At 42.5% G+C, this 127,659-nt stretch overlaps 3 protein-coding genes and 1 long non-coding RNA gene across 6 annotated transcripts; 1 reads left to right on the forward strand and 3 right to left on the reverse strand.

Annotated features, from left to right (window-relative positions):
• The first annotated feature begins 9,635 nt into the window (after positions 1–9,635).
• fanca (FA complementation group A) lies at positions 9,636–87,246 on the forward strand. Of its 2 annotated transcripts, none has more exons than XM_088997589.1 (42): positions 9,636–9,833; positions 10,112–10,218; positions 10,342–10,438; positions 11,087–11,226; positions 13,917–14,012; positions 19,272–19,345; positions 21,423–21,532; positions 23,882–23,980; positions 25,837–25,900; positions 26,051–26,163; positions 26,301–26,377; positions 26,540–26,681; positions 28,422–28,555; positions 30,417–30,527; positions 30,757–30,852; positions 30,938–31,000; positions 31,091–31,167; positions 31,337–31,397; positions 41,714–41,763; positions 42,868–42,938; positions 43,051–43,149; positions 52,399–52,532; positions 52,621–52,691; positions 58,156–58,255; positions 62,440–62,627; positions 63,255–63,345; positions 63,799–63,990; positions 64,139–64,212; positions 64,288–64,416; positions 64,684–64,756; positions 64,843–65,006; positions 65,092–65,197; positions 70,945–71,001; positions 71,085–71,189; positions 80,312–80,427; positions 80,523–80,679; positions 84,260–84,322; positions 85,487–85,574; positions 85,823–85,904; positions 85,995–86,115; positions 86,527–86,625; positions 86,716–87,246. In XM_088997589.1, exons 1-42 carry the CDS (start codon positions 9,773–9,775, stop codon positions 86,800–86,802), a joined length of 4,239 nt encoding a protein of 1,412 aa, XP_088853715.1. In that variant the 5' UTR covers positions 9,636–9,772; the 3' UTR covers positions 86,803–87,246. The 2 variants fall into 2 exon arrangements, with proteins under 2 accessions (XP_088853715.1, XP_088853716.1); XM_088997590.1 differs by having other exon boundaries at positions 23,891–23,980.
• LOC148898405 (uncharacterized) lies at positions 34,557–42,192 on the reverse strand. Its single transcript, XR_016115118.1, has 6 exons — positions 42,084–42,192; positions 41,397–41,550; positions 41,017–41,249; positions 40,854–40,921; positions 35,559–35,601; positions 34,557–35,382 (listed from the first exon to the last, which is right to left on the reverse strand). It is a non-coding gene; the product is annotated as an uncharacterized LOC148898405 (long non-coding RNA).
• Positions 87,106–96,657, reverse strand: LOC148898406 (tRNA-specific adenosine deaminase 1-like). 2 transcript variants are annotated; one of them, XM_088997593.1, is made up of 6 exons: positions 96,308–96,657; positions 93,792–94,061; positions 92,566–92,711; positions 91,242–91,341; positions 90,682–90,768; positions 87,106–89,102 (listed from the first exon to the last, which is right to left on the reverse strand). In XM_088997593.1, the coding sequence occupies exons 1-6, from the start codon at positions 96,358–96,360 to the stop codon at positions 88,970–88,972; spliced, it is 789 nt and encodes a 262-aa protein (XP_088853719.1). In that variant the 5' UTR covers positions 96,361–96,657; the 3' UTR covers positions 87,106–88,969. The 2 variants fall into 2 exon arrangements, with proteins under 2 accessions (XP_088853719.1, XP_088853717.1); XM_088997591.1 differs by lacking the exon at positions 96,308–96,657 and having other exon boundaries at positions 93,792–94,482.
• Positions 96,658–97,640: 983 nt separating this feature from the next.
• On the reverse strand, positions 97,641–111,087 carry LOC148898407 (tRNA-specific adenosine deaminase 1-like). The gene is made up of 9 exons (XM_088997594.1): positions 110,820–111,087; positions 106,886–106,954; positions 105,663–105,717; positions 104,151–104,281; positions 102,682–103,345; positions 101,456–101,601; positions 100,132–100,231; positions 99,572–99,658; positions 97,641–97,992 (listed from the first exon to the last, which is right to left on the reverse strand). Exons 1-9 carry the CDS (start codon positions 110,980–110,982, stop codon positions 97,860–97,862), a joined length of 1,548 nt encoding a protein of 515 aa, XP_088853720.1. The 5' UTR covers positions 110,983–111,087; the 3' UTR covers positions 97,641–97,859.
• Between the last annotated feature and the right edge of the window lie 16,572 nt (positions 111,088–127,659).

Here is a 127,659-nt window from a genome sequence, read left to right on the forward strand (position 1 = left end):
GACTTATTGCCGGCAATGCGAACCAGACTCTGACATCGGTTGTATAGGGACCGAACGGCCTGTATCAGGCGCTCCTGTACCCCATATTCCCGACGCACCCCCCACAGAACTCCACGAGGGACACGGTCAAACGCTTTCTTCAAATCCACAAAGCATGTGTGCACTGGTTGGGCGAATTCCCATGCACCCTCGAGGACCCTGCTAAGGGTGTAGAGCTGGTCCACTGTTCCGCGGCCGGGACGAAAACCACACTGTTCCTCCTCAATCTGAGGCTCGACTTTCCGACGGACCCGCCCCTCTAGGACCCCTGAATAGACCTTTCCAGGGAGGCTGAGGAGTGTGATCCCTCTGTAGTTGTAACACACCCTCCGGTCCCCCTTTTTAAAAAGGGGGACCACCATCCCGGTCTGCCAATCCAGAGGCACTCTCCCCGATGACCGCGCAATGTTGCAGAGGCGTGTCAGCCAGGACAGCCCCACAACATCCAGAGCCTTTAGGAACTCCGGTCGGATATCATCCACCCCCGGGGCCTTGCCACAGAGGAGCTTTTTAACCACCTCGGTGACTTCAGTCACAAGGATCGAAGAGCACACCTTAGAGTCCCCAGACCCTGCTTCCTCCAAGGAAGGCATGTTGGTGGAGTTGAGGAGGTCTTCGAAGTACTCTGCCCACCGGTTCACGACGTCTCGAGTCGAGATGAGCAGCGCCCCACTCTCACTGTACACAGTGTTAGTGGTGCACTGCTTTCCCCTCCTGAGACGCCGGATGGTGGACCAGAATTTCCTCAAAGCGGTCCGGAAGTCGGCTTCCATGGCCTCACCGTACTCTTCCCATTTTTTTGCCTCGGCAACCACCGAGGCTGCATTCCGCTTGGCTAATCGATACCTGTCAGCTGTCTCAGGAGTCCCACAGGCTATATAGGCCCGGTAGGACTCCTTCTTCAGCTTTACGGCATCCCTTACTACTGGTGTCCACCAGCGAGTACGGGGGTTGCCGCCATGACAGGCACCAACCACCTTACGGCCACAACTCTGATTTGCCGCCTCAGCAAGGGAGGTACGGAACATGGTCCATTCGGACACAATGTCCCCCACCTCCCCCGGGACATGTGTATAGTTCTGCCGGAGGTGGGAGTTGAAACTCCTTCTGCCACATGCACATATGGATACCCTTATGTTTGAATAAAATATTTGTTATATAGTCGAGCACAGAAGTCCAATAACAAAACACCACTCCTGTTCTGATCGGGGGGGCATTCCTCCCAATCACGCCCCTCCAGGTCTCACTGTCATTGCCCACATGAGCATTGAAATCGCCCAGCAGAATAAGGGAGTCCCCAGGGGGAGCGCTCTCCAGCACATCCCCTAATCCTTAGGGGGTCCTACCCATCCTTTTTGGAGACCTTAGGGCCTAAGGTCTCCAAAAAGAATCTGTACACTGAACTGCTGTTTGGTGCATATGCACAGACAACAGTGAGAACCCGTCCCCCCACCTGAAGACGGAGGGAAGCAACCCTTTCGTCTACCGGGGTGAATCCCAATGTACAGGCGGCGAGTCGGGAGGCAATAAGTACACCTGCTCTACGCCTCTCACCGTGGGCAACTCCAGAGTGGAAGTGAGTCCAACCCTTTTCGAGAGGGCTGGTACAGGAACCCAGGCTGTGTGTGGAGGCAAGCCCAACTATGTGGAACATGCAAATACGATTTTCTCATATCATTACAACGGAATGGTCATGCCGGGAGTCCTTTTAACTGCCACTGATTGGAACGACCAACAGCTGTGCAGCTGCAGGCGGGGCCGACAGCGCCACCCGTTGGTCGTCAACCAGATTGTGACACTTATGATTGAAAATAACATGTAAATAAATTAAAGTCTAATGTTTCAAAATATTGTTTACATTTTAAAAGTATCATACCAAAACAAACATTTGTTCTGTTACTACAACACACAACACAGTTAAATGTTTTGAAAGTGGGGAGCATGGGGGAAACTTCGATTTTTTTTTTTTTGTGACTGGTTTGCATATGTTGACCACCACCAGATTGTAATGATTTTGGTATGTTTCAATAGAAGTAAGATGAATTGGCCCTCCTCTTTCTTTCATTTTTCCATATGTAACCCTCAGTCGAAAACGTTTCTACATGTTTTCAACAAAAACTTTGTTTGGCATGACACATCTCAACCCTCTAAGTGAATTCAAACTGAATAAATAAGTAATGAGTACATGAAATTGTTTTCCATTTTAGCTCTCTGGTGCGTCCTTTATATTGATTTTCTTATTCGATTCAATAATGTTTTTTTTTTCAATTAAAATAAGTGAATGTGTCTATTATCTCATTAAATACACGGAGCAGAAGAAAAGGGGCGCCCTTTGTGAAGCAGTGAGCCCTCACAGTGCTTCATGTGACCACACACTCATCTGATCTCACGTAGGTAGTTGGTGAATGCTGTCTTTCTTCATATCTTCATATCTATCCTGGCTGACATCATGAGGTAGGCGGGGGACACCCCAAGTCGGTTGCCAGCTAATCGCAGGCCACACTGTGACGAACAACCATCCGTGCTCACATTCACACACCGAGGGACAATTTGAGGTACTCAATCAGCCTGTTTTAGGAATGTGGGAGGAAACCCACACAGGGAAGAACATTGAAGCTCCACACGGGAAGGCCAGAGGTAGAATTGAAACCGGGCCTCTGCACTGTGAGGTGGATGCAGTGACGACTTGTTCACCGGGGCACAGATCTCATCTGACATAGAAAATACTTATTGGAGGTTTTCCTGTATTTTTTGAAGAATGTTTTGTTTTCCTGTTGTTTTGTGCACACGCTGCCCTAAATTGCCTCTAGATGTGTAAAGTTGACATGCTCAACACTGGACTACCGGGCCATCTACCTATCTGTCTATCTGCCTGCCTGACATTCGTTCGTTGGAGGAGAGTGGAGTGGCCTTCTTTCCTCCACATGCTTATTAATATCGGATGATGAGGATTTTGGTTATCCAAATACAGGCTGCAGTCGATGAACAGTACCATCAAAGGGTTCATTTGCGGAATGTTCCGGACACACATGATTTACAGACAATGGCTGCATGATCACGACTGTGTCCACATCATGGACACACAACACATTTATTTCATCAGAAGGATAATACAAGGAATAACACATTTATTTCATCAGAAGGACGGTATCAAGACTGGCGTGACACCGAGGCGGCATTCTTCCAAAACAATTCCTAGTTTTTATCAGTTTGTCTCCACAAAGTCTCCAGTAAGCAGCGTATCAAGGTTAACAGATGGCTCCAAGAGTGAACTTGGTTCACTCTGCGTATTAGAAGGTCATACAGGCTAGAATAAGTATGGCGTAAGACACACTTCATGACATTATTGAAGACGCACATCATTACATTGTTGAAGACGCAAATCATGACATTATTTTCATGACATATTGAGAAAAGCAAAATACCATGGCAGAGTCTTAACTAAACACATTATAATCAGAAATAATCCTTGTCTGACTCTCTTTGTCTGTCTGTCTGACTCTGTCTCTCTCTCTCTGTCTGTCTCTGTCTGACTCTGTCTCTCTCTCTGTCTGTCTCTGTCTGTCTCTGTCTCACTCTCTCTCTCTCTCTCTCAGCTTGAGGGCTTGTGGACACTGCAGACTTAAACTCAGCACCGGAGTCCCCTGAAACTGCAACCGAGCGATGTTTTTTTTTTTTTTTTTTTGAGGGAGTGGGGGGTTGTTTCAAGCATTTGTTTAAGAGCCCCAAAATTCTTCATATGACATTATGACTGATAGGTGTTTTCTTTCTGTGGGTGTGTTATGTATTTGATTCAGGTGTCAGCTATTTGATATATCGTTGTACTAAATTCATCCTGTCTACTTGATAACTAATGTTAAGCAGATTCCTTACTTACAGACAGTGTATTGTAGGTGTTCAAATACCTGACATGTTTCGGCGACTACTTCCGCCTTCGTCAGAGTGTGACAGAGTGACACTCTGACGAAGGCGGAAGTAGTCGCCGAAACATGTCAGGTATTTGAACACCTACAATACACTGTCTGTAAGTAAGGAATCTGCTTAACATTATTTGATACATCGTTGTGTGATGTTTCAGCTTCTACTGATGCCCTTCATCGCTCAACCCTCAGAAATAGTGTTTTCTCTCTCTCTCTCTCTCGCTCTCTGTCTCTCTCGCGCTCTCTCTCCCTGTCTCTCTCTGTCCCTGTCTCTCTCTCACTCTCTTTCCCTCTCTCTCTGTTTCTGTCTCTCTCAAATTTATTCTCCAATATATTTTTATGAATAAATAAATTTATCCATTCCTTTTTCAAAATTAATTTGTTCATACTAAGGGCCTATTTCTTATTCATAAATGCAAGCAAGTATGAAACAGAAACTTTTCACATGTTCATCTGAAGTCAACAGTCTCAAACTTTGCTCAACTGGACAGTGACTTTAAACTTGACCGACAAATTGGTGCTGTTGTTAAATCCAGCTTCTTTAATCTTAGGCAATTGGTTAAAATAAAACCTTTCCTTTCTCATGAGCACCTTGAAGCAGTAATTCATGCCTTTGTCACATATTGGCTCGATTACCGTAATGTGCTTTACTTTGGAGTCAGCCAATCCTCCATGAAGCGTCTCCAGCTGGTCCAGAATGCTGCTGCTCGCCTCTTGACTGGTACTCGTAAGGTTCCCTATACATGCTCGAGTTCTTTTCAAGATCTTATTTGTCTTAAAATCATTAAATTGGCTCGGTCTTCCTTACCTCTCCGAGCTCATCCACCTCTGCACACCTTCCTGACGCCCCAGATCTGCTGCCTAGACATTATTAGATGTGCCAAAAACTAATTGGAGGCTCAAAGGGAATTGAGCCTCTTCCGTTGCTGGTTCCACTCTCTGTAATAACCTGCCACTGAACATTCGGTAAGTCCCCTCGCTGTCCATCTTTAAAACCTGTTTCAAAGCTCACCTGTACTCTTTGGCGACTCAGCATGATTCAGACTTGATCTTGGTTTCACTCCCTGGTGCTTTCACTAACGTTGTCACTGCTTTATTTCCTGTATATATTACCTGTCCATGTTAACCGCATTGTTGCAGCTTCAGCTGTTGTTAAAGCACTATATAAATCAATATGTATTGTATTGTGTTGTATTGTATGTTCACTTTGACACTCTTTCCTACATTAGACAAATCAATGATTGTAGGTAAATATTGTTACAACTTTTAATGTATTTGAATGTGTGTGAAACCCTTGGTGTTGTTTTTGTACATTGTACACTCAGTCATATCATGTCATATACTATATTTGTGTCACTTTGTTAATCTCATCGACTTTATATACTGTTCTGCAATGTTCTTTCTAATTGTCCATGCGCCTGAGAATTTCTTGGACCACGGTGATAACATGAGACATGCACACTGCGGCAGACTTTGAGAAATGAAATGCTCGAAAAGATTCATGAAGGACATCTTGAAATTGAAAAGTGCAACAAAAGAGCATAGTATTTTTATTTTTTTTTAACTTTATGTTACTTCGGGGTTGAGCTGGTGCGTGTGGCTGCCGCTTCTCACCCGCAGAAAAAATATCATTTGACTGTAAAGTGTCCTTGGGAGTTTTGAAAGGCGCTTATAAATTAAATGTATTATTATTATTATTATTATTATTATTATTATTATTATTATTATTATTATTATTGTTATTATCACCAAAATTGAGATCATAACATGTTACATGAAGTATGTATGTTACAAAAAATTTCAAACCACATTTATATTGAAATGAAATATGTCATTGAAAAGTGAATATTGCGACATGAATAACCTTTATAGTTTGTAAGAATTGGTTAGAATTCACGGCACATTTCATGTAGTAAATTCTCCCAAATTGACTTGTCCAGGAGTCGACGTATGTAAATTTCTGATAATCATAAATTTTACAACATCAGAGCTATAATCAATTGGAGTGTGATACTAATGATGCTTTTATCACAAAATGTGAGTCTAAAAGTGCTTGAAAAGGTGAACATAATGTTGACTTGCTATGATTTTCACAACTATAGCGCGATATATAATCAATCTAACGACAAGGGCAAGGAACATCCTACTGGACCCTCCACCCCACTAGCTGCCCACCACATTTTCCAGGTTTTCCTCTCAGGCAAACGCGACCAATCCATGCACACCAAATTAAGCAGACACTTAAACTTCCCTCAAGCAATGAACAACCTAAACAGTAACCAAAATCTCCTTGTATAGTGGCTCTTACAATTTTTCACAACCCAGTGGAACAGCATATAATAGTAGCTCCAGCTATGTCTTCATTTGAACAATGTTACTGACATGTATTCCACAGAACTAGACCCTTTAATACACTCAAAGACATCTGCACAATTGCGCACTTTTGTAGAAATAATGCTACTGGTCACTTTATGATTTTTGGCACTAGCTGTCCAACTGGAGTGGTGGGCCGTCAGAGCCAGCAAGGCCTTCTCTGCTGGCCTAACATAATCAGACATCATTATCATAATTCTAATAAAAGTCAATTTCATTAAAAAAGTATTTTTTCTAAATATATATATATATATATATATATATATATATATATATATATATATATATATATATATATATATATATATATATATATATATATATATAATTATTCTACATACTGTTTTCTTGATGTTATATCCATTTGGTTATGCTCCTTTCAGTGTTGTAGTTTTAGGTCAGAGTTTTTAATCCAATCAGAATTCAGCTAGCTTGTGTCGCCAGGCTGTATGAAATCTGACCGACGCCTTCAGAATCAACAGTGAGGGCGTCTGTGCACTGTACATGAACGGGCACATGTAGGTGATATACAGTTGCGATAGCCAATCAGATCACGAGTTGGCACAGTAAGGCCAGCGAGAGGGCCTCGCGTTGAACATGACATGTACGCGTCCTGTGATTGGATACTCACTTTACTTCAGCCCTCAGCGGAGGCAGCGCTATGCAAATCAACCAAGCTACAACAGATCAGACCCGGAAAGTTTAGCAGAAAAACCAAGTATATCTACTCGCTTTTTTAACCCACAATGGCTGAAGGAGAGGACAACTCGCTGTCGCATGTAGGTCTATTCTCAAAAACAAATGAAAAAGATTTGTTTACTTTTATTTTCAACAAATAGTTCGTTTTGTGAACGTCTTGTTGTTTTTCTTATATTAAACTGACATTTTGTAATTTAGCGTAAAATCTTGTTAAAGATTGCATATTCTTGGTGGACTTAATAAAACTGTTGACAAATGATTTTAAATTTCCTTTTATTTTTAAGTGTTTGCAGTATCACGTATAGCAGGGATGCTCATTACGTCGATCGCGATCTACCGGTCGATCGCGATCTACCGGTCGATCGCGGAGGTAGTACTGGTCGATCGCAGCGTGACAGTAAAAAAAACATTTGTCAGCCTATCAAACGTCCCGTCACTTGATTGACATACAAGGCAACCATTCAGATGACAACTGAATTTTTACCTTTAGGTCGCCGTGCATCCGTAAACAACGGCGCTAAACGCAGCAAAATTTACAAGCTAGTCAGCAAATTACCTCAGATTTTAAGCCCTTGCTAAAACATATGGTGATTAAAATGAGTGAGAAACCTGGTTAAAGTAAGGGGGTAAAACATATTACTTTCATACGGAATGGGAAAATGTGGAGCGGCATTTTCGGACTGTTCATGGAAAATACGACATTGACTTCCCGCCGAAAAGCCAGCTGAGAAAGAGAACGGTGGACGAACTAAAATCCCAGTTGTCCGGACAGCAGTCATTTTTCACTCAACATACTTCAAAAGCGAAAGCCGCCAACCGAAGCATTGTTTCCGATGAGTCACGCCATCGTTAAAAACAATAAGTCCTTCCAAGACGGAGAGATGGGAAAAGAAGCATTCGTTGAAGCAGCTGACTCCTTGTTCAGAGACTTTAAAAATAAAGCAGAGATATTATCTTCAATCAAAGCTCTGCAGCTGTCTGCGCTGTGAAGCCATGGCTGAGGATTTAACCCAGCAAATGTGGAAAGACATCGGAGATTGTGAGTGTTCTCACTGCTGAAGTCCAGGGCTCATGGGCAGTTCTGTAACTTACTCACACAGGAAAAGTACCCCAACATGAGGAAATGTGCTACCTCCTTGACTCCATTATTCGGCTCCACTTATTTATGTGCGTCAGCCTTTTCCTACATGAAGATCATTAAGTCCAAATACCGCTCCACCATGAATGATGAACATTTGGAAATATGCTTGCGGCTGGCTGTCAGCAGCTACTCTACGGACTATGCATCCCTGGCTGATTCAATTAAGTGCAAGTCATCAAAGTAAACTCAGGTAATTACAAAAAATGTTAATAGTTATTTATTATGTTATGTATATGTAGTTATTATGTGTGTTGTGCAATATTGGCTTATTCAGTTATGTCAGTCATACATTGTACATACAACGATGAGGTTTCTTCAGCCGTCATCTGTACAAATTTGAGAACCAAATTAAGAACCACCACAGACGTATTGCACATACAAAGAATCCTTAAAACATTTGAAAAGAATTATGTTTTGCATTTTTGTCGTGGGTAGATCATTTTGACTTGGTAGTTTTTATAAGTAGCTCGTATGCTGAAAAAGTGTGAGCACCTCTGACGTATAGTGACAAGTTCTAATTGCTGATGCACATTTATTGATGTGTAATTGCTCCGGAAAGTAGTCTGTGTTGGAGACGATTAAGGTGATGCCACGCCCAGTACTGCGTGCGTGTGCTTTTGTAAATGATATCTCCAGCCGTTGTGTCATAAATTATGGTATTACGAGGGATATTTGTTCAAGTCGGACTAAGTAGGACTTCACTGAAGGCCTAGGTGTGAAATGCACGGACCGCCACTGTCAGTGACATCAGTCGTACACGACTGGTCCATTGATGAAAAGGTTTCTTCAACCGTCATCTGTACTTCTTTGAAGGTGTCTGATGTTTTTCTTCTTATCCAAGAGGCTTCGTGAGCGAACAAAAGTCTTTTGCTGGTAGTTTCGGCCCTATATATATATATATATATATATATATATATATATATATATATATATATATATATATATATCCCTACTGTCCAGACGCGGCGGTGCCGGACTCTGCTATGATTGGTCCCTGCTCTCAGGTTGGGGGGAGCAGAGGACTACTCCCTGCGGCTACACTGATTACTTTTATTATTCTGACTGATTACTTCTATAGTCCTGCCTGAGTACGAGGTCTACGACGATGCTAAACAATAATCAAAAATTTGGTGGTGAATGTGGATTATCGAATTGAAAACAATTGTACCAAAATTTTAAACGCTGTCGGGTGTAGGTTTTTCAGCGAAATGGCCGGGAACTCCAGGTCCAAAATATCGTTATTATGCACGTTCTCAATCACCAAAGGCAGCGCTGTACTTTATCTTTCAACTGTTAGCTCCGTTGTCCCGGCTCAAAATGGTCGCTATGTATGCACGTTTTCAGCAAGGAAAGATTCTCTCTGTGTGAATCATTATTGCGGCCTGCCAGATCTCGCCCCTGACTGGCTGTGGTATTAGCCAATGAGAGAGAAGAGCGCCGGAGCGGTGAGGAGAAAATAAAGTATGGAGGACAAGGTGAACCGTACTACATGGTACATTGAAGTTAGTACACGCGGTCTGTCAAAGAAACCGAGAGGGTCGTAGCGTGACCACAATTAAACGTTTTTGGAAGAAGCAAGTCCATTCAGTATTTAACTGAAATGTCGCTGAGTGATTTGCGTAATTGTGTCTCTCAGAAAAGAACTGTGTCGAGCCTTCTCGGTGAGTAAACAAACACCTTTCCTGTTACAAGGCAATACACATTATGACCAGTTGTTTAACATTAGGCGTGGCCTCTAAAAGAATTGACATCTTTCTGCAATGGGGATGACTCAAGAACTAACGCGAGAACATATAAACAGTTTTTTAATAAGACCCCAAACAAATTGAAATGAGCAATTACGTCATGTGGTCCAGTTTTATTGTGTGAGGGCCATGCATTTTGAACCATTGGAAATTGTCAGATAATGTTTTGGCTCAACTGGCTGCTTACATTCCAGCTGGTCGTGTGGTAAAGAGACCGAAGCAAGATGTTCAGCTGCAGGAGGCAGCGATCCAACTGTTAGAGCAGCAGCATGATCTCTGCGGCCTCTTCATGGAGATTGGGGTGAGTGACTGGTGTTGTGTCATTAAACATTAAAATGAGTGTTAAGAAGTTGTCATTTTCTGTGGTTCTGATTTTTTTTGTGTGTGCTTGATACACGTTCAGACATTACTGTTGTTTTTCCAGAATCCAGATTCAAGCAATCCTTTCAACACTGACATAGCTGAGCAAATGCACAGGACTTCTGAAGGCATCCCTTTAACCTTTTCAGCTTCACTTTTGGGTAAGACTTATGTTTCTAGGCCAGGTGTCATTTAAAATAGCTTTTGTGATGCTCAGTTACCTCACAGCCCCGTTAAAGCATTCTTGGACCACGTCCACTGACAGTGCTGTTCAAAATAATAGAAGTGCAATGTGACTAACCAGAATATCCCTGGTTTTTAGTATATTTATTTGGTTACATGTCAGACACGTTACCAGTAGGTGTTTGAGATTCTCAGAAAACAAACAAGACCCAGCATTCATAATAGGCACGCTCCGATAGTTTTGCAATTGGGCAAAGAGTTACAAAAATAGCAGTGTGGCAACCAATTTCTGAGTTCATCCATTATAAAGAAGAAAAAACCCCAACAAAAACTGGTATGAATCGGGTGTGAATCAGGTGGTTCCTACTTAAGGATGATTAAACCAGCACAGGTTGAACATGCATTTGAGGAAAATGATTCGTTCAAGACACTGCTCCGAAGAACAGCGTTCTTAGTCACATTGCACTGCTATTATTTTGAACAGCACTGTATTTGTAAATAGCTTGTCATTCATAAAGTGTTCTAAATATTCAGGTTGACAGACACTTTTGGAATGGGACACTACCATTGTGGTAAACATATATAATGGGTGTGATGCCTCTTGTGATTGAGTTTTCTGTTCACAGTGTGTGGGTTGAGACAGCAAGCTGCGCAGCTAGACATCCCGTTAGTAACACTCTCAATAAAATGTGTGCTCGAGAGACTGAAAAGGATTACTGCAATTGATGGTGACAAGAGGGGGGAAGTTCTCACGCCATCTCAGAGAGTAGGTATTTTTCTGTATTATTACACTGCAGTGCTTTAGGCAGTTTAGTAAAATTTCATTAAATGAGAGGTCAACACCAAAGTTGTCTTTACCAAAATATGTTCTTTATAATATTTTTCAAAATCCACATATTCTTATCCATCTCATGAGGGTGATCATTTTGCCACTTCCTGTCAAGAACATTATTAATCTGACTGCCGTGTACAGACTCGTGGAGGCGCCAAGAAAATATGTGATGTAAAGACATTTTTTGGGTTGACTTCCCTTTTAAATTCAATGAAATAACATCTTTCAAAAAGCCTAGAGATTGATCTCGCCTAACACGGCCATTTTCTGTTTGTGAAAAAAAATCTAAGATTATGTCTAATTATTAACTCATTCACTGCCAGACATGTGCAAAAATGTGGCCACTCCAGTACCAGGCTTTTTGTCATTGTCACTCGAGTTCCAGGATCCACAGAATAGAGTTTTGGGACTACATAAATCAAAATCGCTCTCTTTCTCTTTCATCGTGCCACATTTTATAGACTTGAGGGCTGGTCATCTGGACCAAGTTCTGAACCAGACACTAAAATACTAATCATCTTGGCAGATGGCCAAATTCTTAAACAATTAAATCATCTTATACAATACAATATAATGCAATGCAATAAATATTTATTTATATAGGAGATAACCACATTTTTAACCAAATTCTTAACCGGTCAAATCATGGAATTGTACTAACCGGTAGTGATTTCTTTATTTTTGTTCCTCTATTTTCTGGGTGTTGTTCGAACAGCTTGTTTGCAAGTTGGTAATCTTGGCTCATCATGACAGATGAACCATAATTCATTCAATTCCTATGTAACTAAAAACTGAGTATTTTGTGTATCATTATTTTCAGTACCCATTCTCCCTGGCAGTTAAAAAGGTCTGTTTTTCATCATATAGGACTGTTTTGAAAAAATATTCACAGGGACGTACAATCCAAAACGCTATGTGAAGCATATGCACTGTAACACAAAATATATTACAATATATCTGAATAATGACATCTAATTTCCTTGCAATATTTTCAGAAAAAGAAAAGAAAAGCAACAATCATATATTGAAAAAAAAAACCTCGGTTACAGTATCTCCATATTGTATGATTAAAAAAAAAAAGGGATCATAGGTACTCTCAATTCCTTTTCGTAAGGGAACCATATGGCTTTTCAATGCATTGTCAATTGAAATGTAAAAAATTAAAATGTTTGGCACCAACTATTTAAAGTGGTGACTTGTCATGAATCATGATAAATGAATCATGAAACATGTTTTATGTCATCCTCGAGTGAGCCTAATCCAATATTGATGATTCCTAGCCCATGAATCCACATCCGACTATCTCCGCATGTCCGAATTAACTTTTGAGGCAATTATTATTTGACTATTTATTTTTTCGGTAATTATTAGTGTAACGTGGGTCACATGGCCATCCATCCATCCATCCACCCATCCATTTTTTTTTATGATAATACTGACCATTAATGGACATGATTTTCTGTTTCTCACATTTGTTAAAAATCCAGCAAAAGTAGCGGAATGACAGTCAGTTTGCCATATCCAGGCTTGCATTCTGCTCAGTAGATTGACTCTTCTCTGAGTTCTTTTCTGCTACTATCACATTTACGTTCCATACTATTTCTTATTGTAGATATAATTAACAAAATCATTTTTACTTTTTATAATAAGCCCACAAGACTTTTTTTGTTTGTTTTGTTGGAACACAAATATTTGACAATCCAATAGGTGATTGTAGTGAGTAAAAAGTGTGTATTCAAGTGAAGTGAAATGAAATGAAAATATACAAAAAAACAGTCCATACCAAATATTAAGTGAACAAAACCAGGAAAGGATTAACATTCACGAGAATAGTGAAACAACTATGCTTATTCCAAATTTCTCAATTGTGGGACAAATAGGTCAAATAAAGGCTTTCTTTTACGTTACAGTATATGCCCTGTGCAAACCTCCAAGAATGTTAACAACATCCATGTGTGACAACACAAGCAACAATGCAACGATGTTTTGCCAAAAATGCAAAATAAAAAATATACAAAATAATACAGTTAGGTCTATTTGAGACAAAATGAGACGCATAAGAGACCTGGTGGCTTCTCTTTCCATCCATTCATTGTCTCTAACCTCTCCTAGATCAGCACACATGACATCATTGTTCAGATGACGTCATGCAATGAACTTTTGAAGCCAGCCACGGGATGCTTCTAAGTCTTCGATGGTCAGAGTTAGTACCCTCGCTTATTTACGACATTCTGGACGAACATTGGGGCCAAACCGTTGACTGCAGAACTATAAAGATGGTTATGAAATAGATATGATCCTTTGCCGAAAGTGTCCCGTGGTTTCTTTGTAACTTCCTGTCTGCTTGTTTTTTATGTGACTGTAGACTTTTTATATGAAGGTATTACAGTTTGAAGGGTGCTTCCAGTTAATTTTAAATCCATTCATTGGCGAGAAAGTATTGTTTTAAAATTGTCAAAATATCTTTACTCTTAGTTGCTAAACGAAAATTCTGTGAGATTTGCTCGACCTGTAATGTTATAAACATCATTCTTAATATTGTCGTGGAAAGATACAGTACATCACGTCCTTTCTGACGTCCATTGAGTTTTTTTCCTCCTGTCTAAGTCTATCGATGTGTCCAGGTCCAATTGGGTGTCTTGCTGGAGTCTACCAGAGAACTGATAATACATGGAGCTCTCTGCCCTAAAGGGCTCTGGCAGGAGTACAGGAATGATCAGGTATGTTGACATTTAGTGGAGACTCCATATACCTGGCATTCTTTTCAATAAATTATTTTTGAAAATATGTAACATTTCACGCAAAAATATAGCTTTATTTCATGTGTGCTTAGATTTGTTACGATTTGTCTGTATTATACTACAGCCAGTTTCTATGTGGTCCATGGTTACGAAAGAGTCAAATGTTCCACATAGGATCGAGCGAGAAGGTGACCTATAAGTACTGTGGCTTGTGATTGGCTGACACGATTTGATCTCTACCAACTAATCTCTATATTAATGGAGCTCAATGGAGCATCCTGTCGGCACAGATGGTAGACACAGCAGTGTTTCGCCTGGGACTTTAAAGGACAACCAACGTCTCCGGACAAGTTGTGTCCATAATTTGTAAAATGGCTTCAAATGACTTCTACTGATTGTATTTTAATAAGATTCCACCGCATATAGCTATATTTTACGTTTTAAGACTCTCGCTGAATATTCAGGAAGTCTTGTTTTTGAGTTGGTGATGAGTCCGTACGTGACGTCACTAAAGGAACGCCCCTGACCGAAAAAAGACACATTGTAGCGGTCCTTCCATCACGTCAATTTATTTTGCTGTAATGTTTGGTCTGAGGTCCTCGTGTTGCACCCAAAAGCCGCCAGAAGAGGGCTTCCAAGCTCCATATTAGGAATTTATCAGCCTGTGGAAACGGAGGTGGCCACAGGAGGTCGCAATTTTGTGCCTCTTTTTCGGTGAGAAATTTCCCCTCAATGTTGCCTCAAAATGACAGGGAATAACTTCTTTAATCGATTGCAAACTTGTATGCTTTCCTCTTCAGAACTATTTGAATCATATTCATAACTGGATGTGTAACAAAAAAGCATATTCTCCGAACCAGCTAAACTGTAGAATTTTAGTTGATATACTAAAAATGTTCCAACACTTTAATAGCGATATGCAGAGGGACAGCAATGCGGTCTCACTGCGGACCAAGCCGGCACAGTTAGCATAGTCACTGCGCAATCCATTGTGAGAATCAGCCGGCTGCTGCCTCACCGCTCGTCTCTACTTGGTATTTGAACGGTGAATGTGAAAATTTAGCGATTTTGAAAAAAAAATCCAAAAATGGTGAAGTTAAATGGAAAAGAACTTTAAAGTACAAATCACTAAATAAATATAACTGTTTGATTTATTATTTCATTTGATATTTCCCTGATGACAGGTGAGGTGAGTGATATTCATTCATTTTGTGATCCACTTATCCTCACAAGGGTCGAATGGGTTGCTGGAGATTATCCCAGCTAACTTCGGGCAGTACGCAAGGGACACCCCAAACCAGTTTCCAACCAATCACAGGGCACATAGAAACAAACATCCATCCAGTCTCACACTCACACCGAGGGTAAATTTGGAGTGTTCAATCAACCTTCCATGTATGTTTTTGGAAAGTGGGAAGAAACCGGAGGACCCGGAGAAAATCCACACAGAGCCAGGGGAAACATGCAAACTCCACACAGGTAGGTCGGAGTGTGATTTGAACTCACGACCACTGTAGTTGACGTGCTAACCACTCGACCACCAGGGCACGCATGCACACAGAGTTTGGAAAACTGTAGGGGCATTTGTGAGTCCAAAGGGCATGTCCAGATACTCTAAATGACAAAATGAATCCCCATATTGAAAGCAGTCTTCCATTCATCACGTTCCCTGATGTGGACAAGATGATAGCCATTATGTTGGTCCAGCTTGGTGAAGACTTGAGCATGGCAGAGTGCTTCTAATGATGAGTCAATGAGAGGCAATGGGTACTTGTTTTTCACTAATTTTATTTATACTCCAAAAGGAGGGGAGGAGGAGGGACGGATCAGACCAGCTGCCAGCGAGTCAGAAATGTATTTTCCATAGCCTTCCTCTCAGGGAGACAGAGGTTGAAAAGTCTGCCATTGGGGAGGGGAGCCCCCGCAAGGTGGTCAGTGGGGGCTTGCTCCTCGTTGAACACTGGAACAAGATTGTGGCGTTCGAAAGCTACTGTCAAAAGGCCAGGGGGTTTTGATGGATGTGAAGGCCCACGGGTGGCGCCTACTCATGGAATAGCAGAACCTTTACACGAGTGACAGAACTCCAGCCCAAGATCCTGCTCAGTGACCAGTTGATTTGTGAATTATGGCATCTAAGCCAGGGGAGACCAAGAATGGCAGGGGACAAGGGTGTAGTAATGACCAATAATTGAATTATTGTGGTTACCCGAGACAACCAACGAAAGGGGAGTGGTACAGTGAATAACCCTGAAAATAAATCTTTCATTGATGGCCTGAATTACCCTTTCTACCTCTAATGGGTACCTTAGCCAAAGAAGCAAAGTCCTTGTCAATAAAAGTGTCATTTGCATCTGAATCAATGAGCACTTGAACTAGGACAGTGTGTGAATTGGATTGGGTATACCTTTATTAGTCTCGCTGTGGAGAAATTTACATTTCACAGCAGCACAGTAATGAAAGACGATGAAAGGAAATAAACAAGTCGAAAAACAAAATACAGTAGCTGCTGGAAAGGTAGCAACTCTTGCGGCGCCATCTTGACGTCAAACGAACAAAAAAAAACTAAATAACAAAAATTGAATGTGAACTTGGCAGGGAGGGAGAGACAGGTAGGAGAAAGAGAAGAAGAGGAAATTTGGCTCACCAAAGTGCTCTCCTTCATTGATGAGCCAGATCTTTTGGCGGTGCTCTACAAGTATCCACAAAATGTCCTAACTGCCCACAGTACAGGTGCAGGTTGACATCCATAAATAGAATGGTTAGCAACAGATTGTCAGCCCAGCCTCAACGAAAATAAATGGCTTGTGGAGACACGCTAGTAAGCACAAACATCTGGCACCTGCTTGCTGTTGGTGATTGCTGATCAGTTGCAAGTGCAGGAGCCTCCTCTGGCTCGGCCTGATAATAACAGGAGGCAAACCAAATCATCGGAAGTGGATCACCAAAGTAAATCAGGAAGTTAAAAAACAAACAAATGGGAACCCTCTGACAGTACATCTCAGGGAGAACTCATTGAATAATGCATCTTGACTGTATTTGTGTTAGTATGAACAATTAATAACGTTAATGTATAAATGTTAATTGGATTGGATTGGATGTACCTTTATTCGTCTCACAGTGGAGAAATTCACATTTCACAGCATCAAAGTTATGACAGGAAGAGGAAAGAAAGAAGTAGAAAAACAATACAGGAGCTGCTGGAAAGGCAGCCACTCTTGCGGCGCCATCTTGAAGTAAAAAAAAAATCAAACAAAACCTAAATAACAAATAATATGACAACACAGAGAGTCAGATAATTGGTAAACCATTATTAATTCAGTGTTTATTGCTTCATTGTATGACAGATTGTTTTATTTATTTTTACTCTATGGACAACATTTGACATGCAGCAATATTTTTTCTTTCCAGTGCTATGTCAATAAAGTTGAGTTGAGTTGGCAACACGGAAGAGCATTTGCAGCTTGTTTACTTTTACAGTTGGGGTACACATCAAAACAAAATCAGTGCATACTTGATGTTTTATTTTGACTTCCTAAAGTCTGCAGACCAATGGATGGTTTGTGACCTGCCAGAACTAATTTGCGCAAATGCGGATTGAGAATAAAATGTTATAAAATCTGTTGTTCCTTTCAGAACCACACCAAAATGGCTTTGTTCACCTGTGATACTTATCACTTCCCCAAAATGTTGAATTTGGAATGACTCAGATTCACATAGAAATATTTAGATAAGACCATTGTATCTTTTTTGTAATCAATGTAGCTTAGCTAAAACCCCCATTCAATTGCATACATCTATTGCGACTTCTTGTGATTTCTTGTCATCAGAGTATACGACTAGATATATGAGTATAGTACAGTGATACCTCGGTTTACGAACGCCTTGGCTTGCGAACTTTTCGGTTTACGAGTGTTATATTTATGAAACTTTTACCTTGGCATACAAACTATTTTTCGGGATACACACGGAGCTGCCACAATGAGTGATGTGTCGTTCGCGAACGAGCCCGTTCTCCTAACAAGAAAATGGTGCCCCCAGCCTTCGGTTAAAGCCACGTGATTGCTCAAGAATGCAGCAGTGAGACGTGGATGGGGGGGTTAAACATTAAAGAGACAGGCAGACGACAGAGAGAGAGTGAGAAAAACACACACGCACACACACACACACACACACACACACACACACACACACGAAAGGGAGACGACAGAGCTTGAAACAAAAAACAAAAGTGAAAAAAAAAACAAATGTGAAATGGTGAGAAAATGGATAGAAAACAGTGAAATTTGGACTTGTTTCAACTTTGATAGTTCAAAAGCAGAGTGTAGACTGGATGGTTAAAATATCCCATCAATCAGACTCCACAAATAACCCGCACAAGCCATCTGTACACTTGATGCAAAAAGCTATCAACACAGCTAAACAGAGCACAATAGATGAGGAAAAAGGTAGAATTATCGCGGAAAAAGCACCTCCAAGGGATCATTCCTTAAGATGGTGAATGAAGAAGGCCATGTTCCTCATCAAGTGTTTAATGCTGATGAAACCGGCCACTCCATTCCATCAAGCCATCAACGACCATCACAAAGGTAAATAAAACAACTTTATTATACAGTACATTTTATTTAATTGTAATACCATAGCACATTTATTATACATAAATTAAGGTATATTTCGTGTAGTCTTAAGGCTTAGAAAATTAGAAAGTAGAAAATTATGTTTTATGGGGACCTGGGAACGGATTATTCTCATTTTAATGGTTTCCTATGGTTATTTAATTTTTGGGATACACACTTTTCGCCTTAAACACTCTGTCTGGAAACCAATTAAGTTGGTAAGCCAAGGTATCACTGTATATTATATAATATAGCATCACCTGGAATGTATAGATAAAAACTGAATTGAAAATAAAATGTCAATATTTTACCACTTGAAACTAAAATGTAAAATATTGGTGTTTGAAGACTTAGTGGTGTTCTTTCTTTTCAGTGTTTGGGTTGAGAGGCAAATGTGACTGACAAAATTAAAGTATCCCTGATGAAATATTCAGAAGATATATAGCCAGATCAGTAGTTTACTTTATGTAAAATATATTTTATTTATCTAAATTTTTGTCCGAAGTAAATAGACGTATCTTGATAGTTTATTATTTTGTTTATTGTCTGTCCTGAAATCAGAATGTCGAATTTAGTGAAAACACTTAATATTGTAAATGAAATAATGGGGGTTGTGTGTTTACAGAATCTACCAAATCTACACGTGGTGTACCTCCTTCAATGTTACAATATCCTCACATTTAAAGACATTTTAGAAAGGTAAGGAATATTTCTCTTTTTATTGTTTGCATTCACACTTCTATCTCAGACTTATTTTTACTAGATATTAATATAGAACTCTTATGATAATTATGATTTTGTGAGGAAGCTCAACGTATTCCCACAATGATACTCCTGGTACGGTTACAGTCTGTGTGTTTTACCACGACCCAAGGTCAAATATGTTTCTGTGTGCTTGTATCCCTGCTCATTCAAAGGTTTGCATTCATTCATGTTCCAACAATTACATTCATGAACCTCCATATCACTATCAGTTATCGTCGCAGGGTCCCCATTGACCCTAAGTGAGGGAACTCTGTGTGTGGTGTCTGGAAAATGTACTAATATCCCTTACATACATTATGACGTAACGTTTGCTGTCAACATATTTTGTGTGTGTGTATGTGTGTGTGTGTGTGTGTGTGTGTGTGTGTGTGTGTGTGTGTGTGTGTGTGTGTGTGTGTGTGTGTGTGTGTGTGTGTGTGTGTGTGTGTGTGTGTGTGTGTGTGTGCATGCGTATGTGCGTGTGTGTGTGGGTGCGTGCATGCATTTGTGTGTGTGCGCATATATGACCTCCACAGACACATTAAAGATCACACCCTGGATCTGATTTGCTGCTCTGGCCTCACCCCCTCCAACTGTACTGCTGACCAACTTCCTATAACGAACCACTTACACAATTCATCTAACTACGATACTCTGTGGCTCCCTACCTCCAAACCACTCCGTACCATTTTATACCATAATATTAAATAGATCAACATTGACTCTCTCGCTGCGAGGATGGTCATCCTGACCCCTGTGCTGATGACTTGGCTTCCCGGTACAACTCGGGCCTCACCAACATCCTCAATAGGCTCACTCCTGTCAAGACCCCCCCCCCCCCCTTTTTTTTTTTTACTTGGTCTGCCTCCTGGTTCATCCCTCATCTCTGTTCCATTAAATGCAAAGCTCAGCATCTTAAAACACTCCAGAAAAATTTAATCTCACTGTTTACAAGGACATTTGCACAGCTCAACTTGCCCATTACAAGGACTCCACCTCTCAAGCTAAATCACAATACCACTCTGGACTCATCTGCCCTAATATTGGAAATACTAAGACTCTCTTTTATCTCTGGAACAAAATCATTTTAACACCTGTCTTCCCCCCAGCCCCACTTTTGTTCTTCTGACACCTGAAACCATCTGATCCTATTTTTCAGTGAAAAAGTCAATAAAATCCACCAGCACCTGGGCTCCACTGTACCCCTGCCCTCGTCTGACCTCACCCCATGCTGCAATAATCTCAGACTTCTTGATCAAATTCAAGTCTTCCTCCTGTCAGCTAGATCACCCCCCTCCCACAGTCCTGGTCAAATTGCGGATCTGTGTACTATGGCACAACACTTCCATTACACAAGGAACAAGATTTTCTAAGGGGCAGAATTGGCTGAGCACTTTGCTGCACTAGTTTGAATATGTCTACACAATGTTAGCACAGAATATCTGCACCTACTGCTACCCAGTCTACAATACTGGTTGAACCCAGAAGTGATATTGCATGCGTGATTGCAGCCTCACCTTCACTGTATAGACACCATATATGTTCTTTATATAATTTCTGTCTTTCTTTGTTTGCCTTATTTTGCTTGATGTATGGTTTCCAGTGGTTCTTAATCTTGTTAGAGGCACGGAACCCCACCAGTTTCATATGCACATTCACCAAACCCTTCTTTAATAAAAAAAATAACATGAGATTTTTTTTACTGGTGCACGAAATAAATTGTGCATTCATAGGCGACCTTAAAGAGAACCCGTAGAAAATCTCAAAGCTGGACAATTTCAATGACTGTGCCTACTAACTACAGACTAGGGGTGGACCTCTGCGGCAGAGGGTTCACTGAACCCCTGAGACCGTCTCATCGAACCCTTAGGGTTCGATCGAACCCAGTTTAAGAACAACTTTATCCAGACCTGTTTGCATACGATAGTTTAGCTTTCAATCAAGAAATGTGAAAAAAACATACTCGCATCTATCAGTCCAGGCTTCCATTCCTTCCAATGATGAATTTTGTTGTTGCCATTGTTCGTTTTAGTGACAAAGGAGCGAGCTTGTGGTTGTTGCCACAGCTGAAAACTCTGTGTAGTTGGACACCTCCTCAGGAAGAAAAAGTGGCCCTGCAAACTCAACAGAAAATATTGTCGGGTAAGGAAGCACACCCTATTCTGTTAGTTACACTGTCACACAAATATTTTCTCCCATTTTCTTTCATTTTTACTTTTTGATCAGTTCAGTAAATACCGTAGTCATAAAATTAAAATCAGAGAACTAGAATCGACTTTAGTTGACAACAGGTGTTAAGGCGGTGGAGGGACTGAACTCAGCAGAGAATGAATAATTGATGGTTTTTCAAATCTGAGCAATATAATTAGCTGTTTATTTTAACATTGTTAACCATATGTAGACTAAATGCTTCCAAACATTTTCAAACACTTCTATAATGTATCAGGATTATTATGATTTTGGGTTGTTCATTGGAGTTAGTTATTTTATTTTTCAAGTTCAGTTAATTTTGATTACCATATTGTCTGGAGTATAAGGCGCACCCCCAATGTATAAATAAATAAATAAATAGTTTTCCAAATATAAGGCACACCACATTATAAGGCGCTACGGTAGAGCTGGGGTTACACACTACTTCTACAGGGGAGAATGGAGTCGACAGCTGCTGACAGTAGTTGCGAGGCCTGTTGTGTCTCAAAATTACTTCACATTAAAGGTGTACCTGCGTATGAGGCACAGGGTCATCTTTTGAAGAAAATGAAGGCTTTTGGGTGTGCCTTATGCACCAGAAAATACGGTAGATAGGTTCGACTTTTCATTTTTATTTATTTTGTTATTATTAGTTTACGTATTTTTGTTTTTTTTCAGCAACATTCAAGAGGTCACAGTAAGTAGCGGGATACTATAATAACAATTCAGCTAAAGATATAATGAACAATAGTATTAAAAGTAAGAAAGACTGTTTTGATTGTGTCTGCCTCGCATCTGTGACAATCATTGTCAAAATAGATACATTACAATTAGACAGGAAGACGAGACAGACAGGCAGAGGCAGGGAGAGTTACATAAATAAATGCTGGTGGTTTGTTTAGTTAAAATGTTCCTGTTTACTATTTGTTCGTACAGAATATGAATGAAAAAAAGTAGCACATTGTATAATAAAGTCACTTTATTTACATTTGTGATGGTCGTTGATGGCTCTTAATTGACACCTGTTGCTTTCTGACTTGGAAGGTCCTACGAAACTGAGGCAACACATTATCATTCATCATGTTGATGATTCTCATAGCATTTTCTGGATGGAACTGTTCAATAAAACCCTGCACAAATTGAGGACCTCATTATGGTCAGCAACAAGCTCCTCGATGTCATCTGCATCCACTTCGAGTCCCGTAGGTGCTGGCAGAGATTTTATTCCAACAAAAGGCGCGAGTCCGATGATTCCACGGACGCGGAATAAAACGCGTCATTAGTCACGTGAAAGCATCGACTAAATAACGCCTTTGTGTAAACTTCATACAAAGGCGTCATTTAGTCGATGTGTGGCATCACATGTGCACATCGCGGCTGTCATGTGAATCTCAGCCTGACGCACTTCCCTGAGAGTAACATTCTTCATTTCCACCATTGCCATCATCCTTCGCCTAAACTTTACACAAAGGCGTTATTTAGTCCATGCTTTCACGTGACTAATGATGCCTAAATTATCACGTGCGAGTTGACAGCTGGGGCGGTGCCGCCGCTCGCGACACTTCAATTTCATTTCATTTCAATGAGTCGCTGAAGCTTTACACTGTAAAGCTTTTAGGTGAAGGATGGTGGCAATGTTTTTTTTTTTTTTTTTTTTTTTTTTTTTTTGACAACGATACTAGTGCAGCGTGTTCTACCGGAAACAAATTCCTTGTGTGTTCTACATACTTGGCAATAAAGATGATTCTGATTCTGATGTTACTCTCAGGGAAGTGACACACAGCGTGAGAGATGTGTCAGGCTGAGATTCGCATGACAGCCGCGGTGTGCACATGTGACGCCAAACGCACACCTTGTTCGTGTTTCTCAATGATCTCCTTCTCCTCGACAGTGATTTTATTTTTTGTGTCTTCTCTGGCTGAACACGAGCCTGTGGTGTTTTTTTTTCGGTCCCATAATAGTAAAATTATCTGCAAAAAGCTCCTCGGAGGCGATCGACGTGTAAATTCAGAGAGAGGGGGCGTGGAAAGTAGCGCCACCTGGAGTGCTGTTCGGTCATGTGCTTCCGCCGAAGATCCGAAGATCACTCCGCCAGCCGTGGTGGGTGTGTATCGCTAAAAGTAGTGCGTATTTCAAGGTTTAATTTTCATAAATTTGACGTTCGTAAGATGAAAAGTTTGTAAGATAAGGTGTTCGTAAGCTGAGGTCTCACTGTATTCAATAAGCCAAGAATAAGACAAAAATGTTTTAACGTCAAGCTGTTTGATTTACAATAGTCAATGAGATGGCTCTTGCTTTTAGCTATTTTAGGGTCGTTGGTTGGTGTGGGCTTCCAGTCACGTCAGGAACAAGCAGCTGTGGAGAAGATGTGCATCTCAACACTTGATGACATGCTTTTCTGTGAGTGATTAATCATATAGTGCTGTCTATTTTCGTTGGCATTTTATTTACAGAACTCCAATTTTAATACTGAATTGCTCACCTCTATTCTAGAGGTGAATAGTAGGAAGTTGAAAGATGTCTCATCCAACCAAAACCAGATGTGATGTTTAAAACCTGAGACTCATTGTTCAAAGCCACTTTGTTTTGAAAGAGATATTTGCTTTTCTCGAATGTTGCCAAATATTATTTTAACGCAGAAACGCTAATCTTCTCCATGAATGCACACTTTGAACTCTGCAATAACACACTACTGACTTGGAGAGTTGTTCGAGAAGAGAGAGTCAGAACGAGGATCCCCGACAAAGAGTGTTTTTGTCAAGACACTGTTATGCGAGGGATTACATTTCGACCAAACTGATTATACTGCTATTGAACGGGGACATGAAGCTCTGGGCCCATGTCAGAGATGTTTGTTCGGACATTGTGAACAAAGGCTGGAACACAGCAAGATTATCTTTTACTGCAGGCAGGGGACTCAGTCATTCATGACCGACGTCTGACCTCTGCAATCCTCTGCCAAACTATTTATTGAGAGTATATGCATATTTAAGTGATACATTAGTAAAACATAGTCTTCTTGATTTGAATACCATGCCCCTGGACGCCCCCAAGCACCAACATCTATAAACCAACAGAACATAGGATGTCTTTCCATGAACTAATAGATTTTTAACCTGGCTAATGAGCTAACTCCTGTGAAGGAGTTACCAAGTCCTAAATTCTGCCCAATGCTATATCTCCTGAGGATGACAGTTTTACAGGCTGTGTCTGTTTCATATTGACCCCAGATTATCTGTGCTTCAATCGTGGGCATTGTGTTTGTCCAACTAAGCAACAGCATGGAACTTTTTAATATGATAACTTCTATTCTGTCTATTTTCTATCAGCCCACCACCTCCCAGTGACGCCACTCCACGCTCAGTTGTTGTGAAGTTTTTGAGCTTCAAAATCAAAGAAAATATTTACTTTGAATGATAGGCGCATATCTCTTGATTTTCCTCTTCTAATGCTGAAAATGATACGAGAATACGCAGCAATCCGCAAGAAAGACAACCAGATTCAGTTTCAAACCCTCTTCCTGGAAGGTCCACGGATTGCATAGAAACCTATCACGCCGTCATGGGATTGAGTGAATACATGTTCAGAAGAGGCATTTTAGGAAATTGGATGTAAATAAAACAGCAAGTAATTTCTGTTTTTCGCAATTGATGGGGACCAGAAACCCCCTATGAAATCCGTCCACTGTTCATCCTGAGCATTATTACCAATTTACTATTTTTCAATTATATATCTTGAACATTGCCCAAATTATTTTCTCAATAAAGATTGTGACAAAGATAATCATTATTACTATTGTTATTGATATTATCATTATTATTATTATTATTATTATTATTATTATTATTATTACAGTAAAGTCTCGTTATATCGATATTCAAGGGAGTCCGAAAAAATATCGATATAACCGGGACTATCGATATATCCGACCCTGTTTGCATGTAATTTTCTCCGTGCGTGCATAGAAATAGTATCGATATAACCGGGACTATCGATATATCCGATATCGATATAACGAGACTTTACTGTATTATTATTATTATTATCCCATCAGTCCAGCTGTTCAACACAATTGAAAGCAATGACAAGAAAGTAACAGAAACTATTTTATGTATATCTATGACATTGTACTTGTTTTACCCGTGAGAGGGCAGTATGAAATGATGCACTTTAATTAACTCAGGCCTAAATCTATTTTAGATCTGTGGACATTTCTGAGCCAGTTCGTTTTCAACACGGTCCATTTTTTCCTTCAGGGCTTCTGGACACTGCAGACTTAAACTCAGCACCGGAGTCCCCTGAAACTGCAACCGAGCGATGGTTAGTTGTTTTAGGGGGTGGGGGTTGTTTCTTATCTTTTTTTCTTTCTAGTTTTCTATTCAAGCATGTGTTAAGAGCCCCAAAATTCTTCACATGACATTATGACTGATAGGTGTTTCTTTCTGTGGGTGTGTTATGTATTTGATTCAGGTGTCAGCTATTTGATACATCGTTGTGTGACGTTTCAGCTTCTCCTGATGCCCTTCATCGCTTTTTCATGCACTCACTTACACAGACACTCTCTTACAAGCCTCAACTTGCAGGTAAATGCATGCAACAGTGCCATTGGGTTCGATATTGGTTTTGAAATAAGTAATGTAATGTAATTTTATCATCTTCAAAGATGTAATGGATTATTTGGTTGCAATCTAAACATGAATTCTAATCTACTAATTTTCAGTGTCAGATGCTATTGCTCTACAGAACGAATGGACCTTTGCAAATACCAGTCCATTACTAAAATCTCTTTTCCGTAAGGTAAGTGTGAGTATTTACTAAGCACACAAAATGGGAAAATTTGGGAACTCTCTCTCTCTCTCTCTCTCTCTCTCTCTCTCTCTCTCTCTCTCTCTCTCTCTCTCTCTCTCTCTCTCTCTCTCTCTCTCTCTCTCTCTCTCTCTCTCTCTCTCTCTTTCTAAGTTGACTGTGGTCTTCAGTATGGAGCAGTTGCTGCATCACCTGAAGCAGATTTTAGAGACCCATGAGATCAGCTGGAAACGTGTACTTTGCTTCCTATCCACTCTGCTGGTGTACAACTCGTCTGCGCAACCCGGTTTGAGAGGTAACATTTTCAATGTCGCCATTACGGTCTTGAGGATCATGATGATTCTTTTAAAGTGCAAGTCAAGCCAAAAATGCAGCAAGACTGAAAATATTTGTGTGAATGAGAGGGATCCAAGTACAAGAGAGAGTACAGAGAAAAGAGGTAAAGAAGGTGGAGGATTTTAAGTACAGTAAAGTCTCGTTATATCGATATCGGATATATCGATAGTCCCGGTTATATCGATACTATTTCTATGCACGCACGGAGAAAATTACATGCAAACAGGGTCGGATATATCGATAGTCCCGGTTATATCGATATTTTTTCGGACTCCCTTGAATATCGATATAACGAGACTTTACTGTACTTGGGGTCAACAGTTCAGAGCAATGGAGAGTGTGGAAAAGAGCATAAGAAGCGTGTCCAGGCAGGCTGGAACGGATGGCGAAAAATGTCAGGTGTGATGTGTGATAGAACGGTTTCCGATAGGATGAAAGGAAAAGTGTATAAAACAGTGGTGAGACCAGCCATGATGTTTGGACTGGAGACAGTACCACTGAAGAAAAGACAGGTAGCAGAGCTGAAGATGTTGAGGTTTTCTTTGGGAGTGACCAGGTTGGATAGGATTAGGAATGAGTACATTAGAGGGACAACTCAGATTAGAGGATTTGGAGAGAAAGTCAGAGAGGCCAGACTGAGATGGTTTGTACATGTCCAGAGGAGAGAGAATGACTATGTCGGGAGAAGGATGCTGAATCTTGAACTGCCAGGCAGGAGACCGAGAGGAAGACCGAAGAGGAGGTTTATGGATGTCAAAGAGGACATGAAGGTAGCTGGTGTGAGAGAAGAGGATGCACAAAACCGGGTTAGATGCAGGACACTGATTCACCGTGGCGACCCCTGTAGGGCAAAGCCGAAAGGAAAAGAAGAAGAAGACAGTATCCCCTTTCAGTCATCAAAATATGTAGACATAGTCTCTCCTGCGTGTCCTGGCTTGTGGGAAATGCCACCAGTGGGTTGTCTCGGAGGCATCCTAATCAGATGCCCAAGTCTCCTCATCAGTCTCCTCTCAATATGGAGCAATAGCAGCAAGACATTTGAATCGGTCTCGGGTGACAGAGCTTCTCACCCTATCTCCAAGGGAGAGCCTGGACACCTTGTGCAAGAAAATAATTTAGACGGCATCTTGTTCTTTCGGTGATGACCCAGAACCAGTGACTATCGGTGTGGGTAGGAACATAGACAGACAAGTGGACAGTTCGCAACCCAGCAGACACGGCAACAATCCATATTTGGGTGTCACATTTCATTCTGCCCTCATTCATAAACAACACCTAAGATACTTAAACTCCACTTGAGCTAGATCTCATCTCTGACCTGGAGCGGTCACTCCATCCTTTTCGTGTAGTTTTGTTCATTATCTATTTATATACTGTATTTATCGCCTTTTCTTAGGTACGCAGTTCCAGCTTCAGCTGTTGTGAAAGTACTATTTAAATCAGTATGTATTGCATTGCATTCCCCTCTGATCAGGTGTGAGCTGCATTAAAAAAAATAAACCTAGCAGCGTTTAATTTTTTTGTACCTGTTTTTTGTAGTTATTCTTTCCTTTACAGAAAAGTGCTTGTGTACATGATACTGGATTGACATTGATGAGTATTTTCATTTTTTTTTTTTGTCACAAGTTACATAGTATTTTTATTTAATGTACTTTGGTCATTTGTCTTCGTGTCTGATGTTTCCACCATTGCTTCTCAGCACTTTTATCCAGATTGCTGATTTCTGCATTTGATGGTTATGACTTGGAGAGCATGATAACAGCATTCTTATTGGCGCGGCAGGGGGCACTGCAAGGACCTACCATCTTCCCTTCCTACACCGACTGGTTCAAGGTTCAGTATTACTCCTGGGTTTGGTATAACATGAATCATTATTGTTGTCATTGGCTTGTCACTTCCATGGAAGCGATGTAAACAAGCTCTGTAAAAAAATATTATCATGCCATATCCTGTCTTTCAAAGGTCACAAGCCTGGTGCTAGTGGGCATCAATTGTTGCCCATAGGCCTTGCTCACCAGTGAAGGGATATTCAATCAATATACACTCTTGTCGGCATTAATATACAGTAAAGTCTCGTTATATCGATATTCAAGGGAGTCCGAAAAAATATCGATATAACCGGGACTATCGATATATCCGATCCTGCGCCGAACTGCATTAAACAAAAGCCGCCAAAAGAGGGCAGCCAAGCGCCATATAAGAAACGGAGCTGGCCATTAGCTCCCTTTTTTTTGGGTGAGAGATGTTCCCCCAATGTTGCCTCAAAATGGCACATATAATTCTTTAATGATTGTAAACATGTATGCTTTAATCTTCAGAACTACAGTGTATTTGAAACATATTCATAACTGGATGTGTAACAAGAAAGCATATTATCCGAATCTGAAGCCATTGTTTGGATTCACAAGCAATGCAAGACGTCTTGGCGTGAAGTCATTTTTATTTCCCCATTGCGGGACGAATAAAGGTATTCTGATTCTGATTCTGATTTGCATTTGAATAAAAAGTGACATCGGCTGTCCTTTAATACACAGTATGGAATGTTAATAATTTTCAAAATCATCGCGCTTCAGCAGACAAAACAAGAAACATTGTTGCAAAAAACGATTGCATTCATATACAGTACAGTGGGCATGTACATAACACAACAGGGAAACTGCAACGCTTACATCTTACTGTATTATGTATACAATTTAAAAAAAAGTCATCAATCTTCTTCTGCTTCCCATTTTTACCTTTTAACACAAACACTTAAATCTCGTCTGCTACACGCGAGCTAGCGTCTGAAAATGAAAATGGCTCTGCTACACGGGTGCTGGGCACGTAACCAAGTCACCTGACCAAGTCGACCAATGGCGCGACTGATGGCGTGACACGTAACCAAGACACGTTACCAAGTTGACCAATGGCGCGACCGATGGCGTGTCACGTGACAAAGTCACACGGCCAAGTCGACCAATAGCGCGACCGATGGCGGCTCATGTGACCAAGTCGACCAATGGCGCGACCGATGGCGGCTCACGTAACAAGACACGTGACCAAGTTGACCAATGGCGCGACGGATATATCGATATAAACAACAAAAATGGCCGGCGGGGGATGAAAAGGAGCACCGTAATAACCGGATTATCGTAATAACCGGGTATCGTACTAAACGGTACTAATTATACATAAAAAGACTAGAAATGTGCAAGGGAAATGAAAATAGTATCGTAATAAGCGGTCGATATAACCGATATCGATATAACGAGACTTTACTGTAGTTCAAGTGTTGTTGTGAAATCATCATTGTGAATTACTCTAAAGAACAACGAACATAAGAAAAAGCTTTGTCTCACAATCGAGAAATTCCCAATTTACAGCAGCAAAACTATGAAAGAGAGATGTAGAAGAACAAGTACATGATCAATTTCTTCACATAAATGAATTTCGTTAATTATAAATAGGCCATCATTATAGGTAAATTCAGCAAATTTGTTATTTCAGAAACACAAATCAAGCAGGTAGCACTTTGCATTAATATGCGCCCCTCTTATACATTACATTTTCAGGTAGTTTTTGACCTTCAAAATGTACAGAGTAATAAATTGTTTTCTTAAATCATAAAATATTATGGTCAAAATCGGTGCATAGAGTACATTTCAGTTTTTAGGAAATTCTCTCTTTCATACTTGTGTTTTTGTTGTTGTTGTAGGAGTCTTTTGGCATGGCCAGTGGCTTCCACGCTACCAGCAAGAAATCTCTGGTGTTTTTGCTTAAATTTTTGTCTGACTTGGTTCCATTTGAACCCTCACAGTACCTTAAGGTAACTTTCTGCACGTTAAGTGGTACATGAAGCCCAATTGTAATTTGAAAGACCTCTGCACATAAAATATAGAAAAATACTAAGCACTCCTTTCACGACATTTTGTGGGTTTTCAAAAATATAAGACCAATCGGTTCACGTTTGAGTTTGGTGTTTATATTTCAAATTACCAAAGTGTGAAATTTAAAATGAAGGACAAAACTCAACTCTCTGCCTTTTCACCCATAAGGTGCACATCCTTCATCCTCCATATGTACCTATTAAATACCGTAACCTCCTGATGGAATATGTCTCCCTGGCCAAAACGAGACTTGCTGAACTCAAGGTAAACTACTGAAAATAATATGGCATTCAATATAATTATATGTCATGTTCGGTTGTTTCCTTATCTAAAATACCAACGTTTCCAGCTGTCCGTGGAAAACACTGGTCTGTATCAAGATATTTCAAGGGCAGAAGATGCAACACTTCAGGTACAGTGACATAGTGTTGCCTAACAAATATGTTCTTGGGTATGAGGTTGTAAGACAGACTTGCTTTTTTTATTTGGGGTGTTGTGCCAGGATGTCAAAATTGTGAAGGAAGCATGTTCTCTGTTTGAGAGTACAGGAAAAATCTCTGCCACTGTTATGGAGGCCAGGTAATCTTAACAAATTATTTTGTCACTTTTTTTCATGTACATATATAATATTTCTTAACTATTTTATATTATTATTATAATTTATTTTTTATTTTATAATAGTTAATGGTAAAGTGGTAAAACAATTACAAAAACCTCACAAAAAACTGTTGCAATCGTATCTTCACAGTATTTTTCGTCGGACATATTTCCTCTCACGGTTCCTTCCTGCTCTGCTGAGACCAAGAGTGGTGAGTCTTGACTTTATTTTATTTTTTTGATAATCCCTTTGTATTCAACATTTGTATTTTACAATAATTCATTTCTGCAATTTTTTTCATAATATGAGAGCTGTGATCATGATTGTCTGATCTACTTGGAAAATTAAATGATAATTGATCGCCAATCAATGCCTTTCATCGTCAATCAATTACTTTTAAGTGGCCAATAGGTCTTAACCAATATGTACTTTACTTGCGACACTAAGTAAAAAAAAAAACAATTTTAAAAAAAGAAAAAAAAAACGCCAAATGTTCCATTTCTAATCATTGTGCCAGAACTGGAAAATTATTGCCAAATCGAGAAAAAAAATCCACATGGAGACGTAATTTTAAGAGATTATCAAAATGAAACGCTGTTTTATATTTCCCAGCATAGAACGCACACTACTTTGTCTAAAGGGGGAAATTGAGTCTGCGGCTGCTGACAGTAAATGTGAGACCTGTTGTGGCTCAATATTACTTCACATATAAGGTGCAACGGCCTATAAGGCGCAGGGTCATCTTTTGAAGAAATTGAAGGCTTTTGGGAGCACCTTATGGTCTGGAAAATACAGTAATTTGCCTAACAGTGTTGTATCATTTTCGATAAATACCTTAACTTTCACAGCCAATGCTCAACGCACTGCAGAATGAAGGTGGTGATTGACCTAAAGGTAACAATTATACACATGCCCTACAGTGTAGGTTAAAAAAGAAACAACAAACACACCCACTTTGTGACATAAATGTGAGCATTAAATATGATACACATTTAACTCATTAACAGAAGCACACATACATAATTCGTATTATCACCCTTATAACTATAATACTAAATGTATTGTGCCATGAAATGCTCTCTCGAACTGAGGGGGTAGATATGACACATGCCTGTGAAGTGTGCTTACTGCAACGTACTGGCAAAGTCTTGCGCTCTATATTCGATGACCCTTATGAAAATGTTTGAAGCTTGAGACAGCTGTGGTTTACAATCAAAGCAGATTTATTGTATTTCATTTTTATAGGAGCGTCGCCACCATCAGTGGACAAGTATTAGCATATGGCTTTGTTGTCCCTACCACAGTTCGAAACTTTTCATCACCACTCAGTTTCGCAATGGTGGGAGTCATTCTCTGTTCTTGTAATATACGTTTAATCCATTTAGGACATTTGTAAAAAGATACTTTTACTAGGAGCAGTGTTTGAAATAGTGTCTGCCCGGGGCGTACAACTTTTACGTCAGGCGTAAAACTTTCAAAACGTCTCGGCCCGGGTGGCCAACAACTCCTTCAAGAAAAAAAAAACTTTTTTTTTTTCCAAAGCAAACGTTTGTTATATTCAATAAAGCAAAAGCTACAAGCAAACCGCTACAAGCCACGTCGACTCCTCTTTCTAAGCGGCTTTCAAAACTCTCAAGTACACTTTTCAGTCAGTCAGGGTGTAGTCCGAAGCAGGCTTCTGATTGGATAATGAGGGGTTTGGCAAACGGACGTTCGTTTGACAATTTGCATACTCGGCACCGGCAGCCAATCAGAAGCCTGTTTATGCAATTGATTCATCAGCCAATACCTTTTCTGTTTCTGTTTTTCTTTATTAATTCCCGTTTTGGATTGGCTAGCACACAGGCAATCGTAGTTACACACCAATGTCTGATGTCATAATTCATATTTATCCTGACATAACTGATGGCCTCATTATTTCAAGTCATCAAATCAATACAATAACTGGGACATGTCTAAACAATCTCTTAATTAAGTTCAATGACAGATTTGGTTAACTTTATCGAATCGCAGTTGCTAAAGAATTAGTGAACTAAATAGATAAATAGATGCTTTGGGGGAATTGAAGTCATTTTATGACTTTTTATTACACATCTCAGGGGTGTCAAGCTCATTTTTGTGGTGGACCACATTTTAGTTACTGTTTCCCTTGGAGGGCCATTATGACTGAAACCAAATAAAAAAGTAAATCACGGTTTATTCAACTATTATTTGAGTTAATGTAATGAGGGGTTTGATCTACAGAAAATGCTTACAATATGTCACTAATTCATTAAATATGACAATCAATTTTTTTTGGTCAATATTTTAGCAAGCATCATGGTAGTTGACATGTTTGATTTGCTTTCGCAAATGATGTGGCGAACCCCCAACACCTGGAATTTTACACTCTAAATTGGATTGGATTGAATTTGCCTTTATTAGTCTCACAGTGGAGAAATTTACATTTCACAGCAGTAAAGTGATGAAAGGAATGAAAGTAGAAAAACAAAATACATGAGCTGCTGGAAAGGCAGCCACTCTCGGGGCGCCGTCTTGAAGTCAAAAGAACAAAAAAACTAAATAACAAATAATATGACAGCATAGAGACAATATGACAAAACAAAGACACAGAGAGACATTCATTCTTCAGGACTTGCTGTACCCTCTTTGTGATGACATGAAGCAGTTCTAGATGAAAGAGGAGAGGATCAAAGCGTCTTTCCACCAGTGGATCAGGGACATCATGGTGGAATGTGCACGTCGACTACAAGCTAAATGTTGAAAGCAAACACGCAGCTGTAGCATCCATTGACGAAAAGAGATTGTCTCACATCTCCTGTTCCACATAAATCTGCTTCAATTCCAAGTCGCAACAGTTCCACATACGCATCGGCGCTCTGCGCTGACGCTCCTTTCTTCTTATCGCGGGTTCCTCAAGCCATGCATCCATCCAGCCGCAGACTGTCCAACAGCACTGACCTTTCCGCTAAACAAAGCGGGGCTGTGAAGATGCTGCCCATTATAGGCGCAAAAAAAGCACAATGGCCCCTTTGGTGTCCAGCGATGGCAGTCGAATGGCTCCGACATTCCTCTCATTCAAAAACAGTACTGGCATATTCATGCTGCCGAAAAGGCGCAACCGCTCAGCACAGTCTCCTCCTTGATGAATGTCATGGTCAAAAATGCTGAAAAACAATCCGTATCCATTCCACACGACGCACAACAACACAAAGTGACAAAAGAAAACACAAAACAAGACAAAAACAACCAAAAAAAATAAAAAAAAAAAAATAAAAATAATAATAATAATAATAATAATATTTAAGTGCTTTTCACCAAAGACGCCAAACAAATGTTTAACACATGGGATGAAAATGTACAGTTGAAAGCCAAATTTAGAAGAGTAACAAATCAGAAACAAGGAAAAGAGATTAAACGGCGTTGAAAGCATTGCAGAACTGTTGAGTTTTAAGGGATGATTTGAAGCATTGGAGGTCAGTAGAGGTACAGTTACCGGATTGTAAAGGGCCTTATATAGGTTAGTAGGAGTTTAAACTGAATACGCTAGTGAACGGGGAGCCAGTGGAGGGTTTTAAGGATTGGGGTGATATGATCACAAGTGCGGGTCTTGATAAGAAGGTGGGCGCCATACCTGGACATATATTAGTTTATTCAGGAGGTTGTGCTGAAGAGGATGCTATGGCGGTAGTCAAGACGTGAGGTTATGATGGAGTGGATGAGGGTTTAAGCTGCATTAAAAGAAAGTGAAGGGCGGAGGCAAGAAATGTTTATAAGATGGAAAAAAGCAGTTTTGGTGATTTGGGTGATGTGTTTTTCGAAACAGAGATTACTGTATTATCAAAAACGACACCACGTTTGCGACAGTGAGAGGAGGCTGGAGTTCACGGTAGTGAGGTTAGAGTTGGAGGCTGTTTGGTGAGTGACCGAAGGCCGAACAATATAGATTGAGATTTAGTGCAGTTATGAATGAGAACATTTTTTTTCATCCAGGGTGTGATACTAGCCAGTCACACAGGGTGGAGTCGGTTGTTGGGGTGAATAAATTGGTGGAAATGTACATTGGAATATTGTCAGTGTAGCAGTGGAACTGGAGACCTTGATGACAAATGATTTGGCCGAGGGGTACAAGTTCGAGGCTGAAGAGAAGAGGACCAGTCCCAGAACCCTAGGGCAGGGGTCGGGAACCTTTTTGACTAAGAGAGCCATAAAAGTAAAATATTTAGAAATGTTTTTCAGCGAGAGCCACACGCACGCGCGCGCGCACATACAAACGCTCGCGTGCACGTGCACACACACACGCGCACGCGCGGCCACTTTTCAACAAAATATCAGAATGTATTATTTAAAATAACTTTGTGATAGTACTCACCGTTAACATGGATGGTTTTCCGTTCCTCGTGTTTGGTAAAAATCTAGGAAAACGATCGGAATGAAATTCAATTTGTCGGTCCAGAGGCTAAGTTACTGCTCTCTAGCCTGCACACGGCTCATAAGCTTCCACACTTGCTATCTGCAATCTACTACGTTAACATGGGGATTGTTAAAATGTCACTGACATTCGACTGTTTCATCGATGGTGTTGTTTCATTGCAAATTAGAATCAGAACATTTTCTCTCCTCTAATGCTCCGGTGCTTTCACGCTGAAGTGCACTAGTTGGGCGTGAAGTGCACTAGTTGGGTGTTTACCTGTTTCAACATGACGGCCACTATCATCCAATCAACATGGCGCTTTCGGCCATTCTAGGTCAGTGTCATCCAATCAAAATGGCGCTTTCCGCCAACTGCAGCCCCAACGGGAAATGAACGCCGAAAAAAACGACAATATGTATTATAATATGTAATATTTATCGGCGAGCCATATGCAATCATCAAAAGAGCCATATATGGCTCGCGAGCCATAGGTTCCCGACCCCTGCCCTAGGGGATACCTTGGGACAGTGGGGTAGCGTAGAAAGTTAAGTTGTTTCCTATCTGTGAGATATGAGCTAAGCCAGGTGGGGCCTCAGACTTGTCTTTTTCTCAAATATACTATGCATACACATTTTAGGTCGAAGTAACACATTGTAAATGTTTCATAAAAATAAACCATTAAATAAATAAACAAACAAACAGGAATTGTGGGTAGAGTAATATCTCAAAAAGTGTTAGAATTTCCCTGAATAATATATTTCATTTTCATTTAAATTACATGACAACAGGACTTTGAAAATAAATGCATAAGGAGTCCAAGATGGCGCCCGAGTATGCAGCCGTCAGCAAGTGCTCTCATGAGCCTTGCTTTTTTTGTTGTTTTTGTCTTGTTTTGTGTTTTCTTTTGTCGCTTTGTGTTGTTGTGCGTCGTGTGGAATGGATACGGATTGTTTTTCAGCATTTTTTTACCACGACATTCATCAAGGAGGAGACTGCTGAGCGGTTGCGCCTTTTCAGCAGCATGAATATGCTAGTACTCTTTTTGAATGGGAGGAATGTCAGTGCCATTCGACTGTCATCGCTGGACAGCTCTGGGGCCATTGTGCTTTTTTTGCGCCTGTACTGGGCAGCATCTTCACAGCCCCACTTTGTTCAGCGGAAAGGTCGGTGCTGTTGGACAGTTTGCAGCTGGATGAATGCTTCGCTTGAGGAGCCCGCGATAAGAAGGAGCATCAGCGCAGTGCGCCGATGCATATGTGGAACTGTCGCGGCTTGGAATTGAAGCGGATTTATTTGGGACAGGAGATGTGAGACAATCTCTTCGTAAATGGATGCTACAGCTGCGCGTTTGCTTTCAACATTTAGCTTGTAGTCGACATGCACATTCCACCATGATGTCCCTGATCCACTGGTGAAGAGACGCTTTGATCCTCTCCTCTTTCATTGTGGAACTGCTTTGTGGAACAAAGAGGGTACAGAAAGTGCTTACGAATGAATGACTCTGTGTCTTTGTGTTGTCATGTTATTTATTTATTTATTTTTTTTTTTTACTTCAAGACAATACGGCGCCGCGAGAGTGGCTGCCTTTCCAGCAGCTCATGTATTTTGTTTTTCTAATTTCATTCCTTTCATAACTTTGCTGCTGTGAAATGTAAATTTCTCCACTGCGAGACTAACAAAGGCAAATCCAATCCAATATGAAATTGCAATTCTATTTAGATTATAAAGTTTTCACAATTTACAGTATCAAACATGGAGATAGGGCAGCCTGGTAGTCAAATGGTCAGCACGCCCTGCAGTGGTCGTGAGTTCACCTCCCTGTGTAAAGTTTGCATGTTCTCCCCGGGCCCATGTTGGTTTCCTCCGGTTTCCTTCCACATTCCAAAAATATACATTGCAGGCTGATTGAACACTCTAAATTCCCTAGATGTGAGAGTGACTGGTTGTCTGTCTCTGTGTGCCCAGTGATAGGCTGGCAACCAATTCAGAGTGTGCCCTGCTTAGTGCCCGTCACAGCAGGGATAGGCTCCAGCACCCCCCGCAACCCTAAAATGGATGGATGGATGGATGGATGGATGAACATGTAAATACAAAAAAGTTGTCAAGTACTAGATTTTCCTCTTTGCCAAACTTCTGGTCGAATAAGCTTTGCTCTTCATCAAATGTGTTCAATGAAAATCTGTCTTCACGGTGTGTGATGCACACTTGAAATCACTGAATCTGATTCTCTTTTTTGGCGAATGTTGTGCTGACATCTTGCTAGATTTATAGAGTGATACTTGACTTTATGGGTTTGAAGATTCTGTCTGATGCAACCTGAAGAAGCACACAGGGGACATGCACAGAGTTTACCTCTAAATAGATTTGAAAGCTCGGGTAATTTCTCTATTAGTTACAATACTGTTTGAACTTGCTATCTCCTACACACGATATGCTGGATGTGAAGGCCACTCTTCCAATCCTGCTATCGGATTGTGAAGATGTTCTGTTTTTTGGATGACTGGTTGATCTTGTGCCATTGTCTCTCTACCCCGTGCACAGATGGCCAAATTATTTCCACTAGAATGCCAAGTAGCACTGTTGCCAGAAGCCAGAATGCCTCCTTGCTTATTGCCATGGAGGCATCGGGTTTTCCTGTCAGGAGCCATAAAGGTGGATGCGATGCAGACGCTAGTCTGAGAGGGCAGGAGACAGTCTGTCAGCACAGTTTGGTTGAGATTGTGATATGTGCCAGGCATCACTGTGCTGGAGTTGAGTGTTGTGCATCTGGAACTCATTCTTTTTTTTGCCATGACTGAGAGGTCAACATGTGTTTATGCTGATTGAGAATACCTCGACCATTTACCATATAAACCACAAAGGCAGCATAAGGTCTGTTGTTAGATGGCCCCTCGACTAGCCAGTCTGGAGGCCGTATCCTTGCAGTCTCTCTCACCCATCAGGACACACTTCTGGGGTAATGCGGCCTTCATCCAGTGGCAATGCACACATTTTGGGGTTGTTTCTGGCCGAGCGGGTGTTTAATCTGTTTGTCAATACTCCTCCCACTGTCCACTTTGATTTTCCTTGAGGTTTTCCACTTAGGACAAGAATGTGCTGGCATAACATCTGCAGTGTGAGCCTTCTATATACAGGTAACATCTGACTTACGACCGGGTTCCGTTTCGACCAAACGGTCGTAAGTCAAAATAGTCGTAAATCGAAATACATTCAAAATGTTGATAGAGACAAAATGTTGACTTGCAAACAATCTGATTTGGACGTCACGGGGGCGGGCGTGGGTCCTGGTCGCCGGTGTTCTACCGGTTGCCCTCTCCCGGCCTTACCCCGCTGTCCGCACTGACGCGTATGTAGGGGGTTAGAAACGACCTCTGTTATTGTATGTTAGTCGATTAGACTACCAAGTCAGGAGAGGGCGCTACGCGCCTGTGAATGGAACAGAGGAAGGCGATGTAGGCTCAGCTCACGCATGCGCAGTTGTCATAAATGCCGTTGTGTGAAGCTGATTAACACGGTTGTCTCGTGTCGTCTTTCCTCGTCGTTCACAGGTATTCAAAATAATAAGTGTTAGACATTCTCAAGATGTTAAAGTAATTGGGGACTTATTGGGCGATGCTAGATATGAAACCTTGTTTGTGGCTTTGATGAATATTTTGTGGCTTTGATGAATTTGGATTTTTGGATGTCAATTGTAGTTCCCAGTACAACACACACGAGCGGGCAGACGTGCATAAGCATGTGCGAATGTGGAGGATATATACAATGTATAGATGTTGAATGTATAGATCTACACATGAATGTATTCTGATATTGAAATTGCTGAATTGATGTTTTGATGAGGGTAAAAAATGCCGTTGTGTGAAGCTGATTTACACGGTTGTCTCGTGTCGTCTTTCCTCGTCGTTCACAGTGCTACCTGCCTGTGACGCATTTGAACCGACTCAGGTACCCCCTAGGCCTGAGGCCGGTTACACGTAGCCCACCTCGCGGCCGTCTGCGGCGTTGATGCGCCCGACCCGCCACCTCGCGCCGAAGCAGAACGAACTATCTCAAAGAGGTGGCGCCGGCTGTGGGTCCGACGCGGCTGTGGGTTTTTGTCGCGTCGATCCCACGCGCCGACGCCCGGTCAGGACGACAGCCAAGGCGGGTCGTTCTCTACCCTGGATCTAGCCCTGGCCGCGCTGCGGCCGGCGTCAGGAGACCATCCCCCCCATTCTCGTCGTGGCGGTCCCGCGTGCCTGACCGCCGACTCCCACCCGCCTCAACTCTAGAACTGACCGCGCCGCGGCCGGAGTCGGTGGACAGTCCCCCCTCTGGTGCCATCACACGGTCGATTGCTGTGCAACAGTGAGATTCTGGCTGGATGGCCAAAATTGTCGTACGCGTTGCCGGGCTGCTAGTTTGTTGCGATGCCAGGCATAGAATTAAAATGTAAAAAAAAAGGAGGTCTGGCGGTCATGGTCGTAAGTACGGGTGGTCGTAAGTTGCGCCGGTCGTAAGTTGGCGGTTACCTGTAATTTTCCGCAACCTTGTCTGATTTGGCTGCCACTTTAGGAGAGCCACGTGCTGCTGGGGGTCCCATTTGGCAGGCACTTTTTACATTTACAGATTTTATCACGTGGCTGTTGGATTGGATTTGCCTTTATTAGTCTCACAGTGGAGAAATTTACATTTCACAGCAGCAAAGTGATGAAAGGAATGAAAGTAGAAAAACAAAATACATGAGCTGCTGGAAAGGCAGCCACTCTCGCGGCGCCGTCTTGAAGACGTTTTGGGATTCCTTGTGGCTATGCTTGTATTAGTCATTCCATGCTGCCTCAGGCATGGGTAAAATAGAGAGATGGCTAATTTGAAATTCTAAATCTAATTGCGCTTCGATAGGACCTTCCACTTTTACGCATGCTGGTTTGTTGGTCTGCGTACTCAAACTATGTGTGCATAAAAGGACATTCACACTGGATTGTGGTTATTATTCATGAGCTCTTTTTAGGTGTTACTTCACATGAGTAAATCAAATTAGATTTTAATAATGGTGGGAATGAATCCACAAAGTGACATGCATGTTTATCAAACATTTAATACAGTATGCCCACTGTACATCTCAACTGCTTCAGCGGGTGGGTCAGTGTGATGTGCCTGGAACACCTCAGTATGAGGCATCTTGACCAAATGCCTGAACTACTCCCTATTCTAGCTGTTCTCAATGTGGAGGAGCTCTGTTGTGAACACCTCTTAGATGGCCTAGCTTCTCACCTGATCTTTCAGGGACATCCAAGACACCCAGCGTCGTATTCTTTTGGTTGTTATCCCCAGCCCTTAACCTTGGGTGAAATTGAGAATGTAAAGTGTTAGCTTTGATTTTTGGCTTCTTTCATCACGATGACAGACTAAAACAGAATGCGTATAAGATACACACCACGTCAGGTTGATTTCTTGCACCTTTTTTTCCCCTATATCTGTGAAGAAGACTCCAAGGTACTTTAACTCCTGTACTTGAGGCATGATCTCAAAAAGGGCAGGCCAGCCTTTTCCAGCTGAAGACCATGTTCTCAGATTTGGGGTTGCTGGGTATTATCCTAGACGGTTCTGACCAACATGTTCTGTAGTACATCCTCTGGATCTATTTCTCCCCGGTGACCCTAAACAGGGCTATAAAGCATGTGACAAAATCCATTCCAAGATTACTGGGACACATCCGCTCCTGTGCTATTATAAGATGCCAGCCAGGTCAAGGACGGTATGGTTATGTCAGTGTAGGATTTTATTGGACTTCATGAAATGGTCAAATAAATTTACCTTGAGTATCATCTCATCTCATTTTCCGTACACCTTATTCCTCATTAGGGTCGCGGGGGTTGCTGGAGCCTATCTCAGCTGTCTTCGGGTACGAGGCGGGGGACACCCTGAATTGGTTTCCAGCCAATCGCAGGGCACATCTTGAGTATCAGTTCTAATGAATTGTAAGATCAACATGAACAGTTGTCCCGTGGTATATTTCCTCATTATATTTTTCTTGTGTATTATAGTGAATGAACATACTCTGTATCTTAGAATGTCTCGAAATACATCTCGTATGTCTCAAAATGATGCAGATTTTCTTCTGGCAATTTTAGCTACCTGTGAAAGCAGATGCTCAAATGAGCTTTATTGAGGCCTTGAAAAGGTGAGTATGTTGATGCTAATTGTTCGTTATATAGTTCTTAGTGTTATTACGATTCATACTGTATATATTTAGATCCAAGTCCTCATGATTTTAATTATTGTATTACATTGTAAGCAACACAGTAAATCAGCAATTCTCAACTGGTGGGTCAAAAGCCAAAAGGACCGCATCACAGATTTATTAGGGGTCGGTTACAGATAGGTAGTAGAAAATTACAAAGGCTCAGGCACGTGAACAGATAAAACACTACGAATTGAGAATACTTCAATTTACACAAAAAACAAGGACAAAATCAAAAAGACTAAACAACCAGTACTTACGAAACGAGAACCAAGGTAGCAAAACGACCATGAATGAGATACAAAGCTGTAGAAAACGACACTTGGGCGTGTGTCAACAGCAAGCAAGATCATTAGTCATACAGCGAGTAGGCAAATTAGTAGTCCTGAAATACTGGGCAAATATTTGACTGAACAACAAACAGGTGCTCCTGCGGGAGCCCCAGCCGGAGCAGAAACAACAACAAAGACATACATGACATTTATATAGTAGAATGTTTTACGTCCAGTTGCTGCTTAGAATTATTTGTATAAGGCTTTGTAACGTTAATACAGTAAAGTCTCGTTATATCGATATTCAAGGGAGTCCGAAAAAATATCGATATAACCGGGACTACCGATATATCCGATATCGATATAACGAGACTTTACTGTATATAGCTAGAATTATTTACATGTATATCTACACATTTTTAAAATATTGTGCAATTGCTGTAATTCTATTTTTTGTAACAAATACTCAACTCACAAAAATGTAGAAGTACGATCTTATGTAAGAAGTAGGACTAGGTCTGTAATTGTACTCTGTACCTATAATTGTACTCTGTGTGATAGTTGGCTTCTCCTTTGCCATATTTTTGATTTTATTTGTTTATTGTCCAATAGATAAATATCTATTTTTCTTTTCCAAATGAAGATAGTGATCATCAAATGTTTGTCTTTATGTAGTGACTGGTTCAGGATAAATGGTTGTATTTCAAAGTCAACAACTAAGATGGGTGAACTCTGATAATTATTTGTTATTATCTTGTAATCATGTGTTTAGAGCAGATAAGATTCCTGCTGCACAGTATTCTTCATACTTGAAATCTTGTCAGAGACTAAAACAACAATCAAGTAAGTTAATTTTCAGCACGTGTGCACACACACATATCTACAATAATCTATAATGTGAAAATGTTTAACTTTATACTTTGACATGTTGAAACATTCAACTCTGTCATTTCAGAGAGTTCACTCCATGAGGAGGATCACGATGACCCTCTGCATATCCTAAAACTTCAACTGCAAGAGCAAAGAAAGCTTGTCTCAGATGGAAATGATGCAGGTAAATTCTCACATGAAGCATAAATGACTCTGTATTGAATGCAAAATTAACAAGAGTGGGAGTGGTGGCGCCCGTCCCACGATACAGGTGAAGAAGGAAGCGGTGCAGTTTCTGTCCTTCTCTGGTGCATCCTACAATGGGGTTTCAAGGAATGTAGTTTATTATATACAGTACACTGTGAAGTGCAATGTCGTTCACGTCCATGTCCACCGAGCAGTGCTGTAAATACTTATTTTTAACTAATATAAACTCAATAGTTTTACCCAGGTTAACGTGGTGATGCCTGATTGAGTTCTCTCTCCTATGAGGCCTAACAAGTGTTCTCCTCCCCATCCCTACATTACTTTTAAACCATTTCTGGACTGTTGTGCGTAGTGGTTTTAAACATGGTGGATGGGGTGTTAGTACATCGACCTCACAGTGCAGAAGATGGGGTAGTTAGGACATTTACCTCATAGTGCAGAAGTTGTGAATTTCATCCCGTCTTTGGCCTTCATGATGTGGATATTGCATGTAAGGGAACACTAACGACAAAGCGTATGTCTGTGGTGTATATATCTAAAATAGTATATTTCCATGATCAAAAATTGACAGGACAGTCATTTTAACATGAGCCAATTTCAGATTGTGTTGATGAGAATTTATTTTGGCTGAAATTACCTAATCTGCCATTAGATTTAAAGAGAATTTATTGACGTTAGATTCAAATGTAAGTGAACTGTCAAGCCGAGCCGAGTGGCGTTGATTTCCAGGAAACTGTCTCAAATGGCGCCCCGGTAGGCAAGTGATAAGCACCTTGACTTCGCAGTGGCGAGGTCGTGAGTTCAAGATCAGGTCGGGCCTCCCTGTGTGCAGTTTGCATGTTTTCCCCGGGCCCTGGATTTCAGTAGACTATGCCAGCCACCTAGTTAAAGTGCTCTCAGTCGTACAGGAGTGGTCCATCGACGAGAACATTTCTTCAGCCGTCATCTGTACTTTTTGAAGGTGTCGGACGTTTCGCCTCCTATCCAACATTACATACATTTGCACCTAAAAGCTAGCAACCACTCATTTGACGACAATGAGGTTAAAATCTTAGCGAAAGAACATAGATGGTTTGAATGGGGGGTAAAAGAAGCGATTCTCAGAAAACAACTAAATCCTTCACTAAACCGGTCCGGTGGGGTGAGGTTCAATTTGGATCGTTCATACAATAGCCTGCTTAAGCAACGCAGGTTAGGCAACATTCGTAATGCTGATGAGGTCATACCGGTGGGAGTGGGGCAAATAGGCCAGTCGTTAGTCAGGAATGTAGGAACAATCAGTGGGGCCACAGGGAGTGGTCCTCTGCTCCCCCCAACCTGAGAGTAGGGACCTATCATAGCTGTGTCCGGCGCCGCCATGTCTGGACATTAGGTGCTGGGGAACCAGAGCACCTGGATGAAAAATGGGCTACTGGAACAAAGCGGAGATGGACGAGATGCGATAACATGGCTCTGTTGGAATGCTACTTACTACTCAAGTAACCCTAGTCAGAGGGGTTACATGTGGAGAATGGGGGCTGAATGGTTACTTCGAAACCCACAGTCACGGTTGACCACGAAACAACTAGTAGCTCAGTGTTCCAATATCCACAAACGGCAATTGCTATCACAACTTGAGATTGATGAGGTACAACACAAATTCCGAGGTGAAGGGCGCCAGGCTGCCACATCAGAGGAAGGGGTTCAACCAGAGATTGGGAGGCAAGCCCCAATGAATGATGAGATTGGGAAGCTAGCCTCAATGAATGAAATGCTGAGCGAAGCAGCAACTGACGTGAGAGATAAGATCATGGCAAGATTGAAAACTGGGCAACTAAGAAACCGATTACAACGGCTATGTGAAGTACTACCTGAAAGTCTCATGGAAACTGTGAATGCAGCACTGAGAACGATCCCGACCGGAACGATCACGGAAACCAATGAGCTGATATACACCTCAGCATCAGTGATCCTAGAGATTCTTGGCTACAAGAGCAACCATGAGAACCACAAGATTCATTACCCACCATGGAAAAGACGGTTGGAGGCTAAGATCAAGGCGGCTCGGAAAGATGTGAGTCAATTGACGGAGACCCAGATAGGTGTGAGTAAAAGGCCAATACCCAAGAGGTACATGCAGATAACCATACCTGAAGCACTCGAAACTGCCAAACAAAGGCTCCAGGCCTTGTCCAGTCGCCTAAAGAGGTACACGAGAGAGAATGAGGCCAGAAGAATAAACAGGCTGTTCACAACACAACCTGCGAAAGTGTAGGCTCAGTGGCAGGGTTCTAACAGCAGAGCAGACCCTCCAAGGCTGGAAACTGAAAGATACTGGAAAGGCATATGGGTTGCACATAACAGCAGTGCACAATGGCTGGTGACTCTGAAAGAGGAGCACAGCAACCTCCCTGAACAGAACCCAGTTACCATCACAGCGGCAGATATACAAGAAAGAGTCTCAGGTATGAAAAACTGGACGGCACCAGGCCTGGATATGATCCACACCTACTGGCTAAAGAAACTCACAGCTCTTCACGAGCGCCTAGCAGCACAAATGAATCAGTTGCTGATGGATGGGACTCACCCAGGATGGCTAACCGAAGGGAGAACAATCCTGATCATGAAGGATTCCTCAAAGGGTGCAGTTCCTTCCAACTATCGGCCAATAACCTGTCTCTCCACAACATGGAAGCTCATGTCAAGCATAATTGCGGCTAAGATAAGTGGACACATGGATCAATACATGAGCAAAGCACAGAAAGGCATTAGTAGAGATACTCGAGGTGCCAAACAGCTGCTGGTTGACTGAACAGTCGCACAAGACTGCAGGTCCCGACATACCAACCTGTGCACAGCCTGGATTGATTACAAGAAAGCATATGACTCGATGCCACACACATGGATCACTGAATGCTTGGAGTTGTATAAGGTCAACAGGACCCTGAGAGCCTTCGTTGCAAACTCGATGAGGATGTGGAAAACCACACTTGAAGCCAATGGCAAGCCACTAACGCCAGTGTCCATCAAATGTGGCATATACCAAGGTGATGCACTCTCCCCACTGCTGTTCTGCATAGGACTGAACCCCCTCAGCCAGATAATCGCCAAGACAGGCGATGGATACCGCCTCAGAAATGGAGCTACAATCAGTCACCTCCTCTACATGGATGACATAAAGCTGTATGCGGGTGAGGCAAGTCCTCAGAAGCCAGCTTAATGGCAAGAACAAGACCCGGGCAATAAACAGCTATGCCCTGCCAGTAATCGGATACCCTGCAGGAATAATAAGGTGGCCAAAGGAAGAGATTCAGACCACGGATGTTAAAACCCGAAAACTCCTCACCATGCATGGAGTGTTCCATCCTAAGCCCAGCACCCTGAGACTGTACACAAGCCGTAAGGAAGGAGGCCGGGGACTAGTGAGTGTGAGAGCCACTGTCCAGGATGAAATATCCAAGCTCCATGAATACATCAAAGAGAAGGCTCCAACGGATGATGTACTCAGAGAATGTCTCGGACAATGGGGAACAGAGGATGAGGTGCTGGAAGAGGAGGAAAAGCCCCTAGTCTACCGAAACATCTGTGCGGAGTATGGACTGGAAACCCCAAGGTCAAAATGGGAAACACCTCACAAGGTGGTAGAGAATGACCGAGCAAAGATCCTGTGGGACTTCCAGATACAGACTGACAAGATGGTAATGGCCAACCAACCAGATATCGTGGTCATAGATAAAGGGAAAAGGAAAGCCGTTGTCGTGGATGCAGCGGTCCCGAGTGATGGAAACATCAGAAAGAAGGAACATGAGAAACTCGAGAAATACCAAGGGCTCAGAGAGGAGCTGGAGAGAGCCTGGAAGGTAAAGGTGACAGTCGTGCCTGTGGTGGTCGGAGCACTCGGGGCAGTGACCCCCAAACTCGACGAGTGGTTGCAACAGATCCCGGGAACAACATCAGATATCTCGGTCCAGAAAAGCGCAGTCCTGGGAACAGCACAGATACTGCGCAGAACCCTCAAGCTTCCTGGCCTCTTGTTGATCTGTTGCAACCACTCGTCTAGTTTGGGGGTCACTGCCCTGAGTGCTCCGACCACGACAGGCACGACTGTCACCTTTACCTTCCAGGCTCTCTCCAGCTCCTCTCTGAGCCCTTGGTATTTCTCGATTTTATCATGTTCCTTCTTTCTGATGTTTCCATCACTCGGGACCGCTATATCCACGACAACTGCTTTCCTTTGCCCTTTATCTATGACCACGATATCTGGTTGGTTGGCCATTACCATCTTGGCTTACGAACTTTTCGGTTTACGGATGTTAAATTTATGAAAATGAACCTTGGCATACAAACTATTTTTCGGGATACAGACAGAGTGCCACAATGAGTGATGGGTCGTTCGTGAACGAGCCCGTTGTCCTAACAAGAAAATGGCCGCCGACTTGTTTTTGTCCTCCGACTTGTTTTTGTCCCCCGCCCCCGGTTGAAGCCACGTGATTGGTCAAGATCGCAGCAATGGGGGGGGTTACAGAAAGTCAGAGCTGCAAACATTAAATAGATAGACAGAGAGAGTGAAAGCGAGAAAACACTGGAACTCACTTCATCCCAACATTCGTAACATCAATTCTCTTCCCACCTTCAAATTCCATTTCAAAACCCACCATTTTAAAATTGCATTTTCTGTCTAGCTCTATCTCTTGTTTCTATTTATAATTGTATTTTATTTATTGTATTCTATTTGTAATTGTATTTTATTTATTATAGTATCTATGCTTGTCTGTGACTGTAAAATGTCCTTGAGAGCTTTGAAAGGTGCTTAAAATAATAATAATAACAATAATAATAATAATAATAATTATTATTATTATTATTATTATTATTATTATTATTATTATTATTATTATCATTATTATTATATAATGGATAGAAAACAGTGAAATTTGGACTCGTTTCAACTTTGATAGTCGAAAGGCAGAGTGTAGACTGCAAGGTTAAAATATACCATCAATCAGGCTCTACAAATAACCCGCAAAAGCCATCTATACTCTTGATGCCAAAACCCAGCGAAACAGAACACAATTGATGACGAACTAGGTTAAATTATCGCTGAGAAAGAACGGCAATTTCACTCGGATATCATCAAGAGACAACCTGGAAGTACGTCATCCATTGATGATTTCAAGGGTAGCCACGGATGGTTCGAGAACTTAAAGCGTCGTACAGGGATTCATAGTGTCATTCGTCATGGTGAGGGAGCCAGTTCTGACGGTAAAGCTGCCGAAGCCTACAAGGGATCATTCCTCAAGATGGTGAAAGAAGAAGGCTGTGTTCCTCATTAAGTGTTTAATGCTGATGAAACCGGCCACTCCATTCCATCAAGCCATCAACGACTATCACAAAGGTAAATAAAATGACTTTATTATATAGTACTGGTTATTTCTTTAATTACAGTCCTTATGGAATGTAATGTAGCCACAAGGGGGCACAAGCCAGTGTCTTATTGTGCCGGTCCCAAGCCCGGATAAATACAGAGGGTTGTGTCAGGAAGGGCATCCGACGTAAAAATTTTTGCCAAAACAAATATGCGAACCAAACCTATGAATCCCATACCGGATCGGTCGAGGTCCGGGTTAACAACGGCCGCCATTGTACTGTTGACCTTCAGGGTGCCAGTGGAAAATGGACTGCTGTTGGTCGAAGAAGGAGAGGAGGGAGGTGTGCCCGGAGGAAAAGAGAGAAATGGAACGCCAAGAGTATAGAACTAAGAGTAGGAACTTTGAATGTAGGAACAATGACAGGTAAAGGTCGAGAGCTCGTTGACATGAGGCAGAGAAGGAAGGTAGACATACTGTGTGTCCAGGAGACCAGGTGGAAAGGGAGCAAGGCTAGAAGCTTAGGGTCAGGGTTTAAGTTGTTCTATCATGGTGAAGACAGAAAGAGAAATGGAGTTGGGGTTATCTTAAAAGAGGAGTTTGTTAGGAATGTCTTAGAAGTAAAAAGAGTATCAGATAGAATGATGAGTCTGAAGCTAGAAATTGAAGGCGTGATGTTCAATGTTGTTTGTGGGTATGCCCCACAAGTAGGATGTGAGCTGGCGGAGAAGGAGAAATTTTGGTTGAACTTTGATGAAGTCATACAGAACATCCCGAGAAGTGACAGGGTTGTAATTGGTGGAGACTTCAATGGACATGTTGGCGCAGGTAACAAAGATGATGAGGAGGTGATGGGCAGGTTTGGACTCCAGATGAGGAGCGCTGAAGGACAGATGGTGGTTGACTTTGCTAAGAGAATACATATGGCTATTGTGAATACTTTCTTTCAGAAGAGACAGGAACATAGGGTGACCTACAAGAGTGGAGGCAGAAGTACACAGGTAGACTACATTTTGTGTCAATGGCGCCATCTAAAGGAAATCAGTGACTGCAAAGTAGTGGTTGGTGAGAGTGTAGCCAGACAGCATAGGTTGGTGGTGTGTAGGATGACGGTGGCAGTAAAGAAGATGAAGAAACCAAAGGCTGAAGAGAGGACAAAATGGTGGAAGTTGAAAAAATAAGAGTGTTGCATGACATTTAGGAAGGAGGTAAGACTGGCAAACTACAGAAAACATAATCAGAGACACAGGTCAGAAAGTACTTGGTGTATCAAGTGGAAGAAAGGTAGATAAGGAAACTTGGTGGTGGAATGGGGAGGTGCAGGAGTGTATACAGAGAAAGAGGTGAACAAAGAAGACGTGGGACACTGAGAGGACGGACGAGAGTAGACAGCAGTACAAGGAGATGCAGCGCACGGTTAAAGTAAAGGTGGCAAAGGCCAAACAAGAGGCCTATGATGACTTGTATGCTCGGCTAGACAGCAAGGAAGGTGAGACTGATCTTTACAGGCTGGAAAGACAGAGAGACAAAGACGGTAAGGACCTGCAGCAGGTTCGGATGATTAAGGATAGAGATGGCAATGTATTAACAGGTGCCAGTAGTGTGATGGCGAGATGGAAAGAGTACTTTGAAGAATTAATGAATGAGGAAAATGAGAAGGAACAAAGAGTAGAAGACGTGACTGTTGTGGACCAAGACGTAGCAAGCATTAGCAAGGATGAAGTGAGGAGGGCGCTGAAGAGGATGAAGGGGGGAAAGGCACTCGGGCCTGATGATTTACCAATCGAGGTATGGAAGTGTCTTGGAGAGGTGGCGGTGGTGTTCCTGACTGGGTTATTCAACAAGATCTTAGATGGTGAACAGATGCCTGAAGAATGGAGATGAAGTGTACTCGTGCCCATTTTTAAGAACAAAGGAGATGTGCAGAGTTGTACTAATTACAGAGGAATAAAGTTGATGAGCCATCCAATGAAACTCTGGGAAAGAGTAGTCGATGCAAGACTAAGAGCAGAAGTGAACATTTGTGAGCAGCAGTATGGCTTCATGCCAAAAAAGAGTACGACAGATGCAGTGTTTGCTTTAAGAATGCTGATAGAGAAGTACAGAGAAGGTCAGAATGAATTGCATTGTGTCTTTGTAGATCTGGAGAAAGCGTATGACAGGGTGCCCAGAGAAGAGCTGTGGCATTTCATGAGGAAGTCTGGAGTGACGGAAAAGTATGTCAGAGCGGTGCAAGACATGTATCATGACTGTAAGACAGTTGTGAGGTGCGCTGTCGGTATGACTGAGGAATTCAAGGTGGAGGTGGGACTCTACCAGGGGTCAGCTCTGAGCCCCTTCTTGTTTGCTATGGTGATGGACAGGCTGACAGACGATGATAGACAAGAATCTCCTTGGACCATGATGTTTGCAGATGACATTGTGATCTGTAGCAAGAACATGGAACAGGTGGCGGAGAAACTAGAGATGTGGAGATATGCCCTGGAAAGGAGAGGAATGAAGATCAGTCGCAGCAAGACGGAATATATGTGTGTGAATGAAAGGGATCCAAGTGCAAGAGTGATGCTACAGGGAGAAGAGATAAAGAAGGTGGAAGATTTTAAGTACTTGGGGTCAACTGTCCAGAGCAATGGAGAGTGTGGAAAAGAGGTGAAGAAACGTGTCCAGGCAGGCTGGAACGGCTGGAGAAAAATGTCAGGTGTGATATGCGATAAAAGGGTTTCAGCTAGGATGAAAGGAAAAGTGTATAAAACAGTGGTCAGACCAACCATGATGTTTGGACTGGAGACAGTGCCACTGAAGAAAAGACAGGAAGCAGACCTGGAGGTAGCAGAGTTGAAGATGTTGAGGTTTTCTTTGGGAGTGACCAGGTTGGATAGGATCAGGAATGAGTACATTAGAGGGACAACTCATATTAGAGGGGTTGGAGAGAAAGTCAGAGAGGCCAGACTGAGATGGTTTGGACATGTCCTGAGGAGAGAGAGCGACTATATCGGGAAAAGGATGCTGAGCCTTGAACTGCCAGGCAGGAGACCGAGAGGAAGACCGAAGAGGAGGTTTATGGATGTGGTCAAAGAGGACATGAAGATAGCTGGTGTGAGGGAAGAGGATGCACAAAACCGGGATAGATGGAGGACATTGATTCGCTGTGGCGACCCCTGAGGGGAAAAGCCGAAAGGAAAAGAAGAAGAAGATGGAATGTGACTCTCCTTCCTCCGACCAACGACCATCACAAATGTAAATAAAATGACTTTATTGTACAGTACAGTGTATTTCTTTCATTACAATACAATGGCACATTTATTACACATAAAATAAGGTATATTTTGTGTAGTTTTAAGGATTATTTAGTAGAAAATCATGTTTTATGGGGACCTGGGAACGGATTATTCTCATTTTAATGGTTTCCTATGGGATCTTAATTTTTGGGATACACATTTTTCGCCTTACACACTTTGTCTGGGAACCAGTTAGGTTCGTAAGCCAAGGTATCACTGTATATATGCCGATAAAGCTCTGGTGAGACCTCTGGCCATGTTTTTTCCTACCATGAGGGGGCAGCATTTGCCTTTTTTACAGCCGCCCCAACCGTGCCTCATGTTACTCCAGACCCATATAACTCTTTTTTTTCTGATGAAAGAAGAGAGTATAATTTTTCTAACGCTGTATTGAATGTTTATGTAGTCCTAAAACTCAATATTCTGTGGGTCTTGGAATTTGAATGACAATGACAAAAACCCTTGCACTGGAGTGGACACATTTTTGCACATCTGGAAGTGAATGTATGTGGCTTTCAATGAATGTGATTCTTTAGTAATCAACGAGATATCAATTCAGTTGGAAATTCCTCATGTTTAATGTTGACCACAATGTTTCATCAGATATGTCGACTCACCTGTCAAACATCTCCAACACGCTGAGCTTTATTTTTCCTGTTGTTCCTGATGACCCTCTGGAAAAGAATATCATCCAACTGAATACTGACATGCTTTCATTGTCAGAGCTCCACTTGCAAGTACTCTTCCCTATTTGTAGTTTGCTCTTTGTGTGCATTTGTCATTCATATTAGTAACTCGGAAGCCTTCTCTACTTCTCATCCTCAGGTTGTCGATGTGGTTTTAAAAAACTTCTGCCAGTGTGTTTTGGATGCTTCAAAAGCACACCCTCCAAATAAGTAAGCACTCCTTTTGAATAATACAATAGATGTTGCTTTACTTGTTTCAACACAAAACACAATGTATACCTATTCAGTGGTTATATAGTACAACATTAATAATAATAATAATAATAATAATAATAATAATAATTTCTATATACTTATACTATACTTTCTAATTTCTAAGGCAGTGGGCAGGTCTGTTTGATCTGTGATTGGGTTAGGCGTCCCAGCCTCCACGAGTCTCCCTGTCTAAGTGAGCATGCCAAATAGACAGTAGGTTAATGTAGGGCTTGTCTACCTATGCATGTAAAGCCTGGACCCAGCAGATTGCGTGGAGAAAACCACTAGACTTGTTCAACGGGCATGAAGGTGGACCCAGCAAAGCGTTGTGGAGCGCAAGTAGGACACAGTGAGACACGTAGAACACTGTGGTCATCCACTGCATCCCGATCCATCCCCAGTCGTCTTGACTCTGTCTTGCCACTGAATCCTGATGGGCTGGGACGAGAGAGTGAGGGAGACGACATTGCGCAACTCTTCTTCACTTTAATCAAACTCACGCACAAGTCATCTTCACCACCCCCGACTCCAGTGAAGATGGTCATCTCTTTCCAAAGAGGACGAACACCATACTTTCTAATACTATTATTTTCTAGAGATATTGTTCATGTACAGTAGTGATAATTTGAAAATGTAAATACTTGAAGACAGTAAGAGAAATATTTAATCATACTAATGTTTTGTTTTGTATCCATATCTTGTTAAACCCATTGGCTTTCTGTCACTTTGGACGGCAGCAGGGTTGTCTACAACTGCTTGTCACCTCCTCGCTTGGATTTGTGTGAGGGCATGCCAGAAAAAAATATCACACGTTATTCAGCCTGTCCCTCACGCAACCTGGCAGATATTTGAGCACATAGTTCCTGCCAGTTATCACCCCCCCCCCCCCCCACACACACACAATAGTTTTCTTTCTACATGCAATATTGTGGTGTATATCAGAATCAGATTTATTGAACATATATTGACGAAAGATACAAGAACATTTATTCCCCGTTACACCCCTTTCAGAGGGATATGTAGACAAGATAGCAATTACCAACATGGGGGAGACAAAACGAGAACCCTGGCTAGTCGCTGTTAATAACAGATAATACACACAACTTGGGAATTAAAATTCTTGCTGTTCTCAATTTTAGCATCCAGTGAAGAGTCATGCAATGTAGCCACAAGGGGGCACAAGCCAGTGTCTTATTGTGCCGGTCCCAAACCCGGATAAATACAGAGGGTTGTGTCAGGAAGGGCATCCGACGTAAAAAATGTTGCCAAAACAAATATGCGAATCAAACCTCTGAATCCCATACCGGATCGGTCGAGGCCCGGGTTAACAACGGCCGCCATTTGTACTGTTGACCTTCAGGGTGCCAGTGGAAAATGGACTACTGTTGGTCGAAGAAAGAGAGGAGGGAGGTGTGCCCGGACGAAAAGAGAGAAATGGAACGCCAAGGACTGCACCACATCCTCGACCACCTCGACAACACAGGAACATACGCAAGGATCCTGTTTGTGGACTACAGCTCTGCGTTCAATACCATCATCCCAGAACTCCTCATCCCCAAACTTCTCCAGATTGGAGTGTCCCCTACGATCTGCCAGTGGATCCTCAGCTTCCTGACAGGACGGACACAACAGGTCAGACTGGGGAAAATATCATCCTCAACACGAACCACGAGCACTGGAGCCCCACAGGGATGCGTCCTCTCTCCATTGCTCTTCTCTCTCTACACGAACGACTGCACCTCAACGCACCCAGCTGTCAAATTCATAAAGTTCGCAGACGACACCACGGTCATCGGTCTCGTCAAAGACGGCGACGAGTCTGTGTACCGACAACAAGTGGAGCAGCTGGTGCTCTGGTGCAGCCGTCACAACCTGGAGCTGAACACGCTCAAGACAGTAAAGATGATCGTGGACTTCAGGTAACATCCACCACCACAGCTACCCCTCACACTATCCAACTGCCTGGTGTCAACCGTTGAGACCTTCAAGTTCCTGGGAATCACAGTCTCCCAGGACATGAAGTGGGAGGTCAACACCAACTCTATCCTGAAAAAGGCCCAACAGAGAATGTACTTCCTGAGGCTGCTAAAGAAGCATGGCCTGCCACAGGAGGTGCTGCAACATTTCTACACGGCTGTCATCGAATCCATCCTGTGTTCTTCCATCACCGTTTGGTTCGGGGCCACCACAAAAATGGACAAAATCCGACTTCAACGGACAGTTCGGACGGCGGAAAAAATCATCAAACCCTACCCACTCTCGAGGACTTGCACACTGCAAGACTCCAAACTAGGGTGCGGAAAATCCTACTGGACCCTCCGCACCCTGCCCACCACCTTTTCCAGCTACTCCCCTCAGACAGGCGCTACCGATCATCATTGCGCACCAAATCCAGCAGACATTTAAAAGGCTTCTTCCCCCAAGCCATTAACTCTCTGAACAGTAGCCCAAATTGAACTGTATAGTGCCTCTTTGCAATTTTTTTGATGATGATACTAGTGCAGCGTGTTCGACCGGAAACAAATTCCTTGTGTGTTCTACATACTTGGCAATAAAGATGATTCTGATTCTGATTCTGATATATGTGTGTGAATAAGAGGGATCCAAGTGTAAGAGTGATGCTACAGGGGGAAGAGATAAAGAAGGTTGAGGATTTTAAGTACTTGGGGTCAACTTTCCAGAGCAATGGAGAGTGTGGAAAAGAGGTGAAGAAGCGTGTCCAGGCAGGCTGGGGCGGCTGGAGAAAAATGTCAGGTGTAATGTGTGATAGTGTAGCAGTTGAGGAATGAGAACACACGGTCGATTGGAGTACGTCTTTATTCCAACTGCTAACAAGGAGAAAGTAAAGTAAAACCGAAACTGCAGTGAAATATATGTGACATAAACCCGCCCCCTCCCGTACACCTGCTGGGTGAGATGCCCGGTCCCAGTGCCCGCCACACAGCCCCCCCCAGAACACCCAGAAGGACAGTCAAGGCGAAAATCTTGCAGGGGGCTTGACCAGCCTGCCACAACGACTATGCAGTCCGTCGTTCGGTGGTAAAGGTGAAATTGCTCGGGCAGGTGATCCGGGTGAGAACTGAGTGGGGGAACGACACTCAACCCTGGCATGCCGCGGAGAGGCTGGAGGTTTTGGAGGGCGTCCGCGACGTGGGACCTGGGCCGGCGAAACGTCCTCGCCTGCAATTATGTGAGCCGGCTTGAGTCTGTCTATAGAAACGCCCTCCCTTCTCCCACCCATATCGAGCACAAAACTCTTTTCTCCGTGTTCGAGCACTCTAAACGGGCCATCATACGGCGGCCGGAGGGGAGAGCGGTGGGCATCATGACGCACGAAGACGAAACGGGCTGACCTGAGAGCAGACGGAACGAATATTTTGGGGACGCCTTGGTGAAATGGTGCTGGAGCCAGGGGCTCCCCTGGCAAAAGGGGGAAAGAAGGTGCACCCAAAGCTTCAGGCAGGAATTCACCAGGGATGCGGAGTGGCTGACCGAGTACTAACTCTGCCGGAGCGGCGTTAAGGTCTTCTTTAGGAGCTGAACGTAACCCGAGCAGGACCCACGGAAGCCGGTCAACCCAGTTACCGTCCGATAGTGCGGCCCGTAGCGCGGCTTTAAGTGACCGGTGGAAACGTTCACACATCCCGTTAGCCTGTGGGTGGTAGGCCATAGTGCGGTGTACCTGCACATCCAAGGACTGCGCCATGGCCGACCAGAGCTCGGACACAAACTGGGGGCCTCTGTCCGAAGTGATATCGGACGGCGTGCCGAAACGTGCGACCCAGGATGACAGAAATGCGCGGGCAATGTCTGTCGAGGTCGTGGAGGACAGGGGGACAGCTTCCGGCCACCTAGTGGTCCGATCGACCATAGTGAGGAGATGTGTGCAACCCTGCGAAGGAGGGAGGGGCCCGACCAGGTCCACTGCTGTTCCGTCGCCGAGTCCGGGAAGAGAAAGAAGCCTGTCTGCTCTCTCAGAGGCCGACAACGTGAACCGTCGGAGCAGCAGGTGTTTGAGCGCTGCGTATTTTTCGCTCGGTGGAGGTGCACACAAGAGAGGCAGCACACGACGAGTCGTCTGTTCGTTGAGAGACGCCACGATCAGATAATATTTCGGCTCATCAGTCGTGACGCCTCGTAGGTGGAAAAGCGCTTCCACATGTTGGAACCACGAAGCCGGGTCGCTACTCCAAAACTCGGGCAGCTTCGCGGCGTAGGCGGCAGCTGCGAGCTGAGGCGCCGGTCGTGGCAGCATGGCCGTGGAAGATATCTCTTCGTCTGCTGTCATGAACATTTCGAACGTCGGGGTCACCAGTGTAGCAGTTGAGGAATGAGAACACACGGTCGATTGGAGTATGTCTTTATTCCAACTGCTAACAAGGAGAAAGTAAAGTAAAACCGAAAATGCAGTGAAATATATGTGACATAAACCCGCCCCCTCCCGTACACCTGCTGGGTGAGATGCTCGGTCCCAGTGCCCGCCACAATAGAAGGGTTTCAGCTAGGATGAAAGGAAAAGTGTATAAAACAGTGGTGAGACCAGCCATGATGTTTCGACTGGAGACAGTGCCGCTCAAGAAAAGACACGAAGCAGAGCTGGAGGTAGCAGAGCTGAAGATGTTGAGGTTTTCTTTGGGAGTGACCAGGTTGGATAGGATTAGGAATGAGTACATTAGAGGGACAACTCGTATTAGAGGCTTTGGAGAGAAAGTCAGAGAGGCCAGACTGAGATGGTTTGGACATGTCTAGAGGAGAGAGAGTGACTATATCGGGAGAAGGATACTGAGCCTTGAACTGCCAGGCAGGAGACCGACAGGAAGACCGAAGAGGAGGTTTATGGACGTGGTGAAAGAGGACATGAAGGTAGCTGGTGTGAGAGAAGAGGATGCACAAAACCGGGTTAGATGGAGGACATTGATTCGCTGTGGCGACCCCTGAAGGGAAAAGCCGAATGGAAAAGAAGAAGGAGTCAAGAGTCATGCAGTAGTGGGGAAAAATGGGCCAAATATTCTAACTAAAATAACTCAACCGTACAGCCATGGATTAAACAAAGCTCCGTATATCTTATATAGGAAAGGAGAGCCAAGACACAGTGCTCAGCCCTTAAACATGCTTTCTATGCTTATCTTCAAACATATATAATGTACTGTATTAAGAAACACATCCCTGAATTAACAACACAGGATCTTTGACAATAATATATCAGTAAAATGTACTTCAGCTCTTTTTTTTTCTCCAAAAGCCGTGTGTCAAATTTTAGCCCTTCACGTTATTCAACAGAATACGCAAGAGCTAGCGCTCAGTAAAAGAAATTAAAAATGTTGGTGACCCATGTCACAATACTTACCATTAAACAAGTGTTGAAATTGTTGACTCATTGAGATTATGTTGCGCAATCACGCTGTCTGTTTCTCTTCAGACAGAATTCGTGGGCTTCCAAGTTTGTGCGTGTATTGGTTTGTAACACACAGTTCCTCTCCTGCCTTCTCAACAGACTCTGGCATATGCTCCATAACCAGGTATGCATATGTCTGCTTGTGTTCTCTTGAAAAAGCAAAACTCGGATGGGTCAAACCAAAGTCATGGAAAGTGTTGCAGTTTTTCCCCATACCATTGCTTGTTAATGTGATCACTCAAATAAATAAGACTGTAGCAATTCAGATACACACAAAAGGTTGTATCAATAGGGTTTAAGTTGTTCTATCATGGTGAAGACAAAAAGAGAAATTGATTTGGGGTTATCTTAAAAGAGGAGTTTGTTGGGAATGTCTCAGAAGTAAAAAGCGTATCAGATAGAATGATGAGTCTGAACCTAGAAATTGAAGGTGTGATGTTAAATGTTGTTTGTGGGTATGCCCCACAAGTCGGATCTGAGCTGGCAGAGAAGGAGAAATTTTGGCTGGACTTTGATGAAGTCATACAGAATATCCCGAGAAGTGAGAGGGTGCAGACTTCAATGGACATGTTGGTAGGAAACAAAGATGATGAGGAGGCGATGTGCAGGTTTGGAGGAATGCTGAAGGACAGATGGTGGTCTTTCAGAAGAGAAAGGAACATAGGGTGACCTATAAGAATGGAGGAAGGACGGAAGTACACAGGTAGACTACATTTTGTATCAACGGTGCCATCTGAAGGAACTCAGTGACGGCAAAGCAGCGGTTGGTGAGAGTGTAGCCACACAGCATAAGTTGGTGGTGTGTAGGATGACGCTGGTAGTGAGGAAGATGAAGAAACCAAAGGCAGAAGTGAGGACAAAATGGTGGAAGTTGAAAAAGAAAGATTGTTGCATGACATTTAGAAAGGAGGTAAGACAAGCACTGGGTGGGCAAGAGGTCCTTCCAGATTACTGGCAATTCGGAAAGTACTTGGTGTATCGAGTGGAAGAAATGTAGATAAGGAGACTTGGTGGTGGAATGGGAAGGTGCAGCAATGTATACAAAGAAAGAGGTTAGCAAAGAAGAAGTGGGACACTGAGAGGACGGACGAGAGTAGACAGCAATACAAGGAGATGCAGCGCACGGTAAAAGTAAAGGTGGCAACGGCCAAACGAGGCCTATGATGACTTGTATGCTAGGTTGGACAGCAAGGAAGGCGATACTGATTTTTACAGACTGGCGAGACAGAGACAAAGATGGTAAGGACTTGCAGCAGCTTAGGGTGATTAAGGAGATGGCAATGTATTAACAGGTGCCAGTAGTGTGATGGCAAGATGGAAAGAGTACTTTGAAGAACTGATGAATGAGGAACATGAGAAGGAACAAAGAGTAGAAGATGTGACTGTTGTGGACCAAGACGTACCAAACATTGGCAAGAATGAAGTGAGGAGGGTGCTGAAGAGGATGAAGGAGGGGAGGGGAAAGGCACTCGGGCTTGATGGTTCACCAATTGAGGTATGGAAGTGTCTTGGAGAGGTGGTGGTGGTGTTCCTGACTGGGTTATTCAACAAGATTTTAGATGGTGAACAGATGCCTGAAGAATGGAGACGAAGTGTACTTGTGCCCATTTTTAAGAAGATATTGTGCAGAGTTGTACTAACTCCAGAGGAATTAAGTTGATGAGCCATACAATGAAACTATGGGAAAGAGTAGTTGAAGCTAGACTAACAGCAGAAGTGAACATTTGTGAGCGTCAGCATGGCTTCATGCCAAAAAAAAAAAAGAGTACGACAGATGCAGTGTTTGCTTTAAGAATGCTGATAGAGAAGTACAGAGAAGGTCAGAAGGATTTGCATTGTGTCTTTGTCGATCTGGAGAAAGCGTATGACAGGGTGCCCAGAGAAGAGCTGTGGTATTGCATGAGCAAGTCTGGAGTGACAGAAAAGTATGTCAGAGCGGTGCAAGACATGTATCATGACTGTAAGACAGCTGTGAGGTGTGCTGTCGGTGTGACGGAGGAATTCAAGAAGGAGGTGGGACTCCACCAGGGGTCAGCTCTGAACCCCTTCTTATTCACTATGGTGATGGACAGGCTGACAGACGATGTTAGACAAGAATCTCCTTCGACCATGATGTTTGCCGATGACATTGTGATCTGTAGCAAGAACAGGGAACAGGTGGCGGAGAAACTAGAGATGTGGAGGTATGCCCTGGAAAGGAGATGAATGAAGATCCATTCATCACTTTGCTGCTGTGAAATGTAAATTTCTCCACTGTGAGACTAATAAAGGCAAATCCAATCCAATCCAATCAGTCGCAGCAAGACGGAATATATGTGTGTGAATGAGACGGATCCAAATGTACGAGTGATGTTACAGGGAGAAGAGATAAAGAAGGTAGAGGATTTTAAGTCCTTGGGGTAAACTGTCCAGAGCAATGGAGAGTGTAGAAAAGAGGTGAAGAAGGACTGGAGACAGTGCCACTGAAGAAAAGACAGGAAGCAGAGCAAAAGGTAGCAGAGCTGAAGATGTTGAGGTTTTCTTTGGTAGTGACCAGGTTCGATAGGATCAGGAATGAGTACATTAGAGGGACAACTCATATTAGAGGGTTTGGAGACAGTCAGAGAATCCAGACTGAGATGGTTTGGACATGTCCAGAGGAGAGAGAGTGACTATATCGGGAGAAGGATGCTGAGCCTTGAACTGCCAGGCAGAAGACCAAGAGGAAAACCGAAGAGGAGGTTTATGGATGTCAAAGAGGACATGAAGGTAGCTGGTGTGAGAGAAGAGGATGCACAAACCCGGGTTAGATGGAGGACACTGATTTGCTGTGGCGACCCCTGAAGGGAAAAGCCGAAAGGAAAAGAAGACAAAAGGTTGTAGCAGCATACTCTGACTTTTTACTTAATTAATATTTTTCCAAACATGCAGTTTTTAACAGGCTGAAGTACCTTTTGAAAAAAACAATACAAATGCACAAGAGTGAAGAAACCAGGTGATTTCTGAGTGATAGTCTCAACAAATGGCTTTTATTGACATTGCTTAGTGTTTAATTTTTCAAACATACATTAACACACCCTCCACCCATCCATCCATTATTTGAGATACTACTCTTCATGGGGGTCGCCGACGTGCTGGAGTCTTTCCCAGCTGTCATCAGGCAGTAGACTGGTGCAACTTATGAACAATTTAGTTTTCAATCAACCTTCCATGCAATATTTTCGGGTTTGGTGGAAACCGGGGTACCCAGAAAAATCCCACACAGGCATGGGGAGAGGATGCATACCCCACACAGGAAGCCCAGAGCCTGCTATCAAAACATACTGTAGATCTCAGCGGGGGTGTCAAACTCATTTTTGCCACGGGCCTAATTGTAGTTATCAGAATCAGAATACCTTTATTCGTCCCACAATGGGGAAATTTGCAGTCCACAGCAGCAATTGAAAAGGGATGGAGTTGGGGTGGGGTGAAAGGATAGAAAACAAGATATTCTAAGCATAACAAAATAAAAATGTCAACTGTAGACTGTGCAAATGTAAATGTGCAAAACCGTTCCATAAGAGAAAAACAACTGTACATAGTGCAGAATCAAGAAATGCATTTTGATATATTGCAAAAACCCATATTTACAAGTGTCCAGTTTTTTTTTTTTTCACATGTGATCATTGAGAATTGTGAAGCCTGACAGCAGTCGGTAGGAACGAGCGGCGGTACCTCTCCTTCTTGCAGCGCGGGTGTAATAGTCTCTGGCTAAAGGAGCTACCCAGTGCTGTCAGGGTGGGCAGGAGGGGGTGGGAGGGGCTGTCCATCATAGCTTTTAGTTTAGCTAGCGTCCGTCTGTTGCCCACCTCCTCCAGAGAGTCCAGCGAGCAGCCCACGACAGAACTGGCCGGCTTGTTATGGTTTCCTCTTTCTATGGTTTCTTCTCTCTCACACACACACACACACACACACACACACACACACACACACACACACACACACACACACACACACACACACACACACATGCACACGCGCACACATACGCACACACACGTACACACACACATACACACACAGACATAAACACACACACACACACACACACACACACACACACACACACACACACACACACACACACACACACACTTTTGAGGCAATAAAAATGTTTATCCAGTGTTGATTAGATTACTATAAATGCTGACAAATTGCAGTGATCATCACATATTTTGTTGTTGTTGTTGTTTTTTGTTTTTAAGATCAAGTCCGAAACTCGTGTTGTCTATGTTGTGTAATGCTTAGTTCTCCTATGCGTTAGATTCTAAGTATCACTTGTTTCTTAAGGGGACCCTGCTGAGTGACCTACACATCGTTGGTGTCGCATCTTTTCTGGTCCACCTCCATGCCTCTATGTCCCAAAGCCCTGAAGTGCAACTTATTTCCCAAAGGGAGACCAACTTAGCATCTGTCACAGAGGCTTTTAACTTGGCACTTGTCTGCAAAACACACACCGGCATGCAATTTTGTTTCAGGTGAATTCTAGTTTTTACGATATATGGGCAGTAATTTTCGGACTATAAGCCAATACTTTTTTCCTCAGGCTTTGAACCATGCTGACTCTTTTCTCATGCTGAATCTTCACAACAACCATTCTGCAGTTCAAGGGGAGGCTTCAATTATGAAGTATTTTGACTAGAAATGGCCTCTAAGTAAGAGTGGATGAAAGAGAGACTGTGAGCATGTGCATGAAGTAGTTTTGCAGTTCTTTCAGACACTGAAGAAGATGGCTTTGGTGTATTTAGTGCAAAGGAAGAGGAAGATAAATACAGCCATGAATTATTTTTCTGGATGCTACTCTGTAACTAGCTGAAGTTGACATCTGAAAAAAAAACATTTATCAGCGTTTAAGGTAATTACTTTAATGTATATGTATTTTTAATCCATCTATGTGCCCTATTTTGATTGCAAATATTCTGTGTTATAACATGGAGACTCGGGGCTGAAGTGCTGCGGCCAATACACATTTTTTTTAGCCTGAATAGCGGTTTCATTTTAAGCCGTGCTCGTTGTAGTCCGGAAATTACTAAATATTGGCCCAACATTTTCATAACATAAAATCTACACTTCATTATGTCAAGTCCAATCTTGTAATTGCTCAGGTTTTGTGTGGCTGCCGTGTGCTATGGGATCTGTAGAGCGGACTCACTGCCTCACCAGGATGACTTGACTCCCAACTGTCTTTATAAGAAGGTGTGTGTTCATTGTTCTTGTTTTTTTAAACATTTGATAGTAACTGTACATGTACATGTTATAGACATGGACATTGATTTTCTGTCAGTGTGTTTGGGTTTTTTAGTATAAACTTCCACTCCCATTGGAAGTGGGAGGGCCAGGTTAGCGGTAAGGAGAAGAGTGTTGAAAATAGAAGTGTGTGTGTGACAGTTCTCAGCCCAATGAATGGGAAATGTGTATTAAAAAACATCCTGTTGATTGATGAAGGTAGAGTGGTGTGCCTTGTTTGTAAGAGAATCAGAATCAGAAAACCTTTAATAGTCCCACAATGGGGAAATTTGCAATTGTAAGAGGGTCTTTGCTTACTAGCGAAGCAGTTCAATTTTAAACAACTACTTCAATGCAAAGCACCCAGTCCCAATAGCATTCTCCATTGTCTTGACCCAAACTTCACTTTTATACCCATTTTAGCTTCGGTACCTCATCCCAAGGCTGTTGCCTGAGGCCAGAAGACCTGTTTCTTATGGTAAAGGGGAACAGCAGGTGAACACCATTGGACTGCTGTGCAATGAAAAAGGCGGCGCCAACAATTGGAAAAAGACAGCTTTGTATCTCTGGAGACACCCTTCTTTCAATCGGCTACAACACGAGCCACAATACCAGGTTGAGGGCATGCATGCTAAATTGTGTTCTGATTGTTTTTTCTCACACATCTATCTACATTTGGTTCATCTAGTATTATATTCAGACTAGTGTACTGTTGTCTTTGCTGTGGATTTATAATACAAAGTTATCTACTTCCCATATGTAGTTATTCTTCTCAGAATGGCTGGCAAATGAACTCCAAGTCGACAGAAATAAAGACACACTTTCTGACTCTGAGCGGTAATGCAAACTGCTAGACGTTGCTTACACATAAACAAAGCACTGGTTAATGGGATTTCTGCATCTGTGCAATAGGCTGGAATATCATCAGTGGGCCTGTATGCACCTCTACCTACCCCATCCAAAGAATCAGGGAGGTTGCGGTGGAAGCATGAAGAGTCTTTGCTCTCATCTCATCACTGCAATTATGGACCATCAGCAAAGGTTGATGTACATGTTGGCTTGTCACATATTAATTGTGATATCTCAGAAAACCATTGTGTCAAACCCATTATGGGTAAAGGTGTACGTACATATTTTGTGGTAAAGCTACACTCTTAAATGTACACACTCACACACACACACACACACACACAATGCCAAGTAAATTACAGAACTGTAAAACCTTAGCCATGAGAGTATATTGCCGTGTGTAGAGCATACCACACCATTTATTGCCCCTTCAACATTGAATTCAAATTATGCTTACAGTGAACTGTGTCAGGAGGATCAGAGACTCTCCCAGAAAGGAACCTGTTTTCCAGACATTATCTGTAGATTACAGGTATGTTTATCACTCAACACGAATATCAGCCCAGTCAAAATATACAACGTCTCAATGTTTGTGCGTTTGTGTATGCACAAAAACAGGAGGTGATCTTTGAGATAGAGTTGACCAACCTTTCAAGCACTCATCCAAGTAGAACCGATATATGTGACTTGCTGTTTGAGTTGGTCTCTCAGAGGTTCTCCAGTTCATCAAGTTCAGCTTCGGCAGATCTTACCTATGAGCACACACTGAGCATATGGAACAGGTACGCAACAAGCTCACCATGCAGTTTAGCTCAATCTTCATGTTTGTCACCTTTGGAAACTTTTATGTGTGTCTATGTGTCACAGAATAATGCTGGCTCTCCCAACGGTGTCGTTTGTTCAAATAAAAGCTGAAGGAGACAGGATCTATCTTGACTGTGAAAAGCTGATACAACATGTCAACGATCATCAGGTGTGGTTTACTGTTAGATCTAATGACATCCAAACAACTATTTATGTCACAGTAAGGTATCTCAGGGATCCGGGAGTTTCAGAGTCATCCATCTACCACAGAAATGTTTGTGCGCAGGGTAGTTTTATTTAGATCACCTTAAAGTTTGTTTTGTAAGGGTCTTCCAGAGCACAACTTTGATACATTTTTAAAATTTGTGTGGCTTTTATGTATACTATAGTAATAAGAAAAGATTGCTTATTTTCAGTTTTATTTGAACTGCTGATATTGCAGGTACAGTAGTGTGCGTTTATGGGTGGCCCTCGCATCAGGTAACAAAAAAACTGCATATTGCACAATGGCAAAATTGCATATTTTTAATCTCCTTAATTCATTTCGCGACATTATCTCACAAAACTGAGTATACACGTAACATGAAATCAATGATTCTCAATTATTTTCTGTCATACCCCCTCAAGGATGAAGAAAACATATCACGCTGTATCTTTCACGTTTAAGAGAATAAAAAACAAATTGATGAACTTAAAGAATAATAATAATAATAATAATAATAATACATTTCATTTCCAAGCGCCTTTCAAAACTCTCAAGGTCACTTTACAGTCACAGGATAAAGGTTTTTCTGTGGGTGAGCAGCGGCAGCCACATCCGCCAGCATTCACTCAACCCTGAATAGCTTTCGCAATGCTGATGAGGGTCGTTATGCTGATGAGGTGATACCGGGGGGAGTGGGGGTAATAGGTCAATCGTTAGTCAGGAATGTAGGAACAATCAGTGGGGCCACAGGGGGGGGTCCCGCGCCCCCCCAACCTGAGAGTAGGGACCTATCATAGCTGTGTCCGGCGCCACCAGGTCTGGACATTAGGGATATATAAATAAGGCCGATACGACCAGTCAGACTTTAGTTCGCTGACGAAGCCTCTTCGATAGGAGGCGAAACGTCCGAAACCTTCACTTTTGTACAGATGACGGCTGAAGAAACCTTCTCACCCCTGAATAGCTTTATTAACTACACCAATAGATTTTAAGTGCATCTGAAATTCAAAAATGAAATTAAATCCTTAATTAAAGTCTAAACATGTTCTGACTGACCATGTCAAACCATACAATACTGAAAAATAACATTACATAAAATCAATAGATACAAATGCATTCAAACTAATCAACAACATTAACTCAGGAGCACAATATTTAAAAAAAATCAGCCACAAAAACAAAAATATAAAATAATTTGTGCTAGTTTAAAAAAATATGATATCTGGCTACAATAAGCTTGTTTTACAATGCACAGCTTTTCAAAGTGACTTTTGTAGCAGGTCACACTGCTGAAGGCAGTATCAGTTTCTTCTGCCATGCTGTCAAATATGATTTCCGGATTTCAATTGACAGCCTCCGACACTTCGTGTCTAAACTTCATACTCAAATTTTGCATGCTCAGTGCAAACAACACCCAAACACTGCTTTAGAATTAAAGGGTAGCAAGTGACCATTTTATTTTCACCCTCTGGATTGGATTTGATTGGATTTACCTTTATTAGTCAGTCTCGCAGTGGAGAAATTTACATTTCACAGCAGCAAAGTTATGAAAGGAAAAGGAAAGGAAAGAAACAAGTAGAAAATCAAAATCCAGTAGCTGCTGGAACGGTAGCCACTCTCGCAGCGCCATCTTGAAGTCAAAAGAACAAAAAAACTATAACAAATAATATGACAACACAAAGACACAGAGTCATTCATTGTTCAGCACTTGCTGTTCCCTCTTTGTTACATGAAGCAATTCTAAAGAGGAAAGAGGGGAGGATCAAAGCATCCTTTTCACCAGTGGATCAGGGACTTCTGTTGCAATTTTTGTACGATCCTTGCGGTACGGATGGTATGAATTTGTTTGTATCTTATACCGGAGGAAAACATTTTAATTTGTTGCCTAGATGTACCCGATGTTCCCTGGGTCATCATCGTTCATTCAGTAAAAGAGGTTGACTGGTAGAATAAGTCAAGTGATAAGAATCACAATATACAGTATTTTCCGGTGTTAAGGTGCACCCAAAAGCCTTTATTTTCTTAAAAAGACAACCCTGCGCCTGATACGCGAGTGCGCCTTTTATTGTATGTGAAGTACGATTGAGCCATAGCAGGTCTCGCAACTAAAATCAGCTGCCACGACTCCATTTCCACCAATAGACGAAGTAGTGCAGGGGTGTCAAAGTCATTTTTTGCCGCGGGCCACATTGTAGTTATGGTTTCCTCTCGAGGGCCGTTATGAATTTGGGGAACCCATTAGAATGTTTAAATCCCTTCAAATATTACATATAGAGCACACAGCAAATTAATGAATAACTCGTTTTCAAATCCGAAGTCAAGAATGATGACTTTTATTGTGGTTGACATCCAAAAATATGAAATTTTGGCTCAGATTTTAGCAATCATCATGGAATTTAACAAGTTTGATTTGCTTTCGCGGGCCGAAAAAAATGATGTGGCGGGCCGGATTTGGCCTTGACTTTGACACCTGTGAAGTAGTGCGTAAACACAGCCTCTATTGTAGCGCCTTGTAATGTGGTGTGCCTTGTATTTGGAAAACATTTATATATTTCTATATTATATTTGGAAAACTTTTTTTATACATTGAAGGTGCGCCTTATGGTCCGATGCGTCTTATATTTGGAAAAAGTTTGAAAATACACCATTAATTGGGAATGTGCCTTATACTCCAGTGCGTCTTATACACCGAAAATACGATAGATAATACATTTTTTATCAATTTAATACATTTATTAAAATGACACTCATTCTGACACTATTCATTAATCAACAGGAACAAACCAACACCATGCACACAGCAAACAGAACAGAAATGAGAGTATGCCAGAGAGTGGCATTCTTTGCCCATGCCCTTGGTGAATTGTGCATGAAACAAAGTCTCAGTGAGAATAATGATAACAATAGAAGATATAGCACATCACACAGCCGACGTCACTTTTTTGTTTTTTAACTGACATCAGAAAAACGTTTGATAGCATCTAAAATACCCAAAACACACAGTATGATATTTTTAGTCAAATGCAAAACATCAATAAAAATGACTTAAAGTGTCCAAAATCTGCAAAAAATTGAGCTGGGAATTGGGCATTTTCAGAAAGTCCCGCCCCCAGTTCGTGACGTCACGCCAAGACGTCTTGCATTGCTGGAGAATCCAAACAATGGCTTCAGATTCGGAGAATATGCTTTCTTGTTACACATCCAGTTATGAATATGATTCAAATAGTTCTGAAGAGGAAAGCATACATGTTTGCAATCGATTAAAGAATTTATTCCATGCCATTTTGAGGCAACATTGGGGCAACAATGGATCAACAGGAAAGAGGCGCAAAATGGCGACCTCCAGTGGCCACCTTCGCCTCCACAGGCTGATAAATTCCTTATATGGAGCTTGGACTCCTTCTTCTGGCGGCTTTTGGGTGCAACACGGTTCTCAGACCAAACATGTACAGCAAAATACATTGACGCTACAATGCGTCTTTTTTACGGTCAGGGGGCGGTCCTTTCATGACGTCACGTACGTACTCGTCACCAACTCAAAAACAAGACTTCCTGAATATTCAGAGTGAGTCTTAAAACGTAAAATATAGCTATATGCGGTGGAATCTTATTAAAATACGCTCAGTAGAAGTCATTTGAAGCCATTTTACAAATTATGGACACAACTTGTCCGGGGACGTCAGTTGTCCTTTAATTGCAGACTGCTGAGCGCTAACAATTTGCGGGGACCCAGGTTGCACTCTATGGATGAAGCATTTTCTTATTTTCACATGCATTATCTCTTAATATCTTAAATGAGACTGACAGTATGATTACGATGAAGTGTACATTCACACAAAATACATGACTATCATGCACAAAGGCACAAAAATGGTTAGTTGTTTTTTTCCTCCTTCTTTACATCCCTCGCGATTGACTTGAGACCAATCCGCGAGTTGATCCCGATCAATGTAATGGGCACCCGTGCTCAACAGCAGGATGAGATACAAGGGAAGCGGCTGGGTGGTGGTGATATCAAAATGAGGCATCATGAACCAATTAGGCTTTCCACGCAAATGGTTCACTTTTTAGCCAATGCATCATGAGGTCTCATTTGTTCCACTGCTCCATCATGTGGAAAATAAATGTCATGACAGAGAGAGTGATTAAAATGCTGCCATGGATTTCTTCTTTTCCTTTCGGCTTTTCCCCTCAATGGGTCGCCATAGCGAATCAATGTCCTCCATCTATCCCGGTTTTGTGCATCCTCTTCTCTCACACCAGCTACCTTGATCTCCTCTTTGACCACATCCATAAACCTCCTCTTCGGTCTTCCTCTCGGTCTCCTGCCTGGCAGTTCAAGGCTCAGGATCCTTCTCCCGATATAGTCACTCTCTGTCCTCTGGACATATCCAAACCATCTCAGTCTGGCCTCTCTGACTTTCTTTCCAAAGCCTCTAATATGAGTTGTCCCTCTAATGTACTCATTCCTGATCCTATCCAACCCGGTCACTCCCAAAGAAAACCTCAACATCTTCAGCTCTGCTACCTCCAGCTCTGCTTCCTGTCTTTTCTTCAGTGGCACTGTCTCCAGTCCAAACATCATGGCTGGTCTCACCACTGTTTTATACACTTTTCCTTTAATCTTAGCTGAAACCCTTCTATCACACATCACACCTGACATTTTTCTCCAGCCGCTCCAGCCTGCCTGGACACGCTTCTTCACCTCTTTTCCACATGGACAGTTGACCCCAAGTACTTAATCCTCCACCTTCTTCATCTCTTCCATCACTCTTGCACTTGGATCCCTCTCATTCACACACATATATTCCGACTTACTGCGACTGATCTTCATTCCTCTCCTTTCCAGGGCATATCTCCACATCTCTAGTTTCTCCGCCACATGTTCCCTGTTCTCGCTAGAGATCACAATGTCATCTGCAAACATCATGGTCCAATTTGATTTGATTTGATTTGATTTGACGGGATCAAAATGTATGGGAGGGGGTTAGAGCCAACGTAGAAAATAAAATAATGATGGCAGGAATCTCACTTTTATCTCAAAATTCAGACTTTAAAGTGAGAATCCTCTATTTAAAGTCAGAATTCTGAGAATAATAATAATAATAATAATAATAGTAATAAATTTCATTTAGAAGCACCTTTCAAAACAAAGTCAAACTTCTGAGATAAAACTGAGAATTGTGCCAACTTTATTTTTTTCTTTGCTAGCCCTAATCCTCTTGCGTAAAAATGGCACAGAGTTGTGATGTGAATGAAAGTGTGTTTGTTACTTGAAAGAATAATTGCTTTACTTTAGACATTGACACACAAACAAGGAACAAAACACACCTTTCATTCATTTTTGTTGAGGCATTGGGCGTAGCCAGGTGCGTTCCAAGGCTTTGGGTGTGGACACAAGCGAAATCGACCCACGCGTCGAACTGCGCTTCGCAAATTGGTTCACCTGTTTTCACGTCACATGCCTCGGAGAATCGCCTCAGTCGGGCACATCACTACGAGGCGGGGCTGCGAAGATGTGATTATGTAGACAATCACCTCATCCGTGAGGTTGTGCTGGGAACTCTGGAAAAAAACTAAGCTGCAATAAATGAAGCACGATATAGCCAGGGATCACTGTACTTGATAATGTGTGCACATGGATGATGTATGTGATTTGTATTTATTTATTTATTTATTTATTTATTTAAACTTCTCTTGTGTTGTTGCAGAGAAGAGTATGTTCCCCCAGCGGCTTGTCATTTCAGCTGACATCACACTTTCTGAGAGTGAGACGTAAATACTAAAATAAAATAACCCCAACCCTAGAGTATATCTGTGTCTTGTTAAACCTATTGTGTTTCCTCTCCAGGGTATTTTATGTGTTAGTTCACGCTGCAGTCAAGTGGCGGAAGAATTCAACAAAGCTTGGTGTCAGATCACTCATCAGTGCCCTCTGCTGCTGGTCTCAACAGTGGTAAGTGTCATTTTTTTATAGCTCTTCTCGTATTGCTTCCTTCAGACTTGACCATGGAAAAATCCCCTCTCAGATTATCGTAAAATTGTCATGTATTTGCATGTCTTGATATAATCAATAATATATACTGTGTATATATATATATATATATATATATATATATATATATATATATATATATATATATATATATATATACACATTTAGAAATACCACCTATATATATATATATATATATATATATACACACACGCAGTAAAGTCTCGTTATATCGATATCGGATATATCGATAGTCCAGGTTATATCGATACTATTCCTATGCACGCACGGAGAAAATTACATGCAAACAGGGTCGGATATATCGATAGTCCCGGTTATATCGATATTTTTTCGGACTCCCTTGAATATCGATATAACGAGACTTTACTGTATATATATATATATATATACACATATATATATCCGATCCTGCGGCATGTAAATTTTCTCCTTGCGTTCATAGAAATAGTATCGTAATAAGCAGTACTATCGATATAGCCGATATCGATATAACGAGACTTTTATATATATATATATATACAGTAAAGTCTCGTTATATCGATATCAGATATATCGATAGTCCTGTTGCGTCACACGAGTGTATGATTTTGAAGTGCGTCTTTCAACACTTTCATGTCTGTCAATTCTTTGATCTCCTTGATGTGCGTATCACCCTGACGCATAGCACATGCTTGCAAATTGTATAAAAGGAGCTGTCGCGGGACAGAGAGATTGGGCGAACCACGGGGCAGAATCATCTCAGACTCACGCCCGGCGTCGGACGGACATCACGGCACGACTTGCTCAACTCCACGCCACGATCAAGCTCTGCGCGTCACCTGCCTGGGAGATCTGACAACGAACCTACTTACAAATAAAGAGAAACATCAAACTCTTTATTGGCGAGCTAGCCAGGAGCATTTTTTCCCTCCTCCTCAGCCCAATCAACTCTCCAAATGGAAACACCCAGATTTCCCAGCCGCCCGTGAACCCGGCATCTTCACAGCAAGACCCCTCAAGCCGAGCTCCCGATGGGCCGCCACCACCCGTGGGCGCCCCGACCCCACCGTGAAACCTGCCGCACCCTGATGGCCGACATCGTCCAATTCGCCTGGCGACTCTGCAACTAGCTGCATCGTATATGTCCACGATCGCACATCGTCGGACATCGCTTATGTCCACGATCGGACATCATATATGCCCACGATCAGACATCGTCGGACATCGCTCATGTCCACGATCGGACTTCGGGAAGACGCTTCATGGCCGACACGGCCGCCGACGTCAGCGTTCTTCCTCAGCGTCCTGCAGAGCGCCATGGCAGCGCAATCAACGCCACCGTCGCCGATGACCCGCCTGTCCGTGCCCGGCAGCATGGCCAACCCCACGCACCTTCGTCCTCACAATCCCTCATCGATTCTCCGATTTGACCGATCCCAGCCGAACAACTCACGGTGAGAAGACCTTCCGGCATCGACTCGACGGCCGCGAGGAAAGTTTCCATCGATCGACTCAAACTGGCAGTCGTAGGGCACTCTTTGCCGTGCTCCCGTACAACGACTTCAGGCACCACGAAACCTCCTCGGAAACCACCCCACCGACGCCTGCCATGCCCGGTGACCGTCATCTTGCCTGGCCTCACCATGTCGCAGAATTACTTTTGTTTTTATTTCTTTTTCCTTCATCGTTTTCACCGACTTCGGATCCAGGAGTGGAGCCCTGTTGCGTCACACGAGTGTATGATTTTGAAGTGCGTCTTTCAACACTTTCATGTCTGTCAATTCTTTGATCTCCTTGATGTGCGTATCACCCTGACGCATAGCACATGCTTGCAAATTGTATAAAAGGAGCTGTCGCGGGACAGAGAGATTGGGCGAACCACGGGGCAGAATCATCTCAGACTCACGCCCGGCGTCGGACGGACATCACGGCACGACTTGCTCAACTCCACGCCACGATCAAGCTCTGCGCGTCACCTGCCTGGGAGATCTGACAACGAACCTACTTACAAATAAAGAGAAACATCAAACTCTTTATTGGCGAGCTAGCCAGGAGCATTTTTTCCCTCCTCCTCAGCCCAATCAACTCTCCAAATGGAAACACCCAGATTTCCCAGCCGCCCGTGAACCCGGCATCTTCACAGCAAGACCCCTCAAGCCGAGCTCCCGATGGGCCGCCACCACCCGTGGGCGCCCCGACCCCACCGTGAAACCTGCCGCACCCTGATGGCCGACATCGTCCAATTCGCCTGGCGACTCTGCAACTAGCTGCATCGTATATGTCCACGATCGCACATCGTCGGACATCGCTTATGTCCACGATCGGACATCATATATGCCCACGATCAGACATCGTCGGACATCGCTCATGTCCACGATCGGACTTCGGGAAGACGCTTCATGGCCGACACGGCCGCCGACGTCAGCGTTCTTCCTCAGCGTCCTGCAGAGCGCCATGGCAGCGCAATCAACGCCACCGTCGCCGATGACCCGCCTGTCCGTGCCCGGCAGCATGGCCAACCCCACGCACCTTCGTCCTCACAATCCCTCATCGATTCTCCGATTTGACCGATCCCAGCCGAACAACTCACGGTGAGAAGACCTTCCGGCATCGACTCGACGGCCGCGAGGAAAGTTTCCATCGATCGACTCAAACTGGCAGTCGTAGGGCACTCTTTGCCGTGCTCCCGTACAACGACTTCAGGCACCACGAAACCTCCTCGGAAACCACCCCACCGACGCCTGCCATGCCCGGTGACCGTCATCTTGCCTGGCCTCACCATGTCGCAGAATTACTTTTGTTTTTATTTCTTTTTCCTTCATCGTTTTCACCGACTTCGGATCCAGGAGTGGAGCCCTGTTGCGTCACACGAGTGTATGATTTTGAAGTGCGTCTTTCAACACTTTCATGTCTGTCAATTCTTTGATCTCCTTGATGTGCGTATCACCCTGACGCATAGCACATGCTTGCAAATTGTATAAAAGGAGCTGTCGCGGGACAGAGAGATTGGGCGAACCACGGGGCAGAATCATCTCAGACTCACGCCCGGCGTCGGACGGACATCACGGCACGACTTGCTCAACTCCACGCCACGATCAAGCTCTGCGCGTCACCTGCCTGGGAGATCTGACAACGAACCTACTTACAAATAAAGAGAAACATCAAACTCTTTATTGGCGAGCTAGCCAGGAGCATTTTTTCCCTCCTCCTCAGCCCAATCAACTCTCCAAATGGAAACACCCAGATTTCCCAGCCGCCCGTGAACCCGGCATCTTCACAGCAAGACCCCTCAAGCCGAGCTCCCGATGGGCCGCCACCACCCGTGGGCGCCCCGACCCCACCGTGAAACCTGCCGCACCCTGATGGCCGACATCGTCCAATTCGCCTGGCGACTCTGCAACTAGCTGCATCGTATATGTCCACGATCGCACATCGTCGGACATCGCTTATGTCCACGATCGGACATCATATATGCCCACGATCAGACATCGTCGGACATCGCTCATGTCCACGATCGGACTTCGGGAAGACGCTTCATGGCCGACACGGCCGCCGACGTCAGCGTTCTTCCTCAGCGTCCTGCAGAGCGCCATGGCAGCGCAATCAACGCCACCGTCGCCGATGACCCGCCTGTCCGTGCCCGGCAGCATGGCCAACCCCACGCACCTTCGTCCTCACAATCCCTCATCGATTCTCCGATTTGACCGATCCCAGCCGAACAACTCACGGTGAGAAGACCTTCCGGCATCGACTCGACGGCCGCGAGGAAAGTTTCCATCGATCGACTCAAACTGGCAGTCGTAGGGCACTCTTTGCCGTGCTCCCGTACAACGACTTCAGGCACCACGAAACCTCCTCGGAAACCACCCCACCGACGCCTGCCATGCCCGGTGACCGTCATCTTGCCTGGCCTCACCATGTCGCAGAATTACTTTTGTTTTTATTTCTTTTTCCTTCATCGTTTTCACCGACTTCGGATCCAGGAGTGGAGCCCTGTTGCGTCACACGAGTGTATGATTTTGAAGTGCGTCTTTCAACACTTTCATGTCTTTCAATTCTTTGATCTCCTTGATGTGCGTATCACCCTGACGCATAGCACACGCTTGCAAATTGTATAAAAGGAGCTGTCGCGGGACAGAGAGATTGGGCGAACCACGGGGCAGAATCATCTCAGACTCACGCCCGGCTCACGCCGGGCGTCGGACGGACATCACGGCACGACTTGCTCAACTCCATGCCACGATCAAGCTCTGCGCGTCACCTGCCTGGGAAATCTGACAACGAACCTACTTACAAATAAAGAGAAACATCAAACTCTTTAGTCCCGGTTATATCGATACTATTTCTATGCACGCACGGAGAAAATTACATGCAAACAGGGTCGGATATATCGATAGTCCCGGTTATATCGATATTTTTTCGGACTCCCTTGAATATCGATATAACGAGACTTTACTGTATAGTGTGTGTGTGTGTTGTATAATTATATATATATATATATATATATATATATATATATATATATATATATATAAGCGGCTGGATAGCTCAGTTGATAAGGCATCGGTTTGGCATATGGGAGACGAGGGTTCGAATCCCACTTGTGGCAGAGAAAATGAGCAGAAATGAGCACAATGACATCATCCAGTGTGGGTCCTTGGGCAAGACCCTTCACGCTAATGCCTACCTCATAAAAATGATGAGAGACAATAAATGGAATGACATGCCGGCTCAGACGTCGCCCGGCCAAACAAGGTCTGCGTCAGGTGCTGGGGAACCAGAGCACCCTGATGAAAAATGGGCTACTGGAACAAAGCGGAGATGGACGAGATGCGATAACATGGCTCTGTTGGAATGCTACTACTCAAGCAACCCTAGTCAGAGGGGTTACATGCGGAGAATGGGGGCTGAATGGTTATTTCGAAACCCACAGTCACGGTTGACCACGAAACAACTAGTAGCTCAGTGTTCCTATATCCACAAACGGCAATTGCTATCACAACTTGAGATTGATGAGGTACAACACAAATTCCGAGGTGAAGGGCCCCAGGCTGCCACATCACAGGAAGAGGTTCAACCAGAGATTGGGAGGCAAGCCCCAATGAATAATGAGATTGGGAAGCCAGCCCCAATAAATGAAATGCTGAGCGAGGCAGCAAATGACCTGAGAGATAAGATCATGGCAAGAATGAAAACTGGGCAACGAAGGCACCGATTACAACGGCTATGTGAAGTACCACCTGAAAGTCTCATGGAAACTGTGAATGCAGCACTGAGAACGATCCCGACCAGAACGATCACGGAAACCAATGAGCTGATATACACCTCAGCATCAGTGATCCTAGACATGCTTGGCTACAAGAGCAACCATGAGAGCCACAAGATTCATTACCCACCATGGAAAAGACGGTTGGAGGCCAAGATCAAGGCGGCTCGGAAAGATGTGAGTCAATTGACGGAGACCCAGAGAGGTGTGAATAAAAGGCCAATACCCAAGAGGTACATGCAGATAACCATACCTGAAGCACTCGAAACTGCCAAACAAAGGCTCCAGGCCTTGGCCAGTCGCCTAAAGAGGTACACGAAAGAGAATGAGGCCAGAAGAATAAACAGGCTGTTCGCAACACAACCTGCGAAAGTGTACGCTCAGTGGCAGGGTTCTAACAGCAGAGCAGACCCTCCAAGGCTGGAAACTGAAAGATACTGGAAAGGCATATGGGAGAAGGAGGTCGCACATAACAGCAGTGCACAATGGCTGGTGACTCTGAAAGAGGAGCACAGCAACCTCCCTGAACAGAACCCAGTTACCATCACAGCGGCAGATATACAAGGAAGAGTCTCAGGTATGAAAAACTGGACGGCACCAGGCCCGGATATGGTCCACACCTACTGGCTAAAGAAACTCACAGCTCTCCACGAGCGCCTAGCAGCACAAATGAACCAGCTGCTGATGGATGGGACTCACCCACGATGGCTAACCGAAGGGCGAACAATCCTGATCATGAAGGATTCCTCAAAGGGTGCAGTTCCTTCCAACTATCGGCCAATAACCTGTCTCTCCACAACATGGAAGCTCATGTCAGGCATCATTGCGGCTAAGATAAGTGGACACATGGATCAATACATGAGCAAAGCACAGAAAGGCATTAGTAGAGATACTAGAGGTGCCAAACATCAGCTGCTGGTTGACAGAACAGTCGCTCAAGACTGCAGGTCCCGACATACCAACCTGTGCACAGCCTGGATTGATTACAAGAAAGCATATGACTCGATGCCACACACATGGATCAATGAATGCTTGGAGTTGTATAAGGTCAACAGGACCCTGAGAGCCTTCGTTGCAAACTCGATGAGGATGTGGAAAACCACACTTGAAGCCAATGGCAAGCCACTAACGCAAGTGTCCATCAAATGTGGCATATACCAAGGTGATGCACTCTCCCCACTGCTGTTCTGCATAGGACTGAACCCCCTCAGCCAGATAATCGCCAAGACAGGCTATGGATACCGCCTCAGAAATGGAGCTACGATCAGTCACCTCCTCTACATGGATGACATCAAGCTGTATGCTAAGAGCGAAAGGGACATAGACTCCCTGATCCACACAACCAGGATCTACAGCAGTGATATCGGAATGTCATTCGGGCTGGAGAAATGTAGTCGGATGGTGACTAATAGGGGCAAGGTAGTCCACACTGAAGGGGTCTCACTCACTGAAGGAACAATAGCAGACATTGAAAACAGCTACAAGTACCTCGGTATACCACAGGCCAATGGCAACCTCGAATTAGCAACAAGGAAAGCGGCTACGACCAAATACCTCCAGCGGGTGAGGCAAGTCCTCAGAAGCCAGCTCAATGGCAAGAACAAGACCCGGGCAATAAACAGCTATGCCCTGCCAGTGATCAGATACCCTGCAGGAATAATAAGGTGGCCGAAGGAAGAGATTCAGACCACGGATGTTAAGACCCGAAAACTCCTCACCATGCACGGAGGGTTCCATCCCAAGTCCAGCACCCTGAGACTGTACACAAGCCGTAAGGAAGGAGGCCGGGGACTAGTGAGTGTGAGAGCCACTGTCCAGGATGAAACATCCAAGCTCCATGAATACATCAAAGAGAAGGCTCCAACGGATGATGTACTCAGAGAATGTCTCAGTCAATGGGGAACAGAGGATGAGGTGCTGGAAGAGGGACAATCATGGGAGGAAAAGCCCCTACACGGGATGTACCACCGAACCATAGCAGGAGTGGCTGATCTCAAGAAGTCCTATCAGTGGCTAGAGAGGGCTGGCCTAAAGGACAGCACAGAGGCACTCATCCTGGCTGCCCAAGAGCAGGCCCTGAACACCAGAGCCATAGAGGCAGGGATATACCACACCAGACAAGACCCAAGGTGTAGGTTGTGCAAAGAGGCACCTGAGACAATCCAACACGTAACTGCAGGGTGTAAGATGCTGGCAGGGAAAGCCTACATGGAGCGCCATAACCAGGTGGCTGGCATAGTCTACCGAAACATCTGTGCGGAGTATGGACTGGAAACCCCAAGGTCAAAATGGGAAACACCTCCCAAGGTGGTGGAGAATGACCGAGCAAAGATCCTGTGGGACTTCCAGATACAGACCGACAAGATGGTAATGGCCAACCAACCAGATATCGTGGTCATAGATAAAGGGGAAAGGAAAGCCGTTGTCGTGGATGTAGCGGTCCCAAGTGATGGGAACATCAGAAAGAAGGAACATGAGAAAATCGAGAAATACCAAGGGCTCAGAGAGGAGCTGGAGAGAGCCTGGAAGGTAAAGGTGACAGTCGTGCCTGTGGTGGTCGGAGCACTCGGGGCAATGACCCCCAAACTCGACGAGTGGTTGCAACAGATCCCGGGAACAACATCGGATATCTCGGTCCAGAAAAGCGCAGTGCTGGGAACAGCACTGATACTGCGCAGAACCCTCAAGCTTCCTGGCCTCTGGTAGAGGACCCGAGCTGAAATGGGGACAGACACCACCCATGGTGGGTGAGACGAGGATTTTTTTTTTTTTTATATGGGTGTATTATCGGTTTGAAAGGTTTACGGCAAAAATTAGTGCATCCAAAAGATAGGCTGCCAAATAAAAAACAAAGTAATGTACTTTATTCAATACATTGTAAGAATGAAAATTGTAAAGAGCAGTACATTGGGGAGACTAAACAAATTTTCAAAAAAAGACTTCAACATCGCAGGGATAATACTTGTGGGCCTCATTCGGCAGTACATATGCACCTAAAAGCTAGCACCCACTCATTTGACGACAATGAGGTTAAAATCTTAGCGAAAGAACATAGATGGTTTTAAAGGGGAGTAAAAGAAGCGATTTTCATAAAACAACTAAATCCTTCATTAAACCGGTTTTGTGGGGTGAGGTTCAATTTGGATCGTTCATACAATAGCCTGCTTAGGCAACATAGGATTAGTAATACTAATGATGTGATACCGGTCGAAGTGGGGCAATCAGACCAGTCGTTAGTCAGAACGATAGGAACTATCAGTGGAGCAGCTGCAGGGAGTAGTCCTCTGCTCCTCCCAACCTGAGAGCAGGTACCTATCATAGCAGAGTCCGGCACCGCCATGTCTGGACAGTCGGGATGTATAAATAGGGCCGATACGACCAGTCAGACTTTAGTTCGCTGATGAAGCCTCTTGGATAGGAGGCGAAACGTCCGACACCTTCAAAAAGTACAGATGACGGCAGAGGACCCTTTTCATCGATTACATGTATGAGTAACTGAAAAAAAACATCTATACATTGAAAGACCAACTCCCTGAAGGCAAATTGGTGTTATAGAATCAGAGGAATTTAACTCAATAAATGTACGTACTGGATGGATCCTTAACATCCCTACAATAATTAGGTGTGGCCCCTTTAGTAGTGTGGCCCCTACACACTGGAACTCTCGCCTTTTTACCGAATGCTTATGCATCTTTCTGAATTTCACTAGGTACAGATGCTACTTTTCCCTTGATACGTATTCTCCTGTTTCTTTTTAGCTTTCTTCATCATCCTGTAGTGAGTTTCAGACAGTTATTTATTTTTTAAATATTTGTAGTACTGGTGGGAGCAACTGTCGGCAGTGCTGCTGTCATTATGGTTTCGTCTGCGAGATGGGGAGACTCCACCAAAACAACTGCAGCTCCTCATGAACAGTCAAAGCTGGACCTGCAGGTAGGAATCGCTGTCAAAATGCTCTCAAAGTCTCAAGTATGTTCTTTTGTAGCTCTTAATTGTTCCAGATAATTTTGATCTGGTCTCATCTGCAGTTTAATGAAGGGTCAGTTGCTGCATCTCCCCTCGGCTCCAGCACTCTTGTTAGCCTCTAGCCTGTATGTGAATTTACAAGACCGAGCTGAAGGCAAGCAAAGTGTCAGTGATGCTCTGACTGCGTGGCAACCAGAGAAAGACATTAAACAAAAAGAGGTAAAAATGTTGGACTAAAAAACAAACACATTATTCTGGGGGCTATGTCAGACAATAAGTCATCCAGAGGTTAATATTACTTCTCTTTCTCTCTTTCCTTCCCTCTTCTTTTCATAAATTTGCTGCTGTGTATTAGGAATTTCCCCATTGTGAAACTGAAATTCCAGCCTGAAATTGATAAATGTTGATTAATCTAATCCAATTTTACAGTGCATGCTCTACTTGGCTCTACCTCCTTTCCTGCTTTGTATTGGATTGGATTGGATTGGATTTGCCTTTATTAGTCTCACAGTGGAGAAATTTACATTTCACAGCAGCAAAGTGATGAAAGGAATGAAAGTAGAAAAACAAAATACAGGAGCTGCTGGAAAGGCAAAATCTTTCTGGCATCCTCCAATCTGAATGCAACAACGACTAAATGCCAACTGGGATGAAATCTCATATTCTAAAATCCTAGAAGACAGTTGTTTTTCCTATGTTGCCCTTTATGTTTTCCTAAAAGTGAACAATAGAGCTGTCTTGTGACCTTTGGTTTAGATTTTTCTCTGACTCATTCCTTCCTTGAAATAGACTTTTCCTACACTTGATCGAACACTTTGAAATGTCTACGTCAACAAAATGATCCATTCTTGGCATTTGCGATGGTAGTTATGCTTTTCTCTCCTCCCTCTGTATTGCTTCTGTGTTGCTAACATTCAAAATACTCTTTCCCATGTAAACTTATTACAGAAAAGGAATCTTGTTTTATTTTCAGCGGAAACTGCCTACAGATTGTGAGCAATAATCTGTCTCATCATGTTGTGATGTTTAATTCACTTGAGACATTCTGTTGGGGCAATTTGCTATACGAACATCTTTAAACATCTTTTTGCATTGTTTTGTTTTTCTTGGACTTCCTATACGTCATATCCTGCCCGCCTTTGCAAGATGTCACATCCAAATGTCACATCCTGTCCGTCTTTTAGAAAGGCTCTCCCAACACGTCTATCTTCCTCTGTCTGACCTCAACCGACCTCACAATATCCCTGCTGTCTACAATATTAAAATAACTTATTCTGTTCAACACCTGGCTCCCTGCTGATTTCACCATCCCACTTCTAACACCCTGAAGAGCGATGAACCAGGGACGAACGATCACTTTTAACCCATAACATTCATTCACTTGTACTCTTAAAGGACAACCGACGCCTCCGGACAAGTTGTGTCCATAATTTGTAAAATCACTTCAAATGACTTCTACTGAGCGTATTTTACAAAGATTCCACCGCATGTAGCTGTATTTTACGTTTTAAGTCTCACGCTGAATATTCAGTAAGTCTTGTTTTTGAGTTGGTGACGATTCCTGACATAAGGTCACGGAGGCAAGGCCCCTAACCGAGAAAGCGACACACAATGCATTTTGCGGTACTTTGTTTGGTCTGAAAACTTCGTGTTGATGGCGAAATTAGAAGGAAAACACATAAATAATGCAATGGTGAATTGTTGTGTGTTGCACCAAGACAACTATTTGATATTCGCTGACACAAATTCCCAGCCGACAAATCAGCCCACATCAGACGCTACACATCAGTCCAGATGCCTCAAAATTACCCGGAAGAACTTGTTTGGATTGGATTGGATATGCCTTTATTAGTCTCACAGTGGAGAAATTTACAATTTAAAATTTATTTAATCAATTGTAAACATTTATGCTTTCCTCTTCAGAACTATTTGAATCATATTCATAACTGGATGCGTAACAAGAAAGCATCTTCTCCGAATCTGAAGCAATTGTTTTGATTCTCGAGCAAGGCAAGACGTCTTGGCGTGATGTCACGAACTGGGGGCGGGACTTTCTGAAAATGCCCAATTCGCAGCTTAATTTTTTACAGTTTTAGCACACTCTAAGTCATTTTATTGGTGCTTTGCATTTGACTAAAAATATCAGCCTGCATGTTTTGGGTATTTTAGATGCTATAAAACGTTTTTCTGATGTCAGTTAGGAAACAAAAAAATGGTGTCGGTTGTCATTTAAGCTTTCGACACAACATGATTCCGACTTAATCTTGGCTTTACTCTCTTCGACAAAGTCGACACCATATCCTCCACAGACAATTCACTTTGTCACTGGTGCTCTCATTCATACCTTTTCACATTACACCAGCTCATTGTGAAAGGTTCGTGCTGCAGTCCGCAGCACAACGGCTCTCCCTGTGCCAGCATACCCATATTTGGAAGTTCTCACATAGTAGCATACCAGGGAGACTTTGCAGCTGGTTTTGACACAAAATAGACCCCACTTTGACAAGGTATATCCATCATTGTTGCAAAAGAACGTTCTAGTTTTTCTCATTGTAAGGAAGAGAAGACACGCAACAGGAAAAAAAGGAATGCATACGTTAAATCTATTTTATTCATCCGTGTGCTATAGTTCCAAGACTTGCTGGTATATTTTGAGCTGAGCAGAGAGTAGTGTCATCACCTGCAATCTCCATTCTAGCAGTTGTATTCGCCATTTTATTCCCAAGGTCTGCACTGTTTAATTGCCCTACTTTTCTTGTTTAGCAGCACCCTGCTTCCAAGCCACTGGAATTATTTATTCCATTTTCTATCCCAAATGACTTAATTGTTAAGAGCAAATCCTAAAACACTTCATTTTATTCCAATATGTTTTTGAGAAAAGTTGGTGAGTGATATGTAGGCCACAGAACAGCTGCTAATGACCAAATGCCCTTTCGGCTAAAACAGAGCCCTCAATCTCCACCTTCAGATCAGGTCTCTATAACAAAGCAAAAGACAACAAAATAAAGTCAGATTTTTTTTTTAAAGTCAGTCAGCTTTATTGTCAAATATGCTAATATGCATTATACAGCACAGATGAAATTAATGTCCTCTCGGACCCAGCGTGCAAGGCATGCAAGGCACTTATAATGTGGCTAAAAAGACATACAATTGACAACAGACAATACATGTAATTTCTGAATGTAAAGTGAGGTAGTGTCATCTGGAAAGTGAGGAAGTGACGTATATAAAGTGACGTGATGTAGTAATGCAAAAACAAACAACAAGGGTTGAAATGAGGTCTTGCAGAAAAAAATGACAAAGAACAAAAAAAATAGAGTTCAGGATGATAGTACAGCATGTAGCGTGTACTCAGAGTTCGGTGAGTGTGGCAGTGGGAACGGGCAGGCTGGGCAGGGCCGGGAGGGAGTTGAGTCTACGGACTGCCTGGTGGCAGAAACTGTCCTTGAGCCTGCTGGTCTTGGCTCTGAGACTCCGCAGTCTCCTACCCGATGGCAGCAGGCTGAAGAGGCTGTGGGAGGGGTGGGTGGGATCGCCAGCGATCCTGATGGCGGGTGAAGCGGGTGTTATAAATGTCCTGAAGGGGGGGAAGAGAGACACCGATGATCTTCTCAGCTGTCCTCACGATGCGCTGCAGAGTCTTACGGCAGGACACGGTGCAGGCGCCGTACCACACGGTGATACAGCTAGTCAGGATGCTCTCGATTCACCCATGCGTAGAGAAATTGATGACGTTTTAGAAATTAAGGTAACATACTATATATTTTTATGAATGCAATCCTCTGTCTTATTCTTTCAGGTTTTAACGTTATTGTTCTTCCTGTTCGTGAATAATTACTTGTCAGCCCTCTTGTATCCTCAGGTGAGTCAACCCTTTTTCAACCCCAAAAGTATTTCAGTCAGTAGTCGACTAGATGTAAAAGTGCTCTCAGCCCCACTGTACATTTTTTTTTATCTACAGCACTAGCTTAAAAATTGCATTTTTTACTGAGTGTTCAATTGTGTTCAATTAGCCTGTCATGCATGTTTTTGGAATGTGGGAAGAAACGGGAGTACTCAGAGAAAACCCACGCAGCCCCGGGGAGAACATGCAAAATGCACACAGGGAGGCCAGAGCGGGGATTGAACCCAATGTAAAGTCTACACGCCAATCACTGAGTATTCAAGCAATGTAGATAAATAAAGAATGTCATTGTAAATGTGATACTTTCGCTCTTTTACTGCATGAGAAAATTGTCCGACACACACCGCATCATCATGTTTATGAAGATGTTGATCTGCCGATGTACAGTACAGTCATTTATTTGACTCTCAGATTTGATGTTCAGATGTGTGTATGTATGTTCTTTGCAACCCAAATCACAAAACCATTGAGCGACTGATTCATGTTGAAAATCTCAAGTCGTGGATGTTGGCTGAAGTTCCGATTAAAACTAAGGCACATGGGTCTCGGTTTACTGGTTTTGGGTTTGGACTGTCATTCATTTTTTGGTTATTTGCATCTATATAAGCATGGAACAACATGGGAAACAAAGCTCGGTCCATTTAAAGTGGACCAAACAATTAGTAATCTGAAAAAGCTATGTTTTCATTTATTTCCTTTGCTTTTAAATGACTTTTAATGTCATGGTTGCAATTAGATGTTGTCAAATTCTGCTTTTTGTGGTTTTGTTTCGTAATTTTAGTTTGATGCCTTTTTTTTTAATGTCTTCAGCTGTTCTGTTTTTATTCAAACTTAAAAAACATTAAATTGCCCTATATATGAAATTCATTCTTTTTCTGATCCGCTTATCCTCACAAAGGTTGCGGGGTATGCTGGAGCCTGTCCAAGCCATCTTTGAGCAGTATGTGGGGGACAACTTGAAATGGTTGCTAGCCAATCGCAGGGCACACAAAGACAAACAACCATACACATCAGGATCAAATTCCACTAAAGTTGCCTTGTTTTGAATATATATTATTGAAGTGGGCCCAAAGTTTGGAATGCCCTTTCATGTTTGTAATGTCACCTTTTGCTGTTTCTTAGGGCCATCAGAAAGCTTTAAGCCTCTGCACACAAGTCTTGACTGTGCTGGTGGATTCTGCAGACTGGCTACTGATCTTTAAACCTAATGGTAGACAGTTATTTTTCTTTCTCTCAAAAGCAATATTACTGATAAAAACAAAAAGATACAGTGAGAGCTACGGAATCATAATATTTTTACTGCGAAAGCTTAAATGTCACTTCTGAGGAATGCTTATAAAAAGTAAATGTCATTTTACTCCTGGTGACTTATCCCGGTAGCTGTAAATGTCATTGAATATTTTAAATGAAATTTACAGCTACCGGGATAGCTCACCAACTCAATTTAACTTTCTATAGATGCTGAAAAAGGTGTTTATCACAGTTTTACCTTGGTGACGTCAAACCAATTTCATCATTTGATGCCGTGGGTTTTCTACAGGTTAGTATATCAGAATATTGTGATTATTAGTCTGATACATTACGTTTTCTTTGAACATATTGTATGGTTGTGTGTGTGCGTGTGTTTCAGCCTGTTACTTCAGCAGAGCCCTGAGCTTCAACAAAGAGCTACACTTTGTCCAGGCTTTCTTAGCTGCGCTGTCTTCTGCTACATCGGTCTGCTGCAGCTCTTCTTGGATGGGTCCACCCAAGTAAATCAGGAAACGAAGCCTCAAGCCAAATCAATCCTGCTCAATTAAAAAAAAATCACTTACTTTACACCTGTTAAACTAATGGTGTCAATGTCATTTTTCCGCCACAGTCCACATTGTAGTTACGGTTTCTTCTCGGGGCCGTTATGTATTTGGTGAAGCCATTAGAATGTTTCATGCCCTCCACATATTACATACAGAGCTCACAACAAATTAAGCAATCACTACTTTTCAACATAGTAAAAAATAATGACTGTTATTGTAGTTTACATGGGACAATTTGACATTTTGGTTCGGACTTTAGAAAGCATCATGGAATTTCACAAGTTTTATTTGATTTCGCGGGCGAATAAAATGATGTGGTGACCCCCAGTCCTTCACTTTGACACTTGTGTGTTAAATTCATATCAGATGGAGTGTGGGCAAATTCTGAGCCGGACTAAAATCTTTCTGTTGAGGGCCATTTCGCAGACGCCCCCTTCTACTCTGTCCTCCGGGCACATCATGCAGGTAACTGATACACACCCGCATGCACCATAACCTTCTTTTGATTTCTTCTCCTTGTTCAAACTCTTTCTGTTGGTGTGTTTACCGGTGCAGCTGAAGTCTCTGTGTGTGGATTTGGATCCAGAGGTGGCAGCAGCGCTGTATGCAAACTTGGACATCCCAGAGAACCCTTTTCTCTAATTGGGCAACTTTGGCTGAATACTTCAACTCCAAATAACTGCAAGACATTCCAATGCTCTCGCGGCCTGGGCCTAATTGTAAGAGAAGAACGTTTTGATACTAGATCACCGGAAGTTTTTTTTTTTTTTTTTTTTAATAAACATTTTTTCGTGAGAATTGATGCAACTTTTTCGACATTCAAGATCAATTTTGTTTTCTTGTCAGAATGCAGTAGTGTTAAAAAAAACATTGCAATCTTAATACATTGATATCTCAAGCTTATGAACTTAATTGGTTCCCAGAAATTGTGTGTAAGGCGAAAAGTTCGTCTGCCAAACATTTATTTCCCAAAAATGAGAATAATCAGTTTCCAGGTCCCCATAAAAGATAATTTTCTACTAAATAAGCCTTAAAACTATACAAAATGTACCTTATTTTACATATAATAAATGTATTGTAATTGTATTGTAATTTTGCCGTGCTTTCTCGGTGATAATACCCTCACACACTGTCCCCTACTAGCTGCTTTTCGTTAATCCAATTCAACAGAAGTTTTACCTCTTCTATTGCCTGAGACCGTTGCTTAGACAACACAGAAGCACCCTTAGCCACACGTAGCAATGTTGGACTTAATGTTGGCATACTGGTACTGGGACGCTAAGTCACACAAACGCACAACTCGTTCATGTTTCTGGATGATCTCCTTCTTCTGCTCAACCGAGATTTTCTTTTGTGTCCTCTTCGGCTTAACACTAGCCTGTGGTGGGGTCTTTTTCGGTCCCAAAAAGCAAAAGTATCCACTCGATAACAAACCACGTCTGCACTGAGTGCAGTCTAAGAAAGTGGGTGTGGAAAACGAGTCTGTCATCCACCGTGGCGCTGTTCAACTGTGGGGCTGGTGTTCTTCTTGTTCTTGTGGCGCTCCGTGTGCTTCCTGAAAACTAGTTTGTATACCAAGATTATATTCTCGTGAATTTAATGTTTGGAAGGCGAAAAGTTCGTAAACTAAAGCGTTCGTAAGATGAGCTACCGCTGTATTTCAACAACATGAAAGTCTATTAATATCATTCAATTTGCCTGCGGTCTGCTGGAATTAAGGTTTGTGAGGCTGGGTCGCTTCAGGTTTTCAATGACATGCATTTATTCAGTGACGTGCAGTCAGGGTAGGCAGTGCCTCACCTGTCATCATGGAAATATCAAATGAAAAAATAAAATAAAGTTATTTAGTGATTTGTACTTTAAAGTTCTTTTCCATTTAACTTTACCATGTTTTTTTTTTCAAAGTCGCTGAATTTTCACATTTACCGTTCAAATACTAAGTAGAGACGAGCGGTGAGGCAGCAGCTGGCTGAGCCTCACCATGGATTGCGCAATGACTATGCTCACTGTGCTGGCTTGCTCTGCAGTGAGACCGCATTGCTGTCCCTCTGCATATCGCTGTTAAAGTGTTCAAACACTTTTAGTATATGAACTACATTTCTACAGTTTAGCTGGTGTATATAATGTAGAGTCACTTCACATTATGAACACTGTACTACAGTGTTTTTATCAAAACTGTGCATAGGCGAGGCACACAATTCTCCTGCCTTGCGACTCCTCACCTGCAGAATAATAGAATAAGCGAGAGCAAGCTACAGTGAACAGCAAGTTAAGCGCAACCAGCCAGCCATTTTTTCGTGTTGCTTGGCCTTATTTTCAGAATGGAGGATTGCATGTCTAAATTGAAAGAAATAGAAACACTTAAAACTGAAGAAAGATAAGGAAGGCTTCTACAAAGAAGGTATAAATGCCTTTCTTCAGAAGGAGCGGCGCATGGACATCATTTATAAGTAAAGGTAACACGATAATGTTTTTTTAATTCTTTTTTTTCTATGCTACAGTTTATATAAAGAATGCTGACATGACATTTTAAACAAAACACGTTAACTGTTGCCAATCAAATGGTGAATAAGCGACTCTGTAGAGTTCATATCTTTGTAAATTTGACTGTGATGACGTCAGTGCCTCACCATCCATGAACCTCACAGCACGTCGCTGCATTTATTAAAACATTCCGTTGGTCTCATATTTTTTTTCCTACTCACAATAAGATGGAAAAAAATCAAAGAAGGTAATTGCCACTGGTCTCACATTAATACTCAAGGTCCTGTTTGTTTCTTGAATAACGTTTGTAGAGCTATATTGGGTTTCATTTGAAGCGCAGGAGGTCTCTGTCACTGCGTGGCCAAAGAGGGAATGCCTGATTGCGAAGTAGTTGCCAAGCATGTTGGTAGGCCTCAGATGCCTCTTTGTAGTCCAGGTACGTGTGCAGATCAGTCTTCCTGTGGATATACAATCGTAATACTCATTGACGCCTCAGATAATCAGGCATTTGATTTATGCAACAGTTTGCCTTTGAGGGCCATAATGACTGAAACCATATAAGGAAGTCAAGAATAATGGTCTATTCAACTATTAGTGTAATGAGGGGCTTGGCCATAAGAAAATGGTTACAGTATCACTCTTATTAATGACAAATGATAATTAGAAGATTTTAGTAAGCATCATTAAAGTTGCCATCTTTAATTTGCTTTCCACATTAAAAGATTAAATGTTATTCATTAAGCGCTTTTCAAAACAAGAACACCTTATCATCAAAACAAGAACAATAAAACTACAAATAAAATGAATATGGCAGGTCAGACCTGGCCTTGAGCTTGATCGTCAGTTACGGTATTCAATTGAGTCTTTACCTGTGCAAAACTGCACAGTTTAAACCATTTTGCTGTTTGACTGAAAACTTCTTAAATTTCAGGTGATCATTTGCAATCCGTCCTCAACACCCACTTCGAGCTCAGATTACTCCAGACCCATGTAATTTAGGAATTGACTCTTTTTTCTGATGAAAGAAGAGTAGATCTAAGGTTTTTTTACGCTGCATTGAATGTTTATGTCGTCCAACTCAACATTCTGTGGGTCCTGCAATCTGAGTGAAAATGACAAAAACCCGAGCACTGAGTGGACACATTTTTGCACATCGTCTGGCAGTGAGTGAGTTAATGTGTGCACTCCCATCAAACCACTTGACAAAAAGGTTATACAACTGTAAAGTTCAGTTGAACTGCAATAGGAGGCAAAATTGACAGACTCTCAATCTTTTCTTTTTTATGTACAATATATAAACATATTTTTGTGGAGGGGTACTCACTTCTTAGTATTGTGGCAGAGCAGGCTATTATATACTTTGTACATTTGCTATCTATTAGCTAGCTACCTAGCTGGCTATCTATTAGCTATCTGGCTGGCTGGCTAGCTGGCTATTTATTAGCTATATGGCTATATAGCTAGTTAGCTTGCTGTCTAGCTGGGTTTCTAGTAACTATTAGCTAGCTAGCATTCTATCTATTTGAGTTACTTCCAGGTTGAGTGAACACAGGTGCGTGTGGCTGCCGCTGCTCACCCGCAGAAAAACTGATCCTGTGACTGTAAAGTGGGCTTGAGAGTTTTGAAAGGCGCTTAAAAATAAAATGTGGTATTGTTATTATAACCTGTGGCACAGTATGAGAGTTGGCATTATGTTTGATGGGGACTTTGTGTTAGCATTCATTCATTGATTGATTGATTCATTGATTAATTGCCGATTCCTGAATTCAGTATTAAAGCACTAGCATTTTTCGAATTCATTGTTTTTCTACGATTTTTGCTCCTTGTACAGTACTTTAGTGATAGTTTGAAAGTTTTCTGTAATGTATTGCACCAATACATTACATGCATTGCACCCCTCTACATTGCCCTGATGTCCTCTTGCTCCTTTTCTTTGTTATTATGAAATGTACAGTAATTTGTGAAAACACTGGCGTGGCTTGAGTTATGCTTCAGGGTAAAAACTGTGAGATTATGAATGAGCCTTTGTTGTGGTACCTGAGAGAGTCAGGAAGTGCAGAAGTGTCAGTGGACGACACCAGAGACAGGAACAAATGGAAAAGTTCCAGTTTACACAGAGCAGACCTAGCGATAGACAGACAGATAAAAATGGGGGGAAAAATACACGCCTATTCATTCAGTCATTTTTCGAGCCATTTTATCCTCATAAGAGTTGTGAGGGTTGCTGGAGCCAATCCCAGACGTCGTTGGGCAGAAGGCAGCGGAACCTGGTTGCCAGCCAATCACAGGGCAGATAGAGGCAAACAACCATCTGCTCCCACACTCACAATTAGTGACAATTTAGAGTGTTCAATTAGCCTGTTGTGTATGTTTTTGGAATGTGGGAGGAAACTGGAATACTCAGAGAAAACCCACACACACCCGGGTGGAACATGCAAAATCCACACAGGGAAGCCGGACCGGGCCTTGAACCCAATGTAAGGTCTACACGCCAATCACTGGGCCACCAGGCTTCCCCTAGACACACCTAATGAAGATTATTTTTAAATTGAAGTCGTCAGATCATCAAATGTATTTTTTTAAACAAAAGTACCTACCTAGCTTTCACTGTACCCAAGGCCTTCTTGGTGACTCCGTGTTTGTAGCCGCTGGCAGTGACATCAAGTGGCTCCTCAGGCACTTTACACCAGCTGACAGCTGAAACCCAGAAACAGAGATTGCAAAGGTTCATGACTGTATGTACATGTTGAAGCTCCTGAAGATAATCCTCACAATGGTCACAGGTATGCTTAGCTGTCTTTTAGCAGTAAACAGGGACCACCCATGAACTGGTTGCTAGCCAATCACAGGACACATATATCTAAATAAGAACTTTAGGTGGCAGTCCTGATGTTTTGTGGTCTTTCGTGGTCTCCCCAAGGCCTCCTTCACAGCAATTGGACCACTCTCCTTCAAGTTCGATGAAGCTCATTTTGATCGCAAGGAGTGACTTTATACAATCTCCATCTGATCACTCTTCAAAACATTATGCTGATTTTGGACACTTTAAGTCATTTTTATTGGTGTTTTGCATTTGACTAAAAATATCAGCCTGTGTGTTTTTTGGTATTTTAGATGCTATAAAACATTCTTCTGATATTAGTAGGAAACAAAAAAATTGTGTCTGTTGTCCTTTAAGGGTCAATTTTACTCATTTCCTTTTTGTGTTGACTAAAGCACTGGATATCCTTTCCTTTTCCTTTCTTCAAAACAATTTTAAAATATCCCAATGGGATAGAAAATATGTTGTAGCTCTTTTCAAGTACAGTAAAGTCTCGTTATATCGATATCGGATATATCGATAGTCCCGGTTATATCGATACTATTTCTATGCACGCACGGAGAAAATTACATGCAAACAGGGTCTGATATATCGATAGTCCCGGTTATATCGATATTTTTTCGGACTCCCTTGAATATCGATATAACGAGACTTTACTGTATATCTATTATTTGACTGTTTTGTGGGGATACTTACATATAGGTAAAAATGACCCACAACGTGATTTTTTTATCAACATACGTAATATGAGGGTTAAATAGAGATCCAGAGGCGTTTGGTTCATTCCTTGAGTGAGAAAATCTGAGAGTTAATGCAAGATAATTCATGTCATGAGCATGACAGACACTGGCCGAAAAGCATATTGGTGTGCTGGAGCAAACTCTCTAGTCTACGGAGGGGAGACATTTTGAAATCGTGGATGAAATAATGATGGCCGTGGAGGCAAAGTTGTGGGGGATCACGAAAGAAAATTCATAGAATATTGATGAGAGTACAATAGATTTTGAGGGATTGCTCCATTGAAATAATTTACGTTCTGGTTTTTCTAACTACATTCAACAACTTGTCTGACACCTCAGATGAATACTTGATCACACTACCTGCCCCACAGGGTGTGATGCATCCTTGTCCTTTCGTGCGGTGGAGCTCTGTCTGCTGACGGCTGAAAGGAAATTCCAACTCCGAACAGAGTAAAACTGGTTGCGACACTAAGAAGCCAGCAGGAAGGTCTGATATATGGGAACATCTGAATCGCACAGGATAAACACAAGAGAGGAGCTCTTAATTAACAACGTCAATATTATTGAGAACATAAACATCGACCAACATTGTTCTGTATATGCTACACTCAAATATCAAAATCATTAGTTCAGCTCAAGAGCTCTTTAAAAAGTAAATACGGAGAACACGGCATCATGTCTATGTATATTATATGCTAAAATAAAAAAGGTACCGTATTTTCCGGTGTATAAGTAGCGCCGGAGTATAAGGCACACCCCCAATGAATGGTGTATGTTCATACTTTTTCTATATACAGTGATACCTCGGCTTACGGACTCTTTAGCTAACGAACCTTTCACCTTACGAACATTAAATTCAAACTACTACAAACTACTTTTCGGGAAACACACGGATCGCCACAATGGCTGGCGGACTAGTTTTTGGTGGAAGAACACCAAACCGCACGGTCGAACAGCGCATACGGTGGCTGGCGGACTAGTTTTCCTCATCCACTTTCTTTCAGTGCAGTCAATGCAGACGTGGTTTCTTATCGAGTGGATACTTTTGCTTTTTTGGGACTGGAAAAGACCCCACCACGGGCTAGTGTTAAAGGACAACCGACGTCTCCGGACAAGTTGTGTCCATAATTTGTAAAATGGCTTCAAATGACTTCTACTGAGCGTATTTTACAAAGATTCCACCACATATATTTTACATTTTCAGACTCGCGCTGAATATTCAGGAAGTCTTGTTTTTGAGTTGGTGACGAGTCCGTACGTGACGTCACTAAAGGACCGCCCTTCACTGTAAAAAAGACGCATTGTCGCGGTCCTTCCATCACGTCAATGTACTTTGCTGTATTTGTTTGGTCTGGGGACCTCGTGTTGCACCCAAAAGCCGCCAGAAGGCCAGAAGAGGGCGTCCAAGCGCCATATAAAGAATTTATCAGCCTGTGGAAACGGAGGTGGCCACTGGAGGTCGCCATTTTGCTAAGGGTGTTTCTGTGTTTTGGATTTGGAGGGTCATCTTTTAAAGAAAATCAAGGCTTTTGGGTGCGCCTTATACACCGGAAAATACGGTATTTGAACCAGGCATTAAATCTCACCTTGTGATCAAAGCTCTTTGCATGGCCTCGTGGCTAAAGGGGCATTTTCCTATCACCACGGTGCTAAAATAGAGCGCTTCTTGGAGGTAATGGAATAGAAGAGCACCCTGGAATCCCAGCACCCCCCAGCGAGCCATCTTATCACTGCACGAGAGAGACAGCGTTGACTCTCCCCGACCGGGCTTTAACCGCAGTAATCCGGTGTTATGGTAGCCCGTCCCCGGTTGGAGAGGATCAGCAAGGCCACCTGGCACAGACTTGGCCCCTGTCCTATGAATATCGTAGACTTGTAAATTCAGCTTGGCACAGACAATGGGGTTCACGTTTAATGGTGTACTGGTCTTCAGAATCAGTTTGTCTGTAGTTGAGGCATGTGTCTTAAGATGCGTTTCGTCAGATGGGCTCTGTGAGGGCACACCGTCACTCGTACATGAGGACAAAGGCAAGGGAATGGGCTGTTTTGATTCTTGAGAGTCGTCTGGTTTTGTCTCCTCAGGGTCATTGTCTTCTTTAGAGGGCCGCTTGGAGTCTTGTGGTGGAACATGTGCTACACCCTTTCTTTTCAGCCCTAATCCAACTTTCCTGTGTACAGTGTTCATTGATGTGATTGAAGTACACACTTGAAGCTGCCTGCAATTTGTTGGGATTATGGAGGCGTCACCACCTAGTAAACAAGAGTTGCACATAAATCAGGCAGAGGTGTTTCCTGCTTTTAAAGGCTATTGTAGTATGATAGCGATATTTGGTCAGTAATGCTTGTCTGAAAAAAACTTAAAACAACTACGGAAAAATTTGGTACAGGTAACATCCGATTTACGACCGGCACAATTTACGACCACCTGCACTTACGACCACGACCGCCAGACCCTATTATTATTATTATTATTTTTTTTTTATGCTACGCCTGGCATCGCAATGCGCTAGCAGCCCGGCAACGCGTACGACAATTTTGGCCAGCCAGCCAGCATCTCACTCTTGCATAGCAATCGACTGTGTGATGGCCCGGAGGGGGGAGTGTCCACCGACGCCGGCTGCGGTACGGCCAGGACTTGGATTGGCTAATGGCTAAGGATGCTTCTGTGTTGTCTAAGCAACGGTCTTAGGCAATAGAAGAGGTTGAAAAACGTCAGTTGATTTGGATGAACGAAAAGCAGCTAGCAGGGGACGGTGTGAGTTGAGGGTATTATCGCAGAGAAAGCACGGCAACTTCACTTGGATATCATCAAGAAGCAACTACATCAACGACCATCACAAAGGTCATTATTATATATTATTATATATTATTATTATACAGTTCAGTTTATTTCTTTCATTACAATACGATAGCACATTTATTATACAGTGATACCTTGGCTTCTGAATTTAATTGGTTCCTAGACAGTGGGTAAGGCGAAAAGTGTGTATCCCAAAAATTAATTTAATAGGAATAATAATAATAATAATAGGAAAACCATTAAAATGAGAATAATCAGTTCCCATGTCCCCATAAAACATAATTTTCTACTTCCTAATTGTCAAGCCTCAAAACTACACAGAATATACCTTATTGTATGTATAATAATAAATGTGCTAAGGTCAGCATTAAACGCTTGATGAGGAATGTAGCCTTCTTCTTTCACCATCTTGAGGAATGATCCCTTGTAGGTGCTTTCTCTGTGATATTTTTACCTAGTTCCTCATCAATTGTGTTCTGTTTAGCTGGGTTGATAGCTTTTTATAACAAGTGTACGGATGGCTTGTGCGGGTTATTTGTGGAGCCTGATTGATGGGATATTTTAACCTTGCAGTCTGCACTCTTCCTTTGAACTATCAAAGTTGAAACGAGTCCAAATTTCATTGTTTTCTTTCCATTTTGTCACTCTCTCTCTGTCGTCTGCCTGTCTCTTTAATCGATGAGAAGGTTTCTTCAGCCGTCATCTGTACAAATTTGAAGGTTTCGGACGTTTCGCCTCCTATCCAAGAGGCGTCGCGACGAGGTCGCCGCGTTGGGCCAGCGGCCGCCCCTTTGAGACCGTTCATTCTGGTGAGGTGGCGGGTGGGGACAGAGAGCGGGGTAAGGCCGGGAAAAGGGCAACCGCTAGAACACCGGCGGAACACTCAGACCCTCATCCGGCCAGGCCCGTAGCATCCGAATCAGGCCGTTTGCAAGTCATTTAGACTCTGTTTTCAACATTTTGAATTTTGACTTACGACCGTTTGGTCGCAACGGAACCCGGTCGTAAGTCGGATATTACCTGTACATGTTTTTTTTTTTTTTGTCGCAACAATAAGTGTGATAGGCAAACACATATTGGTGAATGTGTATGTATGTGCAGCATGTGGAAGAGGAGAGGAGGTGCCTGTACATATTCACAAGAAATATGTGAATAATAATATAATAATAATATAGTGGTGGAAGAAAAATGCAGTCATACTTTTGGCAAAATAACGAAATAAACCAAAAATATCACAATAAATATAGAAACATTCGTACACACTACTTCCTACTGACAATAGGGCCTTCAAACAAAACTTACATGGTGTATGACTGGTGAAGAAGACAAAAGAAATTCCTGGCTGAAGCCTCCATTTCCCTTGTTGCATTGTCTGACAAAACACAGAGCTTCCCCTTCCGCTCACAGCTCTGTGTAACTCCTGGGTTAGATACCTACAATATACACACAAAAATATTATGTTCAATGAACTCAAATCCGGTGGTAGGATGATCGATTGCTCATCACCTCCACCTTACAACACAAAGGTTATGGGTTCGATTTTGGGTCCGAGGCTTCCTGTGCAGGCTTTTTTCTCAGATACTCCATTTTCCTCCCAAATTCCACTATAAATGATCCCTAAGTATGCTTGTGAGTGTAAATTGTTTGTTGTTTGTTTATGCATGATCTGCGTCTGGCTGGCAACCAGATCGGTGTATATTCCGCCTCCTGATCAAAGACAGGTGGAACAGGCTGAAGAATGCCCGTAATATAAAAGCCCATGCATGACATCTATGAAACAGTCCATCAAAACTTTTCTCGAATGAACATGAGGACTCTGCGTGAGCAGACGCCTTAGCGGTCATGACGAACTCATGGAATCATAGTTACATACAGGTACATAACCATTTTTTACTATGTCCATTCGGACCACCAGGGGGCAGTATAGTAAAAATGGGATGAACAGCAAAATCATGAATGATCTCAGACATAAAACCTTTGAAGTGCTGCCTACAGATGTCTTCAAAAGCAGTCTCTTCAGAGCCATCCAAGATGTTGCAACCCCTCTGAAAACAGTGATAGCACATCTCCAATAGCCAGGGGCGACTGGGCATGTAGAAAGACTGATGGGTGACGTCCTTGGCACAGCTAAACAACAGCTGTTTTGATAGTGTAAATCATTTTTGCAAAAGCCCTAATAATAGACAAAAAACTGTTGAAATTAACAAAAGGTCACCGTATTGTAAATACAAAAGAAAAGGGATGGTGTAAGGACACAGGAACTCCAGATTGACTCCGGACTTCAGGGGGAGATACAGAACATAGAGAAACATAGATAATCAGGGATCAATTAGCGGTGAATAGATTCAGAGGCATCTGTTAAATGAACCCATCTCAGAAGGGATTTAACTTTAGTGAACAACTGACAACATGGAAAGGAAGATTTAACTTCGGGAGATAGTGTACTTGGTATGCTCCAGCATGAGAAGAGGTTAATTAGCCATGGTACAGATGAAAGATTGACGGCATCTTAGGCTATGTTTAATTCTTTTTTTTCTATGCTACAGTTTATATAAAGAATGCTGACATGACATTTTAAACAAAACACGTTAACTGTTGCCAATCAAATGGTGAATAAGCGACTCTGTAGAGTTCATATCTTTGTAAATTTGACTGTGATGACGTCAGTGCCTCACCATCCATGAACCTCACAGCACGTCGCTGCATTTATTAAAACATTCCGTTGGTCTCATATTTTTTTTCCTACTCACAATAAGATGGAAAAAAATCAAAGAAGGTAATTGCCACTGGTCTCACATTAATACTCAAGGTCCTGTTTGTTTCTTGAATAACGTTTGTAGAGCTATATTGGGTTTCATTTGAAGCGCAGGAGGTCTCTGTCACTGCGTGGCCAAAGAGGGAATGCCTGATTGCGAAGTAGTTGCCAAGCATGTTGGTAGGCCTCAGATGCCTCTTTGTAGTCCAGGTACGTGTGCAGATCAGTCTTCCTGTGGATATACAATCGTAATACTCATTGACGCCTCAGATAATCAGGCATTTGATTTATGCAACAGTTTGCCTTTGAGGGCCATAATGACTGAAACCATATAAGGAAGTCAAGAATAATGGTCTATTCAACTATTAGTGTAATGAGGGGCTTGGCCATAAGAAAATGGTTACAGTATCACTCTTATTAATGACAAATGATAATTAGAAGATTTTAGTAAGCATCATTAAAGTTGCCATCTTTAATTTGCTTTCCACATTAAAAGATTAAATGTTATTCATTAAGCGCTTTTCAAAACAAGAACACCTTATCATCAAAACAAGAACAATAAAACTACAAATAAAATGAATATGGCAGGTCAGACCTGGCCTTGAGCTTGATCGTCAGTTACGGTATTCAATTGAGTCTTTACCTGTGCAAAACTGCACAGTTTAAACCATTTTGCTGTTTGACTGAAAACTTCTTAAATTTCAGGTGATCATTTGCAATCCGTCCTCAACACCCACTTCGAGCTCAGATTACTCCAGACCCATGTAATTTAGGAATTGACTCTTTTTTCTGATGAAAGAAGAGTAGATCTAAGGTTTTTTTACGCTGCATTGAATGTTTATGTCGTCCAACTCAACATTCTGTGGGTCCTGCAATCTGAGTGAAAATGACAAAAACCCGAGCACTGAGTGGACACATTTTTGCACATCGTCTGGCAGTGAGTGAGTTAATGTGTGCACTCCCATCAAACCACTTGACAAAAAGGTTATACAACTGTAAAGTTCAGTTGAACTGCAATAGGAGGCAAAATTGACAGACTCTCAATCTTTTCTTTTTTATGTACAATATATAAACATATTTTTGTGGAGGGGTACTCACTTCTTAGTATTGTGGCAGAGCAGGCTATTATATACTTTGTACATTTGCTATCTATTAGCTAGCTACCTAGCTGGCTATCTATTAGCTATCTGGCTGGCTGGCTAGCTGGCTATTTATTAGCTATATGGCTATATAGCTAGTTAGCTTGCTGTCTAGCTGGGTTTCTAGTAACTATTAGCTAGCTAGCATTCTATCTATTTGAGTTACTTCCAGGTTGAGTGAACACAGGTGCGTGTGGCTGCCGCTGCTCACCCGCAGAAAAACTGATCCTGTGACTGTAAAGTGGGCTTGAGAGTTTTGAAAGGCGCTTAAAAATAAAATGTGGTATTGTTATTATAACCTGTGGCACAGTATGAGAGTTGGCATTATGTTTGATGGGGACTTTGTGTTAGCATTCATTCATTGATTGATTGATTCATTGATTAATTGCCGATTCCTGAATTCAGTATTAAAGCACTAGCATTTTTCGAATTCATTGTTTTTCTACGATTTTTGCTCCTTGTACAGTACTTTAGTGATAGTTTGAAAGTTTTCTGTAATGTATTGCACCAATACATTACATGCATTGCACCCCTCTACATTGCCCTGATGTCCTCTTGCTCCTTTTCTTTGTTATTATGAAATGTACAGTAATTTGTGAAAACACTGGCGTGGCTTGAGTTATGCTTCAGGGTAAAAACTGTGAGATTATGAATGAGCCTTTGTTGTGGTACCTGAGAGAGTCAGGAAGTGCAGAAGTGTCAGTGGACGACACCAGAGACAGGAACAAATGGAAAAGTTCCAGTTTACACAGAGCAGACCTAGCGATAGACAGACAGATAAAAATGGGGGGAAAAATACACGCCTATTCATTCAGTCATTTTTCGAGCCATTTTATCCTCATAAGAGTTGTGAGGGTTGCTGGAGCCAATCCCAGACGTCGTTGGGCAGAAGGCAGCGGAACCTGGTTGCCAGCCAATCACAGGGCAGATAGAGGCAAACAACCATCTGCTCCCACACTCACAATTAGTGACAATTTAGAGTGTTCAATTAGCCTGTTGTGTATGTTTTTGGAATGTGGGAGGAAACTGGAATACTCAGAGAAAACCCACACACACCCGGGTGGAACATGCAAAATCCACACAGGGAAGCCGGACCGGGCCTTGAACCCAATGTAAGGTCTACACGCCAATCACTGGGCCACCAGGCTTCCCCTAGACACACCTAATGAAGATTATTTTTAAATTGAAGTCGTCAGATCATCAAATGTATTTTTTTAAACAAAAGTACCTACCTAGCTTTCACTGTACCCAAGGCCTTCTTGGTGACTCCGTGTTTGTAGCCGCTGGCAGTGACATCAAGTGGCTCCTCAGGCACTTTACACCAGCTGACAGCTGAAACCCAGAAACAGAGATTGCAAAGGTTCATGACTGTATGTACATGTTGAAGCTCCTGAAGATAATCCTCACAATGGTCACAGGTATGCTTAGCTGTCTTTTAGCAGTAAACAGGGACCACCCATGAACTGGTTGCTAGCCAATCACAGGACACATATATCTAAATAAGAACTTTAGGTGGCAGTCCTGATGTTTTGTGGTCTTTCGTGGTCTCCCCAAGGCCTCCTTCACAGCAATTGGACCACTCTCCTTCAAGTTCGATGAAGCTCATTTTGATCGCAAGGAGTGACTTTATACAATCTCCATCTGATCACTCTTCAAAACATTATGCTGATTTTGGACACTTTAAGTCATTTTTATTGGTGTTTTGCATTTGACTAAAAATATCAGCCTGTGTGTTTTTTGGTATTTTAGATGCTATAAAACATTCTTCTGATATTAGTAGGAAACAAAAAAATTGTGTCTGTTGTCCTTTAAGGGTCAATTTTACTCATTTCCTTTTTGTGTTGACTAAAGCACTGGATATCCTTTCCTTTTCCTTTCTTCAAAACAATTTTAAAATATCCCAATGGGATAGAAAATATGTTGTAGCTCTTTTCAAGTACAGTAAAGTCTCGTTATATCGATATCGGATATATCGATAGTCCCGGTTATATCGATACTATTTCTATGCACGCACGGAGAAAATTACATGCAAACAGGGTCTGATATATCGATAGTCCCGGTTATATCGATATTTTTTCGGACTCCCTTGAATATCGATATAACGAGACTTTACTGTATATCTATTATTTGACTGTTTTGTGGGGATACTTACATATAGGTAAAAATGACCCACAACGTGATTTTTTTATCAACATACGTAATATGAGGGTTAAATAGAGATCCAGAGGCGTTTGGTTCATTCCTTGAGTGAGAAAATCTGAGAGTTAATGCAAGATAATTCATGTCATGAGCATGACAGACACTGGCCGAAAAGCATATTGGTGTGCTGGAGCAAACTCTCTAGTCTACGGAGGGGAGACATTTTGAAATCGTGGATGAAATAATGATGGCCGTGGAGGCAAAGTTGTGGGGGATCACGAAAGAAAATTCATAGAATATTGATGAGAGTACAATAGATTTTGAGGGATTGCTCCATTGAAATAATTTACGTTCTGGTTTTTCTAACTACATTCAACAACTTGTCTGACACCTCAGATGAATACTTGATCACACTACCTGCCCCACAGGGTGTGATGCATCCTTGTCCTTTCGTGCGGTGGAGCTCTGTCTGCTGACGGCTGAAAGGAAATTCCAACTCCGAACAGAGTAAAACTGGTTGCGACACTAAGAAGCCAGCAGGAAGGTCTGATATATGGGAACATCTGAATCGCACAGGATAAACACAAGAGAGGAGCTCTTAATTAACAACGTCAATATTATTGAGAACATAAACATCGACCAACATTGTTCTGTATATGCTACACTCAAATATCAAAATCATTAGTTCAGCTCAAGAGCTCTTTAAAAAGTAAATACGGAGAACACGGCATCATGTCTATGTATATTATATGCTAAAATAAAAAAGGTACCGTATTTTCCGGTGTATAAGTAGCGCCGGAGTATAAGGCACACCCCCAATGAATGGTGTATGTTCATACTTTTTCTATATACAGTGATACCTCGGCTTACGGACTCTTTAGCTAACGAACCTTTCACCTTACGAACATTAAATTCAAACTACTACAAACTACTTTTCGGGAAACACACGGATCGCCACAATGGCTGGCGGACTAGTTTTTGGTGGAAGAACACCAAACCGCACGGTCGAACAGCGCATACGGTGGCTGGCGGACTAGTTTTCCTCATCCACTTTCTTTCAGTGCAGTCAATGCAGACGTGGTTTCTTATCGAGTGGATACTTTTGCTTTTTTGGGACTGGAAAAGACCCCACCACGGGCTAGTGTTAAAGGACAACCGACGTCTCCGGACAAGTTGTGTCCATAATTTGTAAAATGGCTTCAAATGACTTCTACTGAGCGTATTTTACAAAGATTCCACCACATATATTTTACATTTTCAGACTCGCGCTGAATATTCAGGAAGTCTTGTTTTTGAGTTGGTGACGAGTCCGTACGTGACGTCACTAAAGGACCGCCCTTCACTGTAAAAAAGACGCATTGTCGCGGTCCTTCCATCACGTCAATGTACTTTGCTGTATTTGTTTGGTCTGGGGACCTCGTGTTGCACCCAAAAGCCGCCAGAAGGCCAGAAGAGGGCGTCCAAGCGCCATATAAAGAATTTATCAGCCTGTGGAAACGGAGGTGGCCACTGGAGGTCGCCATTTTGCTAAGGGTGTTTCTGTGTTTTGGATTTGGAGGGTCATCTTTTAAAGAAAATCAAGGCTTTTGGGTGCGCCTTATACACCGGAAAATACGGTATTTGAACCAGGCATTAAATCTCACCTTGTGATCAAAGCTCTTTGCATGGCCTCGTGGCTAAAGGGGCATTTTCCTATCACCACGGTGCTAAAATAGAGCGCTTCTTGGAGGTAATGGAATAGAAGAGCACCCTGGAATCCCAGCACCCCCCAGCGAGCCATCTTATCACTGCACGAGAGAGACAGCGTTGACTCTCCCCGACCGGGCTTTAACCGCAGTAATCCGGTGTTATGGTAGCCCGTCCCCGGTTGGAGAGGATCAGCAAGGCCACCTGGCACAGACTTGGCCCCTGTCCTATGAATATCGTAGACTTGTAAATTCAGCTTGGCACAGACAATGGGGTTCACGTTTAATGGTGTACTGGTCTTCAGAATCAGTTTGTCTGTAGTTGAGGCATGTGTCTTAAGATGCGTTTCGTCAGATGGGCTCTGTGAGGGCACACCGTCACTCGTACATGAGGACAAAGGCAAGGGAATGGGCTGTTTTGATTCTTGAGAGTCGTCTGGTTTTGTCTCCTCAGGGTCATTGTCTTCTTTAGAGGGCCGCTTGGAGTCTTGTGGTGGAACATGTGCTACACCCTTTCTTTTCAGCCCTAATCCAACTTTCCTGTGTACAGTGTTCATTGATGTGATTGAAGTACACACTTGAAGCTGCCTGCAATTTGTTGGGATTATGGAGGCGTCACCACCTAGTAAACAAGAGTTGCACATAAATCAGGCAGAGGTGTTTCCTGCTTTTAAAGGCTATTGTAGTATGATAGCGATATTTGGTCAGTAATGCTTGTCTGAAAAAAACAACAATGGAAAAATTTGCACAAAATTAATGTGCAATCATTTTAACTACAGGTAACATCCGATTTACGACCGGCACAACTTACGACCACCTGCACTTACGACCACGACCGCCAGACCCTATTTTTTTTTATTATTTTTTTTTTATGCTACGCCTGGCATCGCAACGCGCTAGCAGCCCGGCAACGCGTACGACAATTTTGGCCAGCCAGCCAGCATCTCACTCTTGCATAGCAATCGACTGTGTGATGGCCCGGAGGGGGGAGTGTCCACCGACGCCGGCTGCGGTACGGCCAGGACTTGGATTGGCTAATGGCTAAGGATGCTTCTGTGTTGTCTAAGCAACGGTCTTAGGCAATAGAAGAGGTTGAAAAACGTCAGTTGATTTGGATGAACGAAAAGCAGCTAGCAGGGGACGGTGTGAGTTGAGGGTATTATCGCAGAGAAAGCACGGCAACAATAAGTGTGATAGGCAAACACATATTGGTGAATGTGTATGTATGTGCAGCATGTGGAAGAGGAGAGGAGGTGCCTGTACATATTCACAAGAAATATGTGAATAATAATATAATAATAATATAGTGGTGGAAGAAAAATGCAGTCATACAAAATAACGAAATAAACCAAAAATATCACAATAAATATAGAAACATTCGTACACACTACTTCCTACTGACAATAGGGCCTTCAAACAAAACTTACATGGTGTATGACTGGTGAAGAAGACAAAAGAAATTCCTGGCTGAAGCCTCCATTTCCCTTGTTGCATTGTCTGACAAAACACAGAGCTTCCCCTTCCGCTCACAGCTCTGTGTAACTCCTGGGTTAGATACCTACAATATACACACAAAAATATTATGTTCAATGAACTCAAATCCGGTGGTAGGATGATCGATTGCTCATCACCTCCACCTTACAACACAAAGGTTATGGGTTCGATTTTGGGTCCTAGGCTTCCTGTGCAGGCTTTTTTCTCAGATACTCCATTTTCCTCCCAAATTCCACTATAAATGATCCCTAAGTATGCTTGTGAGTGTAAATTGTTTGTTGTTTGTTTATGCATGCTCTGCGTCTGGCTGGCAACCAGATCGGTGTATATTCCGCCTCCTGATCAAAGACAGGTGGAACAGGCTGAAGAATGCCCGTAATATAAAAGCCCATGCATGACATCTATGAAACAGTCCATCAGAACTTTCTCGAATGAACATGAGGACTCTGCGTGAGCAGACGCCTTAGCGGTCATGACGAACTCATGGAATCATAGTTACATACAGGTACATAACCATTTTTTTACTATGTCCATTCGGACCACCAGGGGGCAGTATAGTAAAAATGGGATGAACAGCAAAATCATGAATGATCTCAGACATAAAACCTTTGAAGTGCTGCCTACAGATGTCTTCAAAAGCAGTCTCTTCAGAGCCATCCAAGATGTTGCAACACCTCTGAAACAGTGATAGCACATCTCCAATAGCCAGGGGCGACTGGGCATGTAGAAAGACTGATGGGTGACGTCCTTGGCACAGCTAAACAACAGCTGTTTTGATAGTGTAAATCATTTTTGCAAAAGCCCTAATAACAGACAAAAAACTGTTGAAATTAACAAAAGGTCACCGTATTGTAAATACAAAAGAAAAGGGATGGTGTAAGGACACAGGAACTCCAGATTGACTCCGGACTTCAGGGGGAGATACAGAACATAGAGAAACATAGATAATCAGGGATCAATTAGCGGTGAATAGATTCAGAGGCACCTGTTAAATGAACCCATCTCAGAAGGGATTTAACTTTAGTGAACAACTGACAACATGGAAAGGAAGATTTAACTTCGGGAGATAGTGTACTTGGTATGCTCCAGCATGAGAAGAGGTTAATTAGCCATGGTACAGATGAAAGATTGATGGCATCTTAGGCTATGTATACACTGGAGAGCATTATGGCCAATTTGTATTTTTTGTTGAATCCAATCTTTTTGTGGACGTGTTCACATTTCAAAACCAAATATGTACTGGCTACATGGGGCAATCAGAAGAAAGTCAGCTGCAAATGTGCACAGCTGTCCACATGATGGTCATGTTTTTGCTGGGAGATCATTCATACAATGTCCTTTGTGATGTTACGCTGAGGCAAACTGCCACTGCAAATTAAGTGCAAAGGTAATAAGCGGCTGCTTTTCTATCGTTGAAGATTCGGTCCTGTTCATACAGTACCCACCTGATACACCCTCTTCTGGCAATTACTTCTGCATGGCTGTCATTGAGAACATCACCTAAGCGGAGTAGAAACAAACTGTGTCACAGGAACAACATTGAAACACAGAGCTATAAACTGAAATGCCCAACACACCTACCTACCTACATAACCCACCCACCCATCTGTCCATCAATCTATCCATCCATCCATCCAATTATCCATCCATCATATGCTTGTCTGTGACTGTAAAGTGTCCTTGAGAGCTTTGAAAGGCGCATGAAATAAAATGTATTATTATTATTATAGATAGACCCACACGGGCCTGGGGAGAACATGCAAACTCCACACAGGAAGGCCGGGGCAGGATGCAAACCGGCGACCGCTGTACTGTGAAGCCGGCGTGCTAACCACTCAACTATGAGAGAGGTGGCGAGCTAGCCAGGAGTCAAACCTGGAATATTCTGAGAAAACTAAATGAATAAAATAAAAAACAACTTTCTTCTTTGTCTCTTCTCTCCCTGTCTCCAAAACAAAACAATACAGTACCTCTCATCATCACCGTTTGGTTCGGGGCCGCCACAAAAATGGACAAAATCCGACTTCAACAGACAGTTAGGACGGCGGAAAAAAATCATTGGCACCGCCCTACACACTCTCGAGGACTTGCACACTACAAGAATCCAAACTAGGGCTCGGAAAATCCTACTGGACCCTCCGCAATCTGCCCACCACCTTTTCCAGCTACTCCCCTCAGGCAGGCGCTACCGATCCATGCGCACCAAATCCAGCAGACATTTAAACAGCTTCTCCCCCCAAGCCATTAACTCTTTGAACTCTTTCAACAGTAGCCCAAATGGAACTGATTAGTGCCACTTAGCAATTTTTTGATGATGATACTAGTGCAGCGTGTTCTATCGGAAACAAATGCATTGTGTGTTCTACATACTTGGCAATAAAGATGATTCTGATTCTTGATGTCTGACAAACAGCAGCCCATTTTCCAGCAGCAAATGTGGGTCATCAGCACTGCTGGCGGTCCCCCCCCCCCCCCTCCGATTAGTTTCATATATGGACAGGGCGTTTGGGAAACCCTAAGAATTCATAATGGCCACCTCATCCCTGTTTATGCCCGATGCCAATGCTACCCCATTATCACTGGGAAACCGTCATTAGAAATTCAAAGAGTACTGGCTTGTATCTCTAGGGGCCAATTCAAGGAAGACAGCAATAACAATCCAACATACCTTTAGGGCTCATGGCAGTCTGTCCAATACACTTTGTCCCAGTTCCAAGGGAAACAACTTCTTTTGTAACTAAAAAATAAACAAAAAAAATGGGAGAAATAAATGTGAGCCATGTATTGAAAATACCTGAAAATATACAAATGAGAAAATAAAATCAGAAAAACAAGATTATCTTTTTCAGCAAATTAAATTGATGGAGCCACAAAGTCAATGTCAAAGTCAAAGTCAGCTTTATTGTTAAATATGCTAATATGCATGACATACAGCACAGATGAAATTAATGTCCTCTCGGACCCAGCGGGCAAGGCATGCAAGGCACTTATAACGTGGCTAAAAAGACATACAATTGACAACAGACAATACATGTAATTTCTGAATGTAAAGTGAGGTAGTGTCGTCTGGAAAGTGAGGTACTGACGTATGTAAAGTGAGGAAGTGACATATATAAAGTGACGTAATGTAGTAATGCAAAAACAAACAACAAGAAAGGGTTGAAGTGAGGTCTTGCAGAAAAAAAATGAGAAAAAACAAAAAAAATAGAGTTCAGGATGATAGTACAGCATGTAGCATGTACTCAGAAGACAGAAGATTTCTGTTCAGGTTTAGCAAAACATTTGCATGACTGTTTTGGAGTGGTCAAAACAGAAGAAGGAGGCATAAAACACTGCGAGACTAATAAAGGCAAATCCAATTCAATCCAATCCAATCCAAAAAGTCCCTTATGTGGATATTGAGGAGTTGGCGCTCATCAGTAAAAATAAAAAAAAATAAGTGCATCACAATAAAACTCCGATTTAAAGTTCAGCAAAAAAATATTGCCTTTAGTTCAAAAAACCTGGTACATTGCACTTAAAGGACAACCGACATCACTTTTTTGTTTTTTAACTGACATCAGAAAAACGTTTGATAGCATCTAAAACACCCAAAATACGCAGTATGATATTTTTAGTCAAATGCAGAACACCAATAAAAATGGCTTAAAGTGTCCAAAATCTGCAAAAAATCGAGCTGCGAATTGGGCATTTTCAGAAAGTCCCGCCCCCAGTTTGTGACGTCACGCCAAGACGTATTGCATTGCTGGAGAATCCAAACAATGGCTTTAGATTCGGAGAATATGCTTTCTTGTTACACATCCAGTTATGAATATGATTCAAATAGTTCTGAAGAGGAAAGAATACATGTTTTCAATCGATTAAAGAATTTATTCCATGCCATTTTGAGGCAACATTGGGGCAACAATGGATCATCAGAAAAGAGGCACAAAATGGCGACCTCCCGTGGCCACCTCCGCTTCCACAGGCTGATAAATTCCTTATATGGAGCTTGTACTCCCTCTTCTGGCGGCTTTTGGGTGCAACACGGTTCTCAGACCAAACATGTACAGCAAAATACATTGACGTGGTGCAAGGACGCTACAATGTGTCTTTTTTACGGTCAGGAGGCGGCCCTTTCATGACGTTACGTACGGACTCGTCACCAACTCAAAAACAAGACTTCCTGAATATTCAGAGCGAGTCTTAAAACGTAAAAAATAGCTATATGCGGTGGAATCTTCTTAAAATATGCTCAGTAGAAGTCATTTGAAGACATTTTACAAATTATGGACACAACTTGTCCGGCGACGTCGGTTGTCCTTTAAACTGATAATGGGAGGTTTATGTTACAGTGGGGATGACGGCACACTTGGACAGTCTGCATTGGTGTAGCTGGATGGATGGGTGCTGAAGGATCGGGAGAGGGAAGCATCGATGCAGAGCATAGATTGAGAGTCGCTGCTTGAAAATGAAATTGATTTAAATCGGACTGGAGAAATGAACCAATATCTTTCTTTCCCCAATGGATTCGACAGCTTCTTGTTGACTCTGAAACGTTGCTTGCATCTTCTGAGCACGATGTCTCTGATCCACTGGTGAAAAGAGACTTTGGTTCTCTCCTCTTTCATCTCAAACTGCTTTAAAACACAAGGCATATGAGGGAAAGTAGTTCGGATTGCACGACTTTCCATATTTTATGTTATATGTTGCATCCATCAATTTTCCACTGCTTATCGACATAAAGGCACTGAGTCAGGGGGGCAATAAGTATGCTCACAACTCCAGAGCGAAAGAGAGTCCAACCCCTCTTGAGAAAACTAGTACCAGAACCCAGGCCATCTATGAAGGGAAGTCTCACTATATCCAGTTGGAACTTCTCTACCTCGCAAGTGAGGTGACATTCCACGTCCTGAGAGCTAGCTTCTGTAGCTGATGATTGGACTGAAAGGGTCCCCGCCTTTGGCTGCTGCCCAGCTCACACTGCACCCAACCTATTTGGCCCCTCCCATGGGTAGTGAGCCCATGAGAAGGGGGACCCACATGGCCTCTTCGGGCTGAGCCACGTGGGCTTAGGTCCAGCCACCAGGCGCTCGTCATGTCTGGCTCTATTGGTGGGCCCTGTCCATCCGCGTCCGAGCAAGGGAAACTCAGATTCATTTATGTAATCCATCATCAGTGGTCTGTTTAGCCAGACTTTGTCTGGTCCTTCACCTAGTAACGGTTTGCCTTGGGTGACCCTGCCGGATACATGAAGGCCCCAACAACGTAGCTCATAGGATTATTAGGACACACAAGCCCCTCCACCACCGTAAGGTGCCGGCTCACGGAGGGTCCGTATTTTTCGCTATAGAAGCCAAAAGCCTTAATTGTCTTAAAAAATAAAATAAAATCACCCTGCGCCTTATATGTGAAGTAATATTGAGCGACAACAGTCAACAGAGACAACAGAGACAACAGTCTCGCAACAACTGTCAGGAGCCACCGACTCCATTTTCCCCCGTAGTAGTGTTTAACCCCAGCCACTACTGTAGTGCCTTATGTGGTGTGCCTTCTACACGGAAAACGTTTATACATTTATATATTATATTTGGAAAACGTTTTAAATTCATTGAAGGAGCGCTTTATATTCCCGTGCACCTTATATATGGGTCATGGGTTGTGTTTATTATTTTACTGAATGTTAACTGCTTTGTAAAGCACTTTGTTACAGCTTCCACTGTTGTCAATGTGCTATATAAATCAGGATATATTATATAGCATTGTATTGTCGTTTCATTGATTCACTCATTCACAAAAAATTGCAAAATTATGTGACACTGTCATGATCTGGTTGGCGACCAACGGGTGGCGCTGTCGGCCCCGCCTGCACCTGCACAGGTGCTGGTCGTCCCGATCAGTGGCAGACTGGCACGCTCGGATTGGCGACCAACGGGTGGCGCTGCCAGCCCTGCCTGCTGCCTCGCAGGTGCTGGTCGTTCCCAATCAGTGACAGTTAAAAGGACTCCCGGCACAACCATTCGGTGTTGGGTCATTTTATGCTTTGTATTGTATGCATTGTGTATGCATCGTGTATGCATCGTGTATGCTGTGCATGTGTTTGTTTCATCTTGGCAGACTTTTACTATTGGTCTTTATTTGATACTTTGTTTATCTGTTTGAATTACTTTTATGTTTTGGATTTTGTTCCTGTTGACTTTATTTTAATACAATTTCTTAAACACAACCTGCTGCTTGCTCCTGCCTGCCTTTTGGGATCCACATCTGCCATCATCACCTCACAAACCGTGACAGACACAAAGCATACAAGTAAAACAAAGCAAAACTAATAGTCAGACATTGTTCATGATTATCAGGGCTCATGTGGGGGGGACGGGGGGGCAACAACAAAAAATTATCAGTCAGAAAAATGTCTTAATCACAAGCACACAAGTGCAGGCATACACAATGCATTCACATGCACACACACACGCGCACGCACGGACACACGCACGCGGACACACGCACACACACACACACACACACACACACACACACACACACACACACACACACACACACACACACACACACACACACACACACACACACACACACACACACACACACACACACACACACACCTTTATCTGATTTTCCACATTCGCTGATTTTCACCACAGCAGCAAGGGAGGTCCATTCTCTGCCCGGTTCGGGCTTTCCTCTTCGGGGCAGCTCGTTGAAACGTTCATAACATAATTTAGCAATTTCATCAGCGGTAACCATGGCTTGTAAAGTTAGTTTCATGTGAATTAAAATGTGGTTAGGTGATGCATTGTGATCAATAAGAAATTACCTATAAGATAATGTTTCTTGTCTTACTTTTTCACTTGATAATTGCACAACCACCGAAAACGGTAGGAACATAATCTAACGACTTCCGGGGCAGGCGATGTTAAGCTTTTCACAATAAAAGGATTTAGAGTTAACGTTTTAATTAAAGAAAACAAATTAACCTTCCGGGAGTACACTTTGCGTCTTTAAAATGTGTAATGACATCACGCACAGTGAATAAAAACACCAGGGTTTAGAGAGTATAATTTGGCCGGACGATCGATGTTTGACAACAACATTGACAGTGTGATATAGGGACCGTCCACAAATAATCGTGTTAGGATGATTGCGGGTGAACGCTGGCGCGTATGGCTGCTGCTGCTCACCCACAGAAAAACGTATCCCGTGAATGTGAAGTGACCTTGAGAGTTTTGAAAGGTGCTTATAAATGATGAAATTTATTATTATTATTATTATTATTATTATTATTATTATTATTATTATTATTATTATTATTATTATTATTATTATTATTATTAATATTAATATTAATATTATTATTAGGCGGCCCGGTAGTCGAGTGGTTAGCACACTGGCTTCACAGTGCATAGGTCGCCGGTTCGCGTCCCGGTCCGGCCTCCCTGTGTGGAGTTTGCATGAGGAATAAGCGGTACGGAAAATGAGATTATTATTATTATGGGGCTTCTTTCTTCTTTTCCTTTCGACTTTTCCCGTCAGGGGTTGCCACAGCGAATCAGTGTCATCTATCTTCATACACAATCTTCTGAAACAACCCTCTGTAATGCAGAGGGTTGTGTCAGTAAGGGCATCCGGCGTAAAAGCTTGGCCAAAACAAACATGCGAATCAAACCTCTGAAGATAGAGGACACTGACATTCGTCGTGGTGACCCCTTGAAGGGAAAAGTCGAAAGGAAAAGAAGATTTTATTTTGTATTATCTCAGACACCTCTAACATTGAGGGATATTAATTTCAAAGAACAAATAGGCTATGGGTTGTGGCCGAAAGACCAAGCAGCCGAAATTAGTTTCCTCCACAGAGATAAGGTGAGAAGTTTGGTCATCCGGGAGGGTTTAGAATCGAGCCGCTTTGCTCCACAGCTTGAAGAGACAGATGATATGGCTCAGGCATCTGATTAGGATATCTCCTGAACACCTCTCTGGTGAGGTGTTCCGGGCATGTCCTGGAATAGCTGGAAGAAGGGAGAGGGAAGTCTGGGCTTCTATCTAAAGCTGTTGGCCACTTTACACAACCCCAGATAATCTGTAGAAAATGGATGGATGGACGGATGGATGGATGGATTGGGGGTGGGTGGATGGATGGATTAAAAAAGTAAAAGCAGTACTACTAGTAGTTAGGGAGCATAAACAATCATAACTAAAATAGATACAGAGAAAGTTTTAATGTATTTATTCTACTTTGTGATACTGTATATCAAAAGGTGAAGTGTAAACTTTGTTCTAAAGAACTTGGGTGCCAAAAGAACACCCTTTCCTGAACAAAAATGAATGAAAGGTGTGTCTTCTTCCTTGTTTATGTCTCAGTGTCTAAAATATAGCAATTATTCTTCCAAGTAACACATGCGCATTCATTCACATTACAACTCCCTGGAGTTTTTATGGAGGTGGATTAGGTAGGGCTAACAACGAAAAATAGTATCACGTTGGTTTTATCTCAGAATTCTGACTTTATTATCCTCAGAATCCTGACTTTAATCTAAAAATTCAAACTTTAAAGTAAGAATTCTCACTTTCATGTCTGAATTCTGAGATAAAAGTGAGTCTTGCCAATTTTTTTTCTTTGTTGGCCCTAATCCTATTCTCAAATCAAATCCATGCTGTCCATCAAATCCATGCTATCATTTTAATCACTCTCTCTGTCATGACATTTATTTCATGATAATAATAATTGCTGGATCGAATTCCTGTTTCTCATCTGGTTCGGAGTTCAATGAAGTTTTGTGATGAAATACCAGCGGGGACGATAGATGGTGAACAGAAAAAACTACTTTATTCTCGTAAAACAAAAGGAGCACATCTCTCGTCGGAGCGGGAAGCCAAGAGGACCGAAGCCCGCCTCTTCCAACGAGTTTAAACTCACACAGCAGCGATCTGTTGTCCAATCAGCTACGGACAAGTATTAGAAGTCACACAGCAGCGATCTGTTGTCCAACTATTTGGAAGTCACATTAGACTGAAAATTGATGCTTGTTACATTCTGCTTTGGCAACTATTCAACTAATAAGCTTCATAAATTCATGTAAATTAAACTAAACATGCAATAAAATAATATGTACTAAGCTAAACGTGGAATGATGTTTACTAATTTAAGCATGAAATAACATATGTTTACTAATGTGTATAAGCACTCTATCATTCCCTCCTGTTGCACATTTAAACATCAATACATTTCCAAAATGGTTTTCATGCATGCACGTCATACTAACTGCACAGGGAACCATTTTTTTTTTTTTACCATGGAGAAGGTGAAAAACCTCTGTGGGGCTGTCAAAAGGTCCAAAACCATTCTATTTTGCAGCACCAATTGTCTAATTGCTGCAATTTCGGTGTTCTGCATTTCATCCACTTTCAAGCTGGCATTTTCAAACACTTGAAATCTGTAATCAATTGTTTCAATTCGTAGCATGTTTTAGCCACTCCAATTTGTGGAAAAAGAGCTAACATTACCTTACTACCCGTGCTATGGTGTTTAAATTGTTCTGGAACATCAGTTCCCCAGATCGAATCATGGGGCTTAAACAATACTGTTCTTTTCACATGATGGTGCACTGGACGACTGGTAATGATGAGAGTATTGTCAGTTACCGTAACAGGTGCGCACAAACCGTAGGCTCGCGGAGAAATAAAAGAATATACTTTCCAACCGCATAACCACCAAAGATGTGAAGATACGGTCAAAACGGTGACACTAGTGTTTAACGGTAGCACATATAAACATCTGTATAAGTTTTGACCCGTACTGAATATTGCAACGCATACTGGTAATCTCAACCAGTTATCGGTCCTAACCTGATTTTCAGTTTCCAAAATGGTATCTAAACTTGGAACAATCTCTCCTCTCGAAGCATTGCGAAGAACCGGAAAATGTTGATCAGGTTTATGCGAATATATTAACATATATGCAGCTCGAGCCATCTTATCTCCTAATACCTTTGAATGCACGCGTTGTTGTGTCACAGAATGAGGCATATAAGAGCATACAAAACAATTACTTTTCCTATTTTGTTTAGCAATTAGTGTAGCATAACGATACCACGTGTTTGATAACAATGATTCCAGTCATGTTTTTCTCCTGCAAACGGTTGATATAATGCATCCATGACACCTGAATTTTGGGCCTTTTTGTCAGGTGTTTCCATCCAGGCTGTCAGTTTGATATGTGGTTCATGCTGGAAAGGTGATGTCGCGACTGGTGATGTCACAGATGACATGATGCATATAGTTACGGGAAAACCAGTGTGATGTTCATGAAAATCAGGACAGAGTCTCAAGTCCATGCATCTGCAGCATCATGAGTTATGATGGCAAGTTGGATATCTGTCATTGTGCCAGTTCCAGTTCCTAACCAGTTCCCTCGAGCTATCTTGACGACAGTTCGTTTTGCTTCTTGGGCACAGCTATCTTGAACCCATTCTGTGTTGGGCTTAGAATGGACCACAACGGAATCTCAGCCAGTGGTCCAAGCCTTCCCCAACTTGATACGAGCGTACCAAGACTCTTGAGGATAATTGCTTCCGTCTTGTCGTGCTTCGTTCACGAAGGGGACATGACACAATTCCTGCAGCCTCTAATGGAAAGCAGGCTACAGGATGTGCCATGTTTGGAGACTTATCTGACGTTGTTGGATGTAATAGTGGAATTTCACAGGCTGGTGGAGTGTGGGGCTCCACGTGTATCATCTGGATTGCCCCCACAAATCCGTACAGCGAGATGATGTGGACCAAACCCATAGCTATTGAGTAGTTTAGTTCCGACTCTCTTCCACCTGCTCAGGATCTGGTTGGTGAACGATCTTGCAATGGCTTTGATGCACCCAGGTGGCTCTTTCGGCGATCTTGATGGCAGTTGGCGTTGTGATAAGCACGGTGAATGGCCCCCTCCCACTTTGGTGCAGACCAGGTCTTCCTCTTGATTGCCTTGATCAGCACCTGGTCTCCGGGGCGCAGCAGCCTCTGTTCCTGTGGAGGGAACAAAGAGGACTGCGGCAGTACACATGCTGACTGGCCCTCTTTCGTTGTAAACATTTCACACAACCATTTTGCCAACAAAGCGCCTGGATCTGATTCATTCTCTTGCCAGGGCACACCTTCCTATAATGGGAGGATGAAAGGTCTGCCATGCAAGATCTCAAAAGGCGTTAAGCCGTTATTAGTGGGCGTTATTCTCATATATAATTTAACCAAAAACAGACATTCAGGCCATGGTTTGCCTGTTGTCTCCATCGTTTTTCCGAGTCGATGTTTTATCGTACCATTCGTTCTTTCAACTAATCCTGCACTCTGTGGATGATATGCACAGTGGTTCTTTAATGTAATACCTAAATGTTCGGAAATTTTGGTTATTACGTCATTGACAAAATGTGGCCCATTATCACTCCAAATTATTCTTGGTATGCCATGTTCTCGAATAATATGTTTGCATAATGCTTTAGCAACGGATAATGCGTTGGATTTCTTTGAAGGAACGATTTCTACCCATTTGGTGAATGAATCAATTAGCACCAAACAGTATTTATAAGAACCACTTGTGCTCAGTTCAATGAAATCCATGTGGACCACTTCAAAGGGGTGTGACCCATGTGGAAATGTTCCTCTTTTTGGTCGCATATTACCCTGTGGATTATGTTTACAGCATATCAAACAACTCAGACAAAGGTTTTTTGCATATGAGTTGAAACCTCTGCTTAAATGGAATACCTTTCCTGCTATAAACACCATCCCTTCTGTTGATACATGTGACCTACCATGGCTCAACCGTGCCACCATAGGAAACATGTTTCTCGGTAAACATGGTTTATTGTCTATTTTATACAGCCCATCAACTAGCTTAGCACCATCGGCCAGCCACAGATCTTTTTCGGATTTTGTGGTTAACGCTTGCATATCCTTCAAAACTTGTGTGGGCACTAATTCACGTGTCTCTTGATTTACTAGATGTAGTTGATTTACTGTCTGTAAAAATCGTCACTGTTTTCCCTTCTGCCCATTTGCACGCTTCAGTCAATGCAACAATTTCTGCTCCTTGCGCTGAATACGTGTTTGGTAATGAACCGTCAGCAATGATTTCAACGTCGGTTACAACAGCATAACCTACCCTGTTAGCCCCTGCATCTGACCTAGACGCAGAGCCGCCAACGTACAGGTGGATGCTGTCAGGTAAGGGTGTGTCTTTCAAGTCTGGTCGTGGTTTGCAGTTCTCATTTATTCTGTCAACGCATGAATGTGGTTCTCCGTCAACAGGTAGAGGTACAAGTGTCGCCGGGTTAATGCTATTGCACCTCTCAACGGTTATGTGTGCTTGTTCCAGCAAAGTTGTCATGATAGACAAATGTCGTGCTGATGACAAGAAAGTAATTTCCTGTAATCAATAAGTCAATCGAGTGTTGTACCATCAGTGTTGTGGGATGGAAAAGTACAAGTTCAGCTGACGACTGAACTGCCAACGCTGCGGCACACACTGCTCTAACACACGCTGGAAGAGCTGCAGCCACTGGATCCAGTCTTTTAGAATAAAATGCAACTGGTCTCAGCTTCTGTCCATGTTTTTGTAACAAGACTGAAGTCATGTATTTGTCTTTGCAGTCAACTGTTTCAACAAAAGGTTAGTCATAGTCAGGCAAAGCCAAAACACTCTGTAATGCCCTCTTCAGTTCACTGAATAGTCTTTCAGTGACATTTCGTCTTGGTATATGAGTGTCAATAATGGTTGAGTGACTTGTGCATAATGCGGAATCCAAGTTCTGCAATAGTTACACAGTTCCAAAAACATCATCATCTGTTTTTTTCGTCATAGGTCTGGGAACCTGCAAAATTGCCTGTTTTCTTTTGGTTGTCAACTGTCTTCCCCTTCTTGACAAAAGATGTCCTAGAAAAACAACTTATTTTTGGCAAAACTGTAACTTATCCAAAGAAGCTTTGTACCTGTATTCGCTAAATATTGGAACAAAGCTATTGATACAGTTTTGTTCTCGTCTTCAGTCGGTGAAGCAATTAAGATGTCGTCAACGTACAAAAGAATCTGAGAAGTCTCAGGATGTTTAAAATCAGCAATACACGAAGACATTTCCTGTGAAAAAATTGTAGGGCCCTGTGGCAATCTTGTATATGTATATTTTTTCCCATTAAATGTAAATCCGAACCAATGACGTGAATTTTTGTGCAACGGAATGGAGAAAAAAAGCATTGCTCAAATCAATTACTGTAAACCATTTTTTGTCAGGTTTTAAACTGTTCAATAATGTGTGTGGGTCTGGCACACACGGAGCACGCACTTGTATGGATTTATTTATCTGTCGCAAATCATGCACCATTCTCCAAACCCCAGATTCAACTTTTTTAACAGGAAATATCGGTGCATTACATTCATAAGTTGGGTCTTCAATCAAAATACCAGCCTTCACCATATCCCGTATTACAGGAGTGATGCCAATAATAGCATCCTGTTTTAATGGATATTGTTTAAGTCTTGGTCGATAATTCGTTTTAGGCAACACTTCGACTGGTTTTGCTGTTTTAAGTAAGCCCACATTTGTTTTTCCCAATGACCAAAGGATGGCAGGGACATCTGGAAAGTCCTCAGCCACTAGAGTGGCCCTTAGTCATGTTTCTAATGAATCAACCTTTACTGGTCAACTACGAAGGACTCCAGAAGGTTAACTTTTCTGGGTTTGTACCCTTCTTCTGTTGGTATTAAAGCTATTTGTAGTTGTTGTAACAGGTCTCTCCCCAACAAATTTATAGGACAATCTCCACTCAAGACCACAGTGACCATGTATGGAGTTAGTCCCTCATCTAAATTTTTTATTGGCTTAGAAATAGGTAACAATGTCACTTTCCCATCTGCTGATACCACAGAAATTTGTTGTTGACTCGGAATGACACCTGGAATGGTGTCTCTTAACACTGATCTGCATGCACCACTATCGCAAAGAAATTTGACATCCTTTTTCCCGATTTTTAGCCAATAATAAAGTTTTTCGTTTTCTGGCAAAGTCAAGGCAAATACATTTGTCAAATCCAAGATTTCAACTGGTTTCATTGATCCCCATTTCCCACTGTTATGACTGTTGTCATCAGTGTCGAAATGGGGTTCCGCACGTCAATTTGAATGTTTTGTTTTTTGTCCTTCATCATATTGTGTGTTGTATGGTGGAGGTCTGTAAGGTTTCCCATGTTTCCTTTGCGGTGTACTTTTCCTTTTGCAGTGTCGAGCAATATGCCCTACACTGCCACAATTGCAGCATCGATCGCTGGGCGGCAACCGTCTCTTCACCCGATCTTGGTACAACACGTTCTCCATTATGCCACCCATGGCAGATGCCATCACATGTTTCATCGATGACCCTACACCATTTCCCCACTTTTTTCTCACCTGGGCATGTATAGCCCACTCCATGAGATCAACCAACCTTCCAGTCCGTTGTTGGACATAATGTTTGCGAATGAAATCCCCAATTTCCGGCGTCAAATTCTGGAGAAATGTTTGCTTAAATTGGTTAACATATATGGAATCCTCATCAGCAGATTCAGGAATACAGCAGTGGTTCCGAAAAAACACTTTCAAAGCGTCCCCTGAAAGTACAGTAAAGTCTCGTTATATCGATATTCAAGGGAGTCCGAAAAAATATCGATATAACCGGGACTATCGATATATCTGACCCTGTTTGCATGTAATTTTCTCCGTGCGTGCATAGAAATAGTATCGATATAACCGGGACTATCGATATATCCGATATCGATATAACGAGACTTTACTGTATTTACATCTTCTCCACGCAACTGTCTACATTGTTGAATCATGCCAAAGTTTGGTGATTTTTTCCATAATTCCCGGATGTTCTCACACACCATCCTGCGTTGGGCTGTCACCTCCTCATACGTCATGTTTGATCCCGTTGAAGTCTTACCAGTGTATCACCCTTTCACACGATTCCAATGATGCCCCAAACACCTCCTGAGAACCTTCAGTGTTTCTTGCCCATTCAGCTGATAAGAAGCACATAATTCCTCAAAATTCTCAGTCCAGTTTTCCGCATTCTCGACAAAATCACCTAATCCTTTGCACGCTTCAGCTACGTGACTGTCACACCAAGGTCGCTGCTCTTCTTGAGAGCAGCAAGGGAGGGGGAGAAGGAGGAGGAGGGGGGCTGAGGCGTCCGCTCAGGGTATCCCGCAGCCCCTCCCCCACGCTTCCCATGGGGGTGTTCTGCAGTTTGAAACAATGGCTGCTTTCTATCTGCCACGAGGACCGTTTTTTTTACTGGGACGTGCAACAGATGAAGCAATAGTTTCATCGTCAGAGCTCACTTTGGAAGTCATCGCGACCATTGCTTTCGCCTCTTTTTTAATCCAGTTTACCTCTAGCTCATGCTCTCTAATCTGTGCTTGTGCAAGCCATTTTTCACAAGCCAAAATCACATCACGAATCTTTTGTAGAGGCCTGACAACCGCAGATGCCTCCTGGAGCTTCAAACGAAACATAATGGCTGAACTTGCAAAGCACCAGAAAATTCACCATGCTGCATCCATTTCTTACAGTAAAGTTCACATCCTGGGAACTTTTTAGTCATAAATTCAATATCCCGATGAATTTGAGCTTTTTTTGAAAAGATTGCACCCATTTTCTCAAATCCCGCAATTCACCAACAATTTGCTCCTGTCAACTCTTTTCCAATAAGGCACACAGTGTTAACTCAAACACAAAGAAGACACCCGCTGTGTCTATTCTCCAGCCATGAGACGCACTAACACACACACACACACACACACAATGAATGCACATACACACACGCGCACACACTCACTTATGGCTCAAATGACTCCCGCCCCCACATTACTTTGTTCAAGATCTTTGTGAGACAAAGAAACTTTCGTAGTTCACCACTTTAGCACAGGTCAACCAAAATGAATGCATTAATATCACAGAGAATCTACAATCGATTGCAGCTGCATTTTAAATAACACATAACGTCTGGATCAAAATTTAAAAATCTTTCAATTTTCCAATTTCTTCTCCAGCCCTCGCGCTCAGTGAATTCCAGGAGTCCACCTCTTGTGAATATTATTATTAGAATTCTACCGGTCTTATACTACTTCCGCCGGAGGCGTGGAAAACCAGACATATCTCTATCCATATATTAGCATCGAACAGTCGCACGCATCATGCGCCTTGGGCCCGACCTTATGGAGACCCACCGTGGTCAAAATCATCAGAAATAGACCCAGAATCAGACCCAGGATCAGAATCAGATGATAATATCCAAAAAGTCGTGTTACTAGCCCCCAGACATGTGGATTAACATGAATAGGATAGCCTCTGGCCATAACGTATCCCACAATACATTCAAACAATGGCTGCTGCGTGCTAGCGCGTCACCCACCTTGTGAACATCGTCGAACACAGCTGTATTTTCAGTCAGTCAGAATGCCGAGGAGCCCCACCGCGCCGACTTCTCTTTCGGCTCTCGTTTTTCCAGTCAACGAACAGGTGTCGCCGAGGGAACGATACCCCCGTCTCTTGTGTAGAATTCACAAGCAGACGCCGCCAGGAGCAGAAAGCTCCCATCTCTCGTCAACTGAGGCACACAGGCGAGCACTCCTCAACCGCTCCGGGGCTGACTGTTTGGCTCGGGTCTTTCGGCACCAATTTATGTTGGTTCTAATTCCTGTTTCTCATCTCGTTCGGAGTGCAACGAAGTTTTGTGATGAAATACCAGCGGGGACGATAGATGGTGAACAGAAAAAAACTACTTTATTCTCATAAAACAAAAGGAGCACATCTCTCGTCGCAGCGGGAATAAAAGAGGAGTGAAGCCCGTCTCTTCCAACGAGTTTAAACTCACACAGCAGCGATCTGTTGTCCAATCAGCTACGGACAAGTATTGGAAGTCACACAGCAGCGATCTGTTGTCCAATCAGCTACGAACAAGTACAGTAAAGTCTCGTTATATCGATATCGGATATATCGATAGTCCCGGTTATATCGATACTATTTCTATGCACACACGGAGAGAATTACATGCAAACAGGGTCGGATATATCGATAGTCCCGGTTATATCGATATTTTTTCGGACTCTCTTGAATATCGATATAACGAGACTTTACTGTATTTGGAAGTCACATTAGACTGAAAGTTGATGCTTGCTCTGCTTTCGCAACTATTCAACTAATAAGCTTCATAAATCCATGTAAACTAACCTAAACATGCAATAACATAATATGTACTGAGCTAAACATGGAATAACATAATATGTTTACTAATCTAAGCATTAAATAACATGTTTACTAATGTGCATAAGCACTCAATAATAATAATAATAATAATAATAATAATAATAATAATAATAATAACATAAACGTATGTCAGAGCAGTGCAAGACATGTATGATGACTGTAAGACAGTTGTGAGGTGTGCTGTCGGTGTAACTGAGGAATTCAAGGTGGAGGTGGGACTCCACCAGGGGTCAGCTCTAAGCCCCTTCTTATTTGCTATGGTGATGGACAGGCTGACAGACGATGTTTGACAAGAATCTCCTTCGATCATGATGTTTGCCGATGACATTGTGATCTGTAGCAAGAACAGGGAACAGGTAGCGGAGAAACTAGAGATGTGGAGATATGTCCTGCAAAGGAGAGGAATGAAGATCAGTCGCAGCAAGACGGAATATATGTGTGAATGAGAGGGATCCAAGTGCAAGAGTGATGCTACAGTGGGAAGAGATAAAGAAGGTGGGGGACTTTAAGTACTTGGGGTCAACTGTTCAGAGCAATGGAGAGTGTGGAAAAGAGGTGAAGAAGCGTGTCCAGGCAGGCTGGAGCGGCTGGAGAAAAATGTCAGGTGTGATGTGTGATAGAAGGGTTTCAGCTAGGATGAAAGGAAAAGTGTATAAAACAGTGGTGAGACCAGCCATGATGTTTGGACTGGAGACAATGCCACTGAAGAAAAGACAGGAAGCAGAGCTGGAAGTAGCAAAGCTGATGATGTTGAGGTTTTCTTTGGGAGTGACCAGGTTGGATAGGATCAGGAATGAGTACATTAGAGGGACAACTCATATTAGAGGCTTTGGAGACACAGTCAGAGAGGCCAGACTGAGATGGTTTGGACATGTCCAGAGGAGAGAGAGTGACTATATCGGGAGAAGGATGCTGAGCTTTGAACTGCCAGGCAGGAGACCAAGAGGAAGACCGAAGAGGAGGTTTATGGATGTGGTGAAAGAGGACATGAAGGTAGCTGATGTGAGAGAAGAGGATGCACAAAACCGGGATAGATGGAGGACATTGATTCGCTGTGGCGACCCCTGAAGGAAAAAGCCGAAAGAAAAAGAAGAATAATAATAATAATAATAATAATAATAATAATAATAATAATAATAAGCATCCTGCTTCCTGTGTGGAGTTTGCATGTTCTGCTCGGGCCCGCATGGGTCTTCTCTGGGTCCTCCGGTTTCCTCCGTCTATCTATCTATAATAATAATAATAATAATAATAATAATAATAATAATAATAATAAATAATACATTTTATTTCAAGCGCCTTTCAAAGCTCTCAAGGACACTTTACAGTCACAGACAAGCATAGATACTATCATAAATAAAATACAATTACAGCACAAATAGAATACAATAAATAAAATACAATTATAAATAGAAAAAAGATAGAGAGCTTCACACAAAATGCAATTTTAAGTAGGTAGGTTTAGAGGTGGGAAGAGAAACGATGTTACGAATGTTGGGAGGAAGTGAGTTCCAGAGTTTGGGGGCAGAGCAGCTGAAAGCTCTGTCCCCCATCTTATTGAGACAGGCAGGGGGAGGCACACAGAGGTGGAGGGAGGAAGAGGATCTGAGGGAACGAGAGGGAATAGAAATTTGAAGGTCAGATAGGTATTGGCGGGTGTGTTGCTTTGTGTAAGCAGGTTCGGTAAATGATCCAACTTCTGGATAGAGTTGAGGTTCTTTATTAGGACGGCTGTGTGGGTTGGAGGGAGAAGGCAATTGACATGTGTGGCTCTCGTAGGCTCTCATCAGACTGACTTGCAGGAGCGCCTGCTCCTTTGATCTATAGCCAGGCATCACTAGTAGAACTAGAACATGCAAATACGATTTGCTCATATCATTACATCTCCCTTTCTTAATTGAATTCTTTACTTTGAACAAATGTAATGAATTTAATTATCTCAGTAATTAGCAAATTTAAACTTGAATAAAGTCTTTCCAAATTTTGCAACAATAAATGAAACATTCACATTATACATTCATTATTTTTTCCACCACATGATCACTTAGAAAAACATGTTAAATTGTTTCAATCAGTCTCTCAGGTGGTTTCACTTTCCTTGAGGATTTTCGGATATCATGTCCTGGAATTAGAGGTGTTACAACAGTCTCTGTTACAGTCTCTGTTTGTTGACTTGCTATGGTTGGTTCTTTGAGAAGATCTCGGCGGTTTCGTCTTAAAACAGCACCTTCCTCTGTCTGAATGTTGTATGACCTTGGTTGGACCTGACGCAGAACAGTCCCTTTCTGTGACCATGTGTCTGTTTTGTCTTTGTACCGGACTTGGTCACCGGTGTGTAGTTCAGGTAGGTTCCGTGTTCCTCTGTCATTGATCTTCCTCACTTTCTCCCCTTCCTTTGTCTTTAGCAGGTTTTCCGGGATGGGTAAGTTGGATCTCAGCACACGTCCCATGAGTAGCTGGGCCGGGGACATACCACACTCGAGCGGCGTTGTGCGATACACCAGCAAACTCTGGTAGAAATCCGTTCCACTGTCTGTTGCCTTGTACATCAGCCTTTTCACAGTCTTGACAGAACTTTCCACCAACCCATTGGATTGTGGAAAATGTGGACTTGAGGTTATGTGTTTAAAGTCCCACTCCTTTGCAAATTTTCTGAACTTCTCATTGGTGAATTGTGGACAGTTATCAGAAAACACTTGGTTTGCAATCCCGTTTCTAGTAAATATGGCCTTCATGCATGTTATCACTGCTTCTGCTGTTGTAGCTTGCAGTCTGCAAACCTCTGGATACAAGGAGTAGTAGTCTGTGACCAAAAGATAATCTTTACCTTGACACGAAAACAGGTGAGCACCCACCTTCTGGTATGGTCTTTCTGGTGCTTGGTGTGGGTGTAGTGGTTCTGCCGGTTGATTTGCTTGATATTTGAGGCAAATTGTACATCTCGACACTTGATCTGTGATCTCTTGATTCATTCTAGGCCAGTACATCAGTTGTCGTGCTCTTTTCTTGCACTTTTCAATTCCAAGATGTCCTTCATGGATCGTTTTGAGCATTTCACTTCTCAGAGTCTTTGGAATGACAATCTTACTGCCTTTGTATATGATGTCATCCACTACAGATAACTCCATCCTGTAGTTCCAATATTCTGCTGCGTCTGGTGAACAATTTTGTTTCACTTCGGGCCATCCATTTTTGATGATTTGTTTAAATTGTTTCAGTGTCTCATCTTTGTTTGTTTCCATCCGTATAATCTCCATTTTTGCATCTGCAACTGGCAATGCACTTGTGATCATTTGTACGAAAGCTTCGACTTCTTCATCCAGTTTAGCCTTCGAGTGCTCTTTCGGATCAACAGCTCTGGATAGCGTGTCAGCTGTATACATCAGTTTTCCAGGGGTGTATGCAGCCTTCAGTGAGTAACGTTGCAGCCTGATCATCATTCGCTGTATACGGAGTGGACAGGCATTTAGTGGCTTTTGAAACAATGCTATTAAGGGCTTGTGATCAGTCTCCACGCTGATTTCTTGTCCTGACACAAATTGATGAAATCTCTCACAGTCATACGTAATGCTGAGCAGTTCTTTTTCAATCTGTGCATAACGTGTTTCCGGATCCGTCATCGAACGTGATGCATACGCTACGGGTTGCCAGTCTTCATGTTTTTGTAGAAGTACTGCTCCAAGCCCACCCTTTGATGCATCCGATGATATTTTGATTGTTTTTTCTGGATCATAGAATTTCAGTACTGGTTCCTCTGTGAGCAGCTTCCTCAGTTCATTTCATGCCTTTTCATGCTCATGATTCCATCGGCATTCTATCTTCTTCTCAGTTAGTTGTATCAGTGGGGCCATCTTTTCTGACAGGTTGGGTATCAATTTTCCCATGAAAGTGATCATCCCATTAAACCGTTGCACATCTTTTTTGCATTGTGGCCTTGGCATGTTTTCTATAGCAGACACTTTTCGGGGGTCTGGTCTGATACCTTCACTGCTTAAGATATCTCCCACAAATGTCAATTCTGTTGCACCTAGCTGACATTTGTCTTTATTCAGCTTCAGGTTTGCTTTTCTTGTTGCTTCTAGCACAGCTTTCAGTCTCTCGTCATGTTGAGCTCTGGTGACACCCCAAATGATTATGTCATCCATCGAGGTATAAACTCCTTCCAAGTGCTCATATATCATGTTGATTTTTTTGTGATAAACTTCAGGAGCTGAAGCAATTCCAAAATGTAGTCTTAGGAATCTGTATCTTCCAAACAGAGTGTTGAAAGTACACAGTTTGGAACATGGCTCATCCAGCTTCATTTGCCAAAATCCTGAAGAAGCATCTAGCTTGCTGAAATACTTTGCCTTTGAAAACTCTTGGCATAATCTCTTCACGAGTAGGTAGCTTGAAGTGTTCTCTCTTGATGGCTCTGTTTAGAGCTCTGGGATCCAGGCATATTCTGAGTTTTCCGTTCTTTTTCTCTACGACAGGGAACTCACCCAGTCAGTCAGCTCATCAATTTTCTTTATCACATGCCTCCTCTCCATGTTGTCCAATTCTGATTTTAGCTGCTTTTGAAGAGCAAATGGGACTTTCCTGCATGGATGTATCACTGGTGGCACACTCTTGTCCACTCTGATTGTGTGTTCTCCTGGTAGGCAGCCTAACCCTTGAAACAAGTCTTTGTACTGCTCCATCAGTTGATCATATACTGTCTCTTTTTGTCTGTCCACGACAAAAACTCTCTTCGCTAGTGGTAGTATCTCACATGCCGACAATCCTAGTAGACCCTGCAGATCCCTTGGAACTATGATGAAAGATAGCTTATGTAATTGGCCTTTATGTGTCACATTCACAATGCATTTTCCTTTCATTGGTATGACTGCACCCGCATAAGCTGTTATTTTCATGTTTGCTTTATGTATTTTTGGTCTCGGTCTGATCTTCATGAAATCAGTCTCTGAAATGACATTCACATTGGCTCCAGTATCCAATTTGAATTTTAGATGAATGTTGTTCACTTTCAGCGTAGTGATCCAATCTCTTTCTTCTCCTTCATCTTTTACAGCATTCACATAAAGTTCATCCACTTCATAATGATCATTTACTGCATCTACCTTGCCTTTGATGTCTTGGTTCCTGCAGCAACAAGCATAGTGACTTGCTTTGTCGCAGTTTTTACATATTTTCCCATATGCTGGACATTGCTTTGGGGGATGTTGCGTATCACAACGAGTACAACATTTTTGTTTGAATATCCTATTTTTGTTGGGTTGTCTCACTCTTGCTTTCATCTCAGCAGTCTTGTTTTTGTTGAATCTGTGTGCATTTCTTTCCACTGCATCCACGTTGTAGCTAGCATCATTTAGCAACTCTTTAGATTGTGACTTAACAGTCTCAGCGGCTCTACACAGTGCTAAGGCTTTTTCCAGGTCCAGATCTGATTCTCTGAGTAGCCTTTCTCTCAGTTTATTGTCTGTAATGCCACACACTATTCTGTCTTTGATCAGTGATTCTGTTAATCCACCGAACTCGCATGTCTTTGATCTGTTTCTCAGCTCATTTGCATATTGGTCAATAGTTTCTCCAACTGTCTGTACACATGTGAAGAATCTGTGCCTTTCAAACGTCACATTGCGTTTCGGAATGCAGTAAGCTTCAAACTTTTCCATTATTTTTGAAAGCTTCATCTTGTCATCCTCAGCATCAAATGTGAAGTTATTGTAGACCTCTAGAGCTTCCTTTCCCACAACGTGCAAAAACATAGATGCTTTCATCTTTGAATGGCTTTCATCAGCTCCAATTGCAGACAAATACAGTTCAAAACGTTTCTTAAATCTCTTCCAATTTTCAGCCACGTTACCTGTTAGCTGCAGAGCTGTGGGCGGACGTAAAGCTTCCATTTCTGCCGTTTTCTGCCGTGGGTTGTGCTCAATGTCCTTCCTCCGTGGAATCTTCCGTTCCAAGTCCTTTTATCGTCCTCTTGTCTTCCAGACCAATTCTGACACCATGTGTTGCTTTGTGTAAGCGGGTTCAGTAAATGATACAACTTCTGGATAGAGTTGAGGTTCTTTATTAGGACGGCTGTGTTGGTTGGAGGGAGAAGGCAATTGACATGTGTGGCTCTCGTAGGCTCTCATCAGACTGACTTGCAGGAGCGCCTGCTCCTTTGAT

Source organism: Hippocampus bargibanti, linkage group LG05, assembly GCF_051943395.1.
Source record: "Hippocampus bargibanti isolate YZ-2025 linkage group LG05, ASM5194339v1, whole genome shotgun sequence".
Lineage (NCBI taxonomy): Eukaryota > Metazoa > Chordata > Actinopteri > Syngnathiformes > Syngnathidae > Hippocampus > Hippocampus bargibanti.

Coding starts and splice junctions, on each gene's coding strand:
- fanca (XM_088997589.1), top strand. CDS start 9,773: ATGTCGCTGAGTGATTTGCGTAATTGTGTCTCTCAGAAAAGAACTGTG. Junction 41,764..42,867: donor TTTATTGAGGCCTTGAAAAG/GTGAGTATGTTG, acceptor TCATGTGTTTAG/AGCAGATAAGATTCCTGCTG. Junction 84,323..85,486: donor CAGCCCTCTTGTATCCTCAG/GTGAGTCAACCC, acceptor GCTGTTTCTTAG/GGCCATCAGAAAGCTTTAAG.
- LOC148898406 (XM_088997591.1), bottom strand. CDS start 94,477: ATGTGCAACTCTTGTTTACTAGGTGGTGACGCCTCCATAATCCCAACA. Junction 92,712..93,791: donor CAAAGAGCTTTGATCACAAG/GTGAGATTTAAT, acceptor TGTGCGATTCAG/ATGTTCCCATATATCAGACC. Junction 90,769..91,241: donor TTGGGTACAGTGAAAGCTAG/GTAGGTACTTTT, acceptor GTCTATCGCTAG/GTCTGCTCTGTGTAAACTGG.
- LOC148898407 (XM_088997594.1), bottom strand. CDS start 110,982: ATGAAACTAACTTTACAAGCCATGGTTACCGCTGATGAAATTGCTAAA. Junction 105,718..106,885: donor GACTGCCATGAGCCCTAAAG/GTATGTTGGATT, acceptor TACTCCGCTTAG/GTGATGTTCTCAATGACAGC. Junction 97,993..99,571: donor GCACTTCCTGACTCTCTCAG/GTACCACAACAA, acceptor GTATATCCACAG/GAAGACTGATCTGCACACGT.